General features: G+C 29.9%; 2 protein-coding genes across 4 annotated transcripts; one reads left to right on the top strand and one right to left on the bottom strand.

Annotated features, from left to right (window-relative positions):
• Window positions 1–11121: 11121 nt before the first annotated feature.
• Window positions 11122–50131, top strand: LOC129990715 (short-chain dehydrogenase/reductase family 9C member 7-like). The gene is made up of 5 exons (XM_056098177.1): window positions 11122–11510; window positions 25144–25356; window positions 27918–28100; window positions 33223–33355; window positions 48793–50131. Exons 1-5 carry the CDS (start codon window positions 11273–11275, stop codon window positions 49112–49114), a joined length of 1089 nt encoding a protein of 362 aa, XP_055954152.1. The 5' UTR covers window positions 11122–11272; the 3' UTR covers window positions 49115–50131.
• A 9423-nt stretch (window positions 50132–59554) lies between these two features.
• Window positions 59555–74519, bottom strand: LOC129990731 (Golgi apparatus membrane protein TVP23 homolog B-like). Of its 3 annotated transcripts, none has more exons than XM_056098178.1 (7): window positions 74409–74519; window positions 72724–72819; window positions 70736–70805; window positions 67552–67786; window positions 65416–65541; window positions 65107–65235; window positions 59555–59700 (listed from the first exon to the last, which is right to left on the bottom strand). In XM_056098178.1, exons 3-7 carry the CDS (start codon window positions 70798–70800, stop codon window positions 59629–59631), a joined length of 627 nt encoding a protein of 208 aa, XP_055954153.1. In that variant the 5' UTR covers window positions 70801–70805; window positions 72724–72819; window positions 74409–74519; the 3' UTR covers window positions 59555–59628. The 3 variants fall into 3 exon arrangements, with proteins under 3 accessions (XP_055954153.1, XP_055954155.1, XP_055954154.1); XM_056098180.1 differs by lacking the exon at window positions 74409–74519 and adding an exon at window positions 74294–74312; XM_056098179.1 differs by lacking the exon at window positions 74409–74519 and adding an exon at window positions 74092–74110.
• Window positions 74520–122138: the final 47619 nt, after the last annotated feature.

Genomic DNA, 122138 nt, shown 5'->3' with positions numbered 1-122138 from the left:
TTCGAATTCTTCGACGATTACAATACTTCTATACTTCGTAAGCGAGAAAGAAAAAATGAAGACTATTTAGACAAATCCAAGTCTTTTGTCTTACATCAGTTTAACTCGTCGCGGCAAATGTAGTTATTCATAGAACGAATCTCTGTTAAAAGAAGTGTTCATAGTTAGAAGTAAATGCAACAATACAAAATTGCAAAGCGTTCATAGAAATGCGTTAAATAAATTGGAATTTTAATCACATTCATAATAATAATTTAATTCAGAATTTTCTTTCTCGCAATATTTATTGTGGATAATTTCTTATTGTATAATTTTCAGAATCTCATAATTTTACATCTCTGTGTGGACTCTAGTGAGATTTTTGATTTAAAAAACTATTTTCTGCGTTTAAGTATTCAGATAAAAACATGTTTAGATAACATTTTTAACTTTCTTGTATACGTAGTATAGAGAAAGTACAGTAATCGTCAAAAAATTCGAACTCGAGATTTTGACGAATCTCCACGTTTTAGATCTCCCCGAATTCGACAAAGACATTTTTGCAGAATGTCTGCCTGTCTATGACAAAGATAACTCAAAAAATGCTTTGATCTAGAAGGATAAAATTTGGTATATGGTCTTTATACCAATTTTCAGATTTCTCTCAAATTTGCAGCAAAATCCACTGAGAGGAAACCTATCAATTCGCCTGTTCGAATATAATTTAACACGCTAATTACAAAATGAGGCCAACTAGATAAATAAAATTCGATACATACAATTAACATTTATAGTCTAGAAAACTTTCAAATTTTGAGTCAAATCGAACAAGGGATTGACGTCTGTCGGATTGTACTTACAGAAACATGTGAATGTGTTAACTCAAGGACGCAATGACCTAAATACATCAAATTTGATTTATGACAAATTTGACAGCCTGGTTGGTAGAGCATTGGATTCGCGTCCCTTATATCCCTTCGAACCCCGCCGACCGGAGATTCCCCGCGTGCTTGGTGATCGACGCGCGTATAAATCTGTTGTGGTCACAAAGTCCTCATGTCGAGAGTAACACCACTGGGGGTATTGGATCAGGGGTGATCGTCTCTGATTCAGGTCTAAATTACGATCTGTGGATGAGTGAATGAAATGCGAGAATGAAGTTCGACCCGTAAAAAGGGTTGTGACGCGTGTGTAGTTAAGTCGTTCTCTTGACCCTAGATGGTGCTACTATAAAAGACAGGAGACGCTCCCCCACCGGCTTAAAATCGCTGTCTTCGTAACAGCGGTCTTGTCTATGACAAGTGCCATAAGTAACAACAACATCAAATTTGGGATGGGATTTTGAGACTATAATAGTAGTTCTTAGTCAAATTATCATTTCAATCGGTTGGAAAAAAAAAGCGCTTAAACCTCAAATTAGATTTTCGGATACTATCAACTGCATGTCTAGGATTAATCACCAAATAACTCGCCAAGTATGACACGATAGAATCAGTAAAAATGCTAAAATATTGGAGCCAAATAGTAACATTACTTAACTATCCTGCGCCAATGCTTTGCAAGGCATTATCTGGGATAACACCTTTATTAGAGAATTAACTTTTAGGAGACAACTTCGGTTGGTTTTATTTTTATTACCTTACACTATGGATTCTTAAAATTTTCTAATTATAAATATTTTGATAAATTTTTTTCACAAATTCAATGCCAAATGGCGTGGCACCATTCATTTGGTACAGAGATGAAAATGAAATAATCGGTTAATTGATAATTATGTTCTAAAAATATGAAAACAGTACATTATTACCCAGATTTCACAAGTACCAGCCATACCAATTTCAAAATAGCAGCTCTACAACTAATGAAAAACCCATCTTTACAATGGAATCAAGCTGGATTAAATAAAAGTGTGTAAAATGCATCATCCTGAAAGCTGGATTTCAAAAAATCTATGATTTAATATGATAATTCAACATAAAAATTTAAATTCATAGGTACAATAGTATTCATTACAGAAAATTATGCATGAATTTTCCTATTCGTATAGGAAATTGCTGAAGATTGAACTATTAACAAATGCAATTACATGCCTTTAACCATTATAAATCACGAATCATTAAAGATGAAATCAAAAATTATTCTTTTCCTATTTCCTGGTGTTTCTAAATGATTCGATTTATATTTTTTAAATTCCATAATTCCAAAACATTTCCTATAAATGCTAAAATGAAATGTATTTGTTCTTTTCATAACGTATATGATACGGAATTCACTCTTATTAAATGTCGCCGAATGGCAGCAGTCAAATATAAGTAAACCTTTTTATGAACATTTCAGACTATACCACTGAACGTTTTTACAACTACACGTAATTCAATGCTTCACTAATTAATGGAGCTGTAAATATTATAAGGCATGCTCTGAAAGGAGGGAGGGGGGAGGGGTGCTGGAAATTTTACTTGATCTAAGAAAACAAAATCTAGAAATAGGCATCAAACAAAGTTTAACCGTGCCTGAAAGAAGGCTTAACCATCGGCATATGGGTTAATAGCTATGATTTAACTATAGAAATTGATGACTATATTTTTCAAAACTATTATCTGGCAAAAATGGTTTTTTGCATTATCTTAAAACTTAAATAGTAACTTTGTTACTAACGTCAGTTCCATTTCTGTATAATTTTTTCTTTTAGCTTTAATAAACTTTTTTGAAATTTAATTTACTGCACAATTCGTAACAATGTTTTAAGTGTTTTGATAAAATTCAAGCTCATCCAAAAAAAAAAAAAAAAAAAAAAAAAAATCAGCCGCGTTCCTTTCTTCCTTTCATTCCTTTCTTTGAACATTAACAGAGAAATAGGATTTTCACATCCATTTTTATATATATATATATATACATTTTTTTAATTTGAACCCACATTAACTCACAAGCGACTGATCCGATGAATTTAAACTTTTAAATTGTATTAAATAACAAGAAGAAAATTTTAAAAATACATTTTAAATTATTTTACTTTTTAAAGCGTCAATAATCTTGGGTAGCAAGTTGGTCGCCAAAGGTGGCAAATTTTCTTAATTGCTAGACTTATTTATTTCTTATAAGATATCTTCTTATGAGAAAAAAAAAAAAATCTGGTCTCGAGACTTTGAAAGGCCTCCTGGTTTTATAACTTTCTGAGTCGGAATAAACTATTTTTGGGAATATGGCTGTTTTTCAGATTGAATGTACATAAGTGAATACCATAATTTGAAAATGAAACACGTTCGAGAAATGAAATTTAGAATGTAGTCCTTGTATACATTCAAAATCAGTGCCGAATTCTGGGCGAAATCCATTAAGGCTTTATCTATCTTCATATCGCCCATGTACCTTGAAGATCATAGTTCCCAAACGAAACTAGCTGAAGCAATGAAATTTGGTATATGGTTTTGTTTCCCAAAGTAATCAATGTCCATCAAATTTTAGGTAAATCCCGCAAAGAGTTGACTATAGTTTGGTCGGTCTATTAGTTTATGTATGAAAAACATAAAAAGCTTCCGATTGATGAATTTTAATATTTGATCTTTATATCTAATTTGTAAATCTGCAACTGATTTTTGGTTACATCCGTCAAAGTTAAAACTGTAACTTTATTTAGTTGTTCGCTTAGACGATGATTTATAAGCGTAACGAATTTGTTTTATGAAATTTAATCATTTATGGTAATTCCAGAATTGTAGATTTGTATCGAATTCCAGAACCTTTCAGTCAATGGGAAGCAATCTAAAATATACCCAATTTTCTTCAAGGTAAGAATTAAATATGCTGTATCAGACTGGTACACAGAAAAAAGGAAAACATTACCATTGGTTGCATCATTTTTCCAAATGAAATATGTAAACCTCGCAATTAACTGCCGTGACATACTGCAGAAAGTATATCTTTATTTTCAACAAACAATAAATATTTCGAATGCATCAAATTTAAAAAATGCTTTGTTTGCAACTGATTGTAATCTATTTATTAAAAAATAAACAAAATTTCGAGACTTTTACATTTACTATCTGGCATACTTTCCATAAAGTTTGATGTTCGATGTATATACATTGCATCGATAGACATATCGAAAAATGATAATACGAAACAATTATTAAAACAAGCGCCCAGCATCGATGTCTCGCCAACTGTGGGATGTTTTCCTTCCTTAACCCTTGAAAACGTGACTTCTGCTCTTTTAACTTGTTTTTCTTTGCTTTGCTTTTTTCGATGATAGCTATAATTTGATTTTGGCTTTGTTTTCGCGTTGTCTTGGAAGACTCATCTCCTTTAAAACACGTTCGTTTTATTTAAAGTAGAGCTCACTCATCGAGAAAAAAAAAAGAGATGTTGATGATTTTTATAGTTTCAGATAATTACAATTAAAAATTTTGAGCTATTTAGTGGTAAAGCTGTTTTATTTAAAGAAATGTATTATAATTGCATTCCCTTGCGAAATATGTTTTGAAACATTGTTCATTTCTGAGCTGGCGAGTCGCCAATTCAAAAATAAAGCAATGAAAAAAACCAAGTACACTTTCTTTTTTAATAACAAATGGGCATTTTGAATTCCTCAAATTCGAAAGAAGATGTTCAAAATATACAATGCGGAAAGAAAAACACAATTAAAAATCATGATTTTCCTTTAGTTTTGCTGATTTTAAACACAGATACGAATGTAACCAAAAATTCTTATGCAGTGCTGTCGCTTCATATAATAATTTGAGAACTTAAGAATTTTGATAACATTAACCGACTGATAGTAATAACCGAATTGGCTAAAATCAGTTATATTTTTGTCACATCAAGTGAATCGAATAAAACATGGTATATCCCGGGATTTAGTAATTTATTTCAAAATAATAATTAAAAAATTTCATTAATTGTTGCTTGCCGGCAATTACTCCTTAATAGCTCATTTGTATATTGTTTGTATTTATATTGTACTTATTGTATACTATTTTTAAAAGTTTTCTGAACGATGCTACACGACGCGTTTCAAAATACCAAGTACTTGACTCGTCTCAGAATTCGTTGGAAGTTTTCCTCAACTCATTCATCCTCGTCAGAATTACTAATATTGAAGCATGATGCAGTTTGAAGACATTGAAGAGACTTTTTACGTTTTTAAATTCTTTTTAATATCCATTGGGAAAGCATAATTATTTACAAGCAGAGACGTGGACAAGGCATGCCCGCCACATCGCAGCACAAAAGCCGAAGTGGGGAAGAAGAGAGAAATAAATTATCCCTCGTCTTATATAACATGAGATATGGATAGGGATACTTTTTTACAGTGCTAATATATTATTAAGATTCTGATAGGGATTTCTGACGCATGTGAATCACATGTAAAGGAAACACAGGAGGGATCTTTTAAAAAGAGTGCTTACTGGATAGTTTTCTATCCCTTCACGCTTGAGCTTGAGAATGTGTCGGCAATTCAGCAATTTTATAAAGCTTCTCTTGAATTAATTAAGTAGAGAAAGTGGAATTGGATCAAGAAATAAGAGAATGAACTTACTATGGGCTAAATAAGACGTCCGCCGCAGCGCAGTACAAAAGCCGGAGTGGGGAAAAAAGGCCGAAATAAATTATCCCTCGCCTTATATAACCTTAGATTTTGATAGGGAAAATATTTCTCCACAGTGCTAATATATTATTAAGTTTCTCATAGGGATTTCTGACCTCTGTCAATCACGTGTAAGGGAAACACAGGGATCTTTTAAGAAAGAATGTGCGTACTGGACATTTTTTACCCCTTCACGCCGAGCGTGTGAAAATATCGGCGTTTAGCTGACTAAGCAATTTTATAAAGCTTCTCTTGAATTAATTAAGCAGAGAAAGTGGAATTGTATCACGAAATAAGAGAATATTTTTAGAATGAAGTTACTATGAGCTAAATTAAGATAAAATCTTAGAAATTAATTAACTTGAAATTAAAATATCATTACATATATATATATATATAATTTGATAAGCTGAAAAGAACAAAATTGTTATATTTAAAGAGTTATATTTTTGGTTTTGTTTAGTTTTTATATAATAATAAAATACCTCACATTAATATGTAATTAAGAGGTTATAGTTAATGCTACTATTATTATTCTGTTACTTATTCAGACTTTTGTTTCTTATTGAAATAATTTTATTGATTGTTTTAAAGCAATAACCTTTTCAAAAATATCAAATATTTTCAAAACAAAATGTAATTTGATTATAATTATACTGTTACATATTTTTTTATGCATTTATATAATTTACTGGTCAAAAATTTCCTTATTTAATTTTGTCAGTTAATAGGTTAAAACAAGCACAACAAGTTTTTTTTTTTTTTTTTTTTTTTTTTTTTTGCAGAAAATGTCGGATTTTCTAAGCTTTTGGTTAAAGTGGAACAATAGTTAACACAGATTTTTATAACGCGTCATAAAACAACTTCAGCTTTTCCTTTCCAGTGGTTTGTTTATTTTTTATATATTGATGAATTACAATTTCAGCATCTGTTGCAAACTCTGGAAGAAAATAATAACCATTGACACAAAAATGCACTGCAGGGTAATTATAGGAAACTTAAAATCCTGAGAAAAGTTACCTGTAATAAGTTTTGAAATTCCGAAGCAGATTAAATGAATTATGTGACGCCAACGATATATTTATTAATAATAGAATGTTAAGGAATTGTAACAGAGAACGCAGTCGTAATTATTTTAACAAGACAGAAAGCATCAGCCAACTTCCACACGTACAAAAGAGAAAAAGCTGATCTATATTCACACACAATGCGAATTTGAAAGACAACTCTCTCGATTCTCTAGGACAGCGGTGGCCTATTAGTCTCGGCCTCGGAACCGGAGGGTTTCAAGCTCGAAACCCGATTCCACCGAATAATCGTCATATAAGTGGCTCTGGTACACGTTAAATCCATTGGGGTAAAATGTCCTCCAGCTGGTGTGGTATAGTTGGAGAGGGGAGGTGTCTCATTGCCATCAGGTGTCGTCTTCGTCATCTGACCGCGGTTTAAAATTACGAGATCCGTTCCAAAATAGCCCTAGGGTTGCTTTAAAAACGGGACGTTAATACAACTGAACAGAATTGAAATCTCTCATTTCACTAAGTCATGTAATTAAGCTTCTTGTTTCCTTCAAAGTTTAATTTCAACTAATCACAATTTGATATCAGAGCTGTTACAATATATGAGTACAGTTTTATAACTTTGTGAGAAAGAGACTGAAAACTTTGCGAAGGAAAAACTGAATTTTAATGTTATTTGAATAACCTAGGATTTAATATGATTATGCTAAGATTTTGTATGCGAAGGCTTGTAGATTTTGTAAAAGGCAACTTTTCCACATATAGACATTTTAATGTAATGATTTTAATTTTTTTTCACACTATCCTAATATATATGTCTATCTATAATATTCACAACGAAATCTTTGAAAAATATTATTCAATTTTAGAACATGCCCAGATATTTCTGAAAAAAAAGTTAATAAGTACTTAACATCATGTTTTAGACAATTGGACAAAAACGTATTAACTTTTTATGCGACATTGACTTTCTCATTTATTAATATATAAGTTTTTTTTATTGATTTGAGGCAGAAATGAATTTATAAATGTGTTATATCAGGAAGTACGAAGTAAAGAATCTCATTAAAAACATGCAGTTTCGTTCGTTATCTCAGAGACAAAGAAAGATATGTTTTTTTTTATCGAGTCACAGAACAGGAAATAAAAAAGGAAAAATAAATGAAGGAAACAAACGAAAATGACATAGCAAAAAGAAAGCACTTTAATAATGCATTTCAAAAATTAAACATAGATTATTATGACGTTGAAGACGATATTAATTGCAAGAAAATAATAAGATGCATACTAACTGTTTTATGTTTATAAGGAAGCCAATGTAATTACCTTGAAATTAACGTTCTTATCTGTACTAAAAAAATATTTTCCCTTATTAAGAGCTACGAATTCTGAGTGAAGTGTCATAACTGTAATCGTAACTGTATATCGTATGATGTTTAAAAAAGTTGAAGATAACCGTGGCAAATTTTCATTGTTTTTTTTCCAACAGATTTTTTATTGAATATATTAACAAACATATTCAATTGAATAGGTTAATTCCTGTGAATGATGTCTATATCAAAGAACTTTTTCCCCAAATCAAAGTTTTAGATGGTCAAAGAGAATATGTTTAAAGGAAAAATAAATCAGACAATTATGATTTTCTATAAAAATTCACTTTTAGATAAAAAGTTTTTTTTCCCCCTGAATGAAAGGAATACTATCCTGGAAAAAAAAAGAGCTGCTTCAATTTTTGCTGTTGAAATTTTTGACGTTGGCAAGCTTCTTCAGGAATTTTAGGAGGATTTTTTTTTCATTTTTCAAGTTAAATTTAATGACAAAATTAACTAATTAATTAATATGAATTAAATATTGAAAATAAAAAACTTTAGAAATTGTTAAATTTTTAATATAATTAACTGAATTATGAATACGTTCTATACATTTTTTTTTAAAAAATTAGTAATCCATGAACATCTTCACATCTAAAAATGTAAAACTTTCTGAAAAAATACTATTTTACAATCATGTTTCTTAAATACAAAATTTTTGAACGTGAAAAAATTTTACCAAAAAAAAAAAAAAAAAAAATTGATGGGGGGGGCCCTAAAAGTAACCTTTGATTGAATGATATTGTATCATTATAAATGTATCTCCAAAGTGCATTGGTTAGAATTTAAAAACGTTGGCTAAAATGTATTTTAAAATGTGAACTTTTCTTTGAAGAATGCTTACAGCAATAATAAGCATATAAAAAAATCGCTTCATTTAAAAACCATATGATTTTAAAAACCATATGAAAAGAATAATAAATTCTATATAAAACTTTACAGGATCAAAATAAATAAACAAATAAAGGCTAAAAGAAGAGAAGGTAAAAAAAAAAAAAAATCTTTCACACAATATTATATTTATAAACTTCCAGCGGAAGTGGTTTTCCGGAAACTTTCTCGCAATAAAAATATCCCGAGAAGGTTGTGCAAAGATTTTCGTACAATAGTTACGAAATATTAACCTTTGTCTTGAACTTAACATTTTTACTGAATCTATTGTGCCATCCTTGGCGAATTTTTTGGCGATTAATCTCTGGTATGCAGATGATAGTATTCAAAAAATCGAATTTGTGTTTTAGATACATTTTTTCTACTGGATTGAAACAGAAATTTGGCCTAAAACTACGCTTGTAGTAACAAAATCCCACACCAAATTTGATGATCCGTGCTTGAGTTATCGCGTTTACATGTTCCTAACAGACAATCACCCCCCCCCCCCTAGATATCAATAGACAATCACCCCCTGGTTAGATTTGGCTCAAAATTCGCTATGTGCATAGAATATAGATGATAGTTCTTCGTACAGAATTTTATCCATCTAGCTCTCTTCATTTTGTAGTTGTCGAAGTTTATTGCAGTTTATATTCGAACAGCCGGACAGGCAGATTTCCTCTGAACGGATTATGCTCAAAATCTGACAAATATCTACAAATATGGTGTAAAGACCGTATACCTTTCATCCATCTAACTTAAAGTATTTTTGAGTTATCTTTGTCACTGACAGAGAGACAGATGGACATTTTCCAAAAGTGTGTTTTTCTAACTCTGGGAGATCTAAAACTTTTAGATTCGTCAAAATTTCGAGTTCTAATTTTTGATAAATATATTTTCTCTGCACTCCGCATACGAGAAAGTAAAAATGCGAGTGAACATTATAATAGCAAACAATATTCATATTGGCTTTCCATATGATTTTTAATGTAATTTCTCACAGAAGGAAATATTCATTGAAAGACGACTCTAATAATTCTTGATTTTTTTAAAATATATCTATGAAGCTGGCTCCTTTTTCGGAATCGAATCGAATTTGCATTCGCAATGCAGTCAGTACTAACTCAATGAAACAATTCCGAAGTAGAAAGATTCAACGAATATCGATTTTCTTAATCAAGATCCGATCACGTGATTCAAAACGAGCAAATGAACTCGTTTTTTCAAATAGTTTTCTGATTACCACCAAATAGCGTTTGATTCCTCTCATTTATGAAGAAGTATTGAAATATCACAGTCTCTAAAATTTCGTCTTCGTTATTTTACTGACGCTGTATATCAGTTTTATTAGTTAAAAAAGTACATTATATTCCATGAAAAGTAAAAATTAGACAGATGAATAATTTAGATGGCATATTTTAAAATTTGATGAATTTATTTTTAATTTAGTATTTTTTTTTATTAAAGTAAAAAAAAAAAACTAATTCATTCTTGAAATTTTATTTGAAATCACGTGGCAGAAAATTTTTATGAACTTGGAAATATGTGCTTACAGTCGGAAAAATTCTGCAATTCGGAATGTATAGTCACTTTGCCTCTAAAAGCACCTGTTGACATATTGTTGGTCCAGTCCAAAATTCCTTGCTGTGTTTTGCAAGACCTCTCTTGCCCTTATCTTTGAGAATTTGGCAAGGCAAGTTTAACGTAGGTTTTGTAATGGTAATGGTTTAGTGGTTTTGGCAGAGTTCCCTCTTCCCACCAAAAAAAACAACAAATAAAAAAAAGGCTGTTTTGTATTCTTTCTGATGTTTAACTTCTATCTTGAACACTTCAAATTCAACAATTAATTAATGAACGTTCATACTTTCAAATATCACGAGTGTTCTTTCCTTTTCCTTAGGAATAAAAATAGAAGTAAATATCCGAAATAAAACGTGGCTTCCAAATAGAATTTAAATGAATTCGTAGTTCAAAATGTTAATGCTAAATGTACATCTCATTGCAAACGGAATACTAAAATGTAGAAAAAAAAATTTCTTACTTTCTGAAATTATATAAGAATAACAAATTTCGTATCATTTTTTAAAATTTAATTGGTGATAACCTGACGTGTATTCATTCATACGAAAGACCGTTCCCTCTCCTATTCGGGAGGGGGGAAGGGGGAGAGAAGCGTTATGACGGGGAAAAAACGAGGTAGAATAATAATGAGCCAACCAGAGATTCACGGGCCAGAAAGCGCTTTTACGCCAAAGGTAGAGCGACCTTGAAGCGGACTTAATATCGCGGTCTTTTTTGTTTTTAATCCGGTTACAAACTGATAGCGCGAATCACGGTTGCAGTGATGTGGTTGGTGACACTTCGCCGAGGCGAGCTCCCCTGGTAAACAGTGCTTCTCTGCTCTGGTTTTTCAAGTGGTTTGTGAGGAGTTTTGTATCAACAAAATGTCGAACTCTGAGAGGCCAAAGACCTTGCTGCGAGCGGCAAACGATACTTTGAGGGTTTACGCTGCAGCCGCGGTGTTGAGTTTGCTTTTGATTATTTTCATTCCATCTTGGATACGATGGCTTTGGTTTACTCTATCCGGTTTAGTGTTACTGGTCAGTATTTTGGCAAATTTCGTGGAAGACTGGAAACCGAAGAGTCGAGTGCCTGTCAACTCGAAAGCTGTTGTTATCACAGGTAATTTAACTGATTATTTAAATTTTGAAACGTAAATTTTTTTCATTACATATTTAAATTATTTTTTAATGATGAAATTATAATTACAAATTATGGGTTTAACTCATTTGCTTACAAAGTAACATTAAAGATTACAATTTAAGTATTTATGCTAAGAAATAACTCAGATTTTAATTGCAGGAAATAAAAAAAAATGTGTGAAATGCAGCTCTAATTTTATGAAAATACATTGTAGGAAATTTTATTTACAATACTAGTGATCGCTGAATAATCACAACCATATTTACGAATTATGATTTTGACTACAAATACAATGTAGTTAATTATTATTCCTTCCACATAAAACAATATTTAGCAATAAAGTATTTAAATATTTTTAAAGTACACACTTTTATATTTCTGCTGTGTTACTGCTAATTCAGTATCTCAAGTTTTAATCTTAAATCTATTTAAATGTATAGTTAGATTAGGCTATTAATGGTTAAATACATCGTCGCTCATTTTTAATAATGCTGTTTAAATGTCATGAAATTATAAATAATGTACTTCTCTGTATGCATTCATTCGTTAAACAAAAACATTATAAAACATATAAAATACAATTGTGACATTTCAAAGAACTGTCATTTTATTTGTATAATTTAAGGATATATTATCCTTAAGGGCCAGAAGATCCTATTTGGAGCGATGCTTTTGAAATTTTATTAGAATTATTAATTAATTAAAATTAATTTAATAATTATTTATCAAAATTTTAATTACGTAAAAAGTAATGTAATTATAATTTAATTTTATTAGAATTTTAATTAATTAAAAATTTATTTAATGATACAAAAATTAACAAATTTGACGCTTTTTCTCCTTAACAGAATTTGAAAATATTACAGTACAAAAATCATTTTTACATCATCCTAAAATTAAAAAAAAAATTAACTTTTTAATGATACCAATTTTTTAATATATGTACATTAATTTCTTACTTTAAATTAAATTTTTATTTCCATTTTAAAAGATTTCATTAATTTTTACTGTAATCTAAACCGAAGGAATTGTAATTTTCAGCACGTATTTATAAGAAATGAAATATGTTATTTTCTAGAAAGATAAGTGTAAGGAAAAGGTTCCAGTGAACTTTAAAAATATTTTTTATTATTATTTCAATAATTATGTGGTATTTAGAATAAACATGATTTGCATAAATACAATATATCGATTTCAATCGGGTCCTACTGCCTAATTTCTAAGCAGTTAATTTTAGATATACACACATAACAATAACAATGAAAGGAAGCAAAGAATACTGTTTTATATAATTTGTGACAATAAATGTTTTGATGAGTTACGAATTTTATATTTTTATCTCGACCCTGGGCTCTTCTTTGACTCATATTTATTAAAATGACTCATAGAAAACACTAACATTTTAAATAAAAGGGAAGATTCACTGAATTGCGACTAAAGTTGAATGATTTATAAACATTACTATCCTATAAAAATGTGCATTTTAGACCAATGGCCGTCTCAAAGAAGATGAACCAATCATCGCCCGAAATTCCTTCGAGGCTGATTAGCGTAAAATTGCGAAAAAGTTTTTGTGCTTACATAGTTACATTCAAAACTTCATAACTCGACCAGATTTTGGTTGCAAAAAATAAAAACGTTTTTATTTTTTTAATTTTATTTAAAAGTTGGTGCATTAAGAATATTTCACTGAATATGATTCCTTAGAACCAAGGGAGTACATAAAACGTAAACTTCATAATTTTTTTCAGAAGTACATTTATTGAATGGAACAAGATGAAATATTATTATTTGCGACATTTTAAATCTTTTTGAAAGTAAAACCTTAAAATTGAAATTTGTGATGAATCAGAGAAATCTTTATTGAATAATTTTTTGAGATATTGTATAAATTATAAGAAAGTATTCTGTGATGCATATAATACTTCAATGCTAAATGATTAATTTTTTTTATTCCTACTTTAAAAAAATGTTTGGTTTTAGTTAAAAAGTTTTTGTATTAATTAAAATTTAATCATTTCAGCTTCAATTTAAAGTTCAAATATGACTATCCAAATTTGAAAAAAAATATTAATAACTTTTGTCGAAGAAGTTTTTAAGAAACCCATTTATATAAAATATATAAGCGAAAATTTTGGCGGAAATTAATTTCAAAGAACTAGATGATAGCCAAAGGCGGCCAATATCTAATAAAATTAGTCAATTGTTATTATAAATACAACTGTTTTTCTCCACAAATTATATTGATGCCGATTGTTTAAAGTTAAATATTTTTCCTCTTTTAAGTGGTAATTATATGTATTATAGAAAAATGTGGAGTGGTCAGATTTTCTGAATTCCAACCTGGGGCGTTCAGAATATTTGGAGAATAACAGTAAAACAGTAACAAAGAATCAAAAATTATAACTGATTCTGAGTAATTCCGACACGGATGGACAATAATACTGAAGAAAATGATAACATTAGTGATTACATAAAGGTTAACTGTGGTTGTAGTCATCCCGAAACTTTCTAATGCATTCTCTAATTAAATTTCAATCCCGCTCCCCCCCCCCCAGGGTAAAAATTATAGGCCTTCAGTAAGGCCGTAGCTCCATGAGTATTCAGATTTTTATTTTCAGAGTTCCACACTTGAGGGTTTCGGGTATTATAATACACTGAAGAAAACGGAGTATTATTTTGGACGCTTTTTTCAAATCTGGGTTATTAAAATCTGGGTTACGTATAGCCCAGGCAGAAGATTCTTTGGACCTTCTAAAAGACCTGAACTTGACCTCTTTTCGCGATTAGCACGTCATGTCCAAAGTAAATCGTCCTCGTCTTAGGTGTTTTCGTCCCAAAATGCCCCAAACCTGTAAGTCCAAATTTTTAAAGATGTTCAAACTATTTGTTTATCTTTCTACATCAATGCCGAACTATACAGACAATGTTTTGTGATATTCGAGTTTTGATTTTTGTGAACCCGGCACAAGCTAAGAATCCGTTCAGGAGCATACGCCGGAAAACAAACCTCATTCCTTCCTATGCAGACAATGTAAAGAAAACCAAAAGAAAGTCGTTTGATAAATTATTGCAATATAATCGAAAAGGCATGATGCTGAAAACACTTAAATCGAAGAATGCATATCAAAATCACATAAAGATCTTTGTAAAGCATAAGTAATGGGAATAATATAGTGAAAAATGTAGATATACTTCATGTTTTGTAATGTGAACAAATTACATACATACATTCATTAAATGCACTTTGTAGATAAAATCAGATAATATTTGTCAAGCATTCTTGAAAGATGAAATATTTCCCTATTGAGTAAATTATTTATGCTCAAGAGTATTTCATTATATACGTTTTCACATGCGCTTCATAGCTCAACGTATATGTATGTCAATAGTATGTTAAATTCCAAAAAATGTATTTAGGAAATAAAATCTTAAGTATCTTTGAAAACAATGCGTAGATGTTAATTTTTTATCCCTCTGTTCAGAACATGAAATTTCCCGATTCAGCAGTTTTTTAGAGCACGTGTTGCAATAATTAAATAAAATGTAGGATTTGGATCAGGAAATAAGAGAAATTTTTAGAATAAAGTAGTATGGTCTAATTTAAGATAAAAATTCGGAAATTAATTCGGATTTAAACTATAGTAAGAAATATCATTACATCTCTCTCTCTCTCTCTCTCTCTCTCTATATATATATATATATATATATATATATATATATGTAATGATATTTTAACTCTAATTTCAATTTAATTAATTTCCAAAGTTTTATCTTAATTTAGCCCAAAGTAAGTTCATTCTCTTATTTCTTGATCCAATTCCACTTCCTCTACTTAATTAATTCAAGAGAAGCTTTATAAAATTGCTGAATCGCCGACACATTCTCAAGCTCAAACGTGAAGGGATAGAAAACTGTCCAGTAAGCACTCTTTTTAAAAGATCCCTGTGTTTCCTTTACATGTGATTCACATGCGTCAGAAATCCCTATCAGAATCTTAATAATATATTAGCTCTGTAAAAAAGTATCCCTATCCATATCTCATGTTATATAAGACGAGGGATAATTTATTTCTCTCTTCTTCCCCACTTCGGCTTTTGTGCTGCGCTGTGGCGGGCATGCCTTGTCTACGTCTCTGCTTGTAAATAATTTTGCTTTTCCGATGGATTAAAAAGAATCTAAAAATGTAAAAAGTCTTTTCACTGTCTTCAAACCTGACTTCTGCTTCAAACAAAAAAAATTGCTTTTATATATATATATATATATATATATAATATGTGTGTGTGTGTGTGTGTGTGTGTATAATATAGAATAAATTTTATTATAAAATTAGCGATAAATTAGCCAGCATAGCGACTGTTTTAAGATGAAAAGATTGCAACGAACAGGAGATTAGTATTCCATAAATAGACATACGACTGTTTTGGCACGTAATTTTGAACCGCAGTTAGATGACGAGGATAACTTGACTCAACCCACTCCGTATTCAGTGCGAGTGTTTTTTTTTTATTAAATGCGTAATAACCCCAGAAATTTACTATTCCTTCACCATAATTACATAGCCGAGACTCTGCTAACAGTTGGCTATCGTAGCCCCCTTTATACAAAAGAATATAAACAAAAAATATGATGAAAAACCGCTTGCGCCGTAGCAGTTTTTAAAGGAGCTCAGTTAACAAGAAGCTTTATTGTATTGAAATTTATCACATCAGCTTTAATCAGTAGAGATTTGAAAATCGCAAACATCACGAGATTGCGGTCAAGTTTTGTATCCGAACAAAAGGTCTTTCAAAGGTGGCAGGTAAGAATGTTGAAAAACTGAAGAAAAATATCGTGAAACGAAAAATGCCAAGATAATTACATAAATGGCATTTCCTTACGTACAAAGATGATCCTATTCATCTTGGTAATAATAGGAAATTTATTTTTCCGTGTGTCATATCTTTAAATTATTTTCATCAAATGGATACATCGCTCTGAGCTAAGAATAAAAAATAACTGATTTTTATCAGTTTAGCAATCGATCTGTTGCGCAATTCAACAGACATTGGAACCCGTATGTAATATTGTGAGATTTTTCTTGAATCGCAAAAATGGATGAATTGCGATATGTTTAGGGTTATAAATGGGCAGAATTATAAATTTTCCATTGCAAATTTTCACAAGAACTTACGGTATTTGATTGCTGAGAACGAAAACTTGTAATAATTTTTTGATAGCAAAGACTGTGCTAGAAACGGTCCTCTATTTTCCATATTTTCACATCGCATCAACTTGAAGACATTGAAACCCAAACGATATATTTAATATGATTCGAAAGCACAGACCCGGACGATTTTGGACAGAACCAGAGCTCTAGTCCTAAATCTTCAGATTCCGAAACCAAGATTATGCCATCAAATAAGCACCGTTGCAGCGGTAGTTCGTCCGTTAGAATTCCAGAGCTGCAGCAGATCATTGGAATTATTTTTTAAAGCCACATTTTCGTTTTTGTTTTTTTATAGTTTTCTTACTTTTCCAATCTAAAAGTTTGATGTTACTTGTTTATATTTTTCACTCTGAGATTTCGATGATCAATTAAAATAAGGAAAAAGCAATAAAAAACATAAAAATCGAACAGAAAATGAACCAACAAGCAAAAGAAAAGCAGATCGGGACGATTCGCTGTGTATCCCATGAAAGCTAACTGTATACACAATTGATTAATTGATTTGAAGACGAATGTAACCCTTTCTTCCTTAGAATTTGGGAGAGCTAGAGCTGCAGTCAGAGCATATCTGGCTGCTCTTTATTCGTTCTCTCTCTCTCTTCCATCCAAAATTTATTTTCGTATTCTCGGGTTTTTGGTTTGCCTTTTTTTGTTACTTTTTCATGGGATGTTTATGAGTTTAACTTCCGATTTTTGTTGCTGAAATAGAAATGCATCTGTGTTATTTAATATTCATTTCTTTTGTTTCGAAATTACTATTCGAAAAAAAAAGTACGAGAGCTAATTTCTAAAACATTACTAAGATAAACAAATTTATGAGGGATCGATTATCATTTATTATTATAAATAAATTTTTGGCCGTACATTAGTGGGTTGATTGACCGAAGTTGGATGTATGGGAAGGAAGGGGGGGGGACTCTGGTATTTTTATCTGATAGATTATCACTTATCACTTTAACATTCATATAGTTTTCTATTGACAAAAACTACAAAAAAATATATCTTATACTGGTTATTTAGTATATATGAAATGCAATAACCTTCACATGTGGATTTGAAATTCGACTACTCAAGGATATAAAAGCCCTTTTTAAAAAGTGCAATCTCATGATAAATATGTTTTGCATTACTGTTCATTTCTGTATTGAACCGACGCTGCGTCGGTGCTTACTTTGCATATAAGGATAAAAGTTATTTCAGGTTTTATAACGGATTCGACGAAAGATCCAGCGTATTTGTGGGCCTGGTGCATGTTAATAAGGCTAAGGTCAAACATCCTAATGCTAATGTAGCACAAAACTTTGAAAACAAACATGTTAGTTAAGATTCTCTTTCTCATCTGATTATGGCTCAGCATTTCAAAGTGTGCCACAAAATAGTCATTGCGTTGTTTCAAGACGAGATTTCAACCTTATTTTTAAAAAATGAAATAGATATAGAAATGCGGATATAAATAATTCTGTGTCGAAGTTTTCTGTGAAATTATGATCGATTCGATAATTTCCGTTTTAAGTCAACATAAGCATACGGGGGGGGGGGGAATCATGCTGTCACATAGAATAGCATATTCCGATGATAATTTTCCCATAACAGCTCATCCGCAAGCAATCCCGTTTTCCTATTTTTTACGAACCATCTGACATGTGTCTTATGGAAATGAAGCGTCTGATATATGCCTTAATTTTTCTGATATACAAAAAAGTATTTTTTGATGATATTAGAGTTCGCATCCACGTGTCAAAACTCTCCTGTAAGGATCAAGTTTATGATCGATTGCATTAATATTAATGAAATAGTTGAGTGCCTTATTATTCATGAATGATAGTTTTTCAGGAAGGAAAGCTGCGAATTATTTAGTCTAGCTAGGAAAAAAATCCATCATCCGAAAGTTTAGTGATCATTAGACTACTTTTTTTTTTCTTTTTACCTACTAAAAATAACACGCCCATGCGATATTTAAGCAGTGTTAAGACTTAGATATAGCTAGGATATTTTTGTTTTTACTTCTTGTATATGAAGTATAGAAGAAGTATTATAAGCGTAAAAAAAATTCGGACTTGAGTTTTCGACGAATCTCCATGTTTCAGATCTCTTTGAATCCGAAAATCTCATTTTTCGAATTATGTCTGTTTACCTATTAACATTATAACTCTAAAATGTTTTGAGCCTAAATGGCTGAAATTTGCAGTAAAGAATTACAACCAAATTTGTAGATTTTTTTTTATCAATTTTTGAAAGAAATCCATGCACAGAAAGTGTCTGTCTTGCTGTTAGAGTACAAAGGAGCTCGTATAACTACAAAACACAAAGAATTGGACAAAGGTTTAGTTCTAAATGCTCATTTTTATCATACTTTGAACCAAATCTGTCAAAAACCGTCTTTGGTCTATATTATCACATGCATAGAAAAGCAATAACTCATAAATACAATGACTTTACTCAATAAAATTCTGCATGTGATCTTATGATTGCAATTGTAGTTCCATGTCAAATTTCGATTTTAATCAGTGAACAAAAAGACAACCAAAATCAGTCGTGCGCATTCGCTCTATAGCTTCAATAAAAATACCTAAGATCCCTAATGTCCGAAAAACACATTTTTGTAATGGTATCTGTCTTTCTATTTTTGAATAATATCATTCAAAAGCATTTTGTGTTAGCCGGATATTTTTGTATGCGACGCCAAATTTGTAGACCAAATTTATTTTGTCAAATTTTGGATGAAATCTATCCACAAGAAATATGTTAAATCTATCTGACTGGTTGACCGACAGTGAAAAGAATACGATAATTTCAAAACTCAAAGAACAAATGAATAAAATTAGGTGCACAGTTTTAACACTCAAGGTGTCTATCTGTGTGTAATTTTGAATTCAGCCCGTCAAGGATTCAAAGTGTATATATTTGTACTTCCGTATGCATGTAAACGCCTTAATAAATGCTAAAAATATATCAACTAAGGCAAATGAAATTTAGAATTCAAATTTGGCATTTAAAGCGTAATTTATCAAATATTGAGCTAAATCTGTTAAGTCGTTCAGTGTGTGTCAATTTTTTCATTTACGTGTGTATAAACGTGGTAATTCAATAACGCTACAATAAATCAATGCAATTAACGCTTAAATAAATGCAATTTGGAATTTTCTTAAAATTTTACTTCTCTGTGATGATTTGTTTTGGACGCTATTTGGAAGGTACAAAGAATATTCTCCCTGGGCTATACGTAAGCCAGATTTTGTTAGACAAGGAGAAAGTGTAAAAAGTATGTGTACATTTTGACTATTTCTTGCTTAAATGATCTAAAGCAATTAAACTGATCCCTTGCAAAAACATCCTCATTTGTATCGAAACAGTTAAAAAGTATTTTGTTTAAAAAATAAACTTAACTGTAAATTTTTAAATTTCTACTCTTGGATTATTGCACTGCTCAGAAGGGTTTTGTTCTCCATTTTTTAGAAATATTGCTTGAAAGTCGCCAGAGTCATGAGATGCGATTATGCTACCAATCTGGTTAGAAGAATAATTTGAATAATTTGCCTTTGGCGTCCGCTTTGTGCGCCTAGAATATTGCCTTTTCACGTTGTTAAATGATTAATATGGAAGGCATTAAAACATTTCATTTGTTATTTGATATGATTTGAATATATAAATCCAACTGAATCAGTTTATGACAAATTAAGAAATGTAATATCGCAAAATAAAAGACAAAATGAAAGTTATATTTATAAGTTATATATATACTTAGTTAATGATTTACAAGAGTACTCCATTAAATGTTTTGATCGATGCATTTGAATTTCATCATAAAATTTTAAAATTTCAAAACAAAATTTCTGTAAATCTGAATTAAAAATTAATTTAAAATTAAGGGAAGAATGAATGAATGAATGAAATGAGTATCATTAAACACGTAATTTTATGTGTCTGAGATTATTCTAAGATTATTTTTTTTTGTAAGATAAATGTTTCGGAAGATATGAACAACAATTTCCATAAGCAAGTCATAACAAATACCCATCTGGTAATGGTTATGTCTAGCTTTGCACTCGATTAACATTCTACTTGAAGCCTCTTTCTTGATTTCTTTTATATCTCTTTTCTTTGACTGAATATTTCTTAGCGACATGATGAATTATCTCCATATATTTCGAATAATTTTTAGCGGCTGTATTAATTAGCTAAGCAAGGCATTAGATTCACGGCAAATTTAATATTCATATGAGCCATTATTTTCATTTGACAATTGCCATTGGACGATTAATAACAAGAGCGATTTCTGAACCACGTGCATTAGCCTTTTATTTATTTAGATACTATTATAAAATCACATTAATTGCAGAATCAATAAATAAGGATATTGATACTTCTAGAATGATGATATTTAGATTAGGCTCGTCTATTATTATATAATTTTACAGTTTACTCTCAATAATAGAAACGGTAATGTGCACACAAAAATGAATTTAATATTTTTGCAGTGACCGCGAGTATAAATTCAGTAATTGAAACAATGGAAAGTATTATTGTATAATCCACGTAAAAGTATTTAAAAAAAGGAATTGAAATCTGCTGTGGCAAATTTCAAATTATCACCTGAGAACGTTATTTTTTTTAAAGTCAAGTGGTATAAATACTATAGAAGAAAATCATGTTATCAAAGACTTATATTTCGCTATCTCCAACATTTAAAAAAGCGATGGTTTTTGACCATCTCAAAATCAATGGAGTTCTAAATTTTTTTTCTCGAGGCCAGAATTTTTTCCCGCGAAAAACCTGTTTTAACCGGTTTAAAAAAAATCACGTGACTATCAGATTATGCAAGCGTCAAATATTTAGAAAACAATAAACGATGGTCCCCCCTCCCATCTCAAAATCGTTCGAGCTCCAAGACTTTACCTCGATGCCAGATTTTTTTTTCTAGCAAAAATTTGGTTTAAACTGGTTTGGAATGATCACATGACTGTTGTATTGAGGAATCGTCAATTTTTAGAAAATTTTTTGTCAACTTGAAAAATTGAAATTTTTGATACCTGCCGTCGCTGTTTTGCGACCCTGCCTTTTATTGGGCAGATAGAGGAATTGGGTACATGGCGGACATTAATGCTGAGTTGTAACTTTTTGTTGACCATAAGTCGCCAAATGTGACAACCGTCTTTATCATTTTCTAATAACCCTAAAAGCGAAAAATTGATGCGTTAAAAGCGATAAATCGCCAATTTTCTGTCAGTGCATTTTGGAGCTTCGAAAACCCAAAACCAAAACAACATCATGTTCTCACATGAAAAAAATTATTAAAGTTAAAAAGAAATGTACAAAATTCGAATCGGCATCACTGAAAATTAATTAAAAATCCATTCTATGATCTATATAACAACATTTTTTTTAACACTATTATTAAAAAAAATCTTACCAACAATTGATAAAAATGTTTTGAAGAAATTGTCGATCGAAAAATAAAATTTGATACGAGAGAATTTAAGGTCCTAGTATAAGTTACGAATTGAGTGACTTAATTATGTATTGTTTTTATGAAAATTACTCACAAGAGTTCTCAAAAAATAGGGAAGAATGAAAAACTTAGTTGTTTAAAAATAGTTTTTTTAAAACGTAATACTTTCATTGTCTGAAGCACGAGTAGAAGGATATCCTAAAGATAACGAATGACTCACGCTTCACCGAGCAAGGATGGTATCGTCCTTGACCGCTGGCTCTAGTGCTTGGCCTCTGTCCAATGCATCCAGGTGTTTTTGTTTCTGAATCATTTAACATGCGAGATCGTTCAATTTTAAAATAGTAGGCATAGGTAGGAGCAATAAATAATTTCTATTCAAAATGTGAATTTGTTTTAAAAATTGTAAAACAATTTGCATCTAAAATTCTCAAAACTCATTACCAAAATTTAAAATGAATTGTGAGATTTCATATTCTGATGATGATTAGGTGTGTGCCAAAAATGGCGTTACGCCGGTAAAAAGCTCATATATATATATATATTTCTTATTCATATTTCATATATAATGATATCAAATTTCTTAGCTAGTTAAATGTTGTGGAAAAACTGCAACACATTCAGTCAAATCTCTGATATTATTTTCTACATTTTTTTACGTTTGTACAACTTTCTAGAAGTATACATAGTAATTTAAAATCAAATGAATTAAAATTTAGATATGTAGTAAATCCACTAACGTCATTATTATCATGTCCGACTTAGTTAAATCTAAAAAGTATTTTTTCTATTCTTTATTTGAAACCACTGTCACCCAAAATCTTAGAAAATGAATAAACGCCAGTTTGAAACCGATTCTGTGACTGGTCTGCTCTGTAAGAGAGTTTAATGTGTCGTGGTCAGCTATCCATAGACAGCTATTCCGACCCGTCGGAATGCATACGGATAATTCTGAATGTCGCCCGTACGAGGCACGCCCTTCATCGGTAGGGAGTAACTGACCCGACACCATTTCTGTACCTATCAGGATGGCGAGAAACAATCACCATATTAGAAATACCCTATATCCCATATCTGAGGTGGGACCCTTTTGAGATATGACATAGGTAACAATCTCCTCATCGATATGGAGTGGGAGTTCGGAAGGTGGATGCTGACTAGATGATTTCAAATGAAGTCAATTTATATGGCGTCAATGTTATGACTAACATAAAGGCTCTAGTCATTAAATGACTAAAGTTATTTACACTGTAACATAACATTTTTTTCTTGTACTCTAATTCTTAAAACAAAAGTGTTTTTAAGGAAAATGTTGCATCAAATCATATTGATATTCCAAATATATAAAATCTCAAATAATGTGAAATAAGTCAAATAATTTATTTCATCTATTCACAGACGTTTAAAAGCCGACCATTTTATGTGTTTAATTTTAAAAGTACCCATTTTCTAACTGGGCATAGATACTTTAAAGCTTATTTGAAATGTTTCAGTTTGTCACTTGTTGATCTGTAATAGTAAAATCTATGGTGCCATGCGCTTGACACTGGTATTCATCAAGATTTTTCTGAAAGATGTTTAATTATTACTAAGGCAATAAAGCAAGGGCTTCCCTCTTTACTTTTGTCCAGAGAAAATTGTGACTTTTCTTCGCTTTGTGCAAAAATTGGCAGTCTTTTTTATTATTTTACTTAGAAAATAAATTCTGTTTTAGTATTTGCTTATTTATTTTTCATTTTTAACCTTATTTTTATTTTTTTAATAATCTTTTTTTTTCTCGTTTACGTAGTATAAGGAAAGTATAGTAATCGCCTAAAAATTCGAACTCGAGATTTTGACGAATCTCCACGTTTTAGACTTCCCTGAATTCGAAGAACACATTTTTAGAAAATGTACGTCTGTCTGTCCGTGACAAAGATAACTGAAAAAGGATTTGAGCTAAACGGTTGCAATTCGATATACAATCTTAAAAAGACCGTGCTGTCTGGCCGCTTGAATATAAGTAAACACGATAATTACAAAACGAAGAGAGCTAGATAGATAAAATTCGGTACACAGATTTAGCATCTATAGTGTAGACACGTATCAAATTTTGAGCCAAATCCAACAAGGAATCGACCGTCTGTCAGTCTGTATTTTCAGAAATATGTAAACGCGATAACTCAAAAACGCAATGACTTAAATATATCAAATTTGGCACGGGATTTTGTAACTAGAAATGGAGTTTCGTGTCAAATTTTGGTTTCAATCGGTTTATAAAAACGTTTCCAAAACCATTGAATTCAGATTTTGAATACTATTATCTGCATGTCAGGGATTAATCGCCAAAATACTCGCCAAAGATGACATGACAGATTCAATCGAAATTCACGCCAAAAGTTAATATTTCGTAACTTTTGTACGCCATTGTCATGTAAGTCATCCTCAGAGTTGACACCTTTATGAGAGAGTATGCGAAAAAATTTAAGAGAGATCACTCCCGCTGGTTTGTTTAATAATTTTATGTATTTAGAATTATTCAGTATGTGATGTTCCTTATTCAGAATTTGTGTATTTTTCGGCTTTTCCTTTATGAAAGTTTTCTTTTGATCATGTTTCTTCATCCTGTTGATTATTTAACTATTTATTTAATGTGGCTGTATGCATGCATGTGAGTGATAATTATATTTTTGTTTCATTTTTTTATGTGGTTTGTATTTGTATCTCCAATCTATGTCTTTAAAACTCCTTCCCACTGTTTTTTTTAAAATTTCTTTTCTTCTGCAAATTTTGTGTTATACTCGTTGGCGCACAAGAAATCTTCACAATCTTCTAAAAAAAAATTCGCAAGCAATTCCAAAGTGACGCATCACTCTTGATAGATATTATTTGAACAAGAATTAATTCCCTTGTAAATTCATTCATTTTATAAAATTACTTAATTTAGAAATAAAAATGTCGCATGTCTTTTGCAGGGTGCGATAGCGGATTCGGTCACGACCTCGCCCAAAGGCTTGACGATTTAGGCCTGCAGGTGTTTGCAGGCTGCCTGAACCCTGAGGGTGAGGGGGCGAAGAACCTCAAGAAGTCTGCATCAGCTAAACTGCAGGTGTTGCCCTTGGACGTCTCTTCCGAGGAGAGTGTCGACAAATTTCATAAACAAGTGGTACAGAAAATCAAGGACAACAGTAAGTATTTGATGAAAATAATATCTTGGAAAATACTTCAATTTTGGCATTTAATCCATTGTATCTTGTGTTATAGAATTATGAATTTGCCTTATTTTCAGAAATCGAAATCATATATACTATTGTAATAATCTTTCTTAATAGAGAGGGCGCGGAACACTTATGCTGTTTTACAGTTATCTTGTAATTGGGCATTAAATCGTTCTAGTATGTTGCAGTGAATTCATCTTTTTATTATTGCTTCAAATTTTACAACTTAATTTTTGTAGAGAAAGATTTCTTTAAATATAGGTATTTAATTTTTTTGTTTACTTTTTATTTATTCTATATTGGTTGTTATTTATTCAGCAAGAAAAAGATGACCTTATTTTTTTTTAACTTTTTACCTAATATTTGGTGGGGCATTAAAAATTATTTGTAATTAAAATTAGCTTAAACATAAATTTGTGGTCAGCTACATGAAGATACAAAATTTAAAATAAGACGATTCATTATTTCATCTTAAATCGGACATGCCTAATTTGCGCATCAAAATTAATTTTCTTGCTCCGTTGTTCACACCTATTATCCAAAAACTTCATCTATTATCTATTGTGAAACCTGTGATTCACATCTATTATCCAAAAACTTCATCTATTATCTATTGTGAAACCTGTGATTCACATCTATTATCCAAAAACTTCATCTATTATCTATTGGGAAACCTGTGATTCACATCTATTATCCAAAAACTTCATCTATTATCTATTGGGAAACCTGTGATTCACATCTATTATCCAAAAACTTCATCTATTATCTATTGTGAAACCTGTGATTCACATCTATTATCAAACTTTATTCTTTACTGTAGTTAAGAAATACTAAAGAAGCTGCTGTCTGACAAGATAGAAAGTTTTAATCACAGACGTGACTCACAGTCGAGAATATGTCAATTTGTTGAGAAAATCTCTTTCCTCAGTTCAAAATGTCAATACTTTTCTATATTTACAGAAACGCAAAAGCATTTAAAGTAAAATATAATGATATGATGACACGATTATCTCAGATAAAATGCATTTAATACTACATAAGCTTTGATGGTTTTAAGGATTACATTCTTTGATTTTAACTTGCGAAATATGTCTCTGATCACGCCATCTTTGAGTAGAACTGCATTATTTTCTTACTTTTAAAGACCCCTTTGGATTTTTTTTTTTTTTTTTTATATATTTCTTCATTGATTTTTCCCTTTTCTCGCGTCATTACTTTTAACCGCCAAACCAAAATATGCTCTTAAATTGTAAGAATTTGGTTTTCTGTTTTAAGAGCAGCATAATCAATGTTGCATCTCAAATCAAATGTTATTGATCATCAAATGAAGCTCGCTTTTGACCAAAACATGACGTTACGTAATCAACCAAACGAGCAGTCATAAAATATCTGCAACGAATCCCATTTTAGATGACTTGCTTTTTTCTCTCTTATTATCTTTGCTGGGAGTTTTATTACACTCAGATAAGCGATAAACATTTTCCATGTTAGTTATAGTTCAGATATAGATCTTATTTGTAGATCTTTCTATAGATAAAAAATTGTATTTTCGTTTTATACGAATCCACTTTTATATTATTGCCAAGAGTCTATTAAACTTGGAATTATTTCATTCTATTGCAAAACAATGTCTGTTTTCAGGACATTATTCACAAGTTACAATGATATTTATCGGCAATTTTGTTTAGATCAAAATGTGCATATTATGTATTACTTGCTAACATTTTCAATTTTTTGATATTAACAGTATTTTCTATTTTAAAATAAGAATGTAGGAATTTAAATAACCTGTTTTTTTTAAAATAAATAATGACGAGAAATAACATTTCTAGAATTTTTCTTCTTTTCGTTAGTATAATTGATACATTTTGTAAACATTATACTTAGGTTGCTTATGTATATATATGTAAAATATATTTTAGCCGTTGCGTGGCCGAATAGGACAGACTTTTGAAATTTTAACTTCGATTCATTTCATTCTGGGAGGCATAATTTATTCCAAGAAACAAACGGTCATCAAAGATGCGCTAGTCTACATCATGATACAAGAGCAAAAGAGACAGCAAAGTTTCCTTTCAGCGATTTTACTATGAAATTTTGATAGGATTTCTTTGATACGTGTCTATTTATTAAAGGGAATCTTAGGTATCTTTGAAAGAATGTTGTAAGTATTATGGATTTTTATCCCTTCACTCGAAGCGTGAGAAAATGCTGAAGTCATCAGTTTTCTAAAGCGCGTGTAGAATCAATTAAATAAAAAAATGGGAATTGGATCAGGAAATAAGAGAAAATTTTAGAATGAAGTTAATATGGGCTAAATTAAGATAAAAATTAGGAAATTAATTAGGATTTAAATTAGAGTTATCATTGCACACACACACACACACACACACACACACACACACACACACACACACACACACACACACACATCGGGCTTTTTACATACTTTAAATTGATTAACAATTTTAATAAGAAATTATAGGAATAAATTTATAAAAATTTAATAAATTGGTTTTTATAATTTGCAGAACTCTGGGCAGTCGTTTGTAATGCTGGTATGAATGATGGTGCTGAGATCTTCTGGACCAATACAGACATCATCCAAAGAGTCATAGACGTGAACACCTTCGGTGTAGTTCGAGTCACAAAAGCATTTCTGCCTCAGCTTTGCAAGTCCAAAGGAAGAGTCGTCACAGTGTGCAGCGCAGCAAGTAGGTTCATCCAGTTTTTATTAGTCGAAACTTTTTCATGTTTATTAAAATAAATGAAGGGGAAATGATTGTTTTGTACTGCTAGAAAGAACAAATGAAAAAAAGAAATTAGGTGGCTTAGTTTTACGAGAACCAACAGGAAGTAACAGAAACAAAACATAATTCAGGGGTGTTTGTGCTCCGGGGAAACCCCGGAATTCCGGGGATTTTGAACTTCGATACCCGGAAATTCCGGGGATCGTCGTTCAAAAGGAAGTAGGAATAATAATGAATTATTTATTTTGATCTGGGCGATTTTGTTTGCTTTGAAAGCAGAAAACGCAAGGTCAGCGTGTGTGGTGAAAACTTTTCCTTTCTTTCTCCAAAGGCAGTGATAATGCGTGAAAAGGGGGAAAAAACTTCTTTTTTGTTCTTTCCTTATTGCGAGTTATGACTCATTCCCCCGTTTCTCGGACATTCTCTTCTGGATTCTTTTCGGCAAGTAGGCGCGGCAGAAAAAAAAGGGAGAGACTTCGCGACCAGATGTGCGATCACGTGACTCTGGGTTCAAAGGTCTTATCTCTCCTGGCGTGGCGCCAATAAGTAGAGAAGGGGGATTTTTCGCCGTATTAGCTATTTGTCATTGATCGCTTCGCAACTTTTTTTTCTCCGCTGTGTAAAATTTTCGTTTCATTTATTGATGCACGTGTAAATTTTTCGTTTCTCTTATTGAAATATTTTTTTATTTATGTACGCAAGAGAATTTCACTTTGAAATTTCAGCATATGAAACAGAAATTACCCCTTAAAAATTCATATCTAATTAGTTTTACAGCATTAGATCCAGAGCTAAGAGGTAAAACCAGTACAATATTAGCTTTTGAAAAATTATCATGTCCCATATTTTTAGTGATAATGAAAAGTCAAAAGTAGAAGCTGAAATAAGGTTATACCAGAGTGATATTGATATCACCAAAGAAATGCTCTACACATCTGATGAAAGTGGAAATCAAGTCAAGTGTACAATTGATAAATATTGGTCTAAAGTTTTTAATTTAAAAGATGATTTCACAAATGATTATAAGTATCCTACATTGGCTAAATTGGTCAAAGCCTGCCTTAGCTGCTTCCATGGCCCATTAGTGGAAAGTGCATTCAACTTAATGGATACACTTGTCACTGACTATAGAACCTCTCTTAAGATTGATTCCCTAGATGCAGTGCAGACTATTAAATATGATTTAATGGCTTCTAAAGAAACCTCATGTGAAAAATATGGCTCAAAAAATCCAATGACTGATCCAATTCACAAAGATCTCTTACTGAATATGAACAGAAGTTGGAAAACATATCAAGAGGACTTAAAAACATGTATTTCAGATGAGTCACCTATAAAAGTCTCTGAAAAACCTTCTACATTAGCAGAAAAGCAAACTGCTTCTACCTCTGCATGTGCAGTTCTCGAGGAAATTTCTTCAACTGTAAATGAGGAAAATAAAAGTCAATCTTCCTGCAATTATGAAGTTCACCACAAAAGAAAGACAAGCCCACAAACATCAGAAAATAAAAAAAAGCAGCAGAAATTAGATATTTTTTTTTAAAGAATTAATTCAGGTAATTTAAAATATTTGCATAAAATGTAGTAGTTTATATGTTTGAAAATTTATGGTTATTAATTTTGCAAAAAAAGTAATTCATTGAACTTTTATAATTAGGTCATTCAATATTTCATAATTGTAATTTTTCATTTCTCCCCCCCCCCCTTCTCGAAACTCCAAAATGCCGGTAGTAAGTCCGTAAAAGTTTCAGGGGATTTTTTGGGGTCCCACAAACACCCCTGATAATTACCTGGAAAGATTTATTGCAAAAGACTCAACAATATTTCAATTTATTCTCAATATAATATCCACGAGAACTGCAACACTTGTCATGCCGTGGGATAAGTTTCTTACAGTCCAGTATCATAGAAGTATATCAGTCTGTCATAGCTTTAGGGGATTTGTGTTGAGCGAGGATAGAACCTGGGACCTTGTGGTTCGCAGTCCAGTAACATAAGCAGGATACAAAAGCATATGCTCGTGTAGCGCAGTTGTTAACTGGCTTATATGGCTTATATACCACATAGCTGTCCGCAAGTCTCCGTCTGTCAAAAAATTGATGACCGAACTGGAATTCCTTCAAAAGCAAGAACGAGAAGTTGCCAGAAGCACGATTGCAACTATTGGTGGATGGCCAATCAGCTATCAGCAAAACTTCTGCAGCATTTTTTTTTTTTTTTTTTTTTTTTTTTGTGGAATTTGCCATAGGCAGGCTAGTGTTCTGTTGGATCAACACAACACTAACATGAACATCCCACGCGTTTTGTTCTGAACAGATAATTGATTTTGAATTGTTATACATGTACAGTAATTTTCTCGTTCGAAGATAGCGATTATTTATCTTCTTTTTTCATTTCGAATAGTTCGCATTTTAGATCCTCATACAAGTGCAAAATTAGGGAACCGAACCAAAAAAAAAAATGTCTACCTTTATTAAAAAATAATTTAGATACAACGCCATTGGATTAAGTTAGTCATGTAGAAAAGAACTTATCGATTTTACCAAGCGATTATTTTGGAAGTTGATATGCCCATTGATAACCTCGAACAGCAATGAGCTGACAGTTGATGAGCCGACATGTCATACCCAGACCCAGTCCCAGATTCAGAGAAAAAGAATAATTGATTGATTGATAGAAGGTTTCACATCAGTTAAGAAAGCAAATGTTTTAGAAATGAATTATAAAGAGAAACACATTCCATCTGCCAGACAAGGATCTCCCCCCCCCCCTAAAAAAACACTCTTGCTTTGAAGGAATTTTATGCTCTGAAGCAGTCTTTGAGTCTTTATATGATTTTGATTTTATGATGCAATAGAAACTGAAATAGCTCGGTTTCATAAATTTGTTTTTTATTTTGATGTATATTTTTGTATTGATTATATTGATCTAAAAATAAGATATATATGAAAATTAATCTTTATTACATATATATCAAACAAAGAAATATTTTTGAAACCTTGGAACTACTTACCCTCGCTATACCACTGATAAAACAATTCAGATAGAGAAACGTGTCTAATAAAACGGTTACTAGGTAACTAAATCTGTTTGAGATAATAATTGCTACTCATCAAATTTTAAATTCAAAAGAAAAGCCGCTTAAAAGTTTGCTTAAAAATATATTAATAATAATAAAATATAAATAAGTCGCTTAAAAATATATTTTGCCAGCAAAGAAATTATCTAAAGACTATATCGTGCAATTCAAAGATTCATAAAAATATTCAAATGTATATAATTAAATGGACTCAAAATTGGTGATTTTCTCTATTCTGCTGCGTAGAATTTCAACCGTATAAAATTTATTTTATTGCAATCAGAACAACAAGTGTGTGATAAAAGTTGTTATTAAGCAATTAAATTTCCTTGAGATAATAATTACTGTTCGTCAAATTTTCCGAAATAATAAATTGCTGCACAATTTATTATTAATTTTTTTTGGCTTGAACGCAAAGTCATAAAAAAGCAGCGATTATCGCGCAAAACAGAATATTCCTAAAAATATTGAAATATGCATTATCACATTCGAGTGATTTGAAATGAATGATTTTCACAATTCTGCTACGTAAATTTTGAACAGTATAAAATAGTATAACATTTTGACATATTTAATTAAACACAATCAAAATAATCATATGTTACTACAGAAATAATAGATGTCTGTGTTTGAAATGTCCGTGGAGTGAAGTTTGATTACTTAATAATAAGGCTATTTCAGAATAACGAAGAAAAGAATGATTCGTTAATTGACTAGGAAGTCACGCTGTTACGTCATCTGGTCAGTAATTTTGAATAAATTTCCTGTAGTTTTTCCTTCTGTTTCTAACACAATCCTTCATCAAAAAGAATTTCGACGTTTCTAAGTTTTGAAAAGAAGTTTGTTAGTGTTAGGTCTAGATATGAAACCAATAGCTAATATTAATATTAAAAAAAAACTAAAAGAAAAATATTTTTGAAAAAAATATGTGCATTATTTTCTATATGAAAATTATGAAATGTACCACAATTATTTTCGATAGAAAATTTTGTGCATATCAATGGGAAATGTTGTGGGGGTAGATGTTGAAAAGTTTTAACAGTCTCAGTAACAAACAACAACGCTTTTTTCTACATGAAAACAAGAAAGCATAGTAGAAAAAAGCATTCACAAAAACAGCATTTAATGTAAACAGCAGCACACTAATAGAAAATCGTCATTAAACAACTGTAACAGTACAAAGCGTTCAGAAAGAACTCGCTGGAGATTTCGCTTAGCTACTCTCTTCAATTCAATTAAACTGCTCTATCACTTGATTCGACTAATACTATTCACTTTTTTGGGTTTTTTATAGCCTACTTGACACGCCATTGAATCTTGAATACTTCGCTGAATATTAATTTCAGTTACCCTTCCAGAAGATTTAATTGTTTTCCGAAAAGAAAAGTTAAAGATATGGAAATTTCGCATGGGTCTGTTGATCATTCTTAATTTCCACGTTCTTGAAATTTTTAACTACTTTTCTTAATATTCTTTTGCTTTCAATATAGAAATTAAGAATAAAGAATCTTCATAAAATGGAATTCGATATGTTAGTCTCAATGGTTTTAATTTTACAAACTATTATAAATATTGTGTTCATTATATTATTCATTACTGGGTGTTTTAATTAAATATTAAACATTTGATTAAAATACAAAATATGTTGAAGTTCGTTAACTATTATTAGCTTTTGTAATCATTTCATTAATTTTTAAATAAGTAACTTAGATCTTATCTAGTGGTTTAGCTGCTAGATATTTAGTATTTCATATTTAATTTAGCAAGACATAAGATTAGGCCCGGTTTCTCGCCAAGCATCAGGAGATAGAATCGACCTTCTAAAAAATTCCAAAAGTCCGCTATTTTGAATGGCTACAAGATACGGTAACAAACGGCTCTTAGAGTTGCAATAAAAGTGATCAGAATTTTATATTTGTCAAAATATTTCACCAAAATTTCATTGACATTTATCTTAAGTCGGGCCCTTAATTATTATCTAATGAAAACCTTTGTATTATGTTTCAGGTCTGTATACGTATGCCGGTATGGTACCTTACTGCATGAGTAAGCATGCAGCGAAAAGCTTTTGCGATGGCTTGCGTTTAGAAATGTACAGATTCGGCGTCAAAGTTGTGACAATCGACCCTTGGATGTACAAGTACGTTTTTTTCTATATTTAACTCATTAATAATCATGACCGTTTATCATACGGGCATTGAATAATCGCTCCTGGTATAAGCTGGTATTAAATCCATCCAGGACATTATAATTTGATCCAAAAATTACACATAAACGATTAATACCTGAAGTATTAATGGATTCTTAATTGAATCCTTTAGACAGCACATTCCTGAATTGGAAGATGTCAGGTAATTCGATAATAACAATAACAAACAGTTCGAAGATTAAGTAAATCTTTCGAGGTTACTTTTATTTCTCAAAGACGAAGAGAAAGTCTTATGATCGCTTAAGACGCCGACATTTATGGATATCTACGCTTTACACATCCTTGAATCCAAACCCTCGTTCCTCCCCCCCCCTTTTTTTTTTGGATATATGCCTGTGAACATATAACTAAAAACAATGCAATGAACCAAATGAACGAAATTTGGCAAATCGTTATCTGAAATTTTCAAGCTTATCAAATTTTGGACTTATCCATCATGGGATTGAATGTCTATTAGGATTGGGTTATCTATGAAGTTCGCATCGATAAATAGGCGAAACAGGCAACTGCTTAGGATCGCCACGATTTTGGGTTTTCCAGTGCCTCCAAATATTTTTCATTAGGTATTTTCAGGTAATTTTAATTTTATAATTTCGTTTGTTCTACAAAGGTCATGTAATCGAATTAATTCAAATTAAAACAAAGAACCGTTTAGATTTCAGATTATTTTTCGTAGGATTTTTTTTTTTTTTTTTTATGTTTTCAAATTTGCCTACAAATGAATGTGGTCCAATATTTCTCGCAGCTAGCTGACTGGCTGATATGGTAATAATTCTGGCGAATTTGTATTAGAATATTTGCATTAAAGAAAGTTTTATAATTTTTTTTACCATTTTGTTTAAAATTGCTTCTAAATTTGTAATATTTAAAAGCGAATTACTGAAGTTATTAGTTATGCTGTTCTGTTCTTAAAAATTACTTATTGAAATTAAATTAAAACCAATAATTTTTTTATAGTTTGCAGATGCAGAGGTGAAAGGGAGGGTTAAAAATTGCATTGTCTGAAGGCCGTTATCGGGTTAATCTCACCCTTCTATCTATTCATAGATATGTGAATGAGATATCTCAAAAACGTCAGAAAGATAAATGAAATATGCTGTAAAATCTAAAAATTAAGTGCTGGAAGATCAGTCTGTCAAATGGAAAAAGTACAAAACATTTATTACTCTATAATGCAAGCACCCTACGGATTCTTAGTGGTAAGGTTTTGGCATTGGACGGAAGGTTCCAAGTTCGAGATCAGATTCCACTAAAAGTCCGCAGTGTATGTGAGCCTGGTGCGCGTTTTGTGACAAACGCCCTCCCGTTGGCATAGTGCTGACGTCCCAAAATAACCTTCGTTTAGCCTCTAAAACGGGCCGTTAATACTATAAATAAACTGAACAATATAATGCAAAGCTAAGCATATATTAAAAGTATATGGAAAAGTTGAGGGAACCACTATTATTGATTTAAGACATTAATAGATTATCAATTAAAACTGCATTCTTTAGTTAGGATTATGTACATAATAGAGCAAAGTGCATTCTATGCTGTTTTTGCTTAATGTTATTCTTTTCATAGTTTTCATTTTAAGACTAGTCCTTTCAGAAATTAAAATTTCGTTATTGATAGGTTATTCGAAAATAATAATTAAAAAGCAATCACTTTTATTCAACGAAAATTGTATTCCCCTAATCTTATCTACTATAAATATGAGATAAATATCTTTTAAAGAAATATAAAAAATATGCAGTGTTTTGTGGTTTATAAAGGTACATCATTTTATTTTCCAACTAGGCACATAATATGAAATTCATTTTCTAGCAGACCCATAAAAAGTAACTTTTAGTGAAATGAAAATCATTCTTTTTCATTGGGCACCACTTTTGGGCGCCATTTGTAGTGAAATGAGACTCGTGGTGTTGTGCAGATGAAAACACCGGCTTTTCGGAATAATATTTTATTGAGATTTCTTCTAGATTCCACATCACAAGACACATAAAGTATCAAATTACACACGCATACTTAACATGAAAGAATTAAATGTCACATAGTTTCACGCTGGCTAGCGAACTATCACAGATATGTGATGTCTTACTTACTAATTGAAAGGCATCATGGGAGTTATATAAATACTCCGTCTCAAAGTGTTGGGGGCCGCGGTGGCCTGGTGGTAAGGTCTCGGCTTCGGAACCGGAGGGTTTCAGGTTCGTGGTCCGATTCCACCGAAGAACCGTCGTGTAAGGGGATCAGTTGCACGTTAAATCCGTCATGACCAAACGTCCTCCCGCTGGTGTGGTGTGGTGTGGAGAGGGGGGTGCCAGCTCAGGTGTCGTCCTCATCATCTGACCGCGGTCCGTCCCAAAGTAGCCCTTGTGTTGCTTCAAACAGGACGTTAATATAACCAAACCAAACCGTCTCAAAGTGTTGTCTAGGGGCAGGTGTGGAGAATAGACACTATATATATATATATATATATACCACTGGTTACTAACTTAATTATTTGGAGTTAAATCAATTAAGTTGTAATTAATATATAAATTGTTAAGGATTAATTTTTTGGCCATTTATACTTTTCAGTTTCAAAACCAAAATTTTCCTGAATTAGTAAACTGCAATTTCACAACATGCCTTTTTACCAGGATGAAATAACTGAAAACTATAAAAATAGTGTTTGTAAAATAATATTTTAAAGAATGTTATAATTAATTATAAAAAGTGCATAATTCCGTATCATTATCTTTTGAAATACATTGTTCCATATCTCTGCGCCTAGATTCATTTGAATGATTTGAAATACAGGAAGCTTATTTTAAAAGCATTGTTTCATTCTTCTTGCAGTTGAATAATATGATCGTAAATACAAACCTATTAGGAAAAGCTCCTGTAATTTTAATTTGTAGATTCATATCACTGCCTCAATTTTTTTTTTTATTCCTGTAAAATTGAGATATGCAGTTTCGGTTATGTTTTTATCAAAGTTAAAAGGAAAAATAAATTTGAATAAAGAAATTCGTTATCATACATCATGTATATTATTGCACCAAATCATCAGGAAGCCGAAAAGATAAAATTTATTTTTCTTTTAGAGCAGACGATGCAGAAAAAAATTTAAGATAAGATAAATAGTTATTGCATTGTTCTTAAAACGTTATTTTCGATAAAAACGTGATTAAAACTAAAAATTTTTTTTTATCAGAAATTATAAATTATTCAATTGTATCAAAATTATCTCTAGAAATGATCTCAGTTCAGTTAATCCTCTTATTTTACTGAATATTTATAGTGTTATTCACGTATAATAGACGTATTCTATTCTAATTCTTCAACAATACGGTTTTAAGACAATACAGTTGAAACTGTCTTCGACTTCTCTTCACAAAGCTGTACATTTCCGTCTCAATAATCTGATTAATTTAAACATATTATTTGTTTAATAACTGAGTAAACGTATATTTTTAAAAGAAAATTGATAATTTTTTCGGGTGATAAAATGATTGCATTCAGTAACATATTGACAATTTTTGTCCACGATTTTTCATCATGGTTCTGACACTATAATTCCACATTCACATATGCAATGAATTAATTTGAAAAAATAATTATTATTAATCAAACAAGACTTGGAAGAATAATCATCATTGTTGAAATTTTTACCATTCATATTCAAAACGTAAAATAAATGGCAATTTCATAAAACAACATTAAGACTACACTGTAGAAATGGCATCATATCTCAGCCAAGCTCCATCAATTTTTGCCCAGTTATCTGAGATATGTATGATCTTACATTTTCGTTTCATTGATTTGTCAATTCTTTGAATGCATTATTCGGTTTAGTTAATTGCTAAATCTGCTTATCAGAAATGACTGTCTGATTAAGACATAAAATTCTCTTAATGATCTCACCAAACCGATAATAAAACCTTTAATGTATCAGTTTCGTATATTTCTATTAGTTAATTTTGCTTTCTCCGTCATTTTCAAATGACACTATTGTAAACAATCCGCTTCTTATCTTTCAATAATCAAGCATTTCAAAAATGGGAACCTTTTTTTTTTTTTTTTTTTTTCGATTTCATGAGCACTTTTCAGGTGTCGATACATTTTGTTACATGATGTTTTTCGTTTTTAAGAAACCACAAATCGAGGGATTTTTTAAAAAGTTTGTAGCCTTATAACGGTAAGCGTTTTCTAATATATGCATGTAGATATAGACCTACTTATGATTTCATTTGTTGCCCACTGACGATCCGTATCAATTCTTGCCTTCATTTAGTCATGGTCAACTTTACTTGGACAACCATATAGAGCATAGCGTATTTTTGAATTGGATTTTATTTACTTACAGTAAAATGTTCCTCGTTTTAAAGCAACACTAGGGCTATTTTGAAATGAAGCTCGTAATTTTGAACCGCGGTCAGATGACGAGGACGACACCTGAACTGGCAATCTCCTTCTCCACCCTTGCACACCACGTCATCCGGAGGACAGACTTAATTTGCATCAAATCCGCTTACACAACGGTTCTTCGATGGAAGCGAATCTTGAACCTGAAGCCTTCCGGTTCCGTAGCCGAGACCTTACCACCAGGCCACCGCGGCCTTTACGTTTGAATGGAAACTCGCAGCAGGATACTTCTCAATATTATAGAACATTTTGCAAATAAATAAATAAAGTAATTTGTAATTGCATAACTATTAAATTAATATCGTTAAAGGGACATCTTTTTTTATTTTTGAAATGTTGTAAAATTTATTTTTATGCGGTAATATTATTGGAAGCTATCACAAAAAATGCCAAAATTCAGTTTAATTTTTAATTAATTAAAAAAATTTTAAAATGCTCTGAGGGACACAAACTCATCCACCAAGGTATGTATGTACCATATTTGGTAGTTGTAGGTCAAACGGTTTGACCTGGCGACCGCGAAAGCGAGCACGCACACGCACACACACATTCAACTCCATCACTTTATTAAATACAGCCATTGGCCAATATCTCCGTATAAGACTATGTTATCTCCACAGAAAGGGGAAGTCGGCAATTACTTAGTTGTGATCAATACAATAAAGCATAATTCGTGAATCTTTTAAGGGACTGATGTATAAATGAAATATGTATAAGCAAAATTTTAACAAATAATTTAGATTACAACCATTTAAATTCTACTAATGTAAATTTATTTAAAAGTAATGTCCTAATAATGATTTAAAAGAAATAAAAGTAAAAATTAATGGTTTTTTTAAAAAAAAAATTGTTAAACATAGCACAGAAAGAAAGAAAATGATTAAATTTAATATAAAGCATTTATCAAGATATAAATTGTAACTTTATCGCAAATGTTGAGTGATAATCATATATATATATATATATATATATATATATATATATATATATATATATATATATATATATATATATATATATATATATATATGCTGTTTAAATTCATGTAGATAGGCGTTAAATTAGATATATTTTTTTAAAAATTTTGACTTGCTGACTGTTTGTGAGCGTGCAAACATTCAATGCAGCATTATGTATTGAATATTTGCACACTAAATATGTTTTGAGAAATAAGATAAGTTCGAATAAATTATTACGATGGAACAATTTCTGCACATTCTTGCTTAAATTAGTGGCAAGAAGAAAAAACACGCTATCCTCCTACTTTCTAGAAAAAGTCTCGTTTTTAACAGAAAATGAAAAAATAATAACCGAGTGAAAAATTTCCGAATTTTAGAAAGAGGAAAACGGTATCGAAACTGAGGATCCTCTGCAAAGTATAACAAGCAAATGTATAAACGGTGCGTTATTGTGGTTTGATTTAGTATAGTTTCAATACAGCCCCCTTCCCCCCCCAAAAAAACAACTGTTAATGAAGGTTGAATATATTATTTTCTATTTAAATCAGTGTATTTCGTCTAATACTCAAAGGAGCGCATTTTATGACTTACAGAATTGTTATTAAAAATGCGTTTGATTAAAAAAATCGATTACTTTCAATTCAACTAGAAAACTCTATTGGATTAATCGCTCATAGATTATTTCATATAATCCCACACAAAAGTTATCATTGAATAACAAAGAATGCGTAGGTTCATTGCGTTTTTTGAAAAAAATGCCACACGACATAAACTTTATCGAAGGAGGGCTTCAATTTAGGTTGTTACAATGTCTACGTGTTTACCTACTCAAAGGTTGATGAACAGTCTTGATGTGGAGGGATTTGGTCCAAGACTTGATACTGGCCTACAGGTTTTGATGTAATGACCACATTCCTGGCTTACTCCATCAAGCTGGCCACATTTTTGAGTTATGGTGTTCATTGATTAATAGAGAGACGTGATAACATATTTCCCCCAGATCTGGATAGAGGAGATAAGATCGATATATGAGACTAATCAGAATCTCAAATTTACATTCATGAATTCAAAAAAATACTTTTTCGGAATTACGCTTGCTTATTGGAATGTAGTAACTCCAAAAAACAAAACCAGATGATTGAACCCCCTCCCCTGCCCCATATACACGTGCACATTGCAACTATGTGTGTGTGTGCCTGTGAAAGAGAAGGGCTGATAACTAACAAGAGAAGCGTACTGGTTGAAAAATTGAATTGAGGATGATATTTGGTATAATGGTAAGATGCTTATAGGATATTCATTCATTAAAATTTTAAAGCACAATAGACCCCAAATTTCGAGGAAATAACTTAAAAACTTTCGGCTTAGCTTAATGCATCAAATATCGAGCAACTAAGAGATATTATCCTTTATTCTATGACTAAAAAATAAAAGAAAGGACTCAAACCTAACTATCCGGGTGGTTGATACCCCGGCCTTGTTGAATAAAATTCATACATCAAATATCGAGCAACTAAGAGATATTATCCTTTATTCTATGACTAAAAAATAAAAGAAAGGACTCAAACCTAACTATCCGGGTGGTTGATACCCCGGCCTTGTTGAATAAAATTCATACATCAAATATCGAGCAACTAAGAGATATTATCCTTTATTCTATGACTAAAAAATAAAAGAAAGGACTCAAACCTAACTATCCGGGTGGTTGATACTCCGGCCTTGTTGAATAAAATTCATACATCAAATATCGAGCAACTAAGAGATATTATCCTTTATTCTATGACTAAAAAATAAAAGAAAGGACTCAAACCTAACTATCCGGGTGGTTGATACCCCGGCCTTGTTGAATAAAATTCATACATCAAATATCGAGCAACTAAGAGATATTATCCTTTATTCTATGACTAAAAAATAAAAGAAAGGACTCAAACCTAACTATCCGGGTGGTTGATACCCCGGCCTTGTTGAATAAAATTCATACATCAAATATCGAGCAACTAAGAGATATTATCCTTTATTCTATGACTAAAAAATAAAAGGAAGGACTCAAACCTAACTATCCGGGTGGTTAATACCCCGGCCTTGTTGAATAAAATTCATACATCAAATATCGAGCAACTAAGAGATATTATCCTTTATTCTATGACTAAAAAATAAAAGAAAGGACTCAAACCTAACTATCCGGGTGGTTGATACCCCGGCCTTGTTGAATAAAATTCATACATCAAATATCGAGCAACTAAGAGATATTATCCTTTATTCTATGACTAAAAAATAAAAGAAAGGACTCAAACCTAACTATCCGGGTGGTTGATACCCCGGCCTTGTTGAATAAAATTCATACATCAAATATCGAGCAACTAAGAGATATTATCCTTTATTCTATGACTAAAAAATAAAAGGAAGGACTCAAACCTAACTATCCGGGTGGTTGATACCCCGGCCGTGTTGAATAAAATTCATACATCAAATATCGAGCAACTAAGAGATATTATCCTTTATTCTATGACTAAAAAATAAAAGAAAGGACTCAAACCTAACTATCCGGGTGGTTGATACCCCGGCCTTGTTGAATAAAATTCATACATCAAATATCGAGCAACTAAGAGATATTATCCTTTATTCTATGACTAAAAAATAAAAGGAAGGACTCAAACCTAACTATCCGGGTGGTTAATACCCCGGCCTTGTTGAATAAATTCAGAATTCATGGCAATCCCTGTTGTCCCTCTTGTAATTAAAAAATGACATTAGCCATGTTCCCTTGCATTGTTTGAATTATCCAATTCATAGAAGAAGCTTGAATTACAACAAGAAACTGGAAACTAAGAAAAAAAATGATATTTATTATTTAATAAATACAGTCTTTCAATATTTTTCTCTAAAAATACGTTTTCAGTGAGCTCCTTTAACAAAATTTTCTTTCATACTGAAATTTTTTGACGTATACCAACTACGATTTTTTAGCTTTAGAGAATGGCAGTCTTTTTTTTTTTTTTTTTTTTTTTTGCCAATGAGAGATCACAATCAGTAGGTACAGGAAGAAAAAAAAAAAGGAATTATTATGTATTGGAAACCAAAAAGCTTTTAGATTGTGTTTTCATGATATTGTAAATCTTTTAAGTTAAAATTTAATATCATAAAACTGCCACTATGAATCCTAGAAACCACATGTTTCTTCGCCAGCCACTATATGTAGCTAAACACTAAAATGGAAAGTTAAATCATGTAAATGCCTGCATCAAAACACTGATATTAAAAATATTTTTTCCCGCTTACTTTAGAGCAGTAATTAATTAGAGAGCTTTTTTGTACTAAATATAAAAAAAAATAATCTTTACGACTTAGAAACATACATTTTGCGTTTTCTTTATAAATATATAAAATAAATAAATGAAAGTAAAATATCAAACATTAAAGAGAGCAGCCGATAATTTATTAAATATGTAAGCAAACGTTCCTGATATTAATAATCTGAACAAAAGCTGTAGAAAAGCAGGTGTTAAAATACTGAATGCATAGGCAGATGGTATAGAATTATAAGATCGTTCAAATTCGAACGATTATGCGAGGCACCTGTGATGCAAACGAAATTATAGGAAACCCACCATTTTTATTCTTGTATGAAGCTGAAATCGAATAAATCTATGTATAGTGAATAAAATATTTTTATGATGTGAATAATTAGTTAATATTTATTATTATTTAAATTTTATTTACAGTTAATTTTCAGCCTTAAATTTATTTATAATTCAAGTATTAAGTAAATGAACATTTATTTTTGCATTAAAAAAAGTAGTAACATATTAATCAAAAGTAGAGACTCTAAACTGTTAATTCAATTTAAATTATTTTCTAATTCAAAAAATAAATTTATATTTATAATGATTTTTTTTTAAAAATTAAATTATAATAGAAGTATTAGGAGAGTAAACATTTATTTTGATATAAAAATGAGAGTAACATATTAAATAAAACTATAAATTGTTAATTTACTTTTAGTAATTCTGAAATTAAAGGAATACATCCTTATTTATATTAATTTTTTTAAAACTAAATTATAGTTTAAAGATTAGGGTAATAAGCCTTTAAATAAACATTTCTTACATAAAAAATGAAAAACATATTAATTGAAACTGTTAATAAATTTTTAATTTAATTTGAAATTTTTTGAAAAAAACAAACAAAAAAACCCTGCAAGATGAATGATCGAAACATACAGAACCGAACTCTGGCCTCCCCCGCACACATTGATTATTTTGATAACCACGTCGCAGAGCTGCTGAGTAGAGAGACAAGTTATTAGTATACAAATATGCCAAAAGTTTGAAAGCTTTTCCCCCAGTATCGGCTGGTTTTTGCTTTTTAATATTTTAATGAGTGAAGAACCCCAAAGTATACTACCATTGAACTAAATTTCATCCCGAATTAAATTTTCTAACCTGTGCTCACAAATTTTAAATAAAAATTATATTTCGTCAAAACGAGAAATGGTTTTTTGCAAATGCGGTTTGTTTAAAATGAAGTTAAACCTTTTAAAAGTTGAAATTCATTGAAGGCTTTTGAATTTAAAACTTTTTCTTTAAATTTTTTATTCATTGAAGGCTTTTGAATTTAAAACTTTTTCTTTAAATTTTTTTATTCATTGAAGGCTTTTGAATTTAAAACTTTTTTTAATCTTTTAACTTTTTGTGCATCATTTCGCTACGTGACAATACAATACACAACCAAAAATTTTCCTTGGGAGTTGTCACTGTAATTTGACAAAGCTGTTTTCCTGACAAATACAGTTTTCTTTGAGTCGACGAGGACAAATTTGCCATTTTTGGCAAAACAATAGTCCGTTTCCCTGTTCTGATGATCACGCAGTATTGGTTGCCATTTTCCTTCTGTTAGTACTGTGAACGAGGAAATATCACGTACAGATTGTCTCAATTTTCCTTAATGTATAAAACGACCATTTGAAAAGGAAACATTTTCTTTCCATGAGGCAATTTCAAGACGACTAGTTACATAACATAATGCTGCCAAGAGGTATTTAAGGTATTAGAAGAAGAACAGCTCGACTGCGTTTAGACATTGATTCAAAATTATTCAAGAATGGTTAGTAAATAAACGTTGAGTTAAATTATTGGTGGGCCATATTATTTGTGTTGAACACACATCAGCAGGAAAGCTGTTAAATTACATAATTAAGACATGAGTAATTTGTTTTTCTCATTGTTCTGGTTATTCACTCTAATAATCCCTCGACGCTTTATTTATATGATTATTTATATAAAAAGAATTGAGAATTAAAAACGTGAAGAAGGCGCAACTTGCTTTTTCCTTTTGTAGATAGGGAAAAACGCATGTTTTTTTTTTTTTTTTTTTTTTTTTTTTTATAGTTGTTTGAGTTTTGAGATGTTCCGCATCAAATTTAAGCCTTTTGAATGTCAAATATCTCTAATTCTTCTCCTCATCATAATCCTCATAAAATGAGGATTATGATGAGACTCCTAAATCAAAACTCAGAACATTTTTAAATTTAAATTTTATAAGACATGCATATAATTGGGAAAGAAACAAAATATTTATTGAAAGCGCATTTTTGCTTTCTCGCATACTTCGTTAAGATACACATGGAGGGATAATAATAATAATAAAAAAAAAACAGTTGACATGCATATAATTGGGAAAGAAACAAAATATTTATTGAAAGCGCATTTTTGCTTTCTCGCATACTTCGTTAAGATACACATGGAGGGATAATAATAATAATAAAAAAAAAAACAGTTGACATGCATATAATTGGGAAAGAAACAAAATATTTATTGAAAGCGCATTTTTGCTTTCTCGCATACTTCGTTAAGATACACATGGAGGGATAATAATAATAATAAAAAAAAAACAGTTGACATGCATATAATTGGGAAAGAAACAAAATATTTATTGAAAGCGCATTTTTGCTTTCTCGCATACTTCGTTAAGATACACATGGAGGGATAATAATAATAATAAAAAAAAAACAGTTGACATGCATATAATTGGGAAAGAAACAAAATATTTATTGAAAGCGCATTTTTGCTTTCTCGCATACTTCGTTAAGATACACATGGAGGGATAATAATAATAATAAAAAAAAAACAGTTGACATGCATATAATTGGGAAAGAAACAAAATATTTATTGAAAGCGCATTTTTGCTTTCTCGCATACTTCGTTAAGATACACATGGAGGGATAATAATAATAATAAAAAAAAAACAGTTGACATGCATATAATTGGGAAAGAAACAAAATATTTATTGAAAGCGCATTTTTGCTTTCTCGCATACTTCGTTAAGATACACATGGAGGGATAATAATAATAATAAAAAAAAAAACAGTTGACATGCATATAATTGGGAAAGAAACAAAATATTTATTGAAAGCGCATTTTTGCTTTCTCGCATACTTCGTTAAGATACACATGGAGGGATAATAATAATAATAAAAAAAAAACAGTTGACATGCATATAATTGGGAAAGAAACAAAATATTTATTGAAAGCGCATTTTTGCTTTCTCGCATACTTCGTTAAGATACACATGGAGGGATAATAATAATAATAAAAAAAAAACAGTTGACATGCATATAATTGGGAAAGAAACAAAATATTTATTGAAAGCGCATTTTTGCTTTCTCGCATACTTCGTTAAGATACACATGGAGGGATAATAATAATAATAAAAAAAAAAACAGTTGACATGCATATAATTGGGAAAGAAACAAAATATTTATTGAAAGCGCATTTTTGCTTTCTCGCATACTTCGTTAAGATACACATGGAGGGATAATAATAATAATAAAAAAAAAACAGTTGACATGCATATAATTGGGAAAGAAACAAAATATTTATTGAAAGCGCATTTTTGCTTTCTCGCATACTTCGTTAAGATACACATGGAGGGATAATAATAATAATAAAAAAAAAAACAGTTGACATGCATATAATTGGGAAAGAAACAAAATATTTATTGAAAGCGCATTTTTGCTTTCTCGCATACTTCGTTAAGATACACATGGAGGGATAATAATAATAATAAAAAAAAAACAGTTGACATGCATATAATTGGGAAAGAAACAAAATATTTATTGAAAGCGCATTTTTGCTTTCTCGCATACTTCGTTAAGATACACATGGAGGGATAATAATAATAATAAAAAAAAAACAGTTGACATGCATATAATTGGGAAAGAAACAAAATATTTATTGAAAGCGCATTTTTGCTTTCTCGCATACTTCGTTAAGATACACATGGAGGGATAATAATAATAATAAAAAAAAAAACAGTTGACATGCATATAATTGGGAAAGAAACAAAATATTTATTGAAAGCGCATTTTTGCTTTCTCGCATACTTCGTTAAGATACACATGGAGGGATAATAATAATAATAAAAAAAAAACAGTTGACATGCATATAATTGGGAAAGAAACAAAATATTTATTGAAAGCGCATTTTTGCTTTCTCGCATACTTCGTTAAGATACACATGGAGGGATAATAATAATAATAAAAAAAAAAACAGTTGACATGCATATAATTGGGAAAGAAACAAAATATTTATTGAAAGCGCATTTTTGCTTTCTCGCATACTTCGTTAAGATACACATGGAGGGATAATAATAATAATAAAAAAAAAAACAGTTGACATGCATATAATTGGGAAAGAAACAAAATATTTATTGAAAGCGCATTTTTGCTTTCTCGCATACTTCGTTAAGATACACATGGAGGGATAATAATAATAATAAAAAAAAAACAGTTGACATGCATATAATTGGGAAAGAAACAAAATATTTATTGAAAGCGCATTTTTGCTTTCTCGCATACTTCGTTAAGATACACATGGAGGGATAATAATAATAATAAAAAAAAAACAGTTGACATGCATATAATTGGGAAAGAAACAAAATATTTATTGAAAGCGCATTTTTGCTTTCTCGCATACTTCGTTAAGATACACATGGAGGGATAATAATAATAATAAAAAAAAAACAGTTGACATGCATATAATTGGGAAAGAAACAAAATATTTATTGAAAGCGCATTTTTGCTTTCTCGCATACTTCGTTAAGATACACATGGAGGGATAATAATAATAATAAAAAAAAAACAGTTGACATGCATATAATTGGGAAAGAAACAAAATATTTATTGAAAGCGCATTTTTGCTTTCTCGCATACTTCGTTAAGATACACATGGAGGGATAATAATAATAATAAAAAAAAAACAGTTGACATGCATATAATTGGGAAAGAAACAAAATATTTATTGAAAGCGCATTTTTGCTTTCTCGCATACTTCGTTAAGATACACATGGAGGGATAATAATAATAATAAAAAAAAAACAGTTGACATGCATATAATTGGGAAAGAAACAAAATATTTATTGAAAGCGCATTTTTGCTTTCTCGCATACTTCGTTAAGATACACATGGAGGGATAATAATAATAATAAAAAAAAAACAGTTGACATGCATATAATTGGGAAAGAAACAAAATATTTATTGAAAGCGCATTTTTGCTTTCTCGCATACTTCGTTAAGATACACATGGAGGGATAATAATAATAATAAAAAAAAAACAGTTGACATGCATATAATTGGGAAAGAAACAAAATATTTATTGAAAGCGCATTTTTGCTTTCTCGCATACTTCGTTAAGATACACATGGAGGGATAATAATAATAATAAAAAAAAAACAGTTGACATGCATATAATTGGGAAAGAAACAAAATATTTATTGAAAGCGCATTTTTGCTTTCTCGCATACTTCGTTAAGATACACATGGAGGGATAATAATAATAATAAAAAAAAAACAGTTGACATGCATATAATTGGGAAAGAAACAAAATATTTATTGAAAGCGCATTTTTGCTTTCTCGCATACTTCGTTAAGATACACATGGAGGGATAATAATAATAATAAAAAAAAAACAGTTGACATGCATATAATTGGGAAAGAAACAAAATATTTATTGAAAGTGCATTTTTGCTTTCTCGCATACTTCGTTAAGATACACATGGAGGGATAATAATAATAATAAAAAAAAAACAGTTGACATGCATATAATTGGGAAAGAAACAAAATATTTATTGAAAGCGCATTTTTGCTTTCTCGCATACTTCGTTAAGATACACATGGAGGGATAATAATAATAATAAAAAAAAAACAGTTGAGCTAGACGCGTGAAATTTGGTCTGCATAACAATTTTGTAGATTTCTATCAAATTTTGAACGGAATTTATTCACATGATGTCTGTTAGTCTGCTCAAGTATAGGTGACTATGATAATTGCAAAAGGTAAAGACCTAGATGGATGAAATTTATTATGCAATTTTAGCATCTAAATTGCAGATTCTTACCAAATTTTAAATAAAATTTATCAGAGGGTTCAATATCTGAATCAGTTTGTATTTTTGTGCGCATGTACATGCATTATAAAAGCTCGATAACTTGGATTACAAATCGGTAAAATTTTGGTGCAAATTTTTAATATCGAAAAAAAAAAAAAATATGCACGCAAAAGACCGATAGCTCAAAAAAGCAACACTTTAGGTAAGTGAGATTTGATGTTTGATCTTGATACTAAACTTTTGTTGTTGCATGTCAAATTTTGTTTTTATTCGGTCGAAAAGGAAAAAACCTTCTCAAATGCGCACTTGTTTTTTCCTCACTATATTACAAAATACAGAACATTTATGCGTCGGATTCTGAAAATAATATATATATATATATATATATATATATGAACTCTTGGATTTCACATCTTTGTCCCGTGGTCCAGAATCTTGTGGGAGGGGAGATTCTCCTTTTTTAGGGAATATGTGAAAAAGTTTGGGAGAGATTATGCCCACTGCCGGCTATCCCTCATGCTATTTAGTTATACTTCTGTCCTGCATCTTGCTTGTCACTTGTAAAGTCTTTAGAATTCTCTTTATTTATCTTATTAATAATAATTTTCTTTTTTTATTTGCATTCCATTTTAGAACAAACATAACAAAAGAAGATTTTACTGTGAAATATATTACTAAAACCTGGGAACAAGCTCCTGCAGAAATTAAAGAATTTTATCCAGAAGAATACTTTCAACGATACAAAAAAGTCATTATCAGATTTTTGAATTATGCTATCAGTGATAAACCACAACAAGTAATTGATTGTTTGGAAGAAGCCGTGATGGCGTTAAGCCCGAAATATTCTTACAATCCTGGTACAGTGTACTCCAGATTAAGCTTCTGGTTAATCAGAAGATTGCCCAAGCAACTTGCAGACTTTATACTGCATGAAGAGTTCGCCACAAAATGTTAACATTAAGTATATATTTCTATACCTATTTTAAGAAAATAAATTTTGAAAATTTTAAATTCATTAATTAAATCATTCGTTTATGATATGTTAGAATTACTTCGTTAGAATTTAAATGTTATGAAGTATCATTGATTCAATGCAAAATTTATCCAAGCAATCCAAATCATATTGATTTTAGCATATGCTTATATATATATATGTTTATTTTCCCCTTCTTTTACGTATTTTCCTTTAATAATATTTTTTAGTATTTATTGTTGTAATGTATTCATTTAAATGAATAATTATTTGAATAGCCTTCATATATACGCCATTTTTTTCCATTGTTGCTTTAAATGTGTCTAATTTTATCTTTAAAAGATAAGTGAAGAATAATTTTTTCTCTGTTTCCTCACGAAAACTTTTTTGTCGGACATATTTTTACTGTCAGTTCTATTCATCATGAAGTTCATAAGGATTTAATTCGATTTATACAAATTACATTAATGTTGTTTTGAAATTGTAAAAATTTCTTTTTGTTTTGCATTTTAATTACTTTTATATGTAGGTATTTTTTTCAGTAATTCTTAAAAGTATCTGTTATTTCAATATATTCATCATATCTCTGTCTACCAATAATTTGATAAAAATAAAAATAAATAACTTGATAATTTGGTAAATGTAAAGAATTGAAATAATGAATTATTTAATTATTTCATAAATGTCTAAGTATTCGTATAATATTAAACAAAACCATCTCACTAGCCAATATATTTCTGGTTTTAAAGATTTATCTCAAGAGATATAATGAAAAGTAATGTGAATAACAATAAAATTCATTAGGGGTTATTCAATTCTGATAGGAAGTTAAAAATATTAAGATATTTGAAAATATCCCCTGTCTTTCATATGAGCTTTTAGCGGTCACATATTTAAAAATAAAATGAAAAATGTTATGTCTTATTTTTAGAATTTTTATATTTTATAGCTGTGAAAATTTTATTTTTAATGTCAAATGAATAAATATTTTTTCAGAAATATGTGTATTTTCTCTAATCATGTGTTTCGTAGAACGACATATTTTACGAAATGTCAACAATCATGTTGAGCATGATTGAATTTGCCAGCAACTGCATAAGTTTAAAAATATTTTTGAGATTTTTTTCTGTACATTAATTTAAAATTGAATCTAGTATTTTTTATTAATATATAGCTAATATATTTAGCTCAGAAAAATCTATTCAAAATATCAGTGGATATTTTTTTTTAAAGAGCAAACATCAAAAATCCCACGAGAATATTCCTATCATTTTTCTTCTTCACACTACAATATCTCATGGAAAAATTTTATATTCTGATAATTTTAGCCAACCTGTATTTTGAACAGCGTTCCATCAACATACTTAATAATACATTTATAGTTAAAGTTAAATGCAATCAAATATTAAATATTTATGAGGCAATTTCATCTGAAAAATTTTATGTTTGGTAGATATAGACGATGGTGCTATTTTCTCAAAACTAAACCTTTACAACACACCTTAAAGAATAATGAAAAGCAAACCATAAATGGACATTTTTATTCAAAAATTCGACTTTTTTACTATATAAAATTTAACATCTATGCAATTAATGTTCCTCAAGCACATTTCTAAAATGCAATTGCTTATTAAATATATGAATATTACTATTTTCGAAATGTAGAATATTTATGTTAAGGAAATTTGAAACAGGAAATAAGATAACGAAAACATAACATAACAAAATGAAACGTAAATTATATAAATAACTGAAAAAAATATGGAACACTTACATGAATATATATGTATATTCAAAATAAGTATTTAGTTAAATGCACAAAATATATCTTAATAAATAAAAGGTATTTCAATGGCTGTATTCATAAGACGGCATGGTTTTAGAATTTGAAAGAAAATAGAAGTACCAGAACACGTAAAAATGATCATAGAGCTTTTAACTGATGAAAAAATAACGTAATAACGTATTTACGTAACGTTTTAATAACGTTTTAACGTAATAACGTATAAAAGTTGGTATAAAAGATATTACTTGATACAAATCTAGCATGAAAGTGAATTGTCGAAGGCAATTTTTTGAGGGAAATATAGGCGCATAACCATATTTCAAGGGATGTATAAGAAACGTTTTCGCAGTCCATAACAAGGTCCGTAGATAAAACGACATCAAGGATAGCATTCTCCAGAAACGGTGCCAGCTATTTACCATATCCATAGGATGTCTGCTGTCTGACAGTTTGACGAGTTCCTCCATAGGGAGATGCAACGGTCTCTTCGGCGTAAGTGGTCCTTTGTCCAGTTGGGGTATAGCTTACGGACTCTTTTCTTGTCACAGACTGAGCCGGATAACCATATTGAGGTTTTGCTTGTATAAGTACAGAAATAGCTGCTACACAGACAATCAAGAGCTGGAGCTTACCAAACATCATTGTAATGTTTAGTAGATGGACGAGCTGCAAGATGAATATCCAGTTGAGCTGAATCTCAAGATATCTTAATTTCAGCTGGCTACGATTCAACTTTATAGGATTCTGATGTTTTTGTTTATCTGGGAAATAAAGGTTTTTCACTAACGTGTGGATAGATTTCCAGAAAGGAGTACAATACTTGACAATAGTGCTGCTTCGATGTTGCCATTATTGATAAATATTGTGAATATTCATGAAGGACAGTCTATATTCCAGATTTTACGAGCCGAGCAGTTGTTTAAATATAACATTTCCTCGTTTTGCAATCGATACGAGCATTAACGTAATTATGTATACCTGATTAAATAAAAATAACAATCGAGAGCAGTTCAGGACACGTTTTATCGTGACAAATGTGTATTCTGGAAATTATTTTTATGTAAAAGCTAAGTCATTAACAAAACATTTTTGATAACAATTTCAGTTGTTTCTATTAAGGCCATCAATAGATTTAGCACACGTTGAGATTGCAAGAGGAGGAATTAAATATAATATGATAATACATTTTAGATACCAGAATCACAAAAACATTATTTTGTCAAAATAATATTGTTTGTGATTTATTATTCAAAATTCACCATAGAATAAATGCCAATCACTATTGATAACAAGAAAAATAACAGCATTTGAAATTTAGAATTGATGCACGCCAGTAAACTCGGAATTTTTATTTCGATCCTTACAGTGTGGTTTATTTTTGTTTTATAGTAGAAAACACCTAGTCAAAAAAGAGCCATTTTTATTTAAGTTGTGCCAAATGAAAGCCATTATAAAATACACTTGCTTATATTTCAGATATATATTCCATCCATAGGAAAATAATAAATTTCGATGATTTTCATTTTCAGAGAAATGCTAAGCTTAATTTTTGGATCTCCTTATACTATAAAATGCCAAAAAAGCAAGCTATGAGATGGAGAAGACGAGCGCGTTTATCTTTCTATCCTTTTTGCAAAAACAAAGATTAATTTTAAGAATTAGAAAATCAAGAATTAGAACTTTTGATTCAACAAGAGTCTTATGTTCCTTATTATGAATATCTTTTGACCTGAGAAGTAACTTTAACTGGGAAGAATAACTGTTATCTGCGAATTTTCAAGTATTTTCAGACATCGATGACAAATTTTAGGTATCCCAATTAGGCTGAATCTCCTTTACAAATAAGAATCTTATTAGTTATCTGTATTATCATTCGATTATTACTAATTCTACATTTAACAATAAGACCGAAGAAGGCATAGAAAACTTGTTTCCTAAGAATTAAAACCATATGTCCAGATTCATACTGAATTTTAAGATTTCCAAATTTTTTTTCTTCATTTCTGATATTACATAACTTCACTTAAAAATTATCAATCTATTTTCTATAAATAAAATTACAAGTTAAAAGTTTGTTATATTTCTATGAAATACTTTATACCATGCTTTATATTAAAGTCTATATGTAAAGATATTGGTTTAAAAATTTGTCTATCTTGAATGTGATATTATCAGAATTTTATTGCATTCTAAAATTATAAACTAAAATAATTCGAAGATATTTAAATAATGTTAATTCAAGCGGGTTGATATTTCTAAATGTAAAAATATTTAATGTATTGATTCCAGTGTTCGTGGTCGTTGGTTTGATTAAAAATATAATCAATTATTGAATAAATGAAATTAAAACTAGGATTAAAAACCATATATATAATACTTTCAAAGTTATCATCAGAAATCGTCAAAAATATTGAATGAAAAAAATATCAGTGTCCAAAAAAATCACATTAATTTATTGATCGAACCTTTTAGAAAGAATCTAAAGAGCAAGACATACATCCTGAAAATATGATGTTATGTATAACAAAATTTTATCATACCTGTATTTAAAAAAAAGAAAAATTTGATGGAAAAGGAAAACGATAAAATTTTTTATGTGACATAACTTTAAGAATTAATCACTAAAATGAAACTAACAAATTTTTATTAATTAATAATATAATCTCATAAATATAATTTAACCATAAAAATAAAGAAAAAAGGGATTTAAAACCAAATTTCGACATCATTTGGAAAATCTTCCAGAAGTTTTTGAACCAATTCCTTTTCTTTCTTTTGGTACGAAATCAATTCTGGTATACACTTAAAGACATATTGTTTCAAAAAATTCTGAAATCGTTCAGCATACACATCGGGTTTGACAACTGACATCTCATTTGATGAATAAATCAGTAACTTAAAGATATGTTCACATTTCTTCCTGACAGTATAACTTTGCAAAATGTCAATTATGCCTAAATATAAGTGCACTCTACAACCTTTGGAAGTACGAGCTTCAAATGGTCCTATTAAATTATTTATTTTCTTCTGTCTTGCTGCTTCTAATTTTGAAATTTTATATAATTCAGATGATGTATTCAGTTCCTCACATACACTCCAGTAAATGTTTCCTGGTATGTGAATTCCAAGTAATAAGCTATAATCCATTATGTTATAAGCTTGTAGAATTTTGCAATCTCTTTCAACGGACTGCATAAGGAGAGAGTAAAACTTATGTTTCAAATAAAGACCCTCTGGCAAACGTTCCAGGAAATCCAAATCTTTCAACGTGACCTGGGAACCTAAGGTCTCCCACTGGTTTCTGTCATATAGTTTATGTTTTTCTAATTCTTTGAACTTCCGTTTATTGTATGTAGAACCCTTAAGATCGTACTTTTCGTGCAAGTCGATAAATATTGGAACCAAATTGTTCATTATTAAGAAATGTACATGTGTCATTCCTTCCTTGTAACTATATAGACCGAAGAACTTTGGTAGAAGAGTCTTGGGATATTTGGTCACGTTTGCGAAATAACCTGGAAAAAAAGTCTCTAAGAAGGCAGCTTCTTTCTTCTGACATATCTTAAGAATGAAACGATCATCATAACTCGTATACATCGATCCAGTCTGGCTGTAGCCTTGCAGTTCAGATAATGGTTCTTTGCATATCGAATTGCGAAAACTCTCTATACTTATTCCAAAAAGTTGGCGAAAAAATTGGAATGCTTTTGGAGCATGGACACAGAAACAGAAATTCCGTGTTGCAATGTTAGGACCGGTTCTTGTGAAAAGTATGTTTTCGACAATACTGAAATCAGTTATGAGTACATCGCGATTAGGTTTTTCTTTTTCTAGTTGATTGAGACTAACTTCAATACCACGTCGTACTAAGTCCAGAATTAGTGAATTTGCTTTAGGTTTGAGATCATATAGAGTATCTTCCGTTGGTTTTAAATTAGGAACTAAGGTATCGGACCAAATTCTGCTAAATCCCAGCGAGTGGAACCTTGATACTACACTCTTTAAAGTACCAGTATCTTCTTTCTTGGAGAATATTTTTACTTCCTCTTCACATTGTTTGTTCAGTTCATTAGTAATTTCAGTTACTTCGCCTGATTCCTCGATAGTTTCACTAACAGGAACTAAACGAATTTTGGGTTCTTGAAAAAAGCAATCAAATTTATGGCGAGAATTATCGGCGGTTCTAGCAGACGGAGCATTTTGAAACCTAAAAATTTCATAGCTTCTTTCAAAAGACATCAAAATCAAATGTTATTATGTGATTTTGTTAAAAATATGCTTTCATTTGTCTTAATTAATAAAATCCTTTATTTTGTTTCATTAATTAAATCGTTTGTTTATTTTAACTAACTGGCATACGAGATGAGTTGTACAACGCATATTGCTTAAAAAAAACATCACACAAATAATGATTATAACCTGGAAATGCATCAACGTGAAGATGAATTTACTGATTGGAGGAAAATGTGAATTCAGTTAACTACTGTGAGAAATATTTTTTCAACTTACTGAGTTTCACCGATAGTTTGAAAATAGCTAGCCGTTGAAAGAACAAGATTAGACAAAAACCAAAGGAAAATAAGAAAAATTTAGAAATTTAAAGATTTATTTTAATGAATGAATGGATATCCATATCAAAATGTCTTTTTGAGTGTGATATAATTCTTCATTTAAAAAAATCTCTAATCGTTACGCGTGCAAACTATAACTTTTAGTTGTTCTTAATGCCGGTTTTACATTCGGCCAGTTATAAGACGGCATGCGCATGCGTAGAAAGGCTGAAGAATGCTGTTCGCTCGATGGCAAGTAATTGTCCGGACGGGACAACAGTATGACGCTATACTGTATTTTTTTTCTTTACTGCGCATGCATTTGTAGATTATGGCGGTTTTTTTGCGGTGAAAAAAATGACCACTTATAGATTAATTCCGATATTTTTTACTCTTTGTTCGTTCTGATACGAGTTTGTGTGTGTGTGCGTGTTTTTCATTTTATTTTCCACTTTTTTCTATAGTTTTCCAAATTTAGGTTGTCCAAATTATGTTGATCTTTTTTTTTAAATTTTTTATTTTTATTTTACCATGCTTCATTCATGTAAATATCCATCAGTTTGATACGATACACAGTGAAAAATTCAGGGACGCCAAAACGGTAATTTATAGACAATCATGAAATGCCTGAACCTGTCTTATGAAATCGTGGCACGCATAAATCAGTCCCTTACTACGCATGCGCTGCCTACTTATGGCCGTCTTATAAAAGGTCGCGTGTAAACCCGCATAACTCGTTACAATTTAAATTTTCTTTGTAGAATACATTTTTATCATCATTATTATTTTATGAAAACATCATTATAAAAAAAAAAACGGACGAACATATTAGGAACAGATTTTATACTCAAAATTTATATTGATACCAGTTTAGGATGCAAATGAATGTGACTAACGGAAGGCTATACAGTACACTCCCGATTATCCGCGGAATTGGGTGGCGCGGCCGCAGCGGATAACAAAAATCGCGGATAATCCGAAAAAAGCTAAAAACGGGTATAGCAAAAGAGAAAACAATCATTCCAACTTTGAACAATCGTTTTATGTACAATAAAACGTAAAATAAACAGCAGGAAATGTTTAACTAAGGCTTAATATTTTAGTATATCACTCAAAACTAACCTAAAATGCATTTTGTTAATGAAAACAGAAACGTGCTTTGTACTTACGAGAGGCGTCAAGGATACACAGAAAAATTAATACATATGTACTGTTTTAATACTGTAATGTATTATGTAATTACAAAAGCATAACTGTAAAACTACACCTTTTTGAAGAAATCAGTCATTTGTGTTTGCTTCTTGCTTTAGAAGCAGTTTCTCTTTGAATAGAAGCAAAAAAAAAAAAAAAAAAAAAAAACCTTTGTGCGGCAGGCGCGGATAATCGGGAGTCTACTGTACTTCGATATAAGGAAATAATTATTAATTCCCAGTTTCCAAAATGATCGCGTCGTGCATAATAAAGTGCGTTTTTGCTAAGTTGGTACACAATTTTTTTCCTGCTCATTATCTTTTGCACTAGGAAAAGTAGTAATTCAGGCATAATTTTCGCCTAATACAAGGTCTTGTGTATTACTCCGAAAAATAAATATATATAAAATTGTTTTAAACTGAGTTCCCCAAGAAACATTAATCTACATCTTCTTACTACTCTGTAGGTATTCTTAACAAGCAAAATTAAAAAAAATATATATAAACAAAGTGCCAAAAAAAAATGCTGCCTGGAAAGATTCCGGAAATGAGTCATCCGAGTTCAAAGAGTTAAGTACTAAAAAAAGGCAAGCTGAAAAAGAAAGCCAATTAAATTTTTAATGAGATAAAATCAATGAGTCGCATTTAGACATTAAAGAATTTCGAATAAATTAATTTTTATAAATAAAGCAAAAAAAAAACCTGAATACTTTTTAAAAAGCAAATTATATAATATTTTTTTATATTAATAAAACAGTTAAGACGATTTATTACTATAAAGGGAAGTTTTTTCATTTGAAACAATTTTAACTTTCTATTATTTGACTCTTCAGATATCTTCATAATGGTCAATTATCATATTCTTAACAGTAAGATATCGAAATCTTTAAAGTTCCAATGTATTCTTCGGCCAATCTCTAATAATAAAGTTGAATATATGTGTGGATATTCGATCTTTACAGACCAGATTTGACCTGTGCTACCAAATTTCACATATATATATTTTAGAAGATGGAAATGTATAAAGCGGAGGATTTAAAAAAATTTTTAATTCAGATTTCAAAATAACAATTAAGCTGAATTTAGGAGTTTTTCAGTGATAACTTCCGAAAATATTATTACACAAACAGATCAAATATAAGACAACTAAAGTAACCGGACTACAATGCTTGGCAATTTGAGGGAAGCTTGAAGTTGTATATAAATGAATTAATTGAAATCAAACATGACCTATATTCCCTGGGAATTAGCTGACTTCCAAAAGCGACTTTGAAATAAAAAGAGGGCGGAGGGGGGGGGGATATCCTTAACAGTTTATCTTTCTTATTCAAGTGAGAAACAAAACGTCAAAATCCGACCTGTTTCTTATATTGAGAAAGGAAATGAAAATGCGATTAAAGTATAAAAATCAGTTCATAATTGGCAAAAAAAAAAAAAAAAAAAAAAAATAATATTATTTTTTCAAATCAAATGTGCTGGTCGATCAAATGCATATTTCATTCCACATAGATCAAATATTTCAATTTTAATAAGATAATGTTTTTCAGGCTTACATCATACGGCATACAAAATCTGTACACGACAGTTGGACGTAGAAAAATATGGCTTTTAGTTAGTTTAGTTTAGTTATTTTAACATCCCGTTTCAAAGCAACACTAGGGCTATTTTGGGACGGACCTCGGTAATTTTTGGTACTGCGGGCAGATGATGACACCTGAGCTGGCTCCCCTCTCCAAACTTCCACTTCACACCAGCGGGAGGACGATTGGCCCGGACGGATTTAACGTGCACCAGACCCGCTTACACAACGATTCTTCGATGAAATCGGATGTCGAACCTAAAATCCCCTGGTTCCGAAGTCGAGACCTTACCACCAGGCCACCGCGGCTCTAAGAGAAATCTGGCAGGTGCTTAGTTTATAAAGGGAAAGTGCATATTTACATAGGATCCAACTATATTTTTAATTAAAAATTATTAATCGAAATATTAAGGATCTATTTAAGAATATCCTCAAAAGTATTTTTCTCAATACCTTTGAAGAATGTTTTTTCATATGAATTATTTTTACAACATTTTGAAAGTTTAAACTTAAAAATAAGTTTTACAGTGATATAAATTTCTGTATACCATTTTTTTTTCAGTTAAAACATATTTCTCATTGATTTAGTTATTCGATTCTATTAAATAATTTATGTGTGTGTGCGTGCATATTATCACTTCTATAAATGAAGCAGTTTTTTTTTTTTTTTTAAACAGTATAGAGACAGATGAATCAAGCTTTAATCACGATCATGTAACGATGTTTGTTTACAGCCTCAAATCCACTTAATTTTTTGGGGGGGCTGGCTGATTTATGAAACTTGGATTTCTTCAACCTAAGTCCTCTCAGAGTTTAGCTTCATTCACACGATAAGCATCAAGTATATTATGCCGTCTTTTTCGTCTAGCCCGTGACATCTGATTTCTTTGTTACGGCGATAACCAAATATCTATGCAGTCAATTATGATAAGACGGCAAAAATTAAGTTGCATTATTTCGTGATTTACATATTAAAATTTATTAAGAAAATATAACTTTTTAAATGTTTATCTTCAAAAAAAGTGACATATATGGCCTGAAGGAAAATAACAAAGGCAGTAATCAGTGTCTGAAGAGATACAAAATGAGAGTACACTGTTAGTCATTGGAGATTGGCACGGAGCTTAACTCTTTGATGCAAGCATGAAGCTTAATGCTGATGAACAAGGTTTTTTAAAGAAAATAAAAACCCTAGTTGCAAAGAATTTTGAAGTTTTGAAGAAAGAAGTATATAAGCAATCTGAATAGAAAATATTCCATTAGTTTAAATAATAAATGAAAATTATATGTTCCAGAATTTGCAGTAAAATGCTCACATCATTGTATAAGTTAAATTTTATTAGAATACATACAAAGCATAACAATAGTAAATTTTGACAAATTATGTATTTTCAGACAGTATTTGAAAATGGCCTAGCTGGCGGTGGTTGTTGTTCAGACTTCTTCCAGAGAGAACTAAACATCTGAACAATTAGAAAAAAATAAAAATAAATAAATAAAAATTTGAAAAGCAAATACAAAATTTATGCATTAAAAAAAGGGAAAAGAACTTTTTAATTTAAAAATTTACTATTATTTCTTTGGTATAAAAACAATGCACAGATAACGAATGAAATATGTAGAATAGAATATAAAAACAAATAATAGATTCAAAGAATTATTAATATAAAAATTCACTAATTTGAAAACAAATTTTGTCCACTGACAATTAGTTTGACAGAATACTAACTTAATTGAAGTATAATTAATTTTAATTGATATAAAACTAAATATATATATGGATCAAAAGATATATGAACATATAAATTAAAATCTGAAACTTCTCATAAAATTTAACTCAGTTTTGACCAACTATACTTAATAAGATGAGAGCAGTTGTTTTTAATCAAGAATTGTAGTTTCATAAATTATATGCAAACATTACATAATCGTAATTAAAAATGCAATGAGTTTATAACTAATATTCATCTTCTTATACTTAATTATTTAATTCACTCCATTCAAACGGAAATAAAAGCAGAAAAATAATATGATAGAATAAACTCATAAAGCCTATAGAAATAGTTACAGAAAAAAAAAAAAAAAGCCAAACAATAGTAAAAATGTTGCAAATTAAAACTGCATACAGTATTAATATAAATAATATATGAATCATAAAAAAATAATCAATCAAGAACAAGAAAAGTGAGAGAAAGAAAAAATTATGGGAAAAAAACAATGAGTACCAATTTGCTATATCATTCCAATGGAGTGAATATATTTGGGTTTCAATTTATAAATTATTAATATATAATACAAAAAAAATTCTATTAGAACTGATTCGCTCAATATTTTTTAATATGTAGTGTCCAAAATAAATGAATACTTATATTAAGCAATTTACATTAAAACCTTTATAGAAAAAAGATTTACAAGAATCCGAACTTTTTCTATATTAACGATACATTTTATATTCTATTAAAATTATTATTATTTTTTTTTTTGCAATGCTGATAGCACAAAAATGAAAATATTAACACACTTTTAATGGAAATAGAAAATAAAAAAAAGATATGAATATTTAACTGGTTTCTCAGCAATTTTTGTAATGATTTTCAAAAGAATTTCACAATTTCTTTTTAAACTTCAAATCATTCTACATCAATTCATTCAACAAATATTAAGATTGCTATTTCCAGAAAATTCAATTAATAATATCTTTCATATTAATCAAAATACTTTTCATACAAGTCAAACATTGAAAAAGTATAATAAATCAGTTTTTAAAAAATGATCTAAATTTCTTATTTTATGACTCACATTTTTACTAATAAGAAAATAAAGATGTGCTAAGTGATAAATGTTTTTTGTTTTTGTTTTTTGAGGCACAAGGTTTAGACTTGGTTACATTGTGCAAAGCTTGTTATTTAGGAACAGCATACTAAAACTAATTCAAAAATTAATCAAACTTTTTGATGAGGATAATTGCAAGAGGATGGTCTCATAATTATTATAAGATATTATTAAGATAATTATTCAGAAAATATCATAATCAAACTAGTGCAAAATCAAGATTCTTTTTTTATACGATAGAAAAAATTAAACAGCAGTTTTCATCAATTAAAACATATATTTTGAAACTGATGAATTGCAATATCTTTGTAAAATTAATCACAGCTTACAATAAAGAAGCAAAATAATAAATATTTTCAACGTTACAAAAAACTGCATTATTGACGAAGCTAGGAAACAAAGTGCTATTTATTTACAATTTTGTTGTTGGTATAATCTGTATGCATTCAAACTAACTGAGAAAAATATTATTGTCCTTCAAATAAATTTATTCTGCTGATGATATATGAGGCCACCCAGAAATAAAGACTTTTAGTTATATAAAATGAAAAACAATATGTATTGAGGGTGAGGCGATGTAGAATTGGAGTATGAAGCAATCTCTAGGCTTAAAGCATTGGGGTAGAAGAATATATCATGGGAATTCTGTAGTTTGTGACCAGATACGACAAATGTTGGAGGAGGTGATTATACAGAAAACTGCAGGAAGCTTTAAGTAAGTAACATAATTTACAGGGGTGTTTGTGGGACCCCAAAAAATCCCCGGAAACTTTTACGGACTTACTACCGACATTTTGGAGTTTCGAGAAGGGGGGGGGGAGAAATGAAAAATTACGATTATGAAGTATTGAATGACCTAATTATAAAAGTTCAAAGAATTACTTTTTTTGCAAAATTAAGACCTTTGAACCCAGGTCACGTGATCGCACATCTGGTCGAACGAAGTCTCTCCCTTTTTTTTCTGCCGCGCCTACTTGCCGAAAAGAATCCAGAAGAGAATGTCCGAGAACCGGGGGAATGAGTCATAACTCGCAATAAGGAAAGAACAAAAAAGAAGTTTTTCCCCCTTTTCACGCATTATCACTGCCTTTGGAGAAAGAAAGGAAAAGTTTTCACCACACACACTGACCTTGCGTTTTCTGCCTTCAAAGCAAACAAAATTACCCAGATCAAAATAAATAATTCATTATTATTCCTACTTCCTTTTGAACGACGATCCCCGGAATTTCCGGGTATCGAAGTTCAAAATCCCCGGAATTCCGGGGTTTCCCCGGAGCACAAACACCCCTGAATTTATTGTCCTAATAAATATTGTATTTTTCATTTTGTATAACTAAATGGATTTTATTAGCTGGATGACCCTTGTATATATTAAAGATACTTACACTATTCTAAATATACTAAATTTTACAACAGTATATAGGTTAGTAAAATTATTTTAATAAACAGCCTTTATATAAAAATAACTAATAGAATTTCAAAATAATAAAAATTAATATTCAGACGATTATTTTTGTTACATAGTACCATTTAAGAAAATATTACAGAAAACAATATTCTAAAAAAAACATGCATAAAACTTGAATGATTCAGAAATTTTTACATTGAGGAATCTTTGCATATAACATGTTCAATCTAGTTGTACAAGACATGTAATAGAAAAAAAATAACATATGATAATTAACATAATGTTTTAGTTTAAAATAAAAAAAATTCTTTCGATCCATGACTTCACATCATCTTCACAAAATTGATGAAAAAAATAAATAAATGGTTCAATAAAAATCTGAAATGATTTTCCTATTTTGAAAAGTAGCATGCATCATCAATAAGTGCCAAATACAGAAAGAAGATTCTAAATATATGCGCTTAGATTTTATACTTTTAAAACATGGAGTCCTTGAAAAAAGTTCTAACCCATTATTTTTAAGCTCATCAATACTAAAGACAGCAAATTCATTTGTGCTGAATTCTTTTGAAAGATATGGATAAAAGAATTTTCTCATATACATATAAAATCCAAACATTGAATAAAAAAATAGTTTAAAAAATTCTTTGTTAAAACCATGACCACAAATTCCAATAACATGCTTACTACAGCAAACTATTAATAGAAAAAGAGATTATATGGCTATGTAAAAATATACTCAACTATTTAGTGTATTTTTACTGTCATATATTTAGAAATGTATATTTTCAAGCAAGGAATTTACAGAAACCTAGCTGAGAAGAACTGATTTAAGACAAGCGGAATTCATGTCAGAAATTAAAGTTAGAAAAAATAATGCCCTGAGAAGAATGGAAAAGTCAAACTCATGCAACTCAGAAGTAAAAGAATGAATTTGAATAATAAGGAAATAATTAATTTCAAGAAAGTAGGCGCAAATTAAATCTATTGCTTATATATATATATAGTAGCAAACTATGAATTTTTCAAAAGTATTAAATCAAATGTTAATAAAAGGTGACTGACAAAGTCAATAATTTTTCATCTTATAGGGAGTAATGAAAAGTAAATATTATTCAAAGAATTTCAATCTATTTTTAATCATGAAATATTTCATGCAGGAAAAGTTAAAAGCTAAGATTGTATATTTTGATTTGGAAAATGAAGAATAGATTTGCTAACTTATTTTAAACAAAATATCAATATTAAATCTATTGCTTATATATATATATATATATATATAGTAGCAAACTAGGAATTTTTCAAAAGTATTAAATCAAATGTTAATAAAAGGTGATTGACAAAGTCAATAATTTTTCCTCTTATAGGGAGTAATGAAAAGTAAATATTATTCAAAGAATTTCAATCTATTTTTAATGATGAAATATTTCATATAGGAAAAGTTAAAAGCTAAGATTGTATATTTTGATTTGGAAAATGAAGAATAGATTTGCTAACTTATTTTAAACAAAATATCAATATTAAATCTATTGCTTATATATATATATATATATAGTAGCAAACTAGGAATTTTTCAAAAGTATTAAATCAAATGTTAATAAAAGGTGATTGACAAAGTCAATAATTTTTCCTCTTATAGGGAGTAATGAAAAGTAAATATTATTCAAAGAATTTCAATCTATTTTTAATGATGAAATATTTCATATAGGAAAAGTTAAAAGCTAAGATTGTATATTTTGATTTGGAAAATGAAGAATAGATTTGCTAACTTATTTTATACAAAATATCAAGGTATTCTATACTGATATTTGATTACATATTTGCAGATTATAAAAAAACTACTATAAGGAAATATGCTCGTAAAACTAAGTAATGAACTGAGAATTAACTATTTGCTTAAAGTTTCTCTATGCAAAATAATAATTTTCAAAAAAATTACATTAAGAAAATTATTAAAGGTTATGTTCTGCTTGAAAATCCTGTCAACTCATTAATATTTGGAATTTTTTTATAAGATAGATGCATTTTAATTTTGCAGCTAATTCCTTTTTGTTATGTTTAACAAATCAACATGCATTTATAAATTTCTAAATAATGCTTCAACTCCCTTATTAAAATTTTGACATTCAAATGTTGTTATTTAAATTCTTTCTCCTTTTGATTTATTTCTGCAGTAATGCAAGGTAGAATTTGAAAACTAATTTTATTTTTTAATAATTCAGAAATTTCTTTAATATACATCTACAATAAACTTTATTAATAGGATTTACTAATGATTTTTTGAAAAAAAAAGCTCTTTAAAACACAATTTAATTTAATTTAAATCTTAATCCTGGTATTTTTAACATAATTGAGGGGGGAAAATACTAAATCCATATTTTATATAAAGTTGACATGACAGGTTCAGATAAAATGAACTAAAAATTTTGCAAGATTTTGGAAAGAAAAAAAAAAAAGCTTGTACATCAGTATTTTATTAGGAAATTAAGGTTTCTGCAGTTATCTTATTACTTGCTTTAAGTTCTTTCTCTTTTTGTTTTTTAATGAATTCAATATTTTAATAAAAATAATTGTATAAAATATATAACTCTAAAATTGGTGTATAAATATAAAGTCTTCAAATACTCACACTACTAATCATCTGTTTTCCCATCATGCTGGAAATGGCAGAAGAAAATTTGTCTGTGCCTTTGACTTTACACCTCAAATAACCATACAAATTGGCTCCATTTAAAATTAATGCTATAATGACTACAATCTGAAATATTAAAGAACTTGGAATTAAAATTCAGAATAAACTAAAAGGGAAAAATTATAGATGAAAATTAAGGAAAAAAAATATAATAAAATAGACATATCTCTCTTTAACAAAAATGACAATAAAAACTAAATAACTAAAAAACACGGAAGAAAAAATGAATAATTTAACTATACTTACAAACCATTTGACATTTAACCTGAAAAAACTAACAAACAACAAAAGAAACCACACCACAGGTGTAAGAACCAAAGCAAGCCAAAATATTTGTGCTTCTGCAGTGTCGACTAATGAAATATCTTCATCCTACATATTAAACAGAGAAAGAGAGAGAAAAAAAAAAATACTTTAGATAAAAATTTAATATTTAAATATCAAGAATAATTGAATAACAAATATTTAATAGATCAGAAATTGTTTCAAATTACTTTTCAATAAATGTTAAAAAATAGTAGAAAACGACACTAATTTACATTTGCATTATTAAATTAGATGACTAAATAGGCTCACCCAATATTTATCGAGAGAATAATAGTAAGAATTTCCTTTACATAATATCATAATTAGGCAATATAAACAATGATTAACATTTGACATTAAAAAAATAACAGCAACCTTTTTATGACAAAACACAACATATATATTAAAAGAGGGTATTGGAATTCTCACTATATAGCTGAAAAACTTATAAGAAACAAAACTTTGAATTCCAGGATCATTCTTCACATAAAACTCACATAGAAGCAATCATACATTTTTAAAGCCAAATCAAAATATAGTTGTTCCTCATTAAATACATTAATTATTAAACACAAATTAAACTTATACTGATACACTTTCAAAAATATTCATTATAAATATAAAAATAATTCTGGGAAAATTAATTATAATTCTCAGTAATAGTAATTTTAATTCTCTAAATTTGAAAGGTTATATATATAAAAGTTCTCAAAGTTTAAATACAAAGCTGACTAGTCAATATAATAAAAAGTAAAGATAATAAAAGGAGAAAAAAAATTGCAAAACATTCAATTCAGATAAAAATATACGATTGTTAACATATTGAACTTACAAGCCTATTATACAAAGGGTTTATAAACAAATACCCCAACCTTGCATGGCCATTAAAAACAAAGTTAACTTCATTGTTCATTGGTAATAAAAAAATAATAGTTGAAAGTTTCAACTCAACACAATTATAATTATTCAATAAAAGTCTCTCTAGAAACATACAAGATGCAGAGGTGATATGATAACAACCACAACAACACCCACAATTTCAATTTTAGCATGACTGGTGTCACATTTTGAAAGGTTGCAGATATAGGTGTCAAGTTTGTTTACTTTAATTAGTAGCAGTGGAACAGGCAATCATTATTTAATGCAGCCCCGGGGAGGAAGAAAAAATGAATAAAAGAAATTTTCTTTTCCTCTTTTCAAAGCTTTACACAAAACATACAGAATAAAGCTTGGTATGAGTTGTCATATCACCTCAATATCTTTCAGTACTTCTGGAAGGATTCCCATTAGACATGTATGATTATGTTGAATTGAAACTTTTAAAAGTTATTTTTGATCTTGTATGAACAAGATTGTACATTTGTTTTGTTTTCATAGTCCTCTAAAGTTTACAAACAACTTGCATATCTTAATTTAACTTTTAAAATAACTAAAAAAAAAAAAAAAAAATCAACATTTATATTATATTATTAAAAAAAAAATCCTATTTTTTTTATCCATATTTTAAAAGGGTTAAACAACTGACATATTAGTTATAATTACAAAATATGTTCAAATTATTGAAGAACCTGATAAACATATGTTTAGATGGAAATTGCTCAGATAAAAAATGAACACACTTTTAGAAAGGTACAACTGGAATGGAATATTTAAAAGAAATATGTGGTTAAAACTTATTTTGACATTTAAAAAAATCAAATATTAATTAATTAATATATAATAATACAGTGCTTAAAAACATTCATAAAAATCTAAGGAGTAAATTAAAATTCAACTTAAACTAATGAAAAAGAAAATTAATATTTATAATAAAAATTAATCTATAAAAATGTCACTTTTTATCTTTTTTATTTTTAAATCTTATTTGGAAAAATATACTTTATAAATACAGTAGCAGGAGACTGAAAGCATGAATAGATGATTAAAGAAATAAGCAAGCAAACATATGAGCATTTAATAATAATATTACAAAATTTTGGTATTTTTTAAATTTCTAATTTTTTATAATAAAATAATCTACAACAACAGCTACCATTAACTTAATATAAAAGATACACACATAATGTTATAGCATACCTTTCTTGATTCAAAAACCCAATGACTCTTTCCCTCATCATCTACATAATTCCACCAACGCAGTCCTACCAGCAGACGACCAGTGACATTTTTAACAGTCCAGAAATCCAAGGACAAGAATATAATTATTGTAACAAAACATGATATAAAACTGTTGCTGAACCAACCACACATTAAATACACCAAAAGAGCGAGTGCTCGGAATGCTAAGTGAAAGAATACTGCGAGTGGATGCCTAAAAACAGAAAAATTAAATATTTAATCATAAATGAAAATACCACACAAAATTTTATACTTTTTGCCTACTACTTATTTTAGAGGTTTAAACAAAAGGAATAATGAGATGAATAGCTGGTGCATATAAACAAATCAATCAGATTTAAACAACAATGTATAACAGAATATAGTTATTCTTGGTTTTAAAAATACAAATTATGGATACAAAATAATTAAAAGACAGCAAGTAATTATGAAACAGTATAAACATTATAAATGCATCAAACAGACAAATGTATGCTAGTATATGTTATTACAAAAGAAACTTTAAATAATTCACAATTAAATAAAGAATATCTACAGGTGCTTTCATTTATGTAGAAAGAAAATAGCTGATTAAGTATAAAAGCTTACACTTAATACAGTTTCTAAGCAGCATTAAAAGTTATTTATTTTGAAATAAATTATTCTTAATTTCAGATGGAATTATATATATATATATATATATATATATATATATATATATATATATATATATATATATATATATATATATATATATATATAATTCAATCAACTTCATTAAATATATATTTAATCAAATCATTAATAAGTTTTGCTTGTTAAATAAAATTAACTCAAACTATATAAATAATATTCAAACTATATAATAATAAAGACATATTTTGCAATAATGAAAAAATAAATAAAGCCATTATGAGTTAAACAGATATCTTTTTGTTAAATTCATGATGGTTGTAAAAAATCTCTATTTACATCGGATAATTATATTAACAATAACATTTTATAACTAGAGCAAGATGGAAATTTGTATAAACAAACAATTTAATCAATTATATGACAAAATTATTCATCACTTAACTATCTATCAAGCCAACTTTATTTTATAATCAATCACCAATGACCTTTCATTTTCCACCAATGTCTACAGTTGGAACTTAAACTTTTTATTTATTAACTTCATCTGATAAATTTAGGATATTAATAATTTTTTTTAGTAATATAAGGTTTTCAGTTTAAATACTTTTTTAAAAACTAATTTAAAACAACAACTTATACATACATTCAATATTTATCAGATAATGTTAATTCCCCAAAAGACAAATTTTAGTTGTTTTAATAAATTTTAACAAATTGCCAGACTGATGTTTGATTATTTTAACATATTTATAAGCAGAAATATCTGTTTAAAGGGAAAATCTTTTGATAAAATCCTTTATTGTTGGTCAACAAGTTGTTATAGCTTTTAACCTTTAATTTCAACCTTTACAAAGTGATAATCATAGTTTAAAAAACAATAAAAACAAAATACTATCTATTCCTCTATAGCATTATTACAGAAATTGAATTTATAGAACCAAGTAACCTTTTCAATAAAATCCAAAGCTATATAAATATTAATAATCTAGTAAAATTTTGAAATAAATTTTATCAGAATCAACTGCCATTTTCTATTTCACAATATTTCATTTTTCCTAAATAGAAAGGCAAGCAAATGGTTAGCTTAATCTTCATTAATTAATATTTGCATCAATAATGCATTATCATCAATAATTTTCCATCTTAAAATTGATTCTTAGCATTTTTTTTTTTACTGCAATTTACCAACATTTCAATATTAAATATTCTGCAGTTATAAATTACTTTTCCTACATGTGCATAAAAAATAAACATGATTGTTTAAATGTTAACATGCCTTTTCCAATTGCAGTGATGTTAATATTTTGACTCTTTAAGATGTTATACAGCTGGACATAAAACTAATATTTATCTTTTTAGTCACCAAAATATCATACCATATATGAAGATTAGAATTAATTTACTCAATAAAAAATTAATAAATGAGAAATTGCTAATTGAAATTCAAATCAAGTCAATGGCCAAGTGTTACCAGTTCAACTTCAAAACATTAGCTAAAATATGTATTTTTCTTCACATTAATAGAAACTAAAGAAAAATGTGCATGGGAAAAAAGAAATAAATAGCACCCACCCTCCCATAAAGTTTAAAAAATTATACAATAAATTCATCACTTGCGTTTCATATTATCAAGTTGATTTTTAAATTTAAAAAAACTATACTCTTTTAATTTTCCAACTTTCAGCTCTGAGAATTAAATTGGATTGGTAGTACTTTTTTCCTTTTACTCATGTAAATGGACAATTACAATCTTAAAAATATTTTGCTTATTAGTTTATATAAAATAAATAAATTGATATGATATAGCTCCTTAAGGAGTAGATATTTGAAAAAGAAGACAGCTTGTCTGACTGATTGATGAACGAAATGCTAATATGGAGAATTTAAAAAAATTGTTCAAAGTAAAAATACCCACATCATATAATTTCCTAAAAGATTATATAAACAAAAGATCACTTAAAATTCCTGGGTATCATTTAACAGCTATTTAAATCTGTGTGAATATTTATTTCTTCAATTCCCATCACACAGTTTACAAATCATTGAAAAATATAGAATTTACTTTAAAATTTTACTCTTATTTACATTAAATAAAAACAGTAAATATAAATACAATTTATTTATGTTTATTAAATAAAATAACATTCTACCATCAAATTTTTATAACTATCACAAAAAAACCACAATTGTATTGAGAAAATTTGATAATTATAAAATTAAAATACAATAAATTTAATATAATTTTTAAGACACAGTAGTATATTTTTAAAATGTTATTCCTTTTAGTGCACCCACTTTATAATTAATTTGCAGAATTGGGATATGAGTTAATTAAATTAAGAGAATAATTCTTAATTATTAGCTTAATAAATATTAAAATAGTGTATTGTCATCATTAACATATAAATGCATAAATTTTTTTAACTCTGGTACAGAAATCAATGAGTGATAACTTTCAATCTTTTCAAACATGAGGTAATTCAAGTTAGATAAAAGTGTATGAACATTTTAAAAACAAAAGCATTACTTTGTTGCAGTACGAGAAGCATCATCTGAAAAATGCAGAGCCACATCATCTGGTCCACGCATCATATTTCCTAAAGAATGCAATTACAACAATTTTTATAATTCAGATTTATTTTTATTATCTTCAGCATAATAGTACATAGAGAAATTACACAAATATTTGTATATTATATAAACTGTTCTTTTTAATAACAATGATTGAAATTTGCTATAACATACTGTAGATAAAAGATTGTTATTTTAATTTGCATGTGTAATCAGATTTCAATTATTTGGAGCCAATTTCAAGGAAAAAATAATTTAAAATGATAAAAAAAAAAAACTAAAAAAGATAAGGACATAAAACATATCAAATCATAATATAATTAAAAAACGATTATACTAGGAAGAAAAAGGCTTCTAGTTCTATGAAAATGTTTCTAGATATAAATTTCCAACTTTTATTATCTTTATCATATCATCAGTAATTTAAATTTGTCAAAACACTCTCCAGGAATTAACTTAATTTTTTGAAAAAAATTATTATTAACTTATTTGAATTTTTAACTATTGAAATGATAGTACTTCGTGTTTTTTAATTCCTCTTGTAATTCTTTAGTCAGTGCAAACATTAATGATGGAAATTATTATTGTTTGATAGCTAATAAAAGAAAATTTAACCATCATTAGTGTTAATAAACCAGTCGTATCTAGGAATGATAACAGCAAAAATCATACAATTAATATAAGATGATATTGCTAATTTCAAGACTCAGAAGCAAAATTTAAGTAAATAGTAGCACACATAACCTTTATTTATAAATTGAAATAGCACATATTTAATTCTTTTCTTTTCAATCTTAAATACATATTACTTACTTGACAATTTATACAATAATAATTGCTCTAAAAAATTATTTGAGAAATTTAAATTGAATCAAATCTATGTTGAACTCTTAGAAGTGATCCCCCCAAAACTTTCTTGTATACACTCTAATAAAGATGTTATCCCACAGAATGCTTTGCATAGCATTGTCATATAACAGTTACAAAATATTAATTTTTGGTGCCAATTCAGCAATTTTACTGAATCTGACGTGTCAACTTTCGTAATTAATTCCTAGCATGCAGTTAATAGAATCCAAACATTGAATTTGTGTTTGAACTAACAGACGGAAACTAAAATTTGGCACAAAACTACACTTGTAGCCACAAAATCCCACACCAAATTTTATATATGCAATTCACTTTTGGGCTATCATATATACATGTTTCTAAAAGAACAGACCAATACAGTCAACCTTAATTGTATTTGTCTCAAAATTTGATTGATGTCTAGATTCTAGATGTTAATTCAATGTATTAAATTTTATCTCCTTAGCTCTCTTTATTTTATAATTATTGTGTTAAATTATTTTCGAACAGCTAGATAAAGTCATTCTCTGAATGAATTTTGCTAAAATGTGAAAGAAATTTAAACATTTAGGATAAAGACTTTATGTCAAATTTTCTCTGTCTAACTCAAAGTGTTTTTGAGTTACTTTGTCACAGATAGATGTACCTTTTTCAAATTCAAAAAGGTCTAAAATGTGGAGATTTGTCAAAATTTAGAGTTAAAATTTTTTGACGATTACTATATTTTCACTATATTACATATACAAAAAAGTAAAAATATCTAAACAATGAAACATTCTTCATAAGATGATCATATAGATTATCAAAATACATTTAATAAATATAATATTCAATCATTCCTAATTTGCTAGTCTATTTCTCAAATTAATATTATTTGTTTATAATTAAGAGCTAAATGTAACCATATTTTGCATAAAAATCATTAAATTCTTCATATATGTGTTATGTTTTTTTTTCAGAAAATTTATTTTTAAGTGTATTTAAAATGTAACTTAAACCCAAAGCAGGGAAATACAATATATATATATATATATATATATATATATACAGAGAGAAAAATACAGCAATATTCTTCATTCAATAGAAAATACTTACTTTTTTAGGTACAAAAATTATTTACAGAATTTTCTTCATAGAAATTCAAGAACTTCCTATTTCAAGTGAAACATATTAGCATCTCAAGAAGATATTCTGAAATAATGACAAATAAGTGATATAACAATTATCTCAAAGATTAAGAAAACATTCATCAATCAGCATATTTAAAAAAATATATATGACCATGAAAACCAGTAAACATATTTTTATAATTGATATGAACATACACATTTCATTTAAAATTTTAAAAACTATGAAATATTATAGTTAAAACATTTATCCTTCAGTAAAAACATAAAATTATGATAAGGTTGTTGAACTGTTTAAAGCCATAATTCAACAAATATAGAAATCTAAAATAATGAAACTGATGGTGAGTGTTTAGTGAGCTTTGCAAGAAGATCATAATAAATAAATTACTTAATTGTAACAGTTTTTGAGATTTTTTCCAGATAAATTTTCAAAAAAGTTTCTAGAACAGACTAGCTTATTTACTATTTTTCATTTTTTTTTTCAAATATTGACATAGTTATTAGTGTTTTTTTAAAAATGATATTGGTGGTGCTTATATTATAAGTAATTACAGTATTATAAAATGGATTTTATTTTTTTGTCAATTCAGATTAACAGAATTTCAGCAGTCTTTGCAATAGATAGTACTATCTAGCAATATATAAATTCACTAAATATATGAAAATAAATAAAAATTACATGTAAATAAGATCAAATTAAAAAAAATTACATTTTTGAATTAACAAAAACTAAAATTTTTTATTTTAAGCATTTAAAAAAATATTGAAACATAATAAGTGTTTGCTTTAGAGTTGTTTCCAATTTAAGATGATTTTATTACACATGTAAACTAAAATTCTTATGGAAATTACCACAGCACTTAATAAAAGAAAGCAAGCTGAATATGTCATTGCTTGTTGAAACTACAAGCTTATCTTTCATAAAATAAGAAGTTATGAAGTAGAATATTTAAATGTTTTAAATGCCATGACAAAATAAAACATTCTAATTATTAATATTCTAAACAGCTAAAAAATTTTCTACAGATGAAAAAACTTAATTCTTCTAAGATGATTATTATTAAATGATTCTCTAATGCACAGTAAATTTTATTGATTTTTTTTTCACTACAGTACTTAACGCTCCTAATAATTTGACACACACACACATACAAAAAAAAAAAAAAAAAAAAAAAAAAGGATTAAAAATTGAACTTTTAAAGGAATAAAAATGACACGGCTCAAGTTCGCTTTTCCTTTTTCTCAACATAAACAAAACTGATTTATATCAACCTTCAAGATAACATAACTTTATATTTTTCAAATATCAACTACACATTCATTGAAAACTTACATATAAATAATGAATGACAATTCCATTTAAAGAAACGATAACACAAGCAGAATAAACAAAACAAAACAACAAAATTATAATGCCTAAGGATTTGAATAGCTTTTGATCATAAATTTAAATGCCCCTCCGATTTATAACATTAAAAGCTAAAACATTTTCATGGTATCTCTCAGTAAAATAAAAACTAAAAAATTACACATACACACGTCACTTTACTAGATCGAAAAACAATAACAACTCAACATTTTCTAATTAAATTTCATGCCTGTATTATTTATTTAAAATTATAAGAAAGTCTACATGACAGATAAACATACTTGCCATATTAAACTATGCCGAAATAAAGTAAAAATTTTACATAGCAATAAAATAAACAATCAGTGTTTACGATTTACAAATATGAATCATCTATTAGTACATTCAGTTCAGTTCTTTGACTATTTATTGTTTGCCGCGTTTCCCCCCCCCCAGATTCATAAAATTATCAGTTTTTTTCAGCTTTTAAAAATTAGAAATCTGGCAAGTGCTAAATGACATATAAATTTAAACTTACGAAATATTTCACACAATTTTTTCATGCAGTCTTTTCTTCACGAAGACAGTGATTGCTTTCTGAGCTGTCATGGGTTTTGTGACATGATTATTCAAGAGGGACTGGTTTTCTAGCTTATATGCATTCACAAATAAAATGAAAATGCATAATCATGGAACTGTTTCACGATTCACCTTCACAGATATACTTTTTATATTATTTACAGAATGTTGTTTAGAAATACTAAGAAAAACAAATGACTTCCGGCATGGCTGAAATTTTCACTTGCGATAGATAGATCGGAAGTGACGCTGATATCCTAGATGATGGGAATTATCAAAATGTCAGTGCCAGAAATGAGTATTCTATACCTTTCTAGTATGCTTTTAAAGACAAAATTTATTTATTTTTGAGTTTTTCATTCAAAATACTCTAACATAACTCCCAAGAAAAGTTCACAGAAAGGAAAAAATAATACTAGAAATTTCTTAATCAGACAAGATTATTAAATGGAAAATTCACCATTTATTAATGGAATTTGCATGCTGTTCTAAAAGGATATTTGGCTACATTTTTAACTCTTATATAATAATTGATGAGTTTTAATGAAATGATGTTATCAATTATTCTGTACACATGTTTTGCATAGATTTGGTAGATTAGTAAAAAATAGTAATTAAAACTGACTAATAAGTCTGACAGTAATATTCCTTTATTAAATTGTCAAGAAATAGTACTATAAATTTAATAAATCACTTTTCGAAGAAGGAATGGTATCCATAAACTTTTCAGAAAAATCAGATTCTTCTGTTTTCAGAAATCTCTTACCTCAGCATTCAATTTTTTAGAAGTTTCATCATTTATAATATTGCTAATTGAATCGATAATTATCAAGCAAAGATCTTCTGTTAATTTCCTACAAAATTATATTCAGTTGAATTGAGAACGAATATGGGTGGGGCGTGTGAGAGGTTTCTGGCATAAAGTGTAATTGTTACTTTTTTGGTGGGCACAATAATTGTGTGGGGCAAGTTACCTCAGTACCGCGTCACCAGGGCGCACCACCTACAGAAAAGTAGAGATGCATAATATACGATTTTTTGAATAACAAATAATTTTGCTATTGTTATTTTTAAATATTTGTTCCAAATATCTGTTATTTCAATCATATTATTATGAAAAATTATTACATAATATTAAATATAAAATGTATTAATTGTAATTAATACTTAATTTACTAATTTAAGTAACGTCTAATTGAATTAATTTATCTATTTCAGCTTACTTCTTAAATTTGATTTTTTTTTCAAAACTATTTATTTAATTTCTTTATTGGAGTAAACCATTTTCTGAAAGTTTGAATTAAATATATATGTTATTTCTTTAAATTGTTTACTTTAGCTCCATATTTTACAAATAGATGGCGCCAGTAGTAAACGGGATATATGCAAAGTCAAGTTACAAGCAATTAAAAAGGATTTGTATGGAATAGTGCATCATTAAATGCGAATATCGGAAAGTCAAGGTTACTCTCATAAAGTGGAGCGGCGACTTCACACTTTTCAGTGAAGTCACCGCTCCGATAAATTTCAGTCATATGTAATTCAATGATACAATAATTCCAATAACCGGTCCGTTCACTTTTCAATCCATTCACAGATTTCTCCGCCGGCATCCTGGCATAGGGGTAGCGCGTCTTCCCCGTGACCTGGGTGTCCCGGGTTCGAGTCCCGGTTTGGGCATGGTTGTTCTTCTGTTGTTCTATCTGTGAGATGTGTGAATGTGCCCTCCTGTAAAAAGGAGTTGTGCAAGCGAATGAGTGATGCGTGAGTAGCAAAGTCGTACTCTTGGCCCTAGTTGGCGCTGCTATAAAAAATAAGAGACGTCCCCCTCAGGCTTAAATCGCTGTCTTCGTAACAGCGGGCTTGTCAGTGGCAAGTGCCATAAGAAAACAAACAAACAGATTTCTCCTTTTCAGTTTTGTTCGAGAGCTTCCATTGGACAGATCGTATCGATTGTTACTTTCCAGTGAAATCACCGCTTTGATAAATTTCAGTGATATCGTATCGATTGTTACTTTCTATCGTGATCCAAAACCAGTAATCGAAATATCACCAGTAAGATCATATCAAGGATTTGAATTACACCCCTCTTTGAAAAGTATTGATTACTGGTATTTGTGACTTTATGATATTGGTTACGTAATAACCGCTCTTAAAACATTCGTCATCCCTACAGAAAAGTTTGCATCGTGATCGGTGATGGGCATTAGGATTTAACCATATTTACCGATTTTTTGTTGCTATAACGTCAGTTATTCTTTTATTCTGATTGCCATCGGGCTGCTCAGGAATAGTTTCAATATTTTTACTATACATAAAATGAGCAAAAATTAAAAAATTCTTAATCTAAAATTCGTTTATATATATTATATATGTGTTTTATACCTTTTAAGAGTAAGATATGAATACAAGTGAAGGATTGAATAATATTTTGGCCAATTTTTAATCAAAGTATTCGAGGTAGAGACAATCAATCCAAGGTGGATATGCGGCTAGATTACAAACAATTGGGTGATATCAATAATTAATACTAATACAGTAATTAAGGTATAATCATTTTTTAATTATGCTGTTATTTTTACTATTTCTAAATAACTGATAATAAAGTTTTTCTCAGAAAATTTGCTAAATTGTGAAGCAAACTGAAAAAAAAAAAAAATAATAATAACTGCTGTTACACATTATTTTTCTGTTTTAGTTTATATCAAATTCAAAACAAGAGCATAAAATTATGTAACAATATCTTAATATCCATGCTACATCATCAAGTTTATTTCCGATAATGATTTTCTAATAAATTTATTAAAACATGATTATGTTGAAACTATTTCAATATAAATAATATGTATTGCATAGTAAAAAAATCATTGCGAAACCACGGGCAAACTCCGTACAACTTTTTTGTCATTCAATGTGTTAAAAATTATTTTTAAACTTTAAATAATGTAAAACTGAATTTTAGTAATTTTTTTAGATGATACCAAAGTCTTGAATAATTTTTAATGAACAGAAATTTTACATAACCTTTGGAAGTTTGTAACAGCTTCTTTCTCATTTTGAAGAGAATATATGTCAAAGTTGAATAAAATCGGGCAAGAAGTGTGGATTTGTATAGTATTCATTTCATTTCTTAAGTATTCATTTCTCTATATATTGATGTTAATATACATTTTATGCTAAATCAATTACCAATAAAACAAATAAGCTTATGAACTTTTGGTGCAGCTACATTCGATTTTTGTACAATTCTAACATAAAACAGTATGATATATTTTTTGATTTGCTTGGCTTAAGCAAAAGTATATATTTATTTATATGGAAAGATAATGATGCATAGGTACGGTGTGCTGGTGTTCTACAGGACAGACCATTGAATCTGTAGAAAACATTGGAATGAATGGGAATGTACATTTTGGTAAATTTTATAAAATTTTGAATAACTGAAAATTAAAAATTCGGCGTTTTATAGTGATAATTGTAGAAATATTGTTACGAAAATAATTTTTAAACCGCTTGAAATTACAAATTTTTTTCAAATTATACCAGTTTAAATGTGCTATGATTTTCCAGTTTAATTGTGCAATTTTTTTTTGTAAATTTATACATAGCTTTTTTTGAAAAAAACTTTAATGTAAAGGAACAAAATGTAATTTTATTGCTTTATCAAAACTTTAAATCTAATTTTCCTCCTCATTTAAGGAGCTGGATATGAAAATCTATTTTGATTGTTATGACATAAAATCGTTTTTGTAATAAAATGCAGTCTGTTTTTGCTGCTTTGCCGGGCTTTTTAAGTTCAGATTTTTTTTCTTGCATCAAAGAAATTAACGTATAGAGAGGTTTAAGATACTGTTTTGAATGAGTTTTACTTATGATCTTAAAATCATGTTTCTATTTAGTGCAAAACCAATTCCTCTAAAGGACATATCTTTCTTATTAGCAATAAGTAGGTAAATATTCATTTTATGATTATCTTAATGATATATAAAAATTGTAATTCACTTTAGACCCCCCCAAAGAATTAATTTAGAGAATCATTCTGATTAACACACTTTTGATAAATGAACGTAAAAATAAAAATTGCAAATTTCATTCATATCAAAATCCAATGCATCAAAATTTAACTCAAATTCTTTCTGCGTACAATAAAGAAACACTAAAGAAAGTGTATAATAAAGAAACACTAAAGATCTATAAAGTTAAACCAACGATCTTTTATTCTTTCGTTCTTCATTTACACAATAAAAAAACATAAAATTTATGAAAAGGTGTCCCCTTATCCCTTTTGGCTGTAATCGTCTATTTCTATGATTTTTTTTTGTCCCATCAATTGTAATAGTTTTAATAGTCCGAATAGTTACTTTTGCATTAAAAAACAGGCGAGGCTGATTGTTCATCAATTTTACGGTATTAGAATGCAGCTGCAAAGAAAAAAAAGTTTTGCATGAAGAGATACATCATTCCTTCCTCTTCGCGAATGGCTTCTAATAGGAGTAGAAATCCGAGAGCTCATTGCGGCCCATAAAAGATCGTGTTTCTAAGTGTATTCCGGTAGAAGTGGTGGAGGAGTATATTAAGCACACTGCCTTTGCTATCGGACAAGCAGATCAGTCTTCACAGAACCCCCTCTCCCCTTCATAATGTTCAATACATCACAAAAGGCTTATTATTTCAAACACATTTAATTTATTATTAACACATTATTTTAAACACAATTAAATTAAGAACTTGTTTATTAGAAAAAGCATTCTGATCATATAGTGGAAAATTGGAATAATCGTTACACAGGTTTTTCTTTTAATCCAGGGAATCTTTTCTCCAAGGCTATCAGACCTTTTTCAATAGGGATTAATAACAATACAACACTGAACACATATGTACAAGAGAAATATGATCAAATGCTTATATTATAGATGCACCCTTGGATAAATAACAGCTACATTTCATAGGTCCCTGTATATTTAGATTGGACGTAAACGATGTTTAAGATTATAATTTTACAAACATAATCAAGTACTTTACACACACATAAAATGAAATATCTATAAAGCACATTGGAATAACCCAGTATTTCGGCAAGATGCGGCACTTATTTCCGAATACCGATTTATTTATCCGATTATTTAATCTTGCCTTGAAGTGTCATATCACCCGATACACAGTATAGAGTAATCTCTCCATTGGAAATTCTGCTGGTAAAGGTTCCGATATCATATTGCTTCTTTTCTTTGAGCACCTGAATCAGGACGATAAATCATAGAAATTATTATATTAGGACTTAAGTCGACTACGTGGCAAAACCAGCTTCCATTCTGGCAACTAACTTTCCATAGAAATCAACTCCAAGCAATTCATAGGTATTTGTATCGAGATTACTGTAGAGTACTTGCCTAGACATGGTTCATCCAATCAATGGAGGTATGATCATTTTCTTAAGAATTCCCGGATATGGATGAGATATTTCTTTGTAACTAACCACCTCCATCTGCTCTTGTTATCAAAAGAACCTTTTTTTTCTTCCGCAGACAGCTTAAATATTCGATTTTTGTGACGTTTTCAACCTCCTCAATGATCGATTGTCCATTTCGAACAATTCTTACAAGATAACCTCATAATGTGTCACGCAAGGGATGCCTTGTCGAGGCTTTTTCTACCTTATGTGAATGCCTTTTGTTTTTTGCAATTACATTTTTGTCACCAAATCGGTGAGCTTTTAACATTTTCAATTCTTATAGCATTTAACAACTTAAAAAAAGGGCAGAGTCAAAGTTTATCTATTCATTCATTTAAACTGACCCTTATCAATGCACAACATTGCCACAATTCTTTATTTATACAACAGAATGTACCAGTAAATTCTCAAACCTAAAATTTTTAGATGATTATTGGGCCTTTTCCCTCCATCTTCAAAAATGTCTCGTCACCTCCCGAGTATGGCTTTGAATACAATTTAATTATTTGAACAAATTATTTTGAAACATTGTTTCGTTTAATTTCAATTAGATATTTACTGCGCGTATCTGCAAAGAGCGTCCTGAATTGGTATTCTAAGAATTTTTTTTTTAAATACTGACTTTGTAATAAAATAAGAACATTAATAAGGATCATATGCTTAAAACAAGTTGAACTAAGCAGCATCAAAAAATTAAAAATATAGATGATCTGATTTTAGATTTCAGTAGAAATTAAACTTTGTAGTTTCATTAAAATAATTTTACAATGAAATAAAAAAAAATGTTAATTAGAGAATTAATTTTTTAAGGCTTAATTTTAAATTCCATTCCGAATTTTAGAAGAATTTTCTAAATCAGAAGCTTCTAAAGAGCACTCGCACGGAGAAAAATATAGTTGAGTGCCAGTACCGAAGCTTAAGTCAAGTGATTAAAAATGTAAAAATAAAGACACTATAATTGAGACACTAACCCGAAGACTACACATAAGACTGGCATAAGCAATTTAATGTTGCATGTTTCGATTTTAGCACAAATTATAGTGTGAATGTGATATTCATTTAAAAGCATTCGATAATTTCAATTATGCGTGTATGAATGGCATCTATTAAAAATACAATTATGAAATTTTCTCTTGATATTGAATTTGTAACTAGGCATAAATGATCTTGCACTTAAATCGTCGAACATAATCAACATAAAGGCAAACTCACGGACTCTGGAAATTTCAGAATGTAGTTGCAAGATAAATGAATGAAGCTAGTAAAAGTTAGGATTTTAATTGGAATGGCTGACGCGAATAATTTTAGAAACGAAATGCGCAAAACCCGCGAAATTAAGGGTTTTAATTAAATAATTCAAAATATTTCAGAATTTTAATTCTTAAGTAATCGTTTCCAATTCTTAAGGAGTTAAGGTAGCATCAAATTTTAAGACTACAAAGGGCTTATTGGGCATATACTTTGTTATTAGATAGCGAGGAAGATGATTATATATCAGACAGCTACTAATTCTGGATCTGAGGCTACCAACAGGCTATTGTAGCGACAGCTAAGCAATTCCGAAAAAAATAAAGAATGAATTTTTAAGAATGAATTTTGATTCACTTCCTTTATTAATTCAAAAATACTTTCAGCAAATTAGTTCTCCAAATCTGCCTTAAGATAAATATGTAGCATTTTTCAATCATTTTAAAATTCCATTGAATTATGTCCTATCAATTGCAAATATTTATGTAAAATGTGCAGCTCAAGATTTAAAAATTAAATACTTCAAAAATACAAGATGCAATGAAATTTTATTTGCAAGTTTACTATACAGAAACAAATTGCATGAACAATATATCCAGCATTGAAATCCATTTATTCAAAAAGGGAGTCTAAACACATAGGGGAATGATTAACATTAAGTTGCTTAGAAATTGCTAAAAAATAATCTAAAATAAAATCGAATATAACAGTGAGCATTTACATAGAAGTCAAATTGATAACACATTTTATCAGAATTATTATAATGATATTACTGAAATTTCAATACAATCCAAAATATTTTTTCACAGTTTAAAATGTGGAATGTATCCGATCGATTAAAAACTTAACTAAGCGATTCATAGGAAAAATTCTACAAATTAAAAATATATTAGAATATGCTTATTATAGAAATTCACAATCCTTTATTTGAATATCAATAATGAGAAAGAAATGAAGAGCCTTCGTTGTTATCATTCGCTGCATCCGCGCGAAGCTTGAATAATAAAAGAAATTTTCTTTAAGAAAAAATATCTTTAAAATATTTATTATTAATTGTGTAGCGCGCCATTTTTTACTTATGTACATTAATCATCATGGTGATCAGTCATGAGGATCAATTTTTTTTTTAATTCGAAGGATTTCTGATTGGCTGTCCGGATCAGCCATTCAGACATCCTTTGCTGGAAAACTATTGGAAGATGAGTCTTCATTAATAGTTTATAAATGAATAAAAAATGACTGCAGACTACAATTAAAAGACATAGCTGATTATATAACTAATATAATCTGAACAAAACTGAAAATTCAGTCTAAAAAAGAATTCGGATGCAGCAAATGTAGACAACTTTAGCTATTTAATGCAAATTATTAAGAAAACATTGGCTATTATTGAAATTTGAAAGTCATATTTCAACTGTATTATTGTTAAATATCAAATCAATGATGATTGAGCGCTGTTCAGAACATTCCAGCATACCGATCACATATATGTTGAATTTTTCCATCATTTAGAACCATATCCAAAATACGCAAGTGTATGGCTATTTTTTTTTGGAGAAATTTAAATTCTTAAGGAAAGATTCAAAATTTCTTGAAAATATTGAATTTTTAGTATGTGTGGAGGCAATAGGAGATGTTTCAATTTTGCAAATCAAAATACACTTGATTACACATTTTGCAGCAGAAAATACGAATTCAATAAAAAGAAAGCAATCGATTACACAACTGTGCCAAATAGGTTATTAAATGCGGAACTTCAGGATAGGTTAAATGCATTTAAAAATCACATAACAGAACTAATTAATTACATTTGCGGAGTAATTATTTTAAGTATTCCCAAGACATTTACTAATAACATTTCTAATTATATGGAAGATAAAGGTCCGGGTTAATACACGACTCTAGGCATACTTTAGAGAACCCAATATATGACAAAGCCAGAATTTAAATTATGTGCTCAATTATTTGCAGCAACATTTCTCAGTAAGATTGCGAACAGATACATTTTCATTAATATCTCAAATACACAGTACTTCATTACAGCGGAGAAAGTATTTTCCTCCATCGAGACCTCATAGCTCATCGCTTTAAACAGAATAATTAAATTGTTATTTTACGGAATCTTCGTAATAAAGTGATGGATCTGATTATAATCTATGACGTATAATCTTTTTGGAACATATTGCGCTAGATCACAAAATCATAACTGAAAATTAACTGGTTATTAAATCCAAATAAAAACCGACAACATATTTCAATGTTTAAGTCTAAAAATCAATTACTATGCATTAAACATTTCAGACATACATTAATTTTCAAAGAAAATATTGTAAGGCTGCTGAAAATATTTGACATTCCCTTTACTCAGGATATTGTCTTGTAAGAAAGCCGAATTCCAACACCAACTTGCTGCAACTTGCAGATTATCTTTTCGATCATCTTCAGAAAGATTCATATCTTGGTCTAAATATCAAATCATTCAGCCAGATCTGAAAAAAAATTGGTACGAATGTAATACGATTTTTTTCTTTAATAAACGAACTTTAAAACGACGAGTTTATTCTGATATTAATTCTTGAAAAATATTGTAAGTCTCGAACAAGTAAAAAAGAATTTGATTCCGAAGGCCCTATTTTTCTTCCCACGATGCCTGTAAAATTTCCTTTTAAGAAATCTTATTGGTTAAATAGGAAAAAAAAATACCTCTCCAACTTTCCAAATTAAAATTATTCAAAATTATATTTTAATTTCAATAAAAGTGTAAACATCACGATACTATTCCACCCACCATCACTTCCATTGGAAGCTTTCTACGAATTTGCATTTATCTTATAAAAAGTTGCATCAGTTATGTTGGTGGTTGGATGTTTCCCAAGGATTTTTAATCTTTACCCGTTGGACTAAAGATTAAAATATTAAATACGACCTATTGGACTAAAGCTGAAAAAAAGAATTTTTTTAAGTAAGAATGTAGAGTAAAATTATTAAAGCTTAGATCTCGTACATAATTGTCTTGTAAGTTGAGAATTGAGAAAAAAAAAGCGAAGAATCTAAGTTTAAAAGTTCAAAAACACGACAATTAAAATTACTGTAGGTTCAGCAAGTCTTGCAAAAGAAATATTAAAGGAAGGAGAGATTAATTATTTTGACTTGTTTTATTTACATGGTACGAAATAATGCTTCGTACTAAATGGCACGAAATAATACTTCAGTCATTTATTGGGAGCCTTTTCCCAGTTTCAAGGAGAAACCACACCAATATCGAATTTATACAAAAAAAAAAATGGTTAGCACTATGAGAAGAATTTAAGAATTAGAATAAGCATGATGATTTTCTAAAAACTAAATTACAAATTCTTTGCGAAAACAAAAAATCACCCAAAATGAAGAACCATAGGAAAAATTGATGAACTTGACAAAACTTCGAAATCCTTTTTTACTGAAACAAGGACGGATGATTTGTGAATTTAAGAGACTTACCCTTTGAGTTATTGGCAAGTCTGATTATCCTTGCACCTGGAGGTTAGAGTTACCTTGGAGGTAGAGGTCTACGATCAGCAGAGGAAATATCGAGGAGAGATTATCTGATGCATGGATTGAGTGTAGCTGTTGCAGTAGTTGAAAATCGGATGGCGTAGACAAAACCAAATTCGGAGAGATCTTCACTCGAGAGAGAGATCTGCAGAATAGGAATCTCTAAAATCAGATATAGAAGGCTTGTGCTTATTTGTAAGATACCTGGAGGTAGCAGATGAGTCTTGGAATAAACTGTCGTCGAGAAGAGGATTTGTTATGGAGTTGGAGTGATATTGTGGTAGATCTACAAGGGTTGTAATCTTTGCGAATTTTTCATTGTGCTTTCTGAAGTTCCCATTTTCTCATGAAGAATTTCATTAATGATGTAACTTTGTCTTGAACCTTACAATCGAAGAATAATTCACAGATAAAGATGGAAATTTCTTGTAAAAGTTGGCAATGTCACAAAATTGTGAGGAGGCAGATCTTACAATCCATGGAATTCCTTTTATTACAAGTACATTAATCAAGGAACTATTTGCATAATCTGACGATAAATCAGGAATGGGAAAAGTTTCATTATAAAACACAATTCCTTCCTAGAATAACTCAAACTAGTGAATTGCTATTCTTGGGAAGATAATATTTCAGTATTGTTGCCACATCAGATACTTTGAAATTTTTTGAACAATAAAAAGGCAACGTCGCTCTTCTCTTCTCAAATAATTGCTTGCTTCATAAACCATGTCATCTTATTACATCCACTGCTTTAATCCAGAAGAAGCTTTATATTGCAAGTACTCGAGTGAAGATTATTTTCCTCGTCAGAACTGATGTTAACGTCGGATTTTGATTCCACTTCATCACTCCAAATAATGGAATAAGATTAAAAATAACCTTCGAATAGCTGAAAAATGTTTTCAAAAAACTAAACAGTATCGTCTTTTAAATAAAATTATCATTTGATATTATAATTCATTTTGAGTTCTAAAACTTCACTGTCATCCTCAACGAAACGCTCTTGGCATTCAGAATGGTTAATATAAGATAAATCTAGAAGGAATAAAGTAAACAGTTTGCAAATTCTTATAAATTCCGATTTTATTTTCATGGGTTTTAATAGAGCGTTATCGAAAACAATTGTAGAGGCTGAAAACGGCATATCTAGTCGAGTCACTAATGGTAACAGCCGTATGCACAAGTGTTCTTTGTTAGAATCCTGTTAAAGAATAAGTAGCATAGAGATTCTCATTTCTTGGAGAGAATTCCATTACCGACATCAAATTTGTATTTAATAGATTTATTTGTTGAATTAAAATTTTTCGCAAAATACAAATCTGGAATGAGTGAATCAATTATACACAACACAACTTGATTGAAAACTGAAATATAGATGAAATAATCATTTGAAGACATTTTCAGCCTAAAGTTAGAACCACTTATATGAATTCGATATAGGGGAAGTTGCATTCTAAAAATGATGCATAATATTTATTCATGAATATTATTCAGGGTAGAAGAAATTCCATTTATACATTTTTTTACTTGAGCCTTGCAGAAAGGACGTTCACATGCAATGTTAATTACTTTAAGTTTGAAACACATGCAGGTTTTAGAAATGCGGCAAGATAATTTCTAATTGCATACGTTTGAGAAAATGTTAATATCTTCTTAACTTTTATTGTGTATTAAGTTAAAATTAAAGACATAAATAAGAAGATTCACAAGCTTGTAGTTACCTTTTCTTTGACATTAGTCAAATGAAATTCTTCGTGTTGACTTTTTGACGATGATTCAAGGAACATTGCACATAATTTCAGTCATTAGTCACTGCACTGAACTTCATTGCATCGCATTGCATTAAGCAAGGCAGCCGAATTTTGAAATTAACACTGCTCATAGCAGCTTCTGTGGAATACGAGATGCTTCCGGATAAACTCGTAATGTATTATCTCATAATTTCATATTACCAGCACTTTCTAGTAGTTCAAAGCATCTTAAATTGTATCTGAAATGAATATCTGGCATCTCCTTAGTGACTAAATCATATTATAAAAAGGAATATCAGTAAAAAAGGGAATTTTGAAGTCGATGAATAAAAATCAAATATTTCCTACAATCTAAATAAATCATTAAAGAATTTCTAAAAATATAACTATTTAAAGTTATTGTTTAAATACTGCAGATATTCTAGATAACTTTTGTATTTCAAGAGAGATCTAAATAATGCCATCTCATTTATTCAATAAATATTTTATCTAAAACGCTTCGGTTCAGCGCAGTATGATTTGATCTTGAGATGTTTTTCCATGTATTCTGTACTCATCTCAAACTTTTAGGAGGTTAGGTGAAGAGTGATAAATATCTCGTTAGGAGCAATTATTTATAAAATTTTATAGTTAGAGAATTGGCATCAATAGCTTTAAACTCCAATGAATCGTTTTCATTAAAGCAATTGTGTGCATAATTGCATAAAAATCTGCATTTCATTACTAATTCACATTTGGAATGCTAAATGAGATCTGTGGGATCTATATCTCTAAGTGTGGGATGAATAACGAAACTTAAGGAGAAATGAAGGGGGATTTAAAAAATCTGCTAATTTTTATTATTTTAAAGTAATAAAAAATTCAAACATTTCCTGACGAGAATGGAATGTAAATGAGACTCGGAATATTCCGAAATGAATTGAGGGAAAACTTGCATCATGGCGAAGCCATCGAATTTCATAAAGAATAAAAGATTAAAAATATATTTTGATCTATAATAGTGTAAAATTATGCCTAGATAACAATTTTTATGACTCTTGAAAGAATTTGGAACACTGCTGCTCTTGAATTCAGTTAGAACTCAAAAGATGTTCATTAATATGCTATTCGAACATCACAGCTTTTGAAAGAGATTCAAGTAAATATTCCTCCATTACAATTGAATTAAAAACTTCAGTTAGCTCAAGTTTAAAATAATATTCTAGTCTAGAATTTATCTGCATCAGTAAGAAATTACAAATTCTAAGCAAGTGCGATTCCTAAACGTAGTTAAGTCTCACATTATAGACGAATTCTTCATGAAATCGACGAAGCCTTACTGCAAAATTTTCACGTTTAGTCTGATGCTATTGGACTAAGAAATATATTAAAGATTCTTAGGATTGAAGATTTTTAGGATTTTATATGAAGTGAATTTTATAATTACACCATAGAATTATATCATTAACCTTGATCCGCGAACTACAACACGAGTATAAACAGTTTTTGTGAAAAGAACGTTTATCTTCTGGAAATTATTGAATTATTCGAAAATTAACATTTCCCGACATATCTGGTACTTTTATAGTATTGAAGAAAATGTACTAGTCAGAATCAAGATATAATGACAATTTTACTAGGCAAACTAAATATTACAATCTGCATTGTAAAATAAGTTTTATTTTAGAATATATGTCATTTTAGGGTGAGGATTGCGAGTATTCTGTAATTTGAGAAAAATTAAATGTTCTTTGAAAATTCCAATGTTTTTCGCATCTTCGGTCACTCTCCTGAAAGTTGACAACCAAACTCCATCAAAAAGAGGATTTATTCAAAATTATTCCTTTCCAATATCAAACAAATATTAGTTAAAATGCTTTTAAATCTTCGGTTGTAGTGATATAAGGTAACTTTAAAGGATTCTGTGTGAGAAAAAATCTACCATAGGTAGGAAAGTCAGATGGATTCAAAAATGGATTTCAAACTATCAGATTTGGAAATATATGACATAATCAAGTTGTATGATTCGATATATGTAGGAATGAAAAAACAATTTTTTATGGTAAGCTTATGACACTTAAGTTCAAACTAAAACTTAAATATTCTTCAAGTTTTAATACACCTGACAAAACTTTAATCTTAGGCGACATTTATACGATGAAGCACCATATTTTAAATTGTCGGAAATGTGAACTGAATGATTATATTAAGATATTCTACTTAGTTTGGGTACCTAATAATGAAATTCATTGTTGATAGAAGTGTTCGATTAGTTTCATATCCCGCGATTTTTTTTTCACCTACTTCAGCTATAGAAACCCAAGTATCCCAAACTCTCAAATTATATAAGTACATTTATATTCTTTGAAAAGTACTTTTTATGAAACCTGAAAATCTCTTGACGTGTGTTTCAAAACAGATATGCTACTGCGATTTAACATTGACTTTTTTTCCCCACCAGTTGAGGTATTTAAATTCTAAACATTAGGCTACGTACGAGGGGAAACGAAAATTTTGAATATTTCTCACTATATTTAATTATTAAAAACTAAACAATCCACGGAAACATTAAACAAATTCATGCTCATTAAAGTAAAGATATCGTTCTTTTAATAAGAAACTATCAATCCATAAATAAACAATGTGCAAAACACCTATATAGGTGTTTTGCACTCACAGAAAAAATCCCTGGCTTGAATCCTTGCCTGAGGGTGACCCTTGAGAAAGTCTTCGGGCCGGATTCATTTAATCTTTCTTTTTGATTCTTTGGCTGTTAATTTAATATTTCTAATTTTGGTTCTTTTAATAAATGAGATATCCCTGCCAGAAAAAAAAAGGATTTAGAAACGAAAATTCGGTTTCAAAACAAAATTTCCATATATATTTCACCCACTTCTTTTTTGACCATCCAAAAATTTTTCCACAAAAAAAGCTCCCCCTATTAAAGGACATTTTTTTTAATTTTAAAATTTCATTATTCAGCACAGATTTTCACTACGCACACGTAACTTTTAGACGTTACCCACACCTCTCATTATCGCATATTGCTTAAATTGAAGATTCATCACTTACTCCTTACATTATATTGTACTCTCACGACTCAAATTCTCCCAGTTCGTATTGCATATCAATGTAGTATGCATAAATTTTACTTAAAAAGCCATCTGTAAGGCCAGACATTTTTTTCAGTTCAGATTCTCATGTCCGACACATCCACACATTACCCGCGCCAGCCCCACACACCTCCACACATTACCCGCGCCAGCCCCACACACCTCCACACATTACCCGCGCCAGCCCCACACACCTCCACACATTACCCGCGCCAGCCCCACACACCTCCACACATTACCCGCGCCAGCCCCACACACCTCCACACATTACCCGCGCCAGCCCCACACACCTCCACACATTACCCGCGCCAGCCCCACACACCTCCACACATTACCCGCGCCAGCCCCACACACCTCCACACATTACCCGCGCCAGCCCCACACACCACACACCTCCACACATTACCCGCGCCAGCCCCACACACCACACACCTCCACACATTACCCACGCCAGCCCCACACACCTCCACACATTACCCGCGCCAGCGCCACACAACACACACCTCCACAAATTACCCGCGCCAGCCCCAACCTACTCTCTACCACTCGCATTCCACTCCAACCGCCGGCAACAAAGTTTGCCCATTCACATGCATCCCATTCCATCCGCATTTCACAAAGTTTCCCACTCCCGCACATTTCCCATTCCATCCGCCGTCAACAATATCTCTCCATCTCAAGCAATTCCCTTTGTTACCAATGTAATTTTCTCGTAAGCTATCTACATTTATATCATCCTATTCACTTTCATTCATAGTCCATTACCCATCATTCCTCTGCTTCAAAATCAGTTCATTCAATTCTGATGTTGTCCACTTCTACCATATATAGTTTATTCATTTTGCATACTAACGAACCTCAACATTGTTATTTCTTATTGCATTTGTCAGATCCCTGGTTTTGCATGATAAAATACGTTTCACTACATAATTTCATTTGGGAATGAAAAAAAAAACTTTCCCCGTAGTTTTAACGAATGAAAGCTGGGAAGAAATATTCTTGAACACGGATTTTGGTAACTATTGAGGAAATTACATTCCTATACTTTAAGTGTTAATGGACATTATATTTAACCTCCTTATATAAAGGATTTCGATGAAATTTATTACTTTTGTGATGGCACATGTACCCAACTCCTAGTACGTTTATTACAGACAAATATCATTGAATACATTATGAAAGATTTCCTATATGTTCTTAAACCAGAATTCCATAATCTTAGTATTAGAATCCATTCTTTACAGATAAATCGCGTGTCCTTTTCTAGCACATCCCCCCCCCCCCTTTTAGTTTACATTCGAAAACGTTTTTATTCATCTGATCTCAAAACTCCTACTGTTTTATATCCATTCTATCATTCTTTGAAAAGAAAAATCATTGATTGCAATCTTCAAAAGATTATTCATGAAATTGTGGAATGATTCCGACAGCGGAACGGAAAGATGAATATGAAAGATGCCAGGTTTAGTGAGTTTGATTGCCATACGGTTAGTCTAAATTTCCAGAAAGTAAGTATCCTCTTTAAACTTAGAAAGATCTAATTCTCTACCAACAATTTCCATTTCAAGAAAAGGAACTGATGATCTGAAAAATGTTGAATATGTTTTCTCACAAATTTCGAAATGATGCGTCTCAAACTTATTTGAGGATACAGATTTTAAGAATTCATTTGCTTGGTAATAAACTTCTAACGATAAGGAATTGCGCGCTTAATAGATAAATGTACTTTCAGCAGTATGATTTAGAGGCATCGAAAAATATTTTAATCTGACAATCGTTCCACGGTTGCAAAGATTCTAGCGTTCCTAATTTCATAATCAAAGTTATAAAATGTTATATTACCAGTGCTCCAAAATCTTTACCTGCATACAGATGGAAAGGTTCCACATATGAAATTTGTTTAAATATAAGTTTAACTTCTACTAATAAGTTTAGTCGAATAATGGTGTACGTTTCCTTTTTCAATACGTAACAATTAAATATGCAATGTAACTTTATTTCAATTCCAATTTCGGAGATTCTTTGCCAGAATTAATTCTTAACTCTTGTATATACCGAGTGAAAGTATAATAGATATTAAACAGATTAAACTTGTGGGATTAATGGGAAGCAAATTTCTGAAAAAATGGGCTGTGCTTAACAAGTAGAGTTTCATTATGATTGAAAAGAATAAAACGTGAACTATCCAAAAAGTATTTACAATACTTTGATAATTCTCAGCTTCATAAAAAACTCAAAAATCTGCCATACGTTTTGAAGACTTCCAATTAATTCGGTAACAAACAATCAAAACACTAAAAGTTTACGTTTCGTCTACTACGAATTTCGTGAAAAATTTGACTATAGCGTGAAACTTAACTACGTTTAGGAATCTAGTGCCAAGAGTATATAATTTTATGAACTATGTCATTAGACTAAAGCAAGAACAAAATGCGATTTTAAACAAATTTAAAAAATATTATTTAAGGAATTGGAAATTGGATTGAGTAATTAAAAATAACTCTGCGAAGAATTTATTACAGAGATAACAGTGAAGAAAAAAAAAATAGATTTGTACTCGGGACAATAATCGCCACTAGTAATTAAATTTAACAAAACAAATTTCTAATGAGATATGGGACACTTTACAAATCACTTTAAACCATTGAGAAACGTCAAGAAGCCATGCGAATTCTAAGTCCCATTATGGTTAGCGAAAAACTCACCAGAAAATTAAATTTTCACTCTTCCCCTCCCCTGGAACCAAGAAGAACCGCCAATTAATCAGAATAATCCATTTTATAAATTTATCAGTAGAATTCTAGCATAAAACTTTTCTAATCTGAAATAATTACTATTACCAACCTTGATTTAGACAGATACTAAGCGATAAACTATTTTTGGATCATTTTATGCCTACAAAATCAATGCCAACATTTAATAAATTGCTCTTATTGTTCTAATAATCTGATACAATGGTTTCTTCTTCCGAATTTTAGAATGTTTTGAATCTCGTATTTACTAGTCATTCTCGCGAAATTTTATTTTACTTCCACCACTTACAATGAAAACATTTAACTGAATTTGAGATACATCTTTATTTTTGTTCCAAATTTTTGATATCTACTTTGCGTTTGAAGAAATACCCATTTTACAGGGTTTATTTGACAACCCAAGCCTCAGACATAAAATGTATACTTTTAATGCAATTATATACACTAATTATTTCAATGGAAAGTGATTAGAGGGATTGAAACCTGTTGAAATCAACTTTTTCATCGTAAAATTTTATAAATAGTTGCTTCTAATCTTTATCACTCTTCACACCGTACGGAAGTCTGAATGGCGATGGCTCGTATGGAGCATAAGGTGAAAAGATTGAATATCACTTGAAGAGCCGACTAAATTAAAAAGAATTTTAGCCATTAGAATGCCATCATCGAGACGTTCGGTCGAATCTTCTCAGCGTGTTAAATTTCGATATATCAAATCATACTGAGCTGGAGAGAAACGATATAGAATATTTACTGAATAAACAAGGATTCTTAAGAAAACTTCAAATATCAAGTTAGATTTAATTCATTTTGGGATATCTTCCGAATTAAATGATTATAGAATATAAAGAAACGTGCTATCTTCTAAATTCAATTTTTAACCATAACAAAATTCACTTTTTACTGACATTCGTCCGATGATTTTTCACGATATATTCTCAGAATAAACTCCTTCTAATTCAATCGAATGTTTTTAGTTGCAGAAAGATGTTTCAAATATAATAGGATGGTATCGGACCACGATGTGGATAACTAATGGAAATTATTCTCTTTTAGAACTGATCGGTGAAGATACTTTACTTGATGTGGTTCATTACGATTGAAGAAATCGTCGGGAAGTTTCTCTTTAGCATCACCTAATAATGGCATTTCAAAAATGAGCTTTATATTTTTCATAGGCAACTTGCATGAAGTACTGAATTCTGAACTAAAAACTTACAAGAATGTCACAATTTCTAACAATGACGTCAGCTTAATTAGGAATGGCATATTTGACTTGAGTACACAGTGTTTGATACTATTTTTCTCTGCAGAATAACAGAACCTAGAAGAAAAATAATTATGAAGATAAAATATAGTAGACCAATATAGGAACAAAAACTTTTAAAGAAATAATTCATCCTTAAATGCCATAGATGACATGGTGGCCAATTCTAGAACTAATTACAGCTTTAGATATTCCAAGTTATAAAATTAGTTATTTTATCTATATTGGGGAAAAATATAATTCGACACCTTATTTAAAACAAACTGCAGGCAAATTTTCCTGCAGCAAATTTCTATTGCATTAAATCCGATCTTGACTATTGTACTTCATCTGGGATCCGATGTTCTATGTAAAGTGTTTAGGCCCGAGCTGACAGAAGTTCTTAAAATCAATGCAATAAGTAAAGGAAAAAAAAAATGAAAAGTTTAATCTACTTTTGAGAAAATCAGAAAGATTAAATGAATTTTTAAGGAAATTCATTGTTATTCAAGTCTTACTTAAATAAGTCTTTTAATTTATAGTTTAATTACTCTTAATTCCATATTGCCATTTAAATTTGGATACTTGCATCCATGGAAGTACCTAAAAGTACATTGGTACATTGAATCATGTCCACAGGTTTTTATTGCTTCCGATAACTGCAGCTGGAATATCAAATAATATAACTAAAAGCACGAGTCACAAGTTACGCAAGTTGACAGCACCTAGCTGGAGGTTATAAGTTGATACATTTTTAATTGATTTTAAAGAAAAACTTTAGAATATTACTTTCCAATATTAAAAATGGGGAAATATTTTTGAACGTATTTATACATGCAACGGATGCAAATGTATCTAAATAACGTAGCAATAGAAGCTTTTATATTCGAATGTATTCATAACATCAAAGTATTCTGGAATAATTTGAATACGATATTAACTATCTAAGTGTCAAATTTTATATCGAATTAATTGACAAGTCAGAAATAAGGTTGCAATGATTATATTGAATCATACGGCAAATTTCTTATTCTCATTACCGATATATGCAATTAATTCATACTGCTTATACTCGTTACTGCTGTTTGAATTAACAAATTTTGATTCGAGTTAGCTTCCTAATTTATCAAATGGACTTGTTCTGATATCACGTGATAGTTACGTAACACTCCATCTCGTGAAAGTCATTGATTTCCAAATTCTTCACCACAGACGAATTAGATGCAAGTTTCAGAAACTATCATTAGTAACGATCTTTAAAAAAAATGTTTTCCACAAAAATTATAGTGTTAAAGTATTCTGCAGACACCCATTAACATATCTAACTTAACTAGTAACCAGAATCCCTTACTGGTAACGAAATATCTCGCCCTTATCAAATATCCATAAAAAATATCAATCACTCCTACAGAATCGATATCAATAAAATTTGCTATCTAATGTTATCGAATGATTATGAAATCTTATTTAAAAAGTAAATCCAAGCTACTAGATTATATCCTAGATTATTTCGCATTTTAACCAAAACGTTTGATAATATATTTGGGAGTTAGTACATTAAAAAACTTAAATTCGTCGGAGGTATGACACTATAAACATATGTTAAGTCCTGAAAAATTAACTAAATTTTTATTTTCAATTCATCTATTAAGATTTTGGTGAAGTACTTATGAATATTCAGTAATTACACTAGCACTCTGAACAAAACTATTAAGATGCAACTTCAATAAATTTGAGCAGATAAGATTCAAAAAATGTTTTGCAATTCTGGAAATGCAAAGCATATCTTGAGTTTTTCTGCAAAAAAATTGCTCCAAAAAAATTAGTTACATAAAGTCTATCTTTTAAAATTTAGCATTTAGTTTCAATAGTTAGCTAAATATCTACATTTCTGTTCGAGAAAATTTCGCCAAACTCATCAATAAAATTTATTAAAAGAGTTTGTCTTTAAATGATATATTACAAAATTTTGCTAGAAATGTTCTGTTGCTCATGGAAATAGAAAAACTTTCTAAAAATATTTAAAATCAACTTCCAATCTTTTACTAAAATGCATAGTCATTTAAGTAATCATCTTTCTCATCTGTAAAGTGATATAGATAAATTCGAAGTAGTTTTATCCTACAAAAGCTTCTTGTTTAAAATATTACAATTTTTTATACAATATTACAAGAAAATATTTTGAAAACATTTTAAAGGAAGAAAATTTAATGTCACCTTCAAAAGTGAAAAAAATATTATCACCCTTTATATTACATAGAATATTATCACCCTTTATATAAATGCTTATGAACAAAATGGCTTACCTTTTTATAGTGCGAAAGCAAAAATCAGAATAAATATACAAGATTTGATACGATAAGTAAACACAGGAAATAATAGGATAAAGCACCAATAAAAGTAAAAGATATCGACTAGTCTCCGTGTAGAAAACTACACATCTCGGACGTATTCAAACTATATACAGCCATAAGAAATTTTTTAGAAAAAGCCTTCTCTTTATATTGCATGTTATGAAATGTACAGAAAATTATCAATTTGTCGGGATCATGTTGGCGCAATACAGCCAAAAACATCACTTCCGGTGTATTAAAAAATCTGATCCAATTCTCTGTTTTCTTCTTCCAAAGATTTGTAAAAGTAGTTGATTATCTTTTAGGAGAAATTCAGATAATAAGTAAAATTATAGATATTTGAACCAAGAAAAAACATATAACAAAATATTAAAAGACCTAGGATTCCTTAATTCTTCGGTCTTTTCTTCTGAAGAATTGTCTAAGATACTAAGTCACTTATAAAATGTGATGATTTTATAAGATTAAATATTTGGATTCGAAACCAAAAGAAACCAATTGCAAAGTATTTATTGAAGATCTGTGATTGGACTCATTGCGTTTCACAAGTATTTGCAAAAAATAGCCTCTTTAATATTAGCGGGATTAAGAATTTATTTTAAATTTTAAATATTTGAAGCATAAGCCAGGAAACAGAGAAAACTCGGAAGATCCAATCCATCGAAAGTTCGAAGGACGCAGTAGCCAGCACTGTTGGCTTAAGGTCTACCGATTTATTTGTGCTCATTACTCATAATATATACAGGGTGATTATAATTAAAGTTACGATTTCAAAAATCGATAATTTTAATACCACTTGTCAGAATAGCTTGATATTTTAGCACAACAATCGTGAGACAATAGAATTTTGTTTGGCGAAGGAAAAAAATAATTCCAAAATGTGCCGACAGATGGTGCTGTCAGACTTAATATTATCTGGAGATATGCGAATTACTTATACATGACATGCGCACCTCAGACATAGCTGCCATATAAGTGCAGAGAACCAGCTCTTTCCTGAATGCTTCAGCATTACTCTGACTCTGAAAGATCCCGCTCTGATCGTGACGCTTTTCTTTTATTTATAGTAACGATTAGGGTTTATACAAAATCCGCCTTTCTGAAAAACCGTTTTTAGTCGGTTGTTCTTTTATTCGTTGTCTCAAATAATTTAAATTCAGCTTTCAGTGTCTCCAGTTTTTCTTCAGGGTCTTCAAGAAACTTATGAATTGATTTTTCCATAGTTTCTTTAAAAAAAAAGCATTACTCTAATGAGTAATTTCTTCGATTTCGTCTTCATCAGAATTGGTTTCCACGTAAGAATTTGGAAATATTCTAGACAATATCTCTCCAAACTTAATTTCGGTTTTTGAAGCTAAAGAAAGTACACTAGATTTCTTTGCTGAACTAGAAATGTTTTGTAATTTTTGCAAATACAACAAAAGAGTTGCTAATTCTGCTTGTCTTCTTTTTTGAATTCGTTCTTCTATAGCATATAGTAATTTCAAACCTACTTCAGAGTGTAAATTTTTTAGTTCATTTAACAGAAATTCAAATATATCTTCATTTGTTAATAAATTGGCATCTCGTCACCTTAACCCTTCAGCTGCTAGATGAATTGGTCCCAAGACCGGTTTTCTTAATTTAAAAACCGGTTTTCAAAGGTGACAAATTTACTTTAGAAAACCCGCTTTTTAAAACCGGGTTTTAAAAATCTTCAAACCCTAATAACGATGACTGTTTCACTTACAGCTATCAGGAGGTTTCGGACATTAAAGTCCATAAAATATAGTCCGATAATCACAAATGGTCTACGAAAAATGATTGTTAAATTTGAAAAGATCTATTCATTTGATGTGAAACTGAGAAAGCAGTTTCGGATGCTGCAGTGGAAGATGTGGCTACAGCATTACAAGAACAGACTAACAATGATACTGGAATAGGCGGTGCACGGGCTTTGGCCGAATGCTGGATATCCTATCGGCACGTGCGTAAAGTTCTAAGGAACATCTTGCACTGTTATCCATACAAGATGACTCGTGTGCAGAAATTGCTACCTGCTCACCTGGAAGCACGTAATAATTTGCTCTACAATTTCTTGCCCAGATGGAAGTAGACAACGGATGGACAAGGAACATTATGTGGTCTGACGAAGCCCATTTTTATTTGCGCCGTTCTGTAAATACGCAAAATTGCAGGACATGCTCGACCGAGAATCCATTACAGCTGCAGCCATTACCTCTTCAGCCTGAAAAGGTCCCTGTGTGGTGCAGAATAACGACAGCATTTATCGTCAGTCCATTTTTCTTCGAGGAGATCACATCTGCAGACGCCATTACCTGCACCGTTACTGGCAAGTGGTATGAAGCACTTTTGCGTAACCATGTCTTTCTGGCACTTCAGCAGCGTTAGTGTATGGATTGCACAATATTCATGGAAGATTGCGCTCTTCCGCACTTTGCTACTCCTGTGAAGCAGCTGCTGAATGCTCATTTCGGTGATGATGGGATCATAAGCCGCCATTTTCCCCGGATTTGAACCCGTGTAGTTTCTGGATTTGGGAGTACCTGAAGAATGTTGTTTACAGCTGGCGGATTTAGAATCTAGCAGACTTGACAAGCTAGCATCACTCACCACATCCATTGTATTAGTACAGATACCCTCTGATCTGTTGTGGAATACGAAATTTTGCGCTTCCAGTTAGTAGCGGAAGAAGGCGGAGAGCGTATCGAACAACTTATACCTTAACCACCCATCATTAAGGTGTTTGTTCCATGGAACTTTTTGTCATTATTATTGTCACTAAAAATGTTTTTTTGTCATTTCGCTAATAAACTTCTATTAAACCACTGAACTGTTTCCTTTTGGTTAACAATATTCCTGTATTTAACGTATCCATTTTTGGTCTTTCCCCTAACAGCGCCATCTATCGGCACATTTTGGAACTTTTTCATTCTTTCGTCAAACAAAATTCCATTGCCTCAGGATTGTTCTGCTAAAATATCAAGTCATTCTGACCAGTTTTAAAATCATGGATTTTTGAAATAGTATGTTGATCACATTATCAATCGTATATTGATTTAATCGTACATGGTGATTATACTTATAATCACCATGGTAGCTTTCTGTTCCTTACATCCAACTTTCCTTTTAATGGTAGCTTTCTGTTCCTTGCATCTAACTGCACTATTAGTGTAGGTAATCTTCTGATCTCTTTGTAACGGCCTTGCCTTTCACTATTCCCAGCGATTAATGACGGATGTTGTCTTTTTGTGACCCTAGACAGTGCAAAATATCGATCTTAACTAAGATTTTTAAAATTCTTTCTTCCCTTTTGAGACCATTTATATCGATAATTATTACAGCTAGAACAAAATTAAAAGCTCCTATTTGTAGAAGATTTTAGGCTTTTTGATTTCGCCATTTGAATTGGCAATCTATTTTGAACATCTAGAGATATTCATGAAAAATCTAAATAGAAAAATGAAATTCAAGGTGTTTGGTTCGAGCCTCACAAACTTCTGGAGAATATTTACGGAAATATGTATAAATTTCCAAAACTAAATGATTTTAATTTTTTCTACTACCTTTTTGGATCTACGTTAATGGAGTAAAAACAAATGGAAATTTCAAGGAAGATAATAAATCGCAAAGCTGGATCACAATCGCAGTTAGAGATTAGGAAAAGTGCATCCAAAAAAAGCCAATAACTTCTCTGGATTATATGGTTTAATAAAATAACTTGTTTGGAATGTCTTGAAATTGCCTGTTTAAACTAAAATAAAAATTAATTTAACACCAACTACCATATAACCTCCTTTCATGTAAGATTGTACAAAGCAATTGTTAAACTCTTCTATACTTTATTGTTTTTGCTGCTACTTTCCTCTTTCGTTGACTAAAAGAATTAAATTTTACAATGCAATTTGACTCATGTCACTGATTGAAATATTCGTGGTTATAATTCCCTTTGTTATTCTATGTTGATATTCTTTATTCCCTTGATTGTGCTGCAAAAATGATATAGCAATAGAATTGAGAACCAGAATATAACAACTGCGTACTGAAGTCAATTCTCGTGATGTTATCAATGACGATTTTTCACACAGACGTTTTAAGCATCTGCCTCCTGTGTCGGGTCCTGGGGTGAGCTGAAAATACATTAGACAAGTAAGCCTGTCATAAAAAGCGGCGCTTGTTAATCACACGAAACTGCTTTTTTTAAATCTTTGATTGTGAACGGCTCAGCATTATTAAATTGTTTATAGCCAAATTTTATCAAGAAGTTAATAAAAAAGGAATGAATTGATTGGCTTGCATAGTTGGAATGATCGATTAGCTGGTTCGGTTCTCAAAAGCAACAAATGGTTAATGTTTGTCCCTAAGCAATGCACAAGTTATTACTTAATAGTAGTTTTAAGGAGGGTTTCAGGTTTGAGACCCAATTCCACAGAATTGTTGTATAAGCGAGTCTGTTGCACGTTAAATCCGTCTGGGTCAAGTGTCCTCCCACTGTCTTGGTGTGGAAGTTTGGAGATGGAGGTGCCAGCTCAGATGTCGTCCTCGTCATCTAACAGTGTTTCAAAATTACGAGGTCCGACCCAAAATAGTCCTAGTGTTCATTTAAGACGGGATGTTAATATAATTATATTAAACTAAACTTAACAGTAGCTTTAAGGTGAAAACATTTTCAGAAAATGATTAAAGTAAACAAATGAGCCAAAATATATCATAAAGCTAGACATTAAAAAATCTATTCAAGTGCGAAATTAATTAGCCATTTTTTAAAAGAAGACCCTCATAATATCTGCTGTCTGAGACCATAAAATGGAAAAATCAGTTATTAGACTCAAATGAGTTCAACGAAAGATATTTTCACAATTTAACTGTCTTTTTCTGTTTAAATGTTTATATATATAGTCTTTAATGCCATTTATTTATTATTGATCCTTTCTCACTTTCTTTATCAACCTCCTTATTTAAATGCTTTAATCACAATTATAGCTACTCAGACCTATGATTTTTTTTTCCTGCAGGAATCATTGCTATTTTAACTAATCTTCAAATAATTACTTTTATTAAATTTTCTTGATTACGATCTCTTTACGAAAAAACATTAATTGACAGAATGCAAGGAAAAAAAATAATAAAAGAAATTAAAATCAAACTCAAGATATAATTATAAGAAATCATTTTCCATCTTAACAGGATAAAGAACGGAAAGAAAATAATGATAATTTGCATTATTTTTAATAATCTTTTTGCTGCATACTTTTAACGAGTTATTTCGTGAAGTAATTATTATTTTAATGTATCGACAGACTTATGCTTAAAGTGAAGTACGTATTTTTTTTCTTTAGTGTTTAAAGCACCTTTTACTTTTAAATTAGAAAGAAAGTTGATGGAAAATGTCTTGAAATATAATATCCGCGAACACACTTTAGCTAATTAAGAACTGCTCAGACCACTCCATTATCGCCGGTGCTTTACTTCTTTTTAATTAGCGTTGCTGTGTCAATTAAACTGCAAAAAAATGAAGGAAAAAAACACAACAGGAATTCAAAAATAAATAAGGCAAATGCAAAAAAGTGTAAAATGAAAAAAATGCGTTCTGAATAATTATAAAGAGATGACAAAAATAATTAATTCAGTTTTCGAATTTGCATGTAGGTGCATTATTGCAATAGAAATAAATTCATTTACTCACTTTTATTTAATGTTTTATTACATTTTTGTAATTTTTTAGAAACATGACATTCAATTTTTAATTCCACTTTTCAATCCATTTATGAAATCTAGAGTTTTAAAATTTACTATGTCTGCGTGTTTTCGAGGCCAATTCTCTATATTAATATTTTTTTAAAATGATTAGTTTAATGACATCTTGATTCAATGTATATAAACTCGCAAATAACAAATCCAATATATATAAACAAATAAACGTAACAAATCCAAAAAATATTAATTTCACGATTATAAAAAATTTATAATAATGAATTTAGAAAGTCAAAAATATGCAAAATAAAAACGTGTATCTTTTAGTAGAAGTTTTTTATTTTGATTATTTTGTAAATACTGATAGTTGTCTTTCAATTGTAAATTATAATTAATATAATTTTATGTTTTAATTAGTATATAATTATTCTTTATTTTGATGAATATGATGAATCAAATAAGTTTTATCATCAAGAATTTTTAAAAAATTTTTTGAGCCATATGAAATAGTTTCTTCTAAGCAAAAATTGACATAGTGGAGGAATACGCCCATACTATTACATTAAGTATTTCCAAAAGCTGTTTTATTTAATTAATGTATTAAAAAATATTTAAAAAATTTAATATTTTTTGGTCTTTTTAGCATTTTACTTACACTTTATTATATATAATTTGGAGTCTTGTAATTATTTCTTTCTGAAATTCGCTATCAAGTGACGCCGCAAAGGTTTTATCAGAATTTAATTAAATTAATAGATCACTAATAATTAAGCTTTAAAAATATTTAAACAGAGTTGTAGCAGTTACGGAACTACTTTCTACTACTACTTTCTCTTTTGATACAACAGATGGCGTTGTTACCTTATTAACATCAAAGTACAGGGTGGTTATAATTAAACTTCCCCTATAAACAGAATCCTACAACGCAAACGGATGAGCGGATTGTAATGAAATTTTCTATATAGACTATACACGAGATGCACTCACAGAATTTCGAAAAAAAATTTGGTTTCAAAATGTCCAGCAGAGGGCGTCTTTTCCAGAAAAGCATCAAATTTAACACAATAAACAATCAAAACAGGATACACAAACAATATTAACAATACAGAACGAGAATTATGAGTAATAAAATGTAAAACCGGGAAAAGCTGTCAATTCTGGGAAAAAAATGTCAGTATTTGCATGCTTGTGAAGAAGAGGAAACTTTATGTAGAACTGGTTAGGGTAAGAAACGTTTGCAGTCGTTATCTTATTTTATGTCGGTTTCCGGCTGTAATGATGACGGTATCTTGTTGCGAGTCGAATGACTTAAAAAAACTCCATAACGCTTCATATGCGAATCATCACAATTGATCAGTTACGATCTGATGTTGAACAATGTCCATCGACCTTGAAATTTTGCAGGTGAATGAGGGTGGTCACATGGAGCACATTTCCCTACATCATCCTGGACATGATTAACAATTGCTCCTCTTGCGCAATTTCGTCCTAATCTGTTCTTGTTTCTGCAAGCTGAATTGTTTTTTTCTCTTTCTCTTCTCAAACAGCGTACTGTTATATTTTTCCTACCTTTATTTAATGAGGTTCGATGACAAGGTGATCAGAAAGTAGTCAATGAATGTTAATATTGTTTCTGTATTCCGTTTCGGTAGTTTATTGTGTTAAAATTAATGGTTTTTTCGGAAAAGGCGTCGTCTAGTAGACATATGGAAACTAAAATTTTTTTCGAAATTTTGTGAGAGCATCTCGTGTATAGCCTGTATACCAAATTTCGTTGCAATCCGTTCAGCCGCTTGCGTTGTAGGATGCTGTTTATAGGGGAAGTTATAACCACCCTATATATTTCCCATTATCCTTCCTGGGGTCATTATTAGATTGTATTTTAAGTGGATGTGACCATGTTTGTTTTGCCTTGTAAAATGTAAAACTTAGATAATAATTAATTAACTGTTCTTAAAACTCGTCTATAATTATTTTCATTTACCTCATAATGAAGTTATAAAGAATCTCTTTTCTTTACAGTGTTGTTTTCAGGAACATTACTCAAATGCAAGAAAAAAAATCCAAATTTTAATACATCAAAAAGAGAGGGAAAAATTGATAAAAAAATTTCCTATCAGCAAACATAAAATAAGTTAAATAACAAATTGAATAAAAATGTGTAGTAAAAAATTTTAGATAAATATAGAATAAGTATCTTTCATAATGCAACAGTGAAAATTCATAAAAATATTGAAATATGTGTAAAAGCAATCAAAGGATTCTATCAGAATCTATGGTCTTGTCGAAATCGATTGTCAGTATTTTACTGATGAGAATCGGAACAATTATATGCTTTTGCTGAAATAATGTTTGTCTGTTTTTTTAAATATACCTGGAAAATAGAGAGGACAATTTTGATTGTTTAATAATAAAGGCTGAACAAAGATGTCTTCATTTGGGATATCAGAGAAGAGAATGTCCATTAATTGATTTAGAAATCATGCTGTTACGTCATCATTTTATTCCGGTTACATCATAATATTGAAACGTCTCCCTGTAGCTCTTCCCTTCATCTTCTAATGCAATTTTTCACCAGAAAGAAGGGCTACCGATAAATAGACACTGTAAATTCTTAGTAATTTAATAAATCTATTAAATTACTAATTACACATATTATTATGCTAAAAAATAGATTTTTGTTGTTGTTTGATCTTTAAATTCTATGATTCATTGCAACAAATATTATGTAACTTGAAATCAAATTCACTACTTACATGAGCCACGAATGAGGAATCAAAATTTAGCTTAATTATTCCATTAACTAATACCTAGACTGCGAAACTATTAAAACTGGCTATTATCTTTAAAAATATTTATAAGTATAAAATTTGAAAACTTTAGAACTTCAGAAAACGAATTCATTAGCTATGACAAAATTCCATGTTTTCAACTACTAGAAAAATTATTAATTAAACATGTTTGTAAAAACATATATATAAACGCTTTCGATATATAAATATTATTTACAATAATGAATTTGGTTCTAGAAATGGATTATATTTAATAAATCATTTTAAATAAAGATTGATCGTTATTTTGCTTGCTATCTGATACATAATATATTCTGTAAATACAAATACTTATCAAAAGTGTGCAATCAAATTTTCCAATATAAGCCTGAATAGAGTGGAAGCGAAAAATACAATTTTTCACTAGAAGCTGGATACCTGTAGAAACAATATGTCTGTAAAAATATTTATTATTAATATTTTTTAAGCGTAATTGTCTTTTTTAAAAAAATAATATTCCTCTTGAATAACAAAATAGCCTTCCCAGTAATGAAGTGAGTTGATTTATGTGCTTTCTTTGTGCGTGCAAATAAAAAATTGTTGTGGTTGTTGAGGTTTTTACACTCAGAAATAATAATAATGATTTGTGTTTGTAAAATTTTAAATATTGTTTTTGTTTAGAACAGATTTTTTTGAGGGAAGGAATAATTGCTCAGAGAAGTTGGGGGATCATCATCAAAGAATGGTATGGAATTAAAGAACATAAATACTTTCAAATGAATTTTAATCTGGTTCTATCGAAAACAATTTAGATGATCTATACCAAAAATTTCTCTCAGCGTTCTGAAATGGGAGCAAAATGCATTTAATGTTTCCGATAACTTCAACCACGATCCTTATTAATATTTAAATGAGATATTTAGATAACTTTGAATCACATTTTCATTTCTGTGCACCATATCGCTTGAAGGCTGAATCTATTCTGCTTTGCTTACTTTTTCTGAGATCTTCTAAAAGGTTTGATAAATTAGAACCTTGTAGAAAGAATTATAGTTGTCACATTTAACTACCTAGTTGTCCCAACTGTCCAAGAATTTTGAGAGGTTTTCGAATATTCGAAATGCCTCGTGACGAAGTTGCCAAATAGATGTCAGAATGACATAAACCTAGTATCTAATGTGCAGTTTTGAATACCTCTCATAGCTTCTTCGAATTTCGCAAATGTTTTCATATTCTGTAATCAATGAAAAGAATTCACTCAAATATTAGATACACGTTTTGTTCCCTGGGTATTAACATATAATAAGGTTTCCGATGTTGAACTGTATTACTGATAATCGTTTTTGAAAACCAACTCTCTAAGAAATTTTCGTCCAATGTATTGAAACAACCTATATCGTCAATTGATTTTCCTGACTTTTATTTTCATTAAGTAGCACTATAAATAATCAAACATCACGAGAGTTTATACAGCCTTGCAAACAAATTAACATCATGAAATGTCTATGGTTTCTCTTCCAACTATAAAAATATTGTTCTAGCGCTGCTAGTAACACTAAGAAATTTTGCAGCAATTCCGATAACATGTTCTTGATCATACCTCTCTAGCCAAGTCATAACACAGACTCTCCGACCCACCCGAAGGCACAAGGTTAAAGAAACTGGACCGAACCGCCGCAATAGCAACACTGACGAGAACTGTGCTTGAGTCCTAAGGGCCATCACCGGCCACGGTACAGTCCTTTTCTAAGGAAGTATGCCTTGTCATCAATGGGAGGAGCTAGACCTCCATCTTTTCGTATACCTTCCAGGGTGGCGAGAACCAACCACCATGCCGATATATATATTACAATGCCGATATATATATTACAAATTCTCATTACGAGATGCCCGCCTTCCGGGGTGATCATCTCTGTAGTCAAAATTTATCATCTTGTTATTATCTCTTCATCAGGGACATGACGCAGCAGCCAGCGTATTATCTCATCGATAACGATGGTGCATCCCTCAATGTTATTACAAGATAATTTCTCTGGAAATATAATTTTTTAAGATGAAATTTTAACACTCCATATAAAAGCATTTTAAAGTGAGTCCTTATGAAACATTATAAAATGAGTTTTTATGAAACATTACGAAGTATTATGAAGTCAATTGATAGATGACTTGAATCAATGCAGCAGACAGAGGTATACATAACTTGATGAAAAACTGTAGCATGAAGATGTCATTATGATTCATTTTATTTCCCTCTGATTCCATCGCCGCTTTTTTAAAACCGATGAGCAAAAATAATTTTTTCCGACATAAAAAAAAATGGAGATAAAAGAATGCAATGGTACTAAAAAAAAGACACAAAAACAGCTTTCAGTCTAATTTTATTCCAATCCAAATGATATGAAAAATGAATCTTGCAAGTGGCCGAGTAAAGAAAATCCAGATTTCCTTCAGAAAATGTCATTTGCCTTTTTTTTTGGACCCATTCCAGAGAACGGATTGAAAAAAAAAGTATTTATGAGGAAGAAAAAGGTGATAAATCACGTTTCATCCAAAAACTTTTGCGACTGAGGCAGAAAAAGAAGCATCCTTAATTGTTGTTTGCTTACTGCTTTTCGAATGTAGGTGAAACTTGCATTTGATGAATAGTGGTACGAATAAGAGAGATGGCTTTCATTTTTCATTAAAAATTCATAAAGACGATTTAAAAATAAATGACACATTTGATACCAAAGGATATAAAATCGAAATAGTTGAAAATAATATTTTTTAAAAACGGTTTCGTTGCATGTGTGGAAAAATATTAAGTATTTAGTGAAATAAAATGCATTATCATGTACTTTTATTTAACCTGTTCCCTTCATATTTAAAAAAAAAGGAAATACTTAAATCTATTTTAGGCTCCCTTTTTATTATGGTAAGGTGTTGATATTTGGTTTACTTATGTATTCTCGATAAAGATACACTATATAAAATAATTTTTTCGGTCATAAAAAAATGGAGATAAAGGAATGAATGGTACTAAAAAAATGGTTCTAAAATATATATATTTACTTATGTATGCCGGCGTCCTGGCATAGGGGTAGCCTGGTCTTCCACATGATCTGTGTGTCCCGGGTTCGAGTCCTGATTCGGGCATGGTTATTCATCTTCTATGTTCTATCTTTGCAGTGTTTGAATGTGCCCCTCCCCTCTGTCCACGCGAATGTGACGTATGAAGGCGCTAAGTTGTACTCTTGGCCCAAGTTGGCGCTACTGAACAAACAAGAGATGCTCACTCGGCTTAAATCGCTGACAGATAACTGCCATCTGGTTTGAAAAGTGTCATAAGTCACAACAACATTTACTTACGCATATTTTCAGTCCGGGGGTGTCTGCCATCCCACAGGTCCGAGGTTCGGTCCTCGGGCTGTGCGAGATAGACTCAGCCTTTCATTCCTTCAGTGGTTTGATAAACTGAGGACCAAGCCTGTTTGGGAACTAAACACTGTGTCTTCCTTGTTAGGCTGACCACCTAACCGGACATCGCACCCGAGGACCCTAGGTCAAGAAAGTAGATATGGACTCTATAGGCCTTGGTCTTTTAGGGTTGTTGTGCCACTGAGTTTTTATGCATATTTTCAGAGCTCAGTTATTAATAAATTGATGAATTTAACCACATTCTGATTCCATACCCATGGCTACACTTGGAAGTAAATTTCAGAACAAAAAGGATTTTAAGATTTTCTAATATCTATAACAGTGAATTGTAAATTAAAATCTAAAAAAATTACGATGTAAAATATGTTTTAGCATATTAATAAAAGTACGCTTTAAAACAACTTTTATTAAATTTATTCAAAGTTCTTCTGTGCTTTTTTTCATTATTTGTGCCTGTTGATTAACATTATTATTTACTTAAGTCTTTAAAAAGTCACTTTTTCTGTTAAAGTCTCATCGAAGAATCTTGAAAATAAGCTTGATATAAGAGTTTAAATGAAAAGTTCTCTCCTGCATTACTTATCTTGGATTCTTAAATAGTAGAAAATAAATTTCTGTTTCTTATAAATATTTAAAAATGTCACATGCAGTAAAATTTCTGTTTTACTCCGTAATCAAAAACTCTTCTGCTTCTGCACGACGTTTTTCTTCTTGTTATGTAAAAATATATATAAAAAATTAAAGGAAGTTATAAATTTTGATTGCAGAAATAAAAGGACAGGAAGTCATTCTTAAATATGATTTCATCATTATACTTATTGTAACACAGACTTCTCATTTTATAGCTGTACTTTAAAAGCCACGAAAGTCTAAGGGTCATAAAATAAAAATAGTTCAGCAGAAAATAGTTTTCCTTGTTAAAAATTGTTTCCCTTGTCTTATCCAATATTAACTTTAATTCTCTAACTGAATATTCTTTGAATACTTGTTGACTTAATATGCATTTAATTCTCTTTACTCCGATCCGATTTTTCATGCTGGGACTGCAGTTTGTGCTCAAACCCTTAATAATCATTTAAATTTATTAATACTGAAAAGACGTCTGTTCAATGGATACGTGTGAGATGTACTTACCCTTTCGTTAAGTGTGATTGATTGAATTTAGGTGGTTCGTACTTTGTTTGTTAGAGACGTTCGCCCAGATGCTTTTTTGGGGAGGGGTGAGGAGCAGGGAGAATTTCTAATGAGCTTCAAAGGACATCTAAGTATATACTTGGTTAACAGCTGTCACTAAGCAGGATTCTCTTTTGTATATGAGCTCCTAAAGAACACAATCAGTAATTGCAATTTTTAAGGAGGCAGGGGTTTCCTTTTTATTTTCGGAAGAAAAACTCGGACGTTTAAGTCTTCTGATGTATCTGAACTCAAATAAGCTTAGGAATCAGAGAGTTAAATGGTTTTGAGGTGCTTACAGACGGAATCTCAAATTAGAATGTCTAAAATTGCTTATCAAAAATTTAAAAACATGACGTAGTTAGCGAGACGTAAACTTTATAGAATATTAGAAAGGGTTGATCATTTCGTTAAATGGATTTAATTTAATTAAGTTATTTAGAATCCTTGTTTTGAAATTGCATGAGGTCTAATGTGATACAGTTCTCATATTTTGAATAGTGATCATGCGACAACATTCTTGAAATTTCTATGCTCCACACCGTTCATTTAAAACAATTTCAATTCGTCTAAAATTTGCTTAATCTTTTGTATCCTTAATCTACTTAATAAGTCTTACTTTATAAGAATATTTTTCTGCTTTTGAATAACAATATATCAAATCAAATAGTAAAACTTTCTTACTATCAAAATATGTGCCGTCTCGACAAAAGTGTCAGTACTCACATTCTGAGTTACTGTATTGTTGTGATAAATTTTTATTTCGAATTTTTAACAGCCTATTTTCTAGACAGCATCTAGACTTCAATTAAACATTTCGATTATAAAAATTTCCCGACAGATATATTCTGTGTATTTTTAGGGCAATCTAATGTTTGCTTTTTTAAAATCGTGATATTATTTGGAAGTTTTGTTGCTATCTAAGAACTTAGTAAAATCTATAAACTTTGCACGTATGTGCATTGCTTTTTGTATTCTCTTTTTACTGTTTAACTCTTCCAGTATATCAAATATCAGCATCGTATTTTAACTTTAACATAAAAATATGTGATGATATGAATTAAAGCAAATAAAAAAAGAAAGAAAAGTGTTGCTGGAAAAGATGGAGAAAATGTACATTGTAAAGAATATAACTGATTATTTCTAATATGCGTTGCAGTAAATATAATTATTTCAAATTATTTTTGCAGTAAAGTAATACGTGATATCTAGTATTTCTATTATCTCCCTTTTTCGTGCTTCCATCAATGACATTGAATAGATGGCATTATGCTTTTAGAATATATCAATCGGTAGGAAATTATTGAAAATTTCATTACAATAATATTATGCAAATAAAAGAAAAAAAATATACGAGGTATTAAATTTTTTTTCATAGGTAATATCAAAATAAAGGTTTCATTCAAGTTTAACTAGTTTAAACTTTTTTGTTTATTAGATTAAAAAAATTAGATGTAGATGTTTATGTAGAATTATTAAACAGGAAAGAAAATTTGGATAGAAGTTTCCAATTCATTTCCTGCCATTCTCTCTCTTGATGACCATGAATTAATCTTGTACTGGGAAGAATGGAAACGAAAAAGGAGGAGAAAGATGAAAACGACAAGCAGACTAAGTTCTTCCAAAGGAGGAAAGTAAATAAAAGAAATGCTTGTTTATTATTTCGACACCAGCGATGAATCGTTAAAAAAAGTGCGAACCATCACCAATCGAAATAATTGATGAAATCTGAAGATTACCAAATAAAACCGAAAATGCAACTCGTCTTGGCATCTTAGGCGTTCTTAGTCTTGGTTTCTTGAAGTAATCTAAAAATCGCCAAGCAAAATAAAATTAAGCAGCAATGGGCCATAAAATTAAATAAATACTTACTATTAAAGAATGTATACCTTCTCAACAGTAGTAGACAAGCAATAGTACAATTAGTGAATGAAGTTTTTTTTTTCTGATAAACAGTAAAGTTTAGAAACTACGATAGTAATCTTATAAGAAGGCAAATATTATTCGAAGTTAAATGCCACCACACAAGCAAGAGCGTCTTTTTCATATGCAATATATAATATAATTTATCAGAACGCTATTTAATTTTTTTTACTAAAAGAAAAAATGGCACGTTATAATTTTGAATTATCTGCATGATTCACCCTAATTCCTTTTCTGATTGTGGTTGATAAATATATGACCAATAAATTTCACACACTTGACTAATCATCAAAACATATGTCCAATTAATTTCACACACATGACCAATAATCGAAACACATGACCAAATAATTTCACACACATGACCAATTAATTTCACACACATGACCAATTAATTTCACAAACATGATCAATAATCAAAACACATGACCAATTAATTTCGCACACATGACCAATACATTTTCTTGGTAGTAATATCTACTAACAGCATAGCAAAGGAAGGGCAGGAAAGTTCCCAAAATATAGATTCAACCTTCGGGAAGCTTCCTGTTTTGACAACAACGTGATTTCATTGTATTGCTTTGGGCGATTCTATCGCTTAGGGCCATCTGTAACAAGTAGAGAATTTATTGGGTGCATTTTATTAGAAGAATGCAGTTTATTCATAATGATACATTAAAATCTTGCACGGAGCCCTTTTTATACCTTGAATCAGAATACACTGGTTTATACAAGAGGATGATAAGGTTCAATCAATTGCTTAGGTTTTCTTTTTGCAGGAGGGATATTTTGATAGTTGTGAACTAAGTAACAAGATTACCACATTCTCCAGATAGTAATTCAAGAATTCCGGATCTGACTTTTTAATATCTCCTACAAGAAAAATAAATAATTGTCGTAGTTTGTTTATAATTCTATTTAAAAAGGGAAGTCTTTTTTTTTTTTTACTGTTTATAATTTTCTCAAACCATTATTGATGTCGCAAGAAATATAGTGCAGGATATTGCAGGAAATCCAAATAAAATACATTTGTCTGTATATGTGATAGAAAGGATTAATAAAATGGAATTACAAAGAGTTTTATTTTTATGTTGAATTTTTATACCCTTATTATCATTTTTCCTGTAAAACATTTTGCGATAAACATGCAACTGATTTTTGATATGATTTAGTACTCTATATTTTTTTCATCCGCTTGGAAATAGAAATTCGGGGCATGATTTTTTTCTTATGTTGGTTTTTTTAAAACCTTCATTTGACAGAATTGCCGAAATTTAGTTCAACTATCCGAAAAACACAGTTTTTTTCTTTTGGTATAACTATGAGTCAGCATCGATTCTTAAAATAAAATAGAAGATCTGAAGTTAAATTTCTAAATACCTTTACGATCTGAAAAATTAATTGCAGATAAACAATAATAATTTTTTTAAAACTTTCAGTTATTTTCAATAATTAAAATTATTTCTTACTTATAAACTAACAGAATCCAAGGGACTTCTGTAATAATGAGATGGATTCAGCAAAAATTAAAACCATAATAATCTAAACACGTATATTCTAAAAATGAAAAGAGAGAGTTATAAAAATAATTTTCATGATTTTTTTGGTTTCCTGATTTGGAATCTTGCTAAATCGATGAAGAATTAAAATTCCTCCCAGATTCCTGTAATTAGAATGTTGGATGTAGGAATTCTCATTCAAATTCCTAAAATTTTTCGGAAAAGGTGATGAATTTTTAAAAGTAAGTAAAGTGCGTAAAATATTTAAGATAAATTTATTTAGAGCGACAATTATTTGCCGCCTTCGACGGTGTGCAATTTTTTTCATAAGAATTAAGAAGAATGCGATGAGCAAATACGTACGAAAAATCATCTCAAAAGCACAAAACATTAAATAAAAAACACCTGCCTATAAATGCGATACATTTTGCTGAGCCTGATGTCATGTGTACATATGTAGGGGCCGCGATGGCCTATTGGTAAAGTTTCGGCTTCGAAACCGGAGGGTTTCAGTCTCGAGACACGATTCCGCTGAAGAACCGTCGAGAAAGCGGGTCTGGTGCATGTTAAATCCATCGGGGCCAAATGTCCTCTTTCTGGTGTGGTGTGTAAATTGGAGAGGGGGTGACAGCTCAGGTGTCGTCCTCGTCATCTGACCACGGTTCAAAGTTACGAGTTCCGTCCCAAAATAGCCCTAGTGTTGCTTTAAAAACGGGACGTTACTATAACTAAACTAACCCAAATTCCCGCACTTGAGCGTGATAAAATTTGGTACTCTGATTTAGATATCTATCTATACAGTTGAATACAATCATCAAAATATTTCTGCTTAAAGATGAATGTACATTGAGGAAGTCACAGAACTAACATAATATGCAAGCTTTCAACAAAATAAGAAAATAACTTTTTGTTATAAGAGAGTTCATAGTTTTTCTTTTAAATTAAATCCTGTTTCAGATTAAATACAGATTAAAATATCAGTAATTCGATACATGACTGCAACACATCATTGGATGCTAAAAGATTAGTGAAAATTATGCGGTTTTTACACTCGGCTATAAGACGGTCAGTAGGCAGCGCATGCGCAGAAAGGGACTGATTTATGTCTGCAGCAATTTCATAAGACAGATTGAGGGATTCCATGCTTGGCTATAAATTGCCGTTTTGGCGTCCTTGAATTTTTTTTCACTTCATATCGTATTAAAATGATGGATATTTACACAAAGTAACATGGTAAAAAAAATCAAAATACTTCAATTTGGAAAAGTATAGATAAAGAAATAAAAAATAAAATGAAAAAAAAAAAAAAAAACACAGCAGCAACAACTCCGCATCAGAAAGAACAAAGAACAAACAAAAAAAATGTCGGGATTAATGATAATTGATCAATTTTTTCATATTGAAAAACAGTCAAATTCTCCAAACGCATGCGCAGTAAGAAAAAAGTATAATACAGCGGCATGTTGTTGTTCCATCGGAACAATTTTTGTCATCGACCGAACATCATTTTTCAGCCTTTCTACGCATGCGTTGCATACTGACCGTCTTATAACTGGCCGAGTGTAAACTCGACATTAATTCATAAAGAATAACATAATAAATCCAGTTTTTCATTTTTTTCCTTTGAGAATTACATGTATAACATAGCTTAGAGTCTAACTAATTATCTATACAAAAACAGAATAGTATATAAAATAATACACATTAGTACAGTATAGTGTACAATAACATAACAGACATGAACATTAGTAGCAGAGTAATATGCAAAAACAAAATTCTTGTGTGTAAAATTTGAAATTATCCGCGAAATTTCGGAATTTATTACATCAATATTTGCATTAAACAATCATAAATCTACTTCGAGAATATTCAATATTAAGTCCACAGTTCATTACATTCTGCATAACATAACTAGCACTAATATAAATTTCATTAAAAATGCATTTCAAGTTTTTAAATGTTGATAAATAAGCATCACTCACATGTCAATAGTTTGCTATAACTTGACTTCTAATTGACATAGAGACAAAATAAATATACCACGGTAAGCAGAAACATATCTATTTTTTGAAAATGCAAAAAATAAAAGTTTTCTTCAAAATTCATGTTTTTAACCTAGTCGGATACTTTAAGTTAGAATTTTTTTTTCATTTTTTATACAAGCAAATAAATTATAATTATTTATTATAAAATTTATTTATTGTTTTAAATAAAATCAAACTTTCTGTGTTTTTGTATCACCTTCAGTGTCCTTTTTCCATCATGATATCAAATAATCCAAGGTCGCATAACATAATTTAAAATTTACCCTAAGTAAAGTATAAAAAAAATAAAATGTATTTTTTTCATTTTAATAAGTAAGTTCAAAGGGACAGTCCTTTTGAAAGTTGCAAGATTACTGACAGCTTTAAACTATTTTTGGAGCATTATATCCAGTAACGTGAATAGTGTATAAAAAAAATAAAGATATTTATTCAATTTTGTTTTTACATTTTTTTTTAAATACTAGTCCAATTTTTCTTCCTTCTTCCATTCTGTAGCGTATTGTGCTTATATCAAAGGAGAAGCTCATTTTTTTCTCTTTCATCCAAAACACTTCTTTCTCAATTTCAAACCAAATCCAATTACACATTTATCGGTTTTTCACGCGTCGGCCCGTCTTTGTCGTCTTTTTGGCATTTGTCCCCAATGATAAATGGATTCGAAAGCATTTTCTCCTCACTCCCCTCCTCCTGCGTCTTCTCTCTTCGACAGAGTACAGAAAGGATCTTCCACACCCCCTGTCTCTACCCCCTCTCCTGCTGATCTTTCTCGGTCTTTGTCCAACTCCGCCCGGACTAATGGCTAGAGTGTAGTAGCTGCTGTGTTCTATTTTAGTTTTCTTTCTTTTTCTCTTTTTCTTCCTTCACTAGCCTGCTTCACCTTGTAGTAATGCTACTGGGCCATTCGACGAACAAGAAATCGAGAAATTGGAATGAAATGGAGAAAAGTCAAGAAAATAAATCCTAGTTCTAATGTATGTCAGTAGATGGCGGGAGTGCACTTTTCTGCGATTTAAACTCTCGCAAAGAAAATAATTCCTTAGTATCGGAATTTTGTGATGAATGGATTCTTTTTGACCATATTGTGTTGCTGAAACGAAGTATATTTGGATTATATTTTATTAAAAGATAAAAAAAAGAACAACGCAACATTTTGATTCATCTGTATATAAAGCTTAGTAAGCACTGTAATTTTAAAAAATTCGATCTTGCTCAGGTTTTGAAAGAGCCAAGATAGTTTAAGCAATACATTTCCGGAGAGGAGAATTTTAAGTTCGAACTCGGTTTTATTAAATATCTATTTTCTTTATGACCTGATCATGTTAAATCTGAAGTTAAAGGTCCTCCTGTGGGCAAGTCTCCGAAGTTCGGTGAAGAAAACGCCGTTTCAAGAATATCTTCGTCATCTGAAGAATGTTTTCATCAATGAAGTCCGTCTCGAAATAATTTACTTGTTGTTTCAAACGGAAACGTTAGCATAGCTAAACTAGGCACTTTTTGGTAATATGTTTTTTTTCCGTTGGAATTGTTCCTATATTTGAATTTAAAGCACAATGCTTTAAAAGATGAAATTTGATAAGTGGTCTTAGAGAAAATATTACGGTTCTCCAATAAATTATGAACAAATTCCGTCTATATATATTTCTTAAATACGATAATTTTCTCAACGAACTAGATCAATGACATAAAACGTACAACTTCATTCCCTTAATTTTAGATGGAAAATTATCCAACTTTGACCCAAAACTGCCATTAGAGTGACTATTTGTCAATTTGTGTAAGTGAATACTTGAAGTCAAAAGCCAAAATAACAAGATATATGAATTTTGGTCTATGATATTTAAACCAGAATTATGAACCAAAGTCAAACTTTGGATAAAATTGGTGTACTGCAAGAGTTATGATTCTTAAGCGCTAACACGTTTCTCTAAAATATACGATAAAATTAAGCTCTAATAGTGTCATATTAAATATATGAGGAAATCAAGAGTAAAATATATATTGTTAGCTTTATTAAATTGTTTATTTTATATTTTTATATTTTACTTTTATAAAGGAAATTATAGAGTATCTGATCTAGGTTTTCCGGATTGGAGTAATCGTTTATAGGTTACCTATCATTCTCTCCTACTGGAGAGGGGGAGGGCATCTCAAAAATGAGGATGATAAGCTTCAGGTAGAAAAATGTGGGAATGGCTACTTCCTATCAATGATAGGACATACTTCTGAAGGGAACGTTTGTACCGTGGCCGGTGATGGCCCTTAGGACTCAACCCTAGTTGCCTCCACTATTGCTGTCGTGGTGGTCTGTCCATTCATGTCTTCTTTGTATGCCTTATGGCGGGTTGGAGTAGTCAATTTGTGACTACCGATCAGTCTGTATAATTGGATAAAGCGATTATCTTCAAGAAAGTGATACATGTTTCTATAAAATGGTTTGACTACTTTATTCAGCTGCTGAGAGGAGGGGTAGTTTTCCTAAAAAATATTTTCTATAAGATGACGCACATGTACTGAAATATAAATTCCTACTTTTATAAGACACTTCAATTTTGGAATTATGGAAGTGTAATTTGGTGTTAAGGGGGTAGCTACATGAAATAATAAAATAATTTGATAAAAATTGATGAAAAGGGGGGAAGTGTTGAAAATTTGAATTTTTTTTTAATTTAGAAAAATTAATAAAAACGATATTTGATTTTGGAAAATGTAACCATATTAATTTTTTTATATATGTAATTTTAGTAAAATTATAGTGTGGAATTTACTTTACCTTATTTCAAAAAAATTCCATAAAGGAAGAAAAATGCTTGAATGTAAATATTGATTTGCTGAATTTTAAGCATAGATAGGCGAGCATCCTATTTCCTTCCTAAAAAATACATTGGAATTTTGGCAGCATAAGACACTGAGTGCAAAAAGCAAAAATATGTAAATGAATATGTTTTTTTAGAAACATATTACGAAAATGCATCTTCCACAAGCTAAACATCTGCCCTCTTCCTTTGCGAAAGACTCACGACACTGCAGTAATGGAACTGTTATTAAGCTTAATAAAAATATGTCATCGGTTTTTTTTTCTGTTCTCAAATGAATGCGTCTCGGTTTACATTCTTCTTTAAAACGTTTTAGAAAGCTCACTGATTTCATTTCGAGATTTATCGTTTTTTCTTACGAAAAGAGCAGGAAAATGACCGGCTAAAAATCCTGATCAGAAAAAAAAAAAAAAAAGAATATCAGTATAATAAATCATCCATGCACTGATGAGTGAGTATTGCAGGAAAAGCATCAATTTTTTGACAGGGTAGGGAAAAAAATAAACGTGAAGCCTAGAAGGATATATGGTTTTCCTTACATGATGGTTTTTGAATGAAATTGTGTATGATTGTCTGGGGAAAAGAGAATTTTCATTCTCATGGCGTTGTGGAATAAACTTTTGAATTTCAGAGTTGTGTTAAGAAGTTTTTGAATTCAGCAAATTGATGAATCGATCATTGTAATTTTATGATGTAGTCGCGGTGAACATACAGCCTTTCTTTACAATGAAATAATGCTCAAAATAGCTATGAGGGTTGTTTTGTTTCAACTTCTAAATAAATTAAAAGCAAATTTGGTATGATGTACAAACATCAAAGAAAATATATCCTTTGTAGTTTCCTTTAGATTCTTCGTATATATACCAAAAAACTGAAATTGAAGGGAAAAAAAAATGCAGTTATGATATAAGTGACTAATTATAAGTGATAGTTTCTAAATACTTTTGTTTTCTCAAAATATTATAGAAGAGAATTCGACACTATACTTTTAAAATTCTTTACTGCATTTTAAACTTTATGTTATACAATGAATTGATTTCTATTCATTTCTACACAGAAGTAATACATATTCAAGTAAAATTTTTAATAATGTATTACAAATTAATGAGATTTGACTCCTGATTGTGTATTTACATCCATGCATGGTTGGGACATTACGTTCATGTATGGCTTATTTTTTGTATAGTTTATTGTAATCTATGGTTTATTTATTATTGTGATCATAAAAAAAATGGACTCACTATTTTAATGAATCTTCACATTTAAGACCTCCCCGTGTTCACCCTCCCTCCGAAGAAAGCTCTCTATCCCTGAAAACATGGTAACTAAAAATCATTTTGAGCTAGATGGGGGAAATTTGGCGAATCTTCATACCAGATTTGAAGGGTTTTTAAAAAATACTATCCTGAACAAAATCCATTCATATGAAGCCTGTATATCTGAGTACAAGTGAAGATGTTAATAACAAAACTCAAAACTGGATAACTGAAATACATATTCAAGTAAGGTTCAAGTAATTCAACTCTAAGATTATACAGATTTAGAATCTGAAATGAAAACCTGTATCAAATACTGAAACAAATCCGTCTGATGAGTTTTGCATGCACATAAAATTCAATATGAAATATGAATGTAATATGAATTCATAATAAAATGCCATAGTTCCATAATGCTAGGAAATTTAATAATATGTAATTTAATAATGTTAGGCAAATGAAATTTGATTCATTATTTTAGCATCTAAAATATACATTCGAATGAAATTTTGAACTATATCTGTTAGAGGGCTGACTATTTGTCTGCCTAAATTTTCCCAATCCTGTAAGAACGATAATTCCAAAATATAATGAATTAAATATATGAAATTTGGCATGTGATTTTGTGATTACAATTGCATTTATGTGTCATAATTTATTTGTAATTTCTCTATAAAAAGATGTTCAAAATATATATTTTGTTTTCAGGTCTTTGTGCATTCTAGCGATTAATCGCCAGAGACTCTAAAAGGTCTTTTTCATAGCTTCTGTTCACCAGAGATGTTTTCAATAATATTCAAACACATTTATTAGAGAGTAAATTAAAAAGCTTCTTCGAGACTATTTCCACCGGTTTGTGATAGAATTTTTGCTAGCTACTCATTATAAATTTTACACTGAAAATACTGAAAAGAATTGTAGTGAAAGCTTATAAGCCAGTTAACAGCTACGCTACAAGGGCAATTGCTCTTGTATTGTGGTCATGTTACTGGGCTGAGAACCGCAAGGTCTCAGCCCAGTAACCAAGTTCCCAGGTTCTATCCTAGCTCATGCTAATCCACCATATTGGTGGCCTCGGACGATGAACCTTCATCCTTCGTACAGCTGTAGTGACGCCATCTACCCACAGAAAACGAAAGTCGACAGATTCGCTTGACGCAACAGCAACCACTCACACACACGCTCGCAAACTCAAATGGTACAAGCACGTTAAAGCTCAACAGCCACGATACACCACCACTCAACAGCCATATCGTTTATCTTACCTCGGACTCCCTGGAAGGAGAGTCTGTAGTGAAAGCTTATAAACCAGTTAACAGCTACGCTACACGGGCCATGTTACCGGGCTGCGAATCGCTACCGAATCACTATATGCTTACATAGACTACATAAATAGATTTAAGAATACTAAGCGTATGCAAAATTTTTCTTGTAGACGATAAAACTAGAATGAAAGATAACCTACTACATCAAAATGAATAATAATAAATAAATCAAAGTAAAAAAGTACATCAAAATTGAACTCCTCACATCCAAATAAATTGGATATTAGAACTTCACATAACGAAAATATTGATTTTAACTTGGATATAATATATAAAATTGAGGAGGTTGAAAATGAAATGAAAAAAGTAATTAAAAATGAATAAGAAATATTTCATTAGGATAGGGACCGAAGAAATTCCTAGAATCCAAAGAATATTTAGAGTAATAATACCATGATCCGTAAATAACCAGAGTAGAATTCCTGGAAGTCAAATATATGTGCTTACAGAGATGATGTAGTGAAGGAAAACATTTCACCCGAGAGCTAAAATTTTGAGTATACATAGAAGACTTTTACTTTAATAGGATCTATTACGATGCTATCTGTAACGATAATTTTGTCTACAGGAAAGGTTTTGTTCGATATAGAGGAAAATGCTCCCCTGAGAGCTACAAGCTTTAAGAAAGTGATGAAAACCCTTTTGAAAAATCCATAAAAAAAGTTCACGTCGTGACTTGATAAACATTTTGCAACAACTTTTATGTAGAAAGTTTACTTGTCTAGTATGCTTGCTTTGTTTTTAAGATTTATTCTGCTAGCAACTTATTTTTTGAAAAAATATGCAATCTTCCTACAATTTATTTTTTGTTAGCTGATGTACCTGCCTTTGTTTGGGATGAAATTAATTTCATATTTTTTATTTATGAAATTTTATTAAATATTTATTTAATTAATAAAGAACAAAATCTGATTAAAATCTTTGCAAGCTCTCAGTAGCTGTGAGCAAGATTTTAAATAATTACAATAACTATTTATAAAAAAGGTTAAAATTTATTTTAAACAAGGGGGTTCCAATACTTTTTGGCATACTCTATCATAAACGTTTCGTGCCAGAGAAACCTCACATGGATCTGGTGTGCAACAGTTACGAAATATTTTTTGGCGTGAATTTAGCCTTTTTACTGAATCTATTGTGTCATTCTTGGCGAGTTATTTGGCGATTAATCTCTGGCATGTGTTAATAGTACTGAAAAATTAAATTTCACACTATTTTTTACCCGACTGAAAAAAAAATTAACACGTAACTGTACTTGCATTTAGAAAATCTTGTACCAAATTTGGTATATTTACTCATTGCGTTTTTGAATGTTTCTGGAAGGACAATCAACCGGCAGACAGTCGGTAATTGAATTTGACTCAGAATATGACAAGTGGCAGTATTATAGATGTTAAATCAATATACCGAATTTTATCTATATAGCTCACTTCGTTTTGTAATTATTTGTAATTATTGTTTTAACTTATATTCCAACAGCTGGACAGACGAACTTTCTCTGAACAGATTTTACTCAAAATTTGATAGAAAAGATAGATTGCAGCAAATTTTGTCAAAATATTGTATGCGCCTAGTTTAAATCATTTTTGAGTTAGCTTTGTCACAGACAGACATTTTACAAAAATGTATTTTTTGAATTCAGAGATGTATTACACATGGAAATTCATCAAAATCTCGAGTTCGAATTTTTTGACGGTTACTATACTTTCTCTATACTTCGTATAGGAGAAAGTAATAAAGATTTATGTGACAGTTGTTGCAGAATACTTAGTGGAAATGTTATCACAACAAATATAAAAATATAATTAGCACTTATCCAAATCCTTACATCCTTATAACCAAATTGCTTTTGAAAGTGTAATATTTTTAATGAAATTGATTCATTTAAATAAAGTATTAAAATTACAAACTGTACATATCTGCAACTTCATTTTTAACTACTGCCATCTTCAACTTCATTTTTAACTACTGCCATCTGCAACTTCATTTTTAATGTAAAAACATTTAATATGAAAAACTAAAATACAAAATCGTTTTATTGTCTGAAATAATTTAATTAAAATTAACATTTTTAATTAAAATGAGAAAATCTTTTACACCAAAGGATTTT

The sequence above is a fragment of the Argiope bruennichi genome, chromosome 2 (genome assembly GCF_947563725.1).
Source record: "Argiope bruennichi chromosome 2, qqArgBrue1.1, whole genome shotgun sequence".
Classification (NCBI taxonomy): domain Eukaryota; kingdom Metazoa; phylum Arthropoda; class Arachnida; order Araneae; family Araneidae; genus Argiope; species Argiope bruennichi.
The sequence above is the reverse complement of the archived record's forward strand: the minus strand, read 5'-3'. Positions and strand labels throughout refer to the sequence as shown.

Coding starts and splice junctions, on each gene's coding strand:
- LOC129990715 (XM_056098177.1), top strand. CDS start 11,273: ATGTCGAACTCTGAGAGGCCAAAGACCTTGCTGCGAGCGGCAAACGAT. Junction 25,357..27,917: donor ACAGAAAATCAAGGACAACA/GTAAGTATTTGA, acceptor TATAATTTGCAG/AACTCTGGGCAGTCGTTTGT. Junction 33,356..48,792: donor ATCGACCCTTGGATGTACAA/GTACGTTTTTTT, acceptor ATTCCATTTTAG/AACAAACATAACAAAAGAAG.
- LOC129990731 (XM_056098178.1), bottom strand. CDS start 70,800: ATGATGCGTGGACCAGATGATGTGGCTCTGCATTTTTCAGATGATGCT. Junction 65,542..67,551: donor GGGTTTTTGAATCAAGAAAG/GTATGCTATAAC, acceptor TTTAATATGTAG/GATGAAGATATTTCATTAGT. Junction 65,236..65,415: donor GGTTAAATGTCAAATGGTTT/GTAAGTATAGTT, acceptor TTAATATTTCAG/ATTGTAGTCATTATAGCATT.